The sequence below is a fragment of the Martes martes genome, assembly GCF_963455335.1.
Source record: "Martes martes genome assembly, contig: scaffold_90, whole genome shotgun sequence".
Taxonomy (NCBI): Eukaryota; Metazoa; Chordata; class Mammalia; order Carnivora; family Mustelidae; genus Martes; species Martes martes.
In genome coordinates this window covers 92,923-237,101 of record NW_027666423.1, presented here as the reverse complement: position 1 = coordinate 237,101, position 144,179 = coordinate 92,923, and the positions used below count along the sequence as shown (strand labels likewise).

The 144,179-nt window shown below is 39.1% G+C and overlaps 1 protein-coding gene across 1 annotated transcript; it reads left to right on the top strand.

Annotated features, from left to right (window-relative positions):
- The first annotated feature begins 33,828 nt into the window (after positions 1-33,828).
- LOC308338026 (ankyrin repeat domain-containing protein 26-like) lies at positions 33,829-133,200 on the top strand. Its single transcript, XM_080831585.1, has 22 exons — positions 33,829-34,113; positions 55,854-55,968; positions 56,126-56,299; positions 58,857-58,963; positions 60,433-60,570; positions 62,650-62,717; positions 66,710-66,738; positions 66,830-66,902; positions 72,021-72,094; positions 74,509-74,657; positions 88,006-88,173; positions 90,061-90,094; positions 90,441-90,582; positions 95,852-96,065; positions 97,741-97,924; positions 98,657-98,791; positions 100,131-100,283; positions 116,260-116,529; positions 117,372-117,586; positions 118,814-119,045; positions 131,499-131,544; positions 132,620-133,200. The coding sequence occupies exons 1-22, from the start codon at positions 34,049-34,051 to the stop codon at positions 132,694-132,696; spliced, it is 2,862 nt and encodes a 953-aa protein (XP_080687711.1). The 5' UTR covers positions 33,829-34,048; the 3' UTR covers positions 132,697-133,200.
- The last annotated feature ends 10,979 nt before the right edge of the window (positions 133,201-144,179 follow it).

The window sequence follows — 144,179 nt, the reverse complement described above, 5'->3', positions numbered from 1 at the left end:
TTTTGGTTTTCTATATATAGTATCATGTCATCTCCAAATAGTGAATGTTTTACTTCTCCCTTACCAATTTGGATACCTTTTATATGTTTCTGTTGTCTGATTGCTGTAGATAGAACTTCCATGAATATGTGGAATAAAGGTGGTGAGTGGACATCCTTGTCTTGTTTTATAGCTTGCCTTTTGCTTTTGTTGTGGTTTTCTCTGCTGTATAGAGCTCTTTCTTTTTTAATTTTTTAGAAAAGATTTTATTTTTAAGTAATCTCTACGCCCAAAATGGGGCTCAAATCTACAACCCCAAGATCAAGAGTTGCATGCTCTACTGACCAAGCCAGCAAGGCACCCTTGCACAGAGTTTTTTAGTGTGACGCCGTCCCATATGTATATTTTTCATTTGTTGCCTTTGCTTCTGGTATCCAAAAAAAAAAAAAAAAAGGTCATTGCTAAGACATTAAAGAGCTTACCTCTAATATTTTCTTCCAAGAATTTTGTTGTTTCAGGTCTTACCTTCAAGTCCTCAATACTTTTTGAGTTGATTTTTGTGAATGATGAAATGAGTCTAGTTTCATTCTTTTGCATATGGATATCCAGTTTTCCCAGTATCATTTATTGAAGAGACATTTTTCCCTATTGTATATTCTTGATGTTTTGTCAAAAGTTAGTTGACTCTAAGTGTATGGGTTTATTTCTGGGATCTCTTTTCTGTTCCATTTAAATGCCCGTTTTTATGACAATACTGCACTGTGTGATTACTATAGCTCTATTACTACACATAGTTTAAAATCAGAAAGTATGATGTCTCCAGCTTTGTTCTTTCTCAAGATTGCTTTGGCTATTCACAATCTTTTCACCTCCTTAGTTAAATATATTTCTAAGTATTTAATTGTGCTGGATGTTATTGTAAGTGGGATTTTTAATTTCCTTTTCAGATCATTTGTTGTTATTGTATAGAAACACTACTGATATCAGTATGTTGATATTGTATCCTGCAACTTTCCTGAATTTGTTAGTTACATCTAACAGTTTTTTTGGTGGAATGTTTAGGATTTTCTATATATAAAATCATGTCATCTGCAAATAGACAGAACTTACTTTTTCCTTTCTGATTCAGAAAACTTTTTGTTTTGTTTTGTTTTTTCTTGCCTGATTGCACTGAGTCAGTGTGGTGAGAGTGGGGATCCTTGTCTTGTTGTTGATCTTAGAGGAAAAGCTGTCAAGCTTTCCTCATTGAGTATGATATATGGGTGCTTATTCCATATGGCTTTTATTATTATGTTGAGGTATGTTTCTTTATCTAATTTGTTGAGCGTATTTATCAGGAATGGATGTTGAATTCTGTCAATTGCTTTTTATGCATCTACTGAGATTATCATGTGATTTTTATCTTTTATTCTATTAAAGATGTTATTTATTACCCATTCTTATTATTATTAGGTTTTTTTATTGATTTGTGTGTATTAAACCATCCCTGTATCACAAGGATGAATCCTGCCTGATCATAGTGTATGGTACTTTTATTGCGATTTGAATTTGGTTTGCTAATATTTAGTGAGAATTTTTCATCTATGTTCAGAGAGGATATTGGTCTGTGGTTTTTTGGTTTCGTTGTTTTGTTTTTCCTTGTAGTGTTCTTATCTGGCTTTGGTATCAGGACAATGCTGGCCATGTAAAATGAATTTGGGAGTATTCCTTCCTCTTCAATTTTTTGGACGAGTTTGATAAGGATTGTTGTTAATGCTTCTTTAATCTTTAGTAGAATTCAACGAATATAATTATCTGGTCCTGGTCTTCTTGTCATTGAGAGGTTCTTGATTAATGATTCAATGTCTTTACTCATTATTGGTCTGTTAATATTTTCTGTTTCTTCATGATTCAGTCTTTATAGGTTATATGTTTCTACAAATTTATATATTTCTTTTTGGTTTCCAATTATTGCCATATAATGGTTCACAGTAATCTTTTATGATATTTGTATAGTTGTGGTGTCAGTTATGTCTCCTTTTTCATTTCTGATTTTATTTAATTGTTTTTTTCTGGTTGAGCAGAGTTAACACAATGTTCCATTAGTTTCAGGTGTACAATATAGTCATTCAATTTCTCTATACGTTATGCTATACTCACCACAAATGTAGCTACCATGGTTTTTTTTTAAACCACTTAAAAAAGAAAAGATTATTTATTTATTTGAGAGAGAGAGAGAGCACAAGCCAGGAGGGAGGGGCAGAGGGAGAGAGGGAAGGAGACTCCCTGCTGAGTAAGGGAGCCCAGTGCAGGTCTCAATCCCAGGACATTGAGATCATGATCTGAGGCGAAGACAGATGCTTAACTGATCGAGTCACCTTGGTGCCCCTGTAACTTCCATGTTTCACTATACAATACTATTACAATAACATTGACTATAGTCCCTATGTTGTGGCTTTTATTTCCATGACTGATTTGTTCCATAGCTAGAAGTCTATATCTTCCACTCCCCTTCATACGTTTTCGCCCATCCCTTCACTCCTACTCCCCTGGCAGCCATCAGGTTATCCTCTGTATTTATAGGTCTGATTCTGCATTTGGTCTGTTTATTCATTTGAGTTTATTAGATTCCACATTTGTCTTTCTCAGTATGACTTAATTCACTGTGCATAATACCATCCAGGTCCATCCATTTTGTTGCATATGGCAGGATCTCAGCCTTTTTAAGGCTGCATAAAATTCCATTTTCTGTCTTCCTCCCTCCCTTCCTTCCTTCCTCTCTTCTTTCCTCTCTCCCTCCCTCCCTCTCTTTCTTTCTTCCTTTTTTCTTTCATTCTTCTTTTCTTGTCTTGTCTTGTCTTTTTTCTTCCTTCCTTCCTTCCTATTATGTTGTGTTAGTCACCATACAGTACATCATTAGTTTTTGATGTAGTGTTCCTTGATTCATTGTTTGTGTATAACACCCAGTGTCCTCCTTAATACCCATCACCATCCCCCACCCCCCTCTCCTCTAAAACCCTCAGTTTGTTCCATTTACTACTTCTTCCTTATCCATTTGTTTATTGATAGAAATTTAGGATGCTTTCATATCTTGGCTATTGTCAATAGTGCTGCAATAAATGTAGGGATGTATATGTCTTTTCAAAATTAGCATTTTCCTTTTCTTGGGTAAATTGTAGAGGAATTATTGGGTCATATGGTATTTTTATTTTTAATTTTTGGTGGAACCTCCATATTGTTTTCCACGGTGTCTGTACCAATGTGCACTCTCACCAACACTACCCAAGAATTCCTTTTTCTTCACATCCTTTCCAACACTTGTTATTTCTTGTGTTTTTGATTGTCGCAATTCTGACAAGTATAAAATGATATGTCATTGTCATTTTGATTTGCATTTCCCTGATGATGGGTGATGTTGAGCATCTTTTCATGGTCTTTGGTCATCTGTATGTCTTCTTTGAAAAAGTCCTTTTCAGGTGTTTTACCCATTTTTTAAACTGGAATTTTTTTTAAGTGTTGAGTCATGGAAGTTCTTTATGTATTTTAGATATTAACCCTTTATTGGATATGTCTCTTGGAAATATCTTCCCTTATTCTGTTAGTTGTTTTCTTGTTTTGTTTATGGTTTACTTTGCTGTGCAAAAGCTCTTTATTTTGACGAAGTCCCAATAGTTTATTTTTGCTTTTGTTTCCCTTGCCCTAGGGGACATATCTAAAACAGATCTTAAAAAATGTTGATATGACTGATATCAGAGAAATTACTGCCTGTGTTCTTTTCTAGGATTTTTATGGTTTCAGGTCTCATATCTAGGACTTTAAGTCATTCTGAGTTTATTTTTGTGTATGGTTTTAGAAAGTGGTCCATTTTTATTCTTTTATATAGCTCTCCTGTTTCCCTATATCGTTTATTAAAGAGGCTGTCTTTTCCCCATTTTGTAGTCTTGCCTCCTTTGTCATAGATTAAGTGACTAATGAGTATAGGTCTATTTCAGAGTTCTCTTCTGTTCCACTGATCTGTGTGTCTATTTTTGTGACAGTACCATAATGTTTTGATTATGGAAATCTGGAATGGTGATATCTCCAGCTTTGTTTTTCTTTCTCAAGATTGCTATGTCTATTTGAGGTATTTTGAGACCAAGAAAAAAAGAGAAAGGACCCAAATAAACAAAAACAGAAATGGAAGAAGAGAAGTAACAATAGATACCACAGAAATAGAAAGTATTATAAGAGAATACTGTGAAAAATTATATGCCAACAAATTGGACAAAGTAGAAGAAATGGATAAAATCCTAGGAACATATAATCTTCCAAAACTGAATGAGGAGGAAATAGAAAATCATTTCTGATTTTATTTATTTGAGTCTTCTTCTCTTTCAGGCTTAGTGTAGCCAAAGTTTTGTTTAGTTTTTTATTTTTATTTTTATTTATTTGACAGAGAGAGATCATAAGCAGGCAGAGAGGCAGGCAGAGAGCTGGGCGGGGGGAGCAGGCTCCTTGCTGAGCAGAGAGCCCGATGCAGGGCTCGATCCCAGGACCCTGGGCTCATGATCTGAGTAGAAGGCAGAGGCTTAACCCACTGAGACACCCAGGCACCCCTGGTTTAGTTTTGTTAATCTTCTCTATTATTTTTCTGGTCTCTGTTTTATTATTTTTGCTCTGGTATTTATTATTGCCCATTTTACCCCAAAATTTATTCATTTGTTGATTTTCTGTCTGGGTGGTTTATCTACTATGGAAAATAGGGTATTAAAGTCTTCCAATCTTATGATTTTGTCTGTTTCTCTCTTCAGACTTTTTTTTAAAGATTTATTTATTTTAGAGAGGGAGCATGGGGTGGGGGCAACGGCAGAGGGGACAGGGTGTCTTTTTTTTTTTAATAAACATATAATGTATTATTAGCCCCAGGGGTACAGGTCTGTGAATCTCCAGGTCTACACACTTCACAGCACTCACCATAGCACGTACCCTTCCCAATGTCCATAACCCCATCACCCTCTCCCTACCCCTCTCCCCCCAACCCCCCTCAGTTTGTTTTGTGACATTAAGAGTCTCTTATGGTTTGTCTCCCTCCAGATCCCATCTTGTTTCATTTATTCTTTTCCTACTCCCCAAACCCCTTATGTTGCGACTCCACTTCTTCATATCAGGGAGATCATATGATAATTGTATTTCTCCCATTGATTTATTTCGCTAAGTATAATACCCTCTAGTTCCATGCACGTCATCGCAAATGGCAAGATTTCATTTCTTTTGATGGCTGCATGGTATTCCATTGTGTATATATAGCACATCTTCTTTATCCATTCATCTGTTGATGGACATCTAGGTTCTTTCCATCATTTGGGTATTGTGGATATTGCTGCTATAAACATTTGGGTGCATGTGTCCCTTCTGATCACTACGTTTTATCATGTGGGTAAATACCCAGTAGTGCAATTGCTGGGTTGTAAGGTAGTTCTATTTTCAACTTTTTTAGGAACCTCCATACTGTTTTCCAGAGTGGTTGCAACAGCTTGCATTCCCACCAACAGTGTAGGAGGGTTCCCCTTTCTCCGCATCCTCACCAGCATCTGTCATTTCCTGACTTGCTAATTTTAGCCATTCTGACTGGTGCGAGGTGGTATCTCATTGTGGTTTTGATTTGTATTTTCCTGATGTTGAGTGATGTGGAGCACTTTTTCATGTGTCTGTTGGCCATCTGTATGTCTTCTTTGCAGAAATGTATGTTCATGTCCTCTGCCCATTTCTTGATTGGATTATTTGTTCTTTGGGTGTTGAGTTTGCTAAGCTCTTTATAGATTTTGAATACTAGCCCTTTATCTGATATGTCCTTTGCAAATAATTTCTCCCATTCTGTAAGTTGTCTTTTGGTTTTGTTTACTCTTTCCTTTGCTGTGCAAAAGCTTTTGATCTTGATGAAGTCCCAATAGTTCATTTTTGCCTTTGCTTCCCTTGCCTTTGGTGATGTTCCTAGGAACAAGTTGCTGTGGCTGAGGTTGAAGACGTCAATGCCTGTGTTCTCCTCAAGGATTTTGATGTATTCCTTTCTCACATTGAGGTCCGTCATCCATTTCGAGTCTATTTTCGTGTGTGGTGTAAAGAAGTGTTACAGTTTCATTTTTCTGCGTGTGGCTGTCCAATTTTCCCAACACCGTTTGTTGAAGAGGCTGTCTTTTTTCCATGGGACATTCTTTCCTGCTTTGTCGAAGATTAGTTGACCATAGAATTGAGGGTCTTTTTCTGGACCCTCTATTCTGTTCCATTGATCTATGTGTCTGTTTTTGTGCCAGTACCATACTGTCTTGATGATGACAGCTTTGTAATAGAGCTTGAAGTCTGGAATTGTGATGTCACCAACTTTGGCTTTCTTTTTCAATATTCCTTTGGCTCTTTGAGGTCTTTTCTAGTTCCATATAAATTTTAGGATTATTTGTTCCATTTCTTTAAAAAAATGGATGGGATTTTGATGGGGATTGTATTAAATGTGTAGATTACTTTAGCATAGACATTTCACAATATTTATTCTTCCAATCCATGAGTATGAAATATTTTTCCATTTTTTTGTGTCTTCCTCAATTTCTTTCATGCCTACTTTATAGTTTTCTGAGTATAGATTCTTCGTCTCTTTGGTTAGGTTTATCCCTAGGTATCTTATGGTTTGGGGTTTAATTGTAAGTGTGATTGACTCCTTAATTTCTCTTTCTTCTGTCTTGTTGTTGGTGTAAAGAAGTGCAACTGATTTCTGTGCATTGATTTTATATCCTGACACTTTCCTGAATTCCTATACAAGTTCTCGCAGATTTGGAGTGGAGTCTTTTGGGTTTTCCACATATAGTATCATATCATCTGCCAAGAGTGATAGTTTGACTTCTTTGCCGATTTGGATGCCTTTAATTTCTTTCTGTTATCTGATTGCTGAGGCTAGGACTTCTAGTACTATGTTGAATAGCAGTGGTGATAATGGACATCCCTGAAATGTTCCTGACCTTAGCGGAAACGCTCTCACTTTTTCTCCTTTGAGAATGATATTTGCTGTGGGTTTTTCATAGATGTCTTTAATGATACTGTAGTATGTACCATCTACCCCTACACTTTGAAAAGTTGTGATCAGGAAGGGATGCTGTACTTTGTCAAATGCTTTTTCAGCATCTATTGAGAGTATCATATGGTTCTTGTTCTTTCTTTTATTAATGTATTGTATCACATTGATTGATTTGTGGATATTGAACCACCCTTGCAGCCCTGGAATAAATCGCACTTCATCGTGGTGAATAATCCTTTTAATGTACTGTTGGATCCTTTTGGCTAGTATTTTGGTGAGAATTTTTGCATCTATGTTCTTCAAGGACTTGGGTCCGTAATTCTCTTTTTTGATGGGTTCCTTGTCTGGTTTTGGGATCAAGGTGATGCTGGCCTCATAAAATGAGTGTGGAAGTTTTCCTTCCATTTCTATTTTTTGGAACAGTTTCCGGAGAATAGGAATTAATTCTTCTTTAAATGTTTGGTAGAATTCCCCTGGGAAGCCATCTGGCCCTGGGCTTTTCTTTGTTTGGAGATTTTTGATGGCTGTTTCAATCTCCTTACTGGTTATGGGTCTGTTCAGGTTTTCTATTTCTTCCTGTTTTATTTTTGTTTTTCAACATTTCCTTAGCAATTCGGGGTCTCTTCTGATTCCATACAAATTTTAGGATTATTTGCTCCAGCTCTTTGAAAAATACCAGTGGAATTTTGATTGGAATGGCATTAAAAGTATAGATTGCTCTAGGCAGTATAGACATTTTGACAATGTTTATTCTTCCGATCCAAGAGCATGGAGTGGTCTTCCATCTTTTTGTGTCTTCTTCAATTTCTTTCATGAGTGTTCTGTAGTTCCTTGAGTACAGATCTTTTACCTCTTTGGTTAGGTTTATTCCCAGGTATCTTATGGTTCTTGGTGCTATACTAAATGGAATTGATTCTCTAATTTCCCTTTCTGTATTTTCATTGTTAGTGTATAAGAAAGCCAATGATTTCTGTACATTGACTTTGTATCCTGCCACGTTACTGAATTGCTCTATGAGTTCTAGTAGTTTGGGGGTGGAGTCTTTTGCGTTTTCCATATAAAGAATCATGGTTCAGTTGTGGTTGTTTATATGTCTCTAGGAATGCATCCACTTCTTCCAGATTGTCAAATATGTGGGCATAGAGTTGCTCATAATATGTTCTTTTTTTTAAATTTTTTTATTTTAATAAACATATAATGTATTTTTATCCCCAGGGGTACAGGTCTGTGAATTGCCAGGTTTACACATTTCACAGCACTCTCATAATATGTTCTTATAATTGTTTGTATTTCTTTGCTGTTGGTTGTGATCTCTCCTCTTTCATTCATTATTTTATTTATTTGGGTCCTTTCTATTTTCTTTTTGATAAGTCTGTCCAGGGGTTTATCAATCTTATTTATTCTTTCATAGAACCAGCTCCTAGTTTCGTTGATTTGTTCTATTGTTTTTTAGTTTCTATTTCATTGATTTCTGCTCTGATCTTTATGATTTCTCTTCTCCTGCTGGGTTTAGGTTTTCTTTGTTGTTCTAACTCCAGCTCCTTTAGGTGTAGGGTTAGGTTGTGTATCTGAGACCTTTCTTGTTTCTTGAGAAAGGCTTGTATCACTATATATTTTCCTCTCAGGACTGCCTTTGCTGTGTCCCACAGATTTTGAACTGTTGTATTTTCATTATCATTTGTTTCCTTGAATTTTTCAATTCTTCTTTATTTCCTTGTTGACTCATTCATTCTTTAGAAGGATACTGTTTAGTCTCCATGTATTTGCGTTCTTTCCAAATTTCCTCTTGTGATTGAATTTTAGCTTAAGAGCATTGTGGTCTGAAAATGTGCAGGGAATGATCCCAATCTTTTGATCCTGGTTGAGACCTGATTTATGAACCAGGATGTGATCCATTCTGGAGAATGTTCCATGTGCACTAGAGAAGAATGTGTATTCTGTTGCTTTGGGATGGAATGTTCTGAATATAGCTGGTCCAGTGTGTCATTTAAGGCCTTGATTTCCTTGTTGATCTTTTGCTTAGATGATCTGTCCATTTCAGTGAGGGGGGGTGTAAAAATTTCCTATTATTATTGTATTATTGTCATTGTGTTTCTTTGATTTTATTATTAATTGCTTTACATAGTTGGCTGCTCCCATGTTAAGGGCATAGGTATTTAAAATTGTTAGATCTTCTTGTTGGACAGACCCTTTGAGCATAATATAGTGTCCTTCCTCATCTCTTATTATCAGTTTTGGCTTACAATCTAATTGATCTGATATAAGGATTGCCACCCCAGCTTTGTTTTGATGTCCATTAGTATGGTAAGTTGTTTTCCACCCAGGACAGGGAGTCTTAAGCAGACTCTGCATTGTGTGCAGAACGTGATGCAGGGCTCCATCTCATGACCCTGATCATGACCTAAGCCAAATCCCAAATCTGGATGCTCTACCAAGTCTGCCAGCCAGGCGCCCCTCTCTTCAGATGTAGTAGTATTTGCTTAATATATTTCGGTGCTCTCGTGTTGGATGCATATATGTATTTATGATTGTTGTATCTTCTTGATCAGTTCACTCTTGCATCATTCTGTAATAGCCTTCTTTGTCTTTTATTACTATTTTTGGCTTAAATTCTCTTTTGTCTAATGTAAGTAAAGCTGCTCCTGTTCTCTTTTGGTTTCCACTTGCATGGAATATCTTTTTCCATCCATTCAATTTTAGCCTATGTGTATTAAAACTGAGGTGAGTCTTTTGTAGGAAGCATATATGTGGGTCTTATATATTTTATCTGTTCACCCACTCTGTGTTTTTTTCCTGGGAGAAATCAGTGCATTTTCATTTACAGTAATTATTGATAGGTAAAGATTTACTTATGCCATCTCATTGTTTCCTAGCTGTTTTATAGTTCCCTTATACCTTTCTTCCTCTTTGACTGCCTTCTGTTCTGAATTGATGATTTTCTGTAGTGGTATGCTTTGATTCTCTTCCACGTATCATTTGTGAATCTATTGTAGGTTTCTGCTTTTTGGTTACCATGAGGTTTACATGAAACATCTTATATGTATAGCGGTCTATTTCATACTGATAACAATTAAACTTGAATCACATGAAAACTCTACCCTTTTACTCCCTTTTATATGTTTATATTATAAATATAAATACATATAAATATACAATATATTTTATATTATATACTATATATGTTATATAGTATATATATATTATATTATATACTACCTTTTTATATTGTTGATGTCACAGTTTACTTCTGTTTGTATTGTGTATCCATTAATAAATCATTGTAGCTGTAGTTTTTTATTTTATTTTACTTTATTTCAGTGTTCCAAAATTCATTGTCTATGCACCATACCCAGTGCTCCAGGCGATAAGTAGCTGTAGTTATTTTTAAAAACTTTTGTCCTTTAACTGTTAAACTAGAGTTAAATGGTTAACATACCAGTGTTGTGTATTTTCATGTGTTTTCATGTTTCTAATTATCATCCTTTCACTTCAGTTTCAAGTATCCCTTTCAGCATTTCTTGGAATGCAGTTCTAGTGGTAGTGAGCTCCATCACCTTCCTTTTTTGGGGGAAAGTCTTCATTTTGCCTTCCTTTCTGAAGGCAACTTTGCCAGGTTAAATATTCTTCTTTGGCAGTTTCTTTCTCACAGGATTTTGAATATATCATTCCATTCTCTCCTGGCCTGCAAGGTCCCTGCTCAGAAATCTGCTGTAGCCTTATGGGGCTTACCTTGTATGAGAGAGTTTTTTTCTTTTGTTGCTTTTGAAATTCTTTCTTTGTCTTTGATTTAGTGAGTTACATTATAATGCATCTTGTAGAAGATTATTTTGGGTTGAAATTTTGTGGTGACATATTACCTTCATTAACTTGGATCTCCAAATCTCTCCCCCAAGTTTGGGAAGTTCTCAGCCATTATTTCTTTCTTTCTTTCTTTTTTTTTTTTTAAAGATTTTATTTATTTATTTGACAGAGAGAGAGATCACAAGCAAACAGAGAGGTAGGCAGAGAGAGAGAGTGGGGAGCAGGCTTCCCGCTGAGCAGAGAGCCCGATGCGGGGCTCGATCCCAGGACCCTGAGACCATGACCTGAGCCGAAGGCAGAGGCTTTAACCCACTGAGCCACCCAGGTGCCCCTCAGCCATTATTTCTTTAACTAACCTCTTTATCACATTTTTCTCTCCTCCTCTGGGACTCCAGTGATCCTTACATTGTTTTTTGTTTTGTTTTGTTTTGTTTTGATGGTGCCCCATAATTTTCATAAGTTTTCTTTATTCTTTTTCATTCTTTTTCCTTCTTGCTCCCCTATTTGGATAATTTCAGTTAATCTCTCTTTTATGTCACTGATTCCTTATTCTGCTTTGTCGAGTCTGATATTGAAGCTCTCTATTGAACTATTCAGTTACTGTATTCTTCAGGTCCAAAATTTCTGTTTGCTGTTTTTATTTTTTATTTTTTTAAAGATTTTTATTTGTTTATTTGACAGACAGATCACAAGTAGGGAGAGAGGCAGGCAGAGAGAGAGAGATTGGAGGAGGCAGGCTCCCTGCTGAACAGAGAGCCCGATGCAGGGCTTGATCCCAGGACCCTGGGATCATGACCTGAGCCGAAGGCAGAGGCTTTAACCACTGATCCACCCAGGCACCCCTGTTTGGTGTTTTTAAAAAATGTTTTCTCTTGGTTGAACTTTTCATTTTTCTCTTGTATTGTCTTCCTGATTTTGTTAAGTTGTTTATATGTGTTTTTTTTTTTAAATAGTTTCCTGAACATCTTTAGAACAACTGTTTTGCACTATTTGTTGAGCAATTCTTGAATTTCCATTTCTTTGGGGCCAGTTCCTGGAGGTTTACTCTATTCCTTTGGTGAGTCATCTTTCCCTAATTCTTTGTGATTCCAATAGCCTTTTGTAGGTCTGTGCATTTGAAGTAGTCACCTGAACTTTATGGCCTGACTTGGGTAATATAAGACTTTGACCTCAAAGTGGGGGCATGCTGGGCACCAAGTGTGGGGTGTGAGTGGCATGGTTCTCTTTGGCTAAGGCCACTAGGGTCCACAGCATTGACAACATTGTTGTCCTTGATAAGCATTCAAGGGGTCCATAGTGGCTTCAATGGCAGTTGGGGTCCTCAGTGACACTTCCAGGTACAATGGCTAGGGCCCAGGCATGTAGTGATGGTGGCCAGAGCTCGTGGTGGCATACTTGGCTGCAGAGTCCAGCTGCAGGTGCCTGTGTCGTGTCATGTGTCAGTTGGGCACATCATGCAGTGGTGGGGTCATGTAAGGCAGCAAAGGACAGGCCCAGCTACAGGCTCACTGGCATGCACTACTGTGGCTGTTGGGTATTGCCATGGGTGCTTAGTAGTGTGGACTGTGGACAGGATTCAAACCTGGGATGTGTGGGTGCACAGCTGGTGGGGCTAATGACAGAATACAGGGCCTAATCCAGGCCCACAAGCAATTACAGAATCCCTGGCTGTTGGTGTGCTCCCCTATGTCGCCACAGTCTTACTCCAAGGCCTGCACACTTCACCAGAGGCCAGTGACAATTTTCAGGCTTACCAGGCTTGCAGCGTGCAAGTGCACAGCTAGATGGGTAGCCCCAAGTGCACCCATGGGGGTGGGGTCAGCGTTGGGGGTTTAGACTGGCATCTTACACCTGGGGAAAAACAGAGGCTTGAGCTGGCTGCTGGTGCAGTTCCCAGGCTCTTTTTGCAGCCAGAGAGGGGAATTAGAGGGAAGAGACTCAGACAACGGGTGTCAGCAAATGCCAATACCTGAAAGCTGGTGAAAACTGCAGGTTTTCACCTTAGTGAAATTTAGTGAAACTTACTTCCATGGAGGCTTAGTTGGTGATTGATTTCTTCACTGGCAAAACCTGCTGGGCTTCACTGTAGGGGGTCCTGCTACGTGGCTGCTATTAGTAGCTATTTTGTTTCCTTTTGTTCCTAACCATCTCTGCATATCTCACTTTTGTTGGTCTCTGGGTAGGGTAAACCTGAATTGGGACCTTTGTGCAGTATCCCGAAAGCCTGGAGAAGCTGGTCCCTCACTCTGCTTTTCCTTTTCTAGTAAATGGAACTCCTTCTGGCTGGGGACTCTTGGCACTGAGCAGTGCCAGCTTGAGGGGTGAGATGATGCAGGCAAAATGAAACGTTCTTCTTTTCTTGTGCAATTATTCTCAAGTTTTTTTGTTTCACTGTGTTGCTAAGGTTTCTTAAGAGGACTCCTGAGCTCTTCCAGAGCCGTTTTTGTTCATGGAGAGCTTTCTGATTATTGATCTTTGTGAAGGGATGGAGGTGTCCCTACATCGTTGTTTTGGTGATGTCACTCCCACCTTTCCCAGATTTTTAAATGCACTCCAAAATTTGTGAATCATTGTGCAAGATAGTAAAGGAGGGAGAAGTCAAGTACCATGTTTTATTGATCCCGGGTCAGCACAATTCCTTATATTGACCGTCATTACAAATTTATATTATTTACTTATCATCACTGTTACCCTTAGAATTAACTTGGGAAATAAAAGATATAACATTTTTATTATTTTCTTTACCAAGCTCTAGAAGGCCATACCACCTTCTGGGGAGTCATCAGTGCTATCGCTGTCAATCAAAGTCAGGTACTGTCATCACCAGACCATCTCAGAAGAGCAGGAGAGGCCCCTGCAGAGCATCTATTTGACTCATGTTGACCCATTAAGAGTACAGGACAAGACTCACAGCATGGGAATGTCTGCTGGAGATCCCACTAAAGTGGAGACCTTGGCAAACACCATTGGAAGAAATAAGCAACAGGGGACTCCTGCTCTGAAGGTTGGTCAGTGAAAGGCAGCAGTGGCCACACTGAATCTGCAGGGGGAATAGTAGGCCTCATTAAGCTGCACTATATAGAGATCCTTCCATCGTTGCACTATTTAGACAGTGTAAACAGCATAAACACTAAGAGGTTGAATCTGTCCATTCCAGCAAGCCTGGAGGCTTGTAAAAGAGTCCCAAGAATTTATCAGGGGAGCTAGGGTTAACAATTTTGGATTTGGGGGGAACCAATGTTCATGTTGTCATTAGACGTTTGAAGCAGGAATCCCAGAATCTTAGGAGGCTAAATGAACCATTTCTACAGGCTGCCAGTTCCAGGAAGTCCCTACAGCTCCCAATGGAAGACATGGCTTATTATCTGGACCAAAGAATTTGGATACATCCTTAATTGGCCATACTTTTATAAAGGCTTGAAAACAACTCCAATAGGTTATCTAAAATATTGGTTTGATCAAAAGAATCTTAAGACTTATTTAAAACGTCTTCAGTTGTAGCACAAAAGTAAAAGGGGAAAGTGCCAAGATCTGAGGTAACAAAGAAATAGGAAAAAAATCAAATATATGGATATATAGTAGAAGATGAAATTGTAAACTAGATCATACAGGGTGCTTTGTAGACTATCTTTAAAAATGTGTGTTTTAAGTATGATAGGACATCACTGAAAGATTTTTTTTAAGATTTTATTTATTTATTTGAAAGAGAGAGAGAGTGAGAGCACTAGCAGAGAGGAGAGGGATTGTTTTATTTATTTATTTATTTTGGCTGTTATGCACAATGTTATGAACATTTTTTTTTCAAAGATTTCATTTATTCATTTGAGAGAGAGAGAGAAGGAATGAGAGAGAGAGAGAGAGAGTATGAAAGGAAAGAGGTCAGTGGAGAAGCAGACTCCCCACCGAACAGTGCGCCTGATGCGGGACTCAATCCTGGGGTTCCAGGGTCATGACCTGAGCCGAACGCAGTTGCCTAACAAACAGCTACCCTGGTGGGCTTCTATGTACATTATTGGGCAATCCTAACTGGTTTTGGTGGTCAGGATCATGGGCCCCAGACAAGCAACATAGGTTGGCCAGTAAAATTGAAAGAAATATTTTTCAGATACTTTTGAGTTTCTATTATGACTTTTGACGACACTAAGTGCTGAGATTTGGAACATAATTATGTTTGGGTTAACTATCCTAAGATTTGGGGATTGTTTTATTTTTGTTAATGTGTAGGTGTGAAAAACAATTGCTGTGTAATTTTATATGCTTTAGATCCTTCATAGTGAGGCTGCTGAGCTGTGTGGCAAGCAAACAGACACAAAATCTGAGGTCCTGAACTGCAGCCACTCTAGAGAAAGACAGTCCAGTCTGCAGCTGCTTAAAGAATGAAGACATGGGGTGCCTGGGTGGCTCAGTGGGTTAAAGCCTCTGCCTTCAGCTCAGGTCATGATCTCAGGGTCCTGGGATCGAGTCCCATATCGGGCTATCTGCTCAGCAGGGAGCCTGCTTCCCTCTCTCTATCTGCCTGCCTCTCTGCCTACTTGTGATCTCTCTCTGTGTCTCAAAAAAAAAAATAAATAAATCTTAAAAAAAAAAAAGAATGAAGACACAGAAAATTCATCTAACTGAAATTGAGCAGAATGAACAGTTGAGGGAAATGATTACTTAGACTTTAAACTGAAATTGGGGACTTTAATTTCTTGGATTAGTAATGCACAGGGACAGCAGAATTTTTTCACACGTTAGCCCTTTGGGACTTCAACTAAAAGATTTTGAATTTTAATTTTTTAAGATTTTTATCTTTTAATTACATCAGTGGGAAATTAACAATGGGAAGGTTTTTTTATTGAATTTAGGAGTATCACAGTATGTCGATATATGATATTTGGAATATTTTAAAGATTTTATTTATTTATTTGACAGAGAGAGATCACAAGTAGGCAGGAGGCAGGCAGAGAGAGAGAGAGGGAAGCAGGCTCCCTGCTGAGCAGAGAGCCCGATGCGGGACTCGATCCCAGGACCCTGAGATCATGACCTGAGCCGAAGGCAGCGGCTTAACCCACTGAGCCACCCAGGCGCCCCGATATTTGGAATATTTTAATTTAATTTGGAAGATTTGATTTCATTTTAATGTTTTAGTGTTGTTATTTAACCTCACTGCAGAAACTCTGAGAGGCTATGTTGGGCAATGTAGCTGGGCAAAATTTGGAATAGGAAATAGAACAGAAGTGAACGTTCATCTTTAAATTCAGAATGGCCACTGAGATCATTCAGTTAATATACCATTCTATCCCATTTCAGACCTTAGAGCAAAATCTAATTCTATTAGCAGTAAGAAAGGTCCTAGAAAGTCCCAGAGAGATCCACAAATGCATATGGAAGGGCTGTTATTTTCTTATAACAAATATTTTCTTCACTATGATAAATGCATATTAGTTCTATGCTAATAATGCCTCATGGACTGATTTTTAGAAGATATCTAAAAAAAGTCAGAGACCTACATTTAGAATAAATTTTTTTAAAAATGCAGCAAAGATAACTCTTCTATTCAAAGGTAAAGGAAAAATACAGGGAATGATGATTGTATTATCACTTACTCTTCCATCTGGGAGATGGAAAATTTCTTTGCTGTAGGCTTTTTAAGCAGTTAGATGACAGAGACATTCAAATGTGGAAAAAAAAAAATAGTTCTGGATTTTCCTCTCTTAGCTGAATCACTGCTACTTCCACTGCCAGGAGTGTACAAATGGTGATTGCACTTTGGCCCTTCAGTTTTTTCTCCTTGGGCCAGAGTGGAAGATAAATTTGGCCGTTCTTCCAAGTGTGGGCCTTGAGCCCTTTCCTGCCAGCATGGGAAAGAGGCTGGAAACCAGCTATGCCCTTTCTGCCCCTGACCTGTCAGCACGGCGGGTTTTCCAGAATTTTCCCACTTGCTGCTACTTTGCATACTCTTCTCTGGAAAGGGAGTCACTTTTCCATTCCTGGCATTATATCTTAATTTGGTGCAAGGTTGTGGTATAAGATTGGACCTTTTGTTTGTTTGTTTGTTTCATCATGAAAGACCTGTTCTTTACCATTTTTATTTTTTAAGTTCATGTCATTCACTTTCAAGAGTGATTTCGAAAGGGATTTCAAGAAGGGCACCTGAGTGGCTCAGCTGGTTAAGCATCTGACTCTTGATTTCGGCTCAGGTGGTCATCAGATGGGTCGTGATCTCATGGGTTGTGGAATTGGGCCCCATTTCAGGCTCCATGCTAGTGGGAAGTCTGCTTGAGATTCTCTCTCTCCTCCCTCTCCTTCTGCCCCTCCTCCTGCTTGCACGCATGCTCTCTCTCTAAAATAAATAAATAAATCTTTAAAGAAAGAGAGAGATTTCAAAATTTGTGCGTATATGGCCATTTTATCCTGACTTTAGAACTTTTAAAAATGTTTCAGTGTCTCCTTTAAAAAAAAGTCTGGCAAATTTGTTTAGTTAATGTATGGACACCATGTAAGGTTCTGAAGCAGAATGTCATATACATTAAAAGCCATCTCTGGAATTTTGAAGTTAGAGAAAAATTCTGCAAAACATCCCATCTAACCGTCTAATTCTAGTAGTGTTCTGAAGCTCACCTACTTTTTTTTTTCTTTTTCAAAGATGATTAAATATTACACAGTCAGAATTTCACATTCTACCTGGCATATGGTGAGTGTTCGACAAATGTTGGCTTTTATTGTTGCTACTCTTTAATTTGCTCAGCCACATGTGATCATCACACAACAATTTTACCCTATGCTTATGTAGTACCTTTTTACTCTCCTTCTCTCTTCCCTCCCTGGCTCTTTCATTCTTCACTTTTTTTCTTTTCTTCTTGCTCTGGTCAGCTCCACAATCATCCTCTAAGTCTGCTACTATTTCTATCCTCATTGTTCCTATCAATAACTCCCATCAGGCAAATAGTGCAGATTTGTATGTTTACTTTAAAAAAAAAAAAAGATTTTATTTATTTATTTGAGAGAGAGAAAGAGAGCACATGAGTGGTGGGGGTTGGGCTGAGGGAGAGGGAGAAGCAGGCTCCTGGTTGAGCAGGGAGCCCAGCGTGGGGCTAGATCCTAGGACCCTGAGATCATGACCTGAGCTAAAGGCAGATGCTTAACTAACTGAGCCACGCAGGCTCTCCTATACATTTACTTTCTAGTCCTATAAAGTACAAATGTGTTTCTTCCTTTTTTTTTTAAGATTTTATTTATTTATTTATTTATTCATTTGACTGAGAGAGACAGCAATAGCAGGAACACAAGCAGGCGAAGTGTGAGAGGGAGAAGCAGGCTTCCCAAAGAGCAGGGAGCCCAAAGAGGGCCTCCATCTCAGGACCCTGGATTCATGACCTGAGCCAAAGGTAGATGCTTAATGACTGAGCCACCTAGGCGCCCACAAACATGTTGCTTATTGAGGCATATTATTAAATTTAAACATAAACTGTTTAAATTACTATATCAACTACACTAGGAGGTCCTATATGTTAGTATAAATGCAGACCACCCAAATATTATTGCTTATGGGGATATCCTTTTGTTCTTCATGGACAGATGTGAAGTACCAGAATGCCTTTACTATGCAGAAGGCCTGCTTCTGCTTGGCACCATTTTGTATTCAAAGTAAGGATGCTTGTTAGTTAACTCATGGCATTTTCCTTTAGTCTATAAGATGTGAGGCCTTTGGGAGGACATTTTAGCTCATGCTCATCTTATTTCTTTGGTCAATCCAGATGTTTCTGGGAAGAAGGATTTTAACACTTTTTATAGCATTACGTTTTCTGGAAGTCAACCTATGCTTTCATGGACTCTGAAAAAATCCAGTCGTATGTTGTTTCCAGTGCTTGGAATCGTCTCTCAAAGACATTTGCTGATTACTATGGTAGTGCCTAAAAAAGGTTTTAGAGCTCTTTTCTATGAATGCATTACTGTAGCATTCAGAATTAAGATCTGTCTCTGATTCAAAAATCAAAGTATAATCATGGAAACTATTTTTTCAGGAAATTAGATTTTCCTGGCTGAGATAGCAATAAGTCTGACTGACAAGGAAAACTCTCCACATGAACAATATTTTATCTGGGAATTTCAGAACACTGAGAGAAATGATTGCTTAAGGTGGGCCAGATTTGGGCAATGATTCTTTAATATATTGAAAGAGTGAGATAAAATTTTTATTTTTACTTCTTTGTAACCACAAGATGGCACCACTTTCCTATTTTTAAAAGTTTGACACTGCTATTTTTCATTTTTTACGTTTTTTTAAAGATTACAGATGTTTGGGGACATTTGGTTATAACTTTCCCTCAAATACAGGCTCATAGACTATAAGGCTAGAGTTACGGTATTAAATAAGAATTTGTAGGTGGAATAAGATTTATAATATGCATCGCATATGCATGGCATTTAAATGGTTTAAATGGTTGGAATCTCAGCCCAAGGGAAAGGAGTTTCTCTGGGGGTTTTGTAAGTGAAAAGGGCAATGGGCAACTTAAACTGAGAAGTCAGATGTAAAGTGGTCTTGGCCAGCAGTTCCCTGTCTGGTCCAAGGGTATGAGCTGGCAGAGAATATAGGCAGGAGGAGAAGGAGGGTAAAAATGTCAGCTGTGCTGAGAGTTGAACTCTCGTAGAAATGATATTTTGAAGTGATGGGAGTGCTGAGGTTGTGTTTGAGGAAGAAGGAAGAGATCAGAGGAGGAGAAGCATACCTAAGGCGGAAGCAAAAAGTAGAAGGCAATTCCACCCACTCCTCAGCTCTGACCTAACTCTGTTAACATATCCTGGTTTAGCAAACTGTCCTGGGCCTACAAAAGACAAACGAAGGGAACCAATGGGGAACCAGCCACCTTCCTGTCATAAATGCTGTTGTAAGGCTGTTGTCTAGCTATAGTTATAAGACCTTCCTGTCCTCACCGTCCCTTCATTCCCTGTTCTCCTTCTCTTCATCAGTCCAATCCCTTTTGGTTATAGTTAGTAGAAACCCAGTGCAAAGTAGCTTAAACAAAGGGGAATTTATCCACGCATGAGACTTAAAAGTTCAGGGTTTGAATAACTTCAAACAGTTACATATAGATGTTTCACTGTTGGTTCTGTTGTTGTTGTTTTTTCCCCTGTTGTCTTCATCCTTCCTCACATCTGTCCAGGTTGCAGGAAAGACTGCCCCAGCAGCACTAGACCTTCATGATTTTCATAGCCATCAATCTCAGAAGCCATTAGTTTCTCTCCCAGTATTCCTACAAAGACCCTCATTGATGGCTCTGGGTTGTGTGTCCACTTGGCATAAGAATTATATGGACCACACAAGGTGCAATACTCAAAAGAAAAGGTTTATGGACAGATTTTAAGTGTAACCCATGTCCATTATATCTTCCTAAGAAAGTATCTGGATAATAACATGGCCCCAGGCCAATGTTCCCAATGTAGTAAGAACTAATCTACTAAGTGCAGGGAAAATGCACAGCTTATAATTATGGATAAGGACTAGACCTAAGTTTGGAGATCTTCAACCTAGGAGGAAAGTCTCTTAGAGAGAATTAAAGGTTTGATCTGTTGTTACCCTCGAGTATTTCCTGTTCTTTTTAGCCATTGACTTCTATGAGTAAGTATAATGGTGGTCAGGTTGACTCGAGAAGAATTTCTGGTCTCAGAGTCTCCTGAACTAAAATCAGTCTTTTCCCCTCACCCTCCTTCTATCCCTCCCTCTGTACCTTCCCACCCCATCATCAAATGTGACTGGATTTCCCTTGCCCCATTGTATGTAGGACTCGTTTGGAATCCTGAAATGAGACATCCAACAGAAATCTTGGGACTAAAATCTTTGTGTTCAAAGCAGGGAATTGGAGATGTTTCTTTATACTGATGTGTGGTGATATAATTATGCCAATAACGAAAGCTCTAGATGTAGTTACTTTCATTAATTTCCATCTCACAAAGGTAATAAGGGTTCTGTAGTGAGTGCCTGGGAAGATGGCTCTTGCCAAATCTGGAGAATATAAGAAAAGAAGAGTTCTTCTGGGTAAACGTTCTTGGTGCCAGGTATTAGAAGCTTTTGTAGACCTCAACAGCATACTGAGAAGTTTAATGATATACTCATATATTTTAGGCTAAGTTTATTTTATAAAGGGTCAACCCATTATATTAGCATGATGACTGTGCTTTCCTTGTGGAAAACTTGGAAACAGACTTATAATAAAATGTCTCCCTGCCCCCCCCGCCATGAAAACTAGATTGTTTAGTTTGAGAGAATTGATCATAGTCTTACAATGACAGTTTCTACACTATTTTACACAGCATTCTCAGAGTATTGAACATTTACTTTGACAGCAAAGCTGTGGAAAGAAAGGTTCTGACAGTGGTTATGAATGAAAAACCAGGTAAGAAGCTTGACTTTAAGGAATAATTTGTATCCTGTTAATTGTCCTATGGGTCTTAAGGAAATGAGATAGACAATAATCCATTGTTAGTGGGCTAACGAGGCACAACATCTGAAAAGTTGGCACGTATATTGCAAGTTCCTTGATGATGAATGATGTTGAACATCTTTTCAAGTACCTGTTGGCCATCTGTATGTCTTCTTTGGAAAAATGTCTATTCAGAGCCTCTACTCGTTGTAAAATCAGACTGTGTTTTGTTTTGTTTTGCTATTGAGTTGTAGAAGATCTTCTTGTAGTTTTGATATCCACTCTACTCCAAGTCCTATTTCTATGTTCCCTTTTCATTGACTGGCACCACCCTTCAATTGGACAGGTTAGTTTATCTCTCATCCCATCAACCACTGAATTTTAAAATTTTTACCTTCAAAACATCTTTTGAATTCTTCTGTCACTTTCCACCATAGTCTGAACACCATTTTTTTGAATGTGGAATACTACATTATTAGCCTTAAAAATGGCTTTCTTGTATGCAATCTGACCTTCACCCTGGCAGAATAACCTTTTCAAATATGAATCTGTTGATACCACCGCTTAGACAAGACACTTCAGAAATTCCCCTTTATGTTTAGGATAAAGACTATTTCTAAACATAAGTCACCAGTGCCTGTATGATCTGGCCCCTCCCTTAGACTCTGGCTTTCACCTGCACCACCTCCCTCACTCCTCCATGCTCCAACCTCTCTGGCCATGTTCTCTCTAGCCACAGAGTCTTCTCACATGAGGCTCCTTCTGTCTGGATCACTCTTCTACCTCTCCACTACTTACCAAGTGGACTCCTATCTTCCCACAATATAAGCTCAAGCTTCAGCTCCTCAAGTCTGCCTTCGTGCACCTGCCTTGCAGCTCTTTCTTGGCACTTATCACTGATAATTTTACATTTGCTTCTATTATTATTGTTAGCCAATAATGCCTATCTTCCCTACTGGACTCAAGCTCTACAAGGTCATGACTTATGTCTGCCAATCATTAATTCCATAGTCCCAGGCAAGAGAATGTAAGAGGAGCTCAATGAATAGTTGTTAGATGAAAGATTGCTTATATTGCTTTACGACTTACTTTTCTATCTAAAAGAAAGCGGTGTGCGGTTACTGTTAGGTTTGGGCTGCCTTGAGCATTGTTGTGAAGTGGCCAGCAGAACCTTCAGTGGCATACATGAAAGGGATGTAGCAGGCTACTGTGTATGTTCTTTCAGAGGAGGTTGTGGATAGAGGAGCCCAATTTCTCAGAAGAAATAGATGTTGCTCCCACCTCACTTCCTGTCTAGCCACGTAAAAAGCAGACTAAATGAAGCAAGTTAATTTAGCACAGTTTCAGATGAAGTCTCACACTATTCCTGGGATGGGATAGCATTATAGGATAGTCAAGGTGGTCTGAGATTGGCTGTGGACAGTTGCAATTGGTGTTCTTCTATACACGTTGGGAAGCATGTCAAAGTTTCCAGAAGTGTTACCTGAAATAAAAATCTTGTTTGCCTACCTAAAAACTGTTCCCACCTTTTCTGGGGATGTAGAGTCTTTATTGCATTCCAGTGTGTAACCCTAACTCATGCGCCTTGAGAAAGATACAGTATCCAGACCCCAGCAAGAAATTCTAATGGATCTAAGCCAGCCATTGTGACCCAGTTTCCTTGTCAGTTATTGAATCTGATGCAGGCATGCCACGGCATGTGAGAGGCCTTCGTGTTCTTGGAGAAAAGGCTCTTCTCTTGTTATCAGAAGCACATGGATAAGCAGTCCCCCTCCTTCTGCTCAATGCTGTTGTGTCTGAATGGGGTCCTGAGAAGGCTGCAGCTTGCTTGTGACATGGGAACTAGTCTGCAGATGAGACACATGCTGAGCATGGCAGAGAGGCAAGGTAGAAAGTTCTGAGCTGCAGGCTAGTTCTCCAGGCTCCAGCCTCCAGACTGCCTCCAAGCCACCATCCATCTAAAATGTTTTAATGTAATAATTGTATTCCCCTGCTTTCTTGTCAGTTTCCTGCTGGAGTATCCATTTGGCCTCTGCAAACCATTTTTCTGTTCTCACCTTTAAATATGGCCCCCCCTCTGAACCTCTACTCCGCTTGTTTCTTGGCATTTAAAGTCCTGTCATACAAGATCGCTTGCCATTCCCGAGTGCTAAGGCCTGTTATTTCATGGCTCTGTCAGATTGTTTACGCTTTGTGTTCCCTGTGGTTTAGAAATCCTATTCGCTGTGATGCCTCTCTTGACTTCTGAGGTAGCATTTTTTTTTTACCACCAGACCTATAACCTCTTTTTTTTTTTAAGATCCTCTTTATTTGAGAGAGGAAATGCATGCGACCAGAGGAGGAGCAGGGTGGGGGAGGGAAAGAGAGGGGAAAGAATCTTCGGCAGACTCCTTGCTGAGCTCAGAGACTGATGTTGGGCTTGATCCCATGACTCTGAGATGATGACCTGACCTAAAACCCAAAAGTTGAGTGCTTAACCGACTGAGCCACCCGGGTGCTCCCAGACCTAGAACTTCTAACATAATATCAAAATGATTTCAAAAAATTAGTTATTTGTTTATCTCTCCCCAGTAGACTGAAAACATTCTGATCAGTGGTTATTTATCTTTACATTTTCACAACCTATACAAGTTCAAGTTTGTAAAAGGTACTCAGTAAACATTTAATAAATTAATGACGTTTTTCCTCTGGTAGAGATAAAGGAGTGTGAACATCAAACCATTGGAACCCTGAGTCCACATGCGACCTACTGTTTTCAGTATAGTGTTCTTACAGAGAGTTTCTTTATTAATCAATGGATGGAAGTGTAAGTTCCAGAGTTAGTTTCCTTGCCATTGATCAAGTAATTTATTTTTGAGTCTTAGTGTAATTCTTCTGATGGTCAACAAAAACTAGAAATTCTAGAATTTTGGAAAGGATTTTTTTGTGAGTGATCATTATATTATTGGGCAGTGTTATCTGTATAGTAAGTCAGTACTGATGCCTTGTTTGTGTATTTAGGGGTTCCTGTTGCGGGACAGGGGATCAGATGTTGAGAGTTTGGACAAACTCATGAAAACCAAAAATTTACCTGAAGCTCACCAAGATGCATTTAAAACCGGTTTTGCAGAGGGTTTTCTGAAAGCTCAAGCCCTAACGCAAAAAACCAATGGTAAGTTGATTAGACACCATCCATATTTGGGAATAATATCTAAAAGGAAGTCATAGTCCTACCTTTAAGTGATTACACATATTTTTTCTAACACATATGCACCTTTTCATTGGTTATATTCCATTATATTTGTAACTTAAGCTGTGTCAAAATGGAAATACCTGTTGACACTCTCCCTTTTCTCAAATGAGAACCAGAGTCAAGGACAGAAGCATGAGTGCCTTCGTGAGGTTTTTGATAATAGGGTGCTGAAAGGAAATCATGGCAATTATACAAAAGAATGTCAGGTTCCAAAATTGCATTTGATGGAATATGATTACTGTCAATAACCTAATTCTTGCTTTTCATCAAGGTGTCATTTGTCATTGTTGTTATTTAAGTTTTTTTTTTTCTTTTCTTTTCCTCCTCCAGATTCTCTGAGACGAACTCGTCTGATTCTCTTCTTTCTGCTGCTGTTTGGCATTTATGGACTCTTAAAAAATCCATGTTTTTCTGGTGAAGGCTCTTTTTATTTATCTGACTTTTATTTTTAATCTTTTAAATACTTGACTATTTTTCATAGTCTGCCTTAGACAGGAGAGAAGAAGCATTTCCTGTTTTGTTTTTTAAAGATTTTATTTATTTGACAGAGAGAGAGAAAGATCATAAGTAGGCAGAGAGAGCGGGGAAAGCAGGCTCCCTGCTAAGCAGAGAGCCTGATGTGGGGCTCGATCCCAGGACCCTGAGACCATGACTTGAGCCGAAGGCAAAGGCTTAATCCACTGAGCCACCTGGGTGCCCCAGCATTTACTGTTCTGGTGTCTAGGCCTTTCTTTCCTAAGTCAACAGTTCACAGATTGGGTCAATTTGAGGTGTTTTTTTGCATTGAAGTAGAAAAGTTTTAATCTGTTATGGTTACATGCCAACTGCATTATCAGGGCTCATTATATTTACATTGCTTTGTGGGTTACAAGAAAAGTTCCTTCAGACACTGTACGAATTTCAAGTTTTATTTTGAGAAAATAATTAATATTTTGTTAATGTTCCAAGGATTATGTTATAGCAAAAATGTTAGCTTAGCTTCTGGTAATGGTTGGTTTTCCAGACTTCTAGAAAGTTACACCTGTCCAGTTATAAAATTTGAAAACATGTAGAATAATTTTATAATAACAATACAAAGTGAAATAGTCCCCTATTTCAAAGACACACTAATAAATTTATGAAAAATGTATATATAATACATAAGTGTATAAAAATCTGGGGCTCCTGGGTGGCTCAGTTGGTTAAGCATCTGCCTTCAGTTCAGGTCATGATCTCAGGGTCCTGGGATCGAGGCGCCTGCACCTTCCCCCACTTGTGTGCTTTCTCTCACCCCCTCTCAAATAAATAAAATCTTAAAAAAAAAAAAATATATATATATATATATATAAATTTAGTATACAATTAAGAATTGCCTCAAGCGATTCTCATAGTTCTCCGTTTGCCAGTCTAAAATGAAGTAATAACGCCCATCCTAAGTAGTTCCTGTTGCTTTCTCAGCTATTCAGTTTTTACCTTGTGTTTTCTATGTTCTTTAGGATTGGTTACCTTGAGAGAAAAACGGATAACAATTAAAGAATTACAGTTGGTCAGGGGCGCCTGGGTGGCTCAGTGGGTTAAGCCTCTGCCTTCCGCCCAGGTCATGATCTCAGGGTCCTGGGATCGCTCCGCATCGGGCTCTCTGCTCAGCGGGGAGCCTGCTTCCCCCTCTCTCTCTCTGCCTGCCTCTCTGCCTGCTTGTCATCTCTCTCTCTCAAATAAATAAATAAAATTAGAAAAAAAAAAAAGAATAACAGTTGGTTTGGATCAGGACCTCATCCCAGAACTTGCATGTTACCCCAGATATTTTAAGGTTTTTGTATCATCAAACCTTAGATGAGATTTTAACATCCATCCAGGAATATCCTTTTCTTTTTTTTTTTCTTAAGATGTTATTTATTTGACAAAGAGTGAGTGCAAACATGGGGAGCAGCAGGCCCAGGGAGAAGCAGGCTCCCCGTTGAGCAGGGAGCCGGATGTGGGGCTCAGTTTCAGGACCCTGAGATCATGACCTGAGCGGAAGGTAGATGCTTAACTGACTGAGCCATCCAGGTACCCCCAGAATATTCTTTTTATAGTCAGAGTCACCTTCTTTTGTCTCCTCATTTTCAAAACACAACCAGTGTAGGGACACCATATGATTGATACTGGAGGGGTGGGGTTAGTTCTGGCTATTATTTTATGTTTCTTAATTTCTTATATTAAACAAAAATATGTATCAAAATATGAAGTGCATTGCCTTATAATTTCTTATAAGGTTCAAGTGGTTTGGCTATAAATTTAATTTGCATAATTTATAAAGTCCCTCTGTATAAATCCTTAAATAAACAATGTAGTGGGCTAAAACTGTTAGTATCCAATGTAGAATTACTACACTACATTTACTCTTCCAACTTGTGTATTCTTGGTATGTTAAGTGTTTTCAACAAAACTCTAGTTTTGCTTACTGATTTTTTTTTTTTTGCATCTAAATTTCTGTCTTAAAGACAATATTTTTGTCTTCTTCTGAGGAAATTAGAAATTGCTCTAATTACTCACTTACTTCTGTTCAGTAGGGAAGTTTAACCAAAGGGGAGAGGTTTTAAGAAAGTTTTGTGATAGTTCCCTGTAGTTGATCTGAAGTATTTTACTGTCTTTCAAGCTTTCACTGTCATTCTTAATGATGTCATTACTGATATATATCATCTGAGGGCAAGTAATAACAGCTGCTAGAGGAGGAGGCTGCGTGAAAAGTGAAATAATCTCTTTTAAGGTTTACCCTTTTTAAAAAAAAAATGTTAGTGCCAGTTTTTATGCTAATTTTAAGGCAATGAATTTTGTGGTGTGCATCCCTGACCAGTTGTATCAGGATAATTTAGGGTGATTGTTAAAAATGCAAACTGTCCTGGGCCTTTTTCTAAAACTATAAACCAGAAATTCTGGGCCATGGCCTGGGAACTTGCATTTATACATTTCTCAAGTGATTTTTATGCAGAGTTGAGTTTGAGAATGATTGGTTTAAATTTCTCTTAGATATGATAGGGGAAGAGGGAAATAATTTTTCATTTTAAAATATTTATTTATTTGACAGAGAGAGAGATCAGAAGTAGGCAGAGAGGCAGGCAGAGTGGGAGGGGGAAGCAGGCTCCTTTTCTGAGCAGAGAGTCTGATTCTGGACTCCATCCCAGGACCCTGAGATCATGACCTGAGCCGAAGGCAGGGGCTTAACCCACTGAGCCACCCAGGTGCCCCAATTTTTTATTTTAACTGGAAGGTGTAAAAATGTTATTTTAGGGGCACCTGGGTGGCTCAGTCATTAAGCGTCTGCCTTCAGCTCAGGTCATGATCCCAGAGTCCTGGGATGGAGCCCGCATCAGACGCCCTGCTTGGCGGAAGCCTGTTCCTCTTCTCCCACTCCCCCTACTTGTGTTCTTTCTTTCGCTGTGTCTCTCTCTGTCAAATAAATAAAATCTTAAAAAAAATGTCATTTTAATGTGAGTCATTTATTCCTTGAACATGGTCTAGGAATCTGGAAGATGTAGTTTCTTTACCTCACTATGAATTAATGTATGTAAACTTAAATATAATTTTCTGTACTTTCTTACATCTGAATAATAGGGTGGTTGAAATCTTATGAAACTATCAAATATATAAACAATTATTTTTTTTTCTCTTTAGTCCGCTTCCGGACAACAACAGGGCTTGACTCTGCAGTAGATCCCGTCCAGATGAAAAATGTCGTCTTTGAACTTGTTAAAGGAGTAAGTTAAAAAGTTTACCCTGCACTCTTCAAATATTATCTAATTATATAAGGCCAATATTTGATTTTAAAGGTATAGAATAGAAAATATATACATTGGTCTCTACCTCCAGTTCGAGGCACTAAAACTCTTGTAATTCCCTAAATGACAAGAGTACTAAGTGCATCTTTGCTTCTGCAGTTTGGTCTTTGCAGCTTATGTGTGACACAGGGCTTCTAAATCCCTAGGAATTTCCTGGGCGATGGCACGGTCATTGTATGAGGCCACTCTGGTGGGCTCCTGGGTGGGGCTGGACACTAGATAAAACGAAGCCATGATTAGAACCTTGGAAGTTTTAGCTTCACTGCGTATTCTCCAACCCTCTTTTAGGTATTGGGACAGAAGAAATAAATCTCTGCTGTCCTTTCTAACAGAAACTAAACCATGATATTGCATATAAGGAAATAATAGAGTATGTTCAAATGTGATGAAATCTTATGGGAAAAATATGGAGCCGCGTGAAGAAGATTGGGAGTTTTGAGAGAAAGATCACAGTTTTAAATGGGGATGTTCAGTTTCTGATTGACTGAGAAGGTGACATTTGAGTGAAGATTTGAAGATGATGGAGTAAAATGCATGTGTTTTTTTTTTTTTAAGATTTTATTTTTAAGTAATCTCTACACCCACCATGGGGCTCAAACTTGCAACCCTCTACACCCAACATGGGGCTCAGACTTGTAACCCTGAAATCACATGCTCTACTGACTGGCCAGCCAGGTGTGCCTAAACCATGTATGTATTTGAGCAGAGGACACTTCTAGCCAAAGGAAGAGAGAGAGCAAAGATGCTGAGAATTAATGTGCCTGACTTGTTTGCTGACCAATCAAAAGGCCACTTTAATATGGAGCAGAATGAGGGCTCTTACTCTTTCCACACTCTCTTCCTTATCTATGCATAAATATTTTTCACAGCCTCGACTATTAGGGAATAAATTATCAGGAGTCACTATGATAATTTTATACCAAGTAGTCCTTCCCTTCCCTTGGCAATTTTTTTAAGATTTTATTTCTTTATTTGACAGAGAGAGATAGCACAAGTAGGTAGAGACGCAGACAGAGAGAGGAGGAAGCAGGCTCCCCACTGAGCAGGGAGCCCGATGCGGGGCTCGATCCCAGGACCCTGAGATCATGACCTGAGCCGAAGGCAGAGGCTTTAACCCACTGAGCCACCTAGGCACCCCTAAAAATATAATTTGTTAAAAAATATTTTATTTATTTATTTGTCAGAGAGAGAGAGAGAGAGAGAGAGCAAGCAAGTGAGCTCAAGCGGGGGGGAGAAGCAGGCTCCCTGCTGAGCAGGGAACCCAATGCGGAACTCGACCCCAGGACCCTGGGATCATGACCCAGGGTGTTCGAGAACTGGTCTCCAGCACAGCGCTGGCTGGTTATCACTTAGCAAAGCCCTAAAGTCCATGTATTTCTTTAGAGAGTCTAAATTTTATACTTTGCTTGTCCTGGGTCTCCAGAGAACTTTGTGTTTGGACCCAATAATTCCTTTAGGCTGAACCATATCAGAAACCCCTTTCCATGTGACGAGAGGCCCCTAACCTGCGAAGCAGGGACTCTATCCCACAAAAGAAGCAGAAAACATCGCATGCGCTCTGCCTTGGCGGCTCAGGTGTAGTGACATGACCCAGGCTACGCCAATGAGAGGGACACACTGCGGTGACGTGATGGGGAGACTCCGTGGGATCCATCTGACAGGTGGAAACAGCCGCATTCAGGGTCCAGATCTGACAAGTCTTTGCAATGAGCTCAGTCATCTCTGCGGCCCCCAGAGCACCTCCCACCATTGTCTGCCCTGACCTTCCTTCCTGGAAGTTATCCTTCCCCCCTTTGTCTGTAGGTCCACTACATGTTTGTATCCTGAAATAATACCTTGTCTTGTTTTGCAGGGTGTGGACCTTCGTCCAGACGGACTCATACCGCACGCGCTGTTCTGTCTTGTGGACGCTGGACGCTGTTACAGAGATTTGCCCGTATTGTCGCCTGTGGGCGCAGTGCATTGATTTTTCCCCCAGGGTCTTATCCCACTGCATGAGCACATCCCGGTGTGTTTACCTATTCCGCTGTGGAGGGATAGCTGGGATGTGGCTAGACCTTTGCTGGTTGGTATCTCTTGCTCTATGTGGCTAAGGTAAAAAGAAAATCCTCACCTCTGGCAGAGGCTGGGAGAAATACAGGGTACATCTAAATATTGCTTGGCTTGGTTTGGTATAGGGCATAAAGAGGTTAAAAACATTGTCTCTGTCACCTTATATCTCAAAACTTTGATATCATTGTGACCAAGAAAACCAAAGCGAAGCCTAGTGAAGTGAGTGGAATTATCTGGAATTCTAACGGTTTCAAAGACATGACGACGTGGCAGCGAAGCAGAGGACGGAGCAACAAGCAGTGCCTTCAGTCACGGACATCCGAACTGTGAACTTGGAAGAACCAGCAAGGCCCACACAATTATTTACATCCGTAAAACTTGAAGACATACCGGAGTGTGAAGAAGTCTAGGAAATTTCTCAGGGCAAGCAGCCTCCCGATCAAGGAATATTTGTTAGGTGTCTACTTTGCGCAAGACATTCCATTAGGTATTGTAGGAAGTACACAGATGTTTACAAGATGGAGGAAAAGATGCCCTAGACCTTAAAGAGCTTATCCATTGACTATCAGATACAGGGACATGTACGCTAAGGGTCAAGTGAATGGCTGTAAGGTTTCTGCTTTACTCCTGGGTTACAAGCTCTGTGAAAGCAGGGACTGAAGCAGTTTTCTTTCTTTCTTTTTCTTTTCACCCTCCCTTCCTCCCTCCCTTCCTTCGCTTTATGTATTAACTTGAGAAAGAGCACAAGCAGGGGGAGAGTGGCAGAGGGAGAGGGAGAAGCAGACTCTCCGCTGAGCAGGGAGCCCGACGCGGGACTGGATCCCAGGACCCCGAGATCATGACCTGAGTCGAAGGCAGATGCTTAACTGACTGAGCCCCCCGGGCACCTCAGCAATCTCTCCATTGTGTCTCCACAGTTTTGGATGAATGTGTGAATGAAGAATCTGGAATCATCAGGAAAGACTGTGGAGAAGAAACATCTTTTTATTTATTTACTTAATTTAAATTCAATTAATTAACATATAGTGTTTTATTAGTTTCTGGGGCAGAGGTCAGTGATTCATCGGTTGCATATAACTCCCAGTGCTCACTTCATCACATGCCGTCCTTAATGCCCATCCCCCAGTTACCCCGCCCCCCCCACCTCCCCTCCAGCAACCCTCAGTTTGTTCCCTGGAGTTAAGAGTCTCATGGTTTGTGTCCCTCTCTGATTTCATCTTATTTTATTTTTCTCTCCCTTCTCCTATGATCATCTGTTTTGTTTCTTAATTTCCACATGAGTGAACTCATGTGATAATTGTCTTTCTCTAGTTGACTTATTTCGCTCAACCTAATACCCTCTAGCTCCATCTCTGTTGTTGCAAATGGTAAGATTTCATCGTTTTTGATGGTCGAATGCTATTCCGTTGTGTATATCACATCTTCTTTATCCATTCATCTGTCCATGGACATCTGGACTCTTCCCATAGTTTGGCTATTGTGGACACTGCTGCTATAAACATTGGGGTACACGTGCCCCTTCAGATCACTACGTTTGTATCCTTTGGATAAATACCCAGTAGTGCAATTGCTGGGTCGTAGGGTAGCTCTATTTTTAGCTTTTTGAGGAACCTCCGTACTGTTTTGTAGAGTGGCTGCCCCAGCTTGCATTCCCATTACATCGCAGCGTAAGAGGTTCCCTTTCCCGAGAAGAGGGTCTCGGTGTGAATGCCAAAGGGAGTTAGCACTGACTCTGAACAGTAGGAAAGAGGATACGGAATAGGTAAAGGGGCTGGGCCTTGGCCTTGGGGATTGGAGAGAGGAAGAAGCCAGGTTGTAGCCGAGTGCTCTTCAGGGCATGAAGTGGGGACAGTGTCTGGAAGGACGGGGTCGGGCTCCAAAGTCAAGCTCTTGAAAGCCAAGTGAAGGATTATAGTTTTATTCTACACTTCGTGAGAACAACTGCATTGCGGTGCACTGAACAGGGGAGGAAAGCGGTGTTACGGGAAGATTTGTTTTAGAGGGATGCAGAAAAGACTGTGTCAGATGGGATCCAGAGAGGACTGGGATCCCTCTCTCTACTTGGTCGGGGCTTATTTGCACAGTAGCAGTTGGAAGATGCCCAGGGCTGGTAAGAAGGGACAAGCCCTGATGCACAAGCGCTTTTCAAAGTAGCATCATATATTCTACTGTTCTTTTGGCCAAAGCAAGTCACCTGTTCAGGCCCCGATTCAAGGAGGTGGAAAATAAACCCTTCTTGATGGAAGGAGGGGCAATGCCACAAGGCAGACAGGAGAATGTATAGGAAGGGGTGAGCTTCTGGCTGTTTTTGAAGCCTCCCACCCTGGGCTAGGGGCTGAAGAAAACAGAAAGCACTAGATGCTTGGGGGTTGGGCTAGAAAGAGCAGAAATGCATCTACTTCCCGGAACACATCTAAATGCCGTAGTCTTAAAATCTGATCTGCTTACTCTAATTAACCCAGAAATTATGCAGATCATTTCGGACAAGTGTTTAACCCAGCTCTCAGAATCCGGGTGTCTAGAAAAACAGACTCGGAAACTTTGTCTTTCCGTAGTTCTTTCCGTCTCTGAGACATTTTAAGAATAAAAGTGAACATTGCATTTAAGCAGTTGGAAGCATGCCTGGTTTCTTATCAGCCTGTGGCAGCAGGGGCACTCCCTCAGAGCAAACCTGTTCTGGTCCTCCCACTACCCACAATTTACAGCCTACTGCATCACAGGCACGGTGTATGGGGTTGACACGCTTTTTGGAGACCTTAAAAACATTTTTTTTTTTTTTTTGAGTCATGAGCAAACTTTTAACTCAAAATTGCAAGAGATACTGAAAAATCTAGATGCAGATACATCATTAAAATAATTTGAAAGCAATTTCTAGATCTTCTCACTTCCTTTGAGTTCTCAATTAGAGATGCCCCCCAAAATCGCACAGCCATTTTCATTTAAGTGACCTCTTTATAGTGAAATAAATCCCGAAGTAAAATGATAAATACTCCTTCTGACTCAGTTTCGCGGCGAAAACAGAAAAAAGAACACTGAGGTAAAGTGGGGATGAATGACCGTGTTTGGTCTGCTAACAGGTCCCCAATATGAGCATCTGCCCAGGGCCTCCCGGGGGCGGGGACTCCACCGGCTCGGCAAGGGCCTCGCACTCAGGGCTGTCCACGCTTTCCAGGCGGGAGACGCCGTCATCGGAGCCAAGGGAGCCAGGTTTCCGGGGGTCCTTCCTGGCCTTTGACCTGCTGTGGCGGAGCGCCAGTTCCGCGGGAGACCTGCTGGCCTGCAGGCCGCGCCGGGCCACGAAGATCCCCTCCTGCCGGGAGCAACTGCACCGAGGCTGTGGCCGGCCGCCCCGTTATCCTTCAATGAGGAAGAACCCGCTCCCGCCGCCCCACCAGGATCGCGTCCCCGACCGGCTCCGGCCTCCACTTCCTCGGCGCGTGGCCCCACCGCCCCTCACCAGTAGGCCACGCCCCTCGGCGGCTGAGGAGCGCGCCTTTCTCTGACGTCAGGTCCCGCCCCGGCCCCGCCCCGCGCCCGCCCTCCGCAGCTTGAGCGGCTTCGCCTGAGGCGGCCGTTGGGGAGGCGGCTGAGGCGGCGGTTGGGGAGGCGGCTGAGGCGGCTGAGGCGGCGGCGGTGACGGGGGCTTCGGTGGCCGACCCTGCGGACGGCGGTCGGCTGTCTGTCTGCTTCCGTCCCGGAGCGGCGGGCGATGGTGCGGCGGAGCGCGCGGACGCGGGCGGCGCGGCGGCGGGCATGAGGGAGGATGGAAGGGCAGGACGAGGTGTCGGTGCGGGAGCAGCACTTCCACAGCCAAGTGCGGGATCCACGGTGAGCCGGCCCGCGCCCCGCCCCCCGCGTCCCCGCGTCCCCGCGCCCCCGCGTCCCCCGCGCCCGGCGCCCCCCCCCCCGCCCCGCGCCCCCCGCCCTCTGCGCCCGGTGCCGCCCCGCGATCCCCGCCCCCCGCCTTCCGTGCCCGGTGTCCCCTGCCCCCCCTGTCCCGCGCCCGGTGCCCCCCCCGTACCCCGCGTCCCCCCGCTCCCCTTCCCCCGCCCCGCGCTCCCTCGCGGAAGCTCAGGTGGGCGCAGTACCCGCACGGGCCGCTGGGCGCTCTTCTCGTCGCGGGGGGCGGACGCCGGCCCGGCGGACCCGCGAGCGTGCGGTGCCCAGTGGCGGGCCCGGGAGCCGAGCGTGCGCAGCCCGCCCTCTGGCCCCGCTGGCGTTGGCTCAGGACCCTGCGGGTTGGGGGGGCGGCCGGTGATGTGGGCCGCGCCCGCCGTGCTCGGGGGCCGCTCCCGGGAGCCGTCGCGCGGGGGTGCCTGTTCCGACCAGCGCTCGGCCTCGGGCACCGGTGTGTGCGCCTTCCGTCCCGCAGCGCAGCGCGGTGTGCGCGTGTCTGTGTCCCCGTGGCCGCGCGGGGACCGTGTTACGTGCGTGCGTGCGTGTGTGTGCGCGCGTACTCGTCCCCTCTTCGGACCGACGGCTCCCGCGTTCGGCCCCGCGTTCAGCCGCAGCGCCGGGAGCCGGGGAAGAAGTTCTGCTGCGGAATCGCCGCCCTCGTGTGGCTCTCGGTCTCGGGGACTGAGAATCGCCTTGCCAGGCCCTGGCTTGGAGCGAAGCGCATTCCGCGAGCGACGGCCGTGCGACGGCGGCGCGGGGGCCCGGGCTTGGGGCCTGGGGCGCGCGTGTGCGCCCCTCGCGGGCCCGTGACGGGTTCCGAGCGCTCTGCCCCGGGTGCCGCCGCGGCTCCGTGCACCCTTTCGCCAGCTCAGCGCGTGCCGTGCTCTGTTCTGGATTTCAGCCGCTGCAGGAAGCGCGTCCTCATACTTTTATTTTCTTACTTTGTTTTGCACAAAAAATTGTATATGCGCTTCCCTGATGATGAACGAATTTGGGTACCTTTTCCTATATCTATGGTCATTTGGAACGCTTTCGTGAAGCGTCTTCAAATCTTTCCCCATTTCAGATTAGTCCTGTAATCTCTTAAATACTGATTTGCAAGTTTTCTTTATGCTTTCCGAATATGGTAATTGCGTCAGGTATATGTATTGCAGGTTTTTTTTTTTTTCCACTTTGTGGATGCTTTAACACTCAACGACGTATCTTCTGATGAGAAATCCTTAATTTTCAGAGTTACTTTAACAGAAATTGTTTCACGGTCAGTCCTGGCTCTGTCCTGTTTAAGAACTCTTTGCCCGCTCCAAAATTGGGAGGACATTCTCTGTTTTCTCTAAATGCTTTACTGATTTGCTCTTCTCATTTCGATCTGCAGTTCATCTGGAATTTGTTTTTCGTGTATGTTTTGAGGTAGGAATCTTTATTTTTTCCCCCCACCTGGATGTCCAGTCCCTTTAGCACCATTTACGACCTTTGTCATGACTTAGGTAACTATAATTGTGGGGGTTAATTTTGTAATCCACGCTGTTCCATTGATCTGTTTGCTTTTTGCCTTACTTTTTAATTAATTACGGAGTCTGTCATTTGGATTGAGAAGGGGACTTGCGTTGTAGTAGCCACGAGCTTTATTACCTTGCTACTCTGGAAACAGCCTAGTTTTGGTGCTCATTTCAAAGTGCCTTAGTTCTGCCACTTGTCACCCCAGCTTTCTCCGAACCAGCACCTCTGGGTGGTGAATGCATCCTCTGCAGAAGCTGTACAGATGCGAACAAGCCCACTGGGTTTCCGGTCTTTGGCATTTTTTTCTCAGATTATTCAGAGGGAATATAAATACTTGAGTTTTCTCTAAGACGTGCTGCCAATACTTTTATTTAGCGATTTTTTGGTTTTGCCCTGTAATGCTGTAAGTTTTACGCTTTTTCTGATACAATATTCATAGCATGTGATTAACATTTTTAAGTGTACAATTCATTGGCTTTAAGTGCATTCACATCTTGTGCAACCATCCCCACTGCCCATCTCTAGAACTTTGCTGTCCTTCCAAACTGAAACGGCCCTCATGAGTCATTGACTTACCATTCCTTTCTCCATCCAGCTCTTGGCAACCACCATTGCACTTTTGTCTCTGTGCATCTGGCTCATGCAGGTATCTCATGTAAGTGGAGTCACACAGTATTTGTCCTTTCGTGTCTGGCTTATTGCATAAGGCTTTCAAGTTGCATGCATCTTGTAGCACGTGTCAGAATTTTTTTCCTTTTTAACGTTAGATGACATTCACTCGTATTGACATAGGACGTTTTGTTTATCCATTCATTCATCACTGCACATTTGGGTTGTTTCCTGGCCTTTGTAAATAGTGCTGCTATGAACATGGGTGTACAAATACCTCTTCAAGACCTTGCTTTCAGTTCTTTTAGATATATGCATACCCAGAGGTGGAATTGGTGGGACCACATAAAAAAATGCTATGTTTAATGTTTTGGGGAGCTGCCATGCTGTTTTCTGTAGTGGCTGTGCTTTTTCACAGTCCCACCAGTGGTGCTCCAGGATTCCAGTTTCTCCACCAACACGTGTTGTTTTCTGTTGTTTTAAAATACAATAGTTATTCTAATGGGTGTGCAGAGGTATCTTATTGTGGCTTTTATTTGCATCTCCCTGATGATTAGTGCTGTTGAGCACTATTTTATGTGCTTCCTGGCCATTTACATTTGTATATCTTCTTTGGAGAAATATCTGTTGAGTCCTTTGCCTGTTTTGAATTGGGTGGTTTTGTTGTTGACTTTCAGGAGTTCTCTATATATTCTGGATATTAATCCCTTATTAAATGTCAGATTTGCAAATATTTTCTCCCATTCTGTGTGTTGCCTTTTTACTCTATTGATAATGTTCTTTGTATATGTTATGTGTATTATATACTGCATTCCTACAATACAGTAGCTAGAGAAAAGAAAGTCTTACTAAAATCATAAGGGAGAGAAAATACATTTACAGTACTGTAATTTTTTAAAAAAAAGATTTTATTTATTTATTTGACAGAGAGAAACACAGCAGAAGAGGGAGCACAAACAGGGGGAGTGGGAAAGAGAGAAGCAGGCTTCCTGCCAAACAGGGAGCCCAATGTGGGGTTTGATCCTAGGACCCTATAGTACTGTATTATATTTAGGGGTGCCTGGGTGGCTCAGTTGGTTAAGCGTCTGCTCTTGGCTCAGGTCATGATCCCTTGGTCCTGGGATGGAGTCCCACATCGGACTCCCTGCTCAGCTGGCAACCTGCTTTTCCCTCTGTTGCTCCCCCTGCTTGTTCATGCTCTCTCTCTTTCTGTCAAATAAGTAAAAATCTTTAATTAAAAAAAAAAGTTGCTAGAGAAAAGAAGATCATAAGGGAGAGAAAGTCCGTTTACAGTACTACATGTATTTTTAAAAAGATTTTACTTATTTGATAGAGATATAGCGAAAGAGGGAATACAAGCAGGGGGAGTGAGGGAGGGAGAAGCAGGCTTCCTGCCAAGCTGGGAGCCTGATGTGGGGCTCAAGCTGGGAGCCTGATGTGGGTCTTGATCCTAGGACCCTGGGATCATGACCTTAAGCCGAAGGCAGACACTTCATGACGGAGCCACCCAGGTGCCTCTATAATACTCTATTATATTTAATTTAAAAAATTCACTTATAAGCGGACCTGTGCATTTCTAAGCCATATTGTTCAAGGATCAACTGTACATGGAAAAATGAGGATTGATTGTCTCCTGTTAAAATTTGCTTCTTTGAGGAGCTGAAAATTTTACCTTCAGAGGTTTTAGCCAGGAAGTGGGCTTCTGGTGGGAAAGTTGCTGGGCCATAAGAAAGAAAACTCTGGGTTGTTTAATGGTCTCCTGAGAAGACTGTGACAGTCTTGGAATAAGGAACAGACATCTGTTGTAGCAGCTGAGCATCTACCTGCTGTGAGCAGGTGGACGGTCTGATGATTCTTTAGGTTCCCTATAGCTCTTTTTCTGCTTATTTATGCTGATATATGATTGTTCTGCCCTTTAAATTTTTTGAGGTGTCAAACTGGATGGGAAGCAATAAGTTTCTTTTTATCAGATTTTGCTTGACTAAAATTTGAAATCACACAGATACAACTACATTGGAGAGATTCTTATGCCAGGATTCTTTTTTATCGATACTTTGAAAATTATTTGGCATAGTCCTGAATTTATAGAAAAGTTAGAAATACAACAAAAAAAGAGCCTTTCTGCCCCAGAACTGTTTGAGAATTTGCCAACCTGGTTCTCCATTTCCTCAGGATACTTTTGTATATAATGCCTACAAACAGTGTGTCCTCCTGTGTATCTACCATACAACCATCAAAATAATGAAATTGAGGCTGTACCACTCATGCCCCATTCAGATTTACCAGTTGTCCCAGTCATGTCCTTTGTTGCGAAAGGACCCCGTTAAGAATCACAGGCTGCGGGATGCCTGGGTGGCTCGGTTGGGTAAGCGGCTGCCTTCGGCTCAGGTCACGACCCAGGGTCTTGGGATCGAGTCCCACATCGGGCTCCTTGCTCGGCAGGGAGCCTGCGTCTCCCTCTGCCTCTGCCTGCCTCTCTGTCTGCCTGTGCTCACTCTCTCTGACAAATGAATAAATCAAATCTTAAAAAAAAAAAAAAAAAGAATCACACGCTGCTTGTAGTTGTCGGGTCCCTTTCGTTGCCTTCAGACTGAAACCCTTCTTCAGTGTTTTCTTGACTTCCCTGTCCTTGATGCTTCTGAAGACTGCAGGCCGGTTGTTCGGATTTGTGTCTTCATGCTTGGTATCAGATTATTCATTTTGTGCCTGGGGTGGGGCGGAGGTGAGGAAAGGGAGAAAGGCTGCCTGCACTTAACGCACACATACACAAATACTCTCACGTACTCTTACTCAGCCGTAAAAAGGAATAAGGTACTACAACGTGCAGGAACCTCAGAAACATCATGCTAAGTGGAAGAAGCCAGACCCGAAAGGTCGTTGAGTGTGTGATTCCATTTATGAGAAATAAACTAGTAAAGGTAAATCCATCCATGTCATATTGATGGTTACCAGGGACCAAGGGGAGGGCAGAATGGGGAACAACTCCTTAGTGAATACAAGGTTTTATTTTGGGGTGATGAAATGTTCTGGAACTAGAAAGTGGTGGTGTTTGCACAACACTGTGACTACACTAAATACCACTAGATTGTTCACTTTGAAATGGTTAATTTTATGTTATGTGAATTTCACTTAAATAAAAAAAATACTTTCAACTGAGAAGTGACTTGAATAGGGCTGATTTGATTCATAACTGAACAGTGAATTTAAATGGACCTTGCTTTACTAGGTTTGGTCATTTAAATTATTTTAAATGCCCTGGGGAAAACATCTGTAACTTTATATTGTGAATTCTTCTTGCTTCGTGGATTTAAAACTTAGGCCTATTACTTTATTTAAATTTATAGGATTAGGGGTTATAGTTTTATTTCAGACCATGACATTTATGAAAATTCTTCAGTGATTTATCATTTTTCTCTGCCTAATTTCCTGGTCTAGATAATTCACTTACCTCAAAAAGCTTCAGCAAATCACACACTGAATAAAGGGCAGATATAATTCCTTCCCAGTGAAATCCTCTAGGGATGAAGTAAGTACCTGTGAGATGTGTGCCACTCTCCTCTCTGTTTAGTCTGCGCTCCACTCTTGGTGGTACATTTCCATACATGCATTTGTGGATCAGTCACTTACGAACAGACCAGAGCACAGCACTTAGGCTTTACCCTGCAATGCATTCTGTGAAATGGTGGCTGTGCCTCGTTTCCTTCTGAGGAGGCTCAGGAGCCCTGACCTCCCCTTCTGCTTTCACCAGTTCTGCTGCCATCGCTGTTGCGGTGGGTCTGAGGGCTTTGGGTTCTCCTGGCGGGTGGTTCCTGCATCCCGTGGGTGGAGGCAGGCAGCTGGGGGAGCACTGACATTAAAGATGGGAGAGGGAGGAGGGGTGAGGGCACCTAGGAGAATCAGGACTAGTCTGTTCCCTTCCACCGCCTCCCAGTGACCCTTCCGGCTTTCACTGCTTTTTTCCCCCCTTGTGTGATAGAATGAGTGAGAATGGAAGAGGAAGGCAGATCTGGATTCAAACTCTGAACTCAAGATTAAGTTCAGGTCCGAAGAGATTGAGAAACAAACATTTGTTTTCTCTTTGTGTGAAGGAGAGCTGCCACTTACTCTGTCATGCTGTTGTGTGGATTAAGTTGCATCTGCAGAGTAATCCGGACTTGGTGCTGGGGCATTGTACGTGGGACTTCGGGGTTGCCTCTCTTCTCTCCACCATCTTTCCTTCCCTTGCCCCCTCCACCGAAGAGGAGGAAGCGGAGGAGAGTCCTGCTAACCGGGAGAAGAAAGGGAAAGGGCTTGACAGGTTCTTAAGTGCAGTGGTTGGCAGCACTCCGGGGTCTCCACAGCTGGCTCAGCACGCATGGCAAAATGGAAGGCCTGTTCCTCGGCCTCCTCACCTCCCGTTAGCCCTGCGCTTGCTTTCTCCTTTGCTCCTCTGTTCTGCTCTTCGCCTGTACCTGCTTGTGCCTCCAGATGAACTTTGCAACCAAAAACTACATTTTCTGCGAGCTACTGTTGGCTAGTTAGTTGATTTGAGAATGAAATCGGAATGCCTAACTGGTGAGACTTTTACGAGCCTTTGCAGGTGAGAGGAGGGTTTCCATTGCAGGAGGTGGTCCTAGCATGACGTATCAGAGCCCCGGGGGGGTGACCTGGTGTGGGCTCTCAGGGTCTGAGAGGAGGGAGGGAATTTTCCCTGCAGAGGGAAATCCCGGCGTGGAGTGTGAGCTTGGGGGTGATGAGGGGCACCCGCACGTGTTTAGGGGTGCTCTGTCACAGGGTGTCAGAGGTTGGGGAGGGCACCCATACAGGATGACAGAGCCCAAGTAGGCTGGTGTCCCTGGAGGGATGGCCTGGCATGGGTATCAGAAGTCAGTGGGGAGGGAGGTAGGGCAGTCCAGAATGGGGAGTCACCTAAGCAGGAGGGTGGCTCTGGATAGGGTAGGAGTGTCAGATCATTTCCAGGGGATTGGTCCATTGAAGGTGATGGGGGCCATTTGCAGTTACAGGAAGGGGAGAAAAATGAAGATGAACAGGGTTGTTGCATTGCGGTTGGACTTGCCAGTGGACGATCAGTGCGGCCTCATGGTTTTTGACACAAAGTTATCGCAGCAGATCTCGATGTAAAGGCGGGTGTAGGTAACTGTGTATATGTACCTGTATGCATAATGCGCACTTACAGTCCTTGCCCTGTCCGTTGGGAGCGTGACACCCCAGCGGCAGGGAGTATATTCAGCACCAGATCGGTATTTCTAAATACAATTTCCCACTAATAGGGACCCAGGCTCCTTGGGGGAGAAGCTGACTGCAGGGTAGGGGAGGGGAAGTTCCAGGCTCATTCTGTGCGTGTGGTACTGCCGGAGTGCAAGGAAGTGCCCCAAGAATGATGGGTACATGTCAAAAAGACCCAGAAGCCTCCGAGGGCTTTCCCACCAATCAGGGACAATCTCAGTGTCCGGAGAATGATTGTAGTGGACCCTACACAGAATAAAATAGAACAATCTTGAGTCCAAACTGATAGGAATCCATAGATGAATAATCTTTCTTGGCAAGGAACAGGCTATTTTCCCTAGTTTCAAACTTAGCTTCCCACAAAATACTTATTAGTTAAAAGGGAAAAGAGTGATGTTAGAGTCAGAGAGCCCTGGCAGACACCATCCTGACCAGTGGTCATCGGAACGTGACCAGCAATGGGGCAGACAAGGTCTAGGCCACCTGGTAGCCTGCAGAGAGAAGTGTGAAGCATTGCTTCTGTGATGCTCCTGCCTTGTGGACGTGACGGACGAAGCTGGGCCAAAGCTGAGTTCCCGTTTCCCCGTCAGCCTGCCCCAGCTGCGGCCTTCTCCACCACAGGCAGTGCCCGCTCTGCCGTTCCAGTTCTCAGGCTAAAACTCAGATCGGCCTTGAGTCCTCTCTGCCCCCACCCTCAGGCAGTCCTGTGGGTTCTGTCCTCAGAATCTGCTCCGTTTCAGAAGGTGACGTTTGTGAAACGGTGCTTTAATCCGAGGGGCACTTCAGTAGGTCTGTAAGCCATGGCCACTACTGCCCTATTTCGACTTGACTCAGGGCCTTACCTTAGGGACCCCTTGCCAGCGTTGACCTGCACTGCTCCGGCCTTCTGTGAGTAGCTGTCACCCTAGGTGCCCACGGGCAGTGCGAGAGGGTGACAGCATCTTGTCCGAACATCCTGAGCCCAGTCATGGTACCTGGAATACATACAGTAGGTTCTGGAAGTGTTTTGTTGAGAGTTGGCGTCGTTGTTATGGTGACCATACATTCAGGCTTTTCTGGATCGTTGATTTCAAATACTTTACCTATTTGTCCTCATAAGCTCAGTTTTTTGTCAGATTACAGGACCCAGTTTTTGATTTGGAAACTATGGTTGGTCTTCTTGCTGGTTGTGTGGTGAGTGTCATGTGAGCTGAGAAGAGAGGGATTGACTACTGAGAGGAATGTGGAGAGTGGTGGTTCGCAGGGCAAATGACATAAAGGGGACCCTAGGGACAGAGCTGACTGTGCCCTGGAGCACAGAGCGATGAAACGCATTGAGGTTTGGTGTACAAGAAGACTGGGTACGTGGCACTGTATGTGGGAGTCTGTCGTGGCGAGAGGAGCCTTGCACACATACTGGAACAGCTGTGCAGGACCTGGAATGGTGAGCTTGTGGGTTTGATCCTGTTTTTAGCATTGGAAGGCAGAAATGGTAGTGGTTGGGGTAAGTTCCTCACTTGACTTGCAAGGACAAAACCAGAGAAGCGTGCTTCAGGCCACTGGCTGGTAGTTGCCAGAGTTGGCGGTGGACCGGGGTAGACATTGTTCCTAGTGCTTTTCCCAGGAAACGTGCCCACTCAGCTTCTAAGCCTTCTTCTGTGTCTGATTTGAGTTGTATTTTTGGTATGTATGATATGGTCTACATTTGAACTTTATCAATGATTCACTGAACAGAGAGGTTTCATGGTTGTTTTGGCTTTTAAGTAGGAAAACACTTCTTTTGGTTGCCACAAGATGGCATTGGTCTCAAAGTTACTCTAGTGGATGTTTATTTCCAGCGTTTCATATGCATTTTTTCCTTATGTCGTCTTACATTTATTTTCACGTTGTTCCTATATTGACTTTAATGGAATGGATATTAAATTAAGGTTCCATCTATAATGTTGGTGAGGTTTTCTTTTCCTTTCCCTTTTAGTCTTAAAAATTTTTTTTTAAAAAATTAGATAAAAAATTTTTGAACATTGCAGACATGTATAAGTGAGAGTGTGAAAGCCCACTCTCCTGTGGCATTGTTATATATTATGCTAGGTTGTTTTTTTTTTTTTTTTGGTACCTCTGTTTTCCTGTGTATATAAATGCATTTTTTGGGTGTGTGTGTGTGTGTGTGTGTGTGTGTGTGTGTAAGCATGTATTCTATTTATTGTCCATGCTTTCTCAGTTTTTGGTTTTTTACTTAATTTATTTTTGACATCTTTCTGTATTAGTATTTATTAGCAGTATCTTATTTTTAAAAATGACAAGGCAGTGTTTTAAATAGTTTAATAGTAGAATATTTAATAGTTAGATACTGTTAGCTAGTCTAATTTATTTTACCTTTACCTCTTTTAAGAGGTAGCTGACCAATGGCTTTGCTGAGTTTTTTTCCTTGAAATAACCATTTTGAATTGGTTTTTCATATTGTTTTCACAAGTATTTTTTTTTCACCTGAATCAGTTTTTGCATTGCTGTTAGGATGTATTTGCCAGTTGTTAATGAAATGCAATTGTGGAATAAATATTTAAATTTAAAAGAGGAGAGAAACTATGGCTTATTCTTTGTAAAATGTGCAAAGTACTTTGTCTTCTGTATGTGATTCTTCTAGGGCCTGCTCGTTCGAGTTACTGACCTTTTTCACAGAGTGAGGAGTTTTGGAGTATACCTAATTGAACTTGTAGTATCATACATATAACATTTGTCTCCCAACTATACGTATTTAATGAAAATCTTATGTAACTCTTTTGGATTAAAAGATTTAAGAGTTTTTGTCCTTTTTGAATTCCTACTGTATTCCTTGCTTTTTCCAGTTGCTGGTGACAATGATCTCTTCCAGGTTGTTCTTGAGCACGTTCACCCTGGCAGTTTCAGCTGGGGCTGTTCTGCTTTTACCCTTTTCAATAATCAGCAATGAAATCCTGCTTTCTTTTCCTCAAAACTACTACATTCAGTGGCTAAATGGCTCCCTGATTCATGGTCAGTATATATTGCTTAATAATGAATGTTTTCATGTTTTTCTGCACTGTATTTTTAGATTTGCCTTTTCTTAATTTCCTTCATAATTTGCATCTTCCTCCATGAGTCCTTCATAAAATCAGAAAACCAGATTTTACTTACTATTCCTGTTCTTAGTTGTGACAGCCTTTTCTGTTTTACTTAATCAAGAACCAATCTTTATACTTAATAATGATTTTGATAAGTAAGTTCTCATGTAAATATGTATCAAGAGAATTTTGGTTTATCTGGATATGTCAAAAGAACTCAACCTCCATTTAAGACCTAAAAACACTAGCCGTAGTTTTCTACTTCATTTATTTTCTCTTAGTTACTTTTTTCATTTAAGAATGTGTAATTGAAGGGGGAAAAAACTCTTTTGTTAAGTATGAACTTTAAAATTAACGTGGTTAAAAAAGTGACTTACTTGCTGTGGGCAACATGGTATATTGCTTGGAGGCCAAGTAGACCTGCATTCCAATCTTGACTCTACCATTTTCTAGAAATTTTTGATGAAGTAGGACATTTTAATTTTAATTTATAAAATATAAGATCTAATACATAGATCTTTTTTATATGTTTCATTTCCTCCCCCCTTTTATTCTTATTGAATTATGATTTCTTTATATGCGAAACATCAGCTTTTTATTAGATTTTTGTAAATATGTCCTGGTTATTTTTCTTTTTAACTTTATTTGCTTTCTTGATTGACAAAATTATTAACATTTGTATTTTGCCCAGTGTGCAGTCTTTTTTCTTCCTTTGGTTTTTCTAATTGTTCTGTGTTTAGAGGATCCTTTCCCTTCCTGAGATGTGACAAATAATCCCTTCCCCTCCCTCATTTTCTAAAGATGACTTTGTGCATAACTCTTTATCTGGAATTTATATAGATGGCTACCTTTTCTCTCACTCCTTTGTGTTTAAAGAAATGCTATGTTTGCTGTAGAATATTTGGAAAACAATATACAGTGAAGAAAATTAATGTTACCCAGAACCCTACAACTCACAGAACTATTGGGAATACTGTGGCCTGTAGCCTTCAGTAAGGTGTATTCCTGTGGATACATAACCAGATGGAAACCTTCATGGACTCACTGATAATTTGTATTTTCCTAAATCAGCATATAAGGGGGAGGTTTCCATGCCATTAACTACTTTTCTGTGCAATTTACAGTAGTGCCTGAAGCTGTTATAAGCATGGATTGTTCCCATTTTTTTTTAACTAAAAAAGCTACATCTTTACAAATAAATATTTGTCCTTAGGATAAATTTCTGCAGTTTACTTTCCAGGTAAGCACACTTCAAAAGTTTTGAGAAGATATTTCCTGATTCCAAAAAGCTGTGTGAATTCCACTAGTGGTTTCACTTTCAGGGGTGGGATGGGGGAGGGGCTCGTCTTCCCAGAATGCATCTTCATCAACTGTGGGCGGTACTTAAAACGTGCCAATTCAAGGGGTGCCTGGGTGGCACAGTCAGTTAAGTGTCCGAGTCTTGGTTTCTGCTCAGGTCATGGTTTCAGGGTCATGAGCTTGAGCATCGGGTTCCATGCTCGGTGCGATCTACTTGGATTCTCTCTCTCTGCCCCACCCCCAAACAAATCTTTAAAACAATCATTCCAATTCAAAAACGTGAAACATTTCTCCTTGTAAATGTACATTTCTTTAATTACTAGTATGGTAGACATTTACAACATTTACAAAACATACTCGGAGGTCATTCATAGTTTTTGTTTTTTTTAAAGGTTTTATTCATTTATTTGACAGAGAGACACACAGCGAGAGGGGGAACAGAAACAGGGGGAAGTGGAGAGGGAGAAGCAGGCTCCCCGCTGAGCAGGGAGCCCGAAGCGGGGCTTGATCCCGGGAACCTGGAATCATGACCTGAGCCGAAGGCAAACACTTAATGTCTGAGCCGCCATAGTTACTTTTTTAGTAAACTGCCTGCCTGTGTTTCCTTTGCCCATTTTTACAGTGTTTTTTCCCCCTTTTTCTTTTTTTAAATTACATTTTTAATTCTTGTTTGTTAACATCCAGTATGATATTAGTTTCAGGTGTACGATATAGTGATTCAGCACTCCGTACACCACCCCGTGCTCATCACGATAAGTGTACTTCTTCATCCCCATCACCTATCTCACTCATCCCCCAACCACTCCTTCCCTTCTGGTAACCACCAGTTTGTTCTCTATAGTTAAGAGTCTGTTTCCTGTGTTTCCTGGTTTGCCCCTCAACTCTTGTTCGCTTGTGCATTTGTTTTGTTTCTTAAATTCCACATATGAGTGAAATCATAGGATCTTTGTCTTTCTCTGAGTGACTTATTTCTCCTAGCATTATATTCTCACTCCATCCATGTTGTTGCAGATGGCAAGATTTCATTCCTTTTTACACCTGCTTTTTTTTTTTTTTTTAAGTAATCAGTTGTTTATCAGGTTAATTGCAGACACTTTCCTCCCGTATGTCCTTTAATACTGCTTAAACTGTTTATTGACATGAAAAATTTTAACATTTTAGTTTAATCATATATTTGAATTTGGCCTTTGTGGTATCCATTGTGCTTGAAAGTAGAAACAAATGGAGTCATGATGCTCTGAAGACCAAGTGAATTCAGCAACATTAGAACTAATTATTAAATGAATAATTTAATAATGACTTAATTTTTTGCTTAGCAATTGAAAAAAACTCAAATAAGCAAACTGAAATTGATAGAAAAAGTAAATCTTCTACTGAAAAGTCCGCTGTTACTATGAAAGGCAGGAAACAACCTGGAAAGTAAAGGCTATGAATGTTTTGGTGAGTTATTTTTAGATGACTTGTTATTTGTTATTAAAAATATGTGAATAATATATAATTTAGAAAACGTTTTTTACATGTGTTGTCTAAAATGTTTGAGGAGGACTGTTTGGCATGGTTCCGCTTGGCCCTACCTTTCTGTAAAGCTGTAGGTACTATGGCACAGATGTTTTGCAGGGTTGGGCTCCAGGTGTTTTTACCAGCAGTGCAGGTGATTTCAAGCTGGGCTAACCGGTATGACAGGTCAACTGGCCTTTGTTTCCAGTTTCACTGAGTAGAAATTGCGTGCTATACGTAATGACCTTCACATACTCTAAATCAAGGTCATTTCTTTTATTCTATTTATGGACTGGAAGTAAGAGCTACTAACACATGACATGCCATATATTTGGAGGCCTTAACTCTGGAAGTAAATATATTTGTTTTATTGGTAGTCTTTCTCATGATGATGTAAAGTGTGCATGTAAGCTCGAATATTTTGTTTATAAATTAGGGCTTAGAGCAATGATTCCCACATAGTTGATTGCCTAATAAATGTGTTGAATGAAAATGTAATAAGCAATAATTTTGAACTCCAGTAAACCACATCCTCTGAAAGTCGGGGAACTAGAGGAAGAACCTTCTAGATGATGTCACTGCTTCTAAATGTACTCTTGGGAATAGGTTTCAGGAGGCCTGGGGTGCAAGCCTCGGAAATTTTCCTTGAGGGTTTTATGACCCCTGGCTTTGTTTCTGTTAAATCTTTGGTATGTCTGTATCCTTTGCTGCATGTAGTGAATTTCATGAATCTTTAAATTCATCTTTCTCTTCTAAATTCATAGCTTTCTTTAACCTTGTCAATGACATTCGAGGGAGTGATTATTAGTCCCTAAGATTGTCTTGGGTTGAAGATTTTTCAGCCTTAGACATGCTTGCTTCTTGGCTTTTAAAAAATCATTAATGGGCTCAAATTATGGTGATACTAAGACATGCTCTGAGTCATGTCCTGTTTTCTAGACACACTCTTCCTCACCTCCATTGTGGAGGAGCAGTCCAGGTTCCACTTGGTGGTCAGGACTCCCTTCCTTGCTGGTTGAGAGGCTGGAGGACCACAGAGTGCTGGGCAGCAGTCTGAGCTTCCAGGTCCGTGGAATCACTGTTGTGTCTCCTGGTGGATGTGTTCCTCCCTTTGGAGCTAGAACCTCTAGCCTAGCAGCACTAGTTTCTAAGGTTATAGGAATAGGAGGCAGAAGGTTTGCTAGGGGTCAGTAGGGATACTAGTCAGTGCTACCACTTGCATTTCTGCCCCTTGATTCCTGGGCCTGTGAACCCTGGCTATGGGAGAAATGCCACCATGTATTGAACACAGATTCAGGGTAAATACAACTTCTTGAGTACCTTTCTTCAGCCCTGCGAGGTATTACCTCCTAGCTAGTACCATAACTGAGTCTTCAAAAGGGCATTCTGTTGAACCAGCTGCTTCAGGACGGCGGGAAACATGCATGGCCAGTGAATTCCAAGGGCATGGGCCCATTGTTGTTCTGCTGTGAGGTATTTCCTAGATCAGAAGCACTCCTGTGATGATGGTGGACAAGGCATTCTGAAAGTCCGCAGATAGTAGTTTTGGCAGCAGCTCACCTTGCGTTCAAGGTGAATCTGTACCCAGAGTAAGTGGCTGTTCCAGTGAGGACAAAATGTTGCCCTCTGCATGATGGGAGTGGCCCATTTCACTGAACCCACCACCAGGTAGCTGGCTAATCTCCCCTGGGAGTGGTGCCATAGTGAGGTCTCAGTGTTGGTTTTTGCTGCGGGCAATTAGGCACGCAGTGGTAACCGTAGCCAGATGAGTCCGATGAGTAGAGGTGCACATAGCTGAGCCCATGCCTAATCTCCACCCTGCCATCATGACCACTTTGTTTATGAGCTCATTGGACCAGGACAGGGGTGCTGGGGAAAGAGGCTGACTGGTGTCCTGTCCACTTGATTATTAAACTCCTCCTTTGCCAGTGTCCTCTTTTGACGAGCAGTCACATGGGACATGTATATCTTCACATTTTTTTCCCCATTCAGAGAGTTCTGTCTGTATACCTCTGCCCCAAATTCCCTTGCTACCAGTTTTCTAGTCATTTCTTCCTGACCATGTGGCACATCACTGGACACAACGCATGAATTTATAATCCCATGTCTGGCCATTTCTCCTCCCAAGCAAAGTGAACGGCCAGGAGCCTCGGGAGGATTTCCCTTCACTGCTGTCCTTCCGGGATGTTTCAGGGGGGCCCTAGTGCTGTGGCGTCCACTCTGGGTGCTGTTGTGCAGAACCATCTGTAAACCAGGCTGGAGTCTTCCCTCTGTCAGCTGACTGTAAGGAACTCCCTATGAGGCCCCAGGTGCAAGTTGGGGGAGAGAAGTAGTAGAGTAGGAGTGGGGACCATGGGCATTTGGGCCACTTGTTCATGTGACTTACTCGTACCTTCAGGGCCTGCTTGGGCTTGATCACGTCCGTACCACTTCTGTTGGATGGTGGAGTGCTGCTGCACATCCGGTGTTATGACTCGGTGGGTCAGATGACAAATACCCTGTTCACGATGGGCAGCTCCAGTCACGTGGTAACTTGGTGGCTCATGATGAAGTGTTCAGTCTCTTTGAAGGCCCAGTAACAGGCCAAGATCTGTTTCTTAAAAGAGACTGGTTATCTGTTATCTTCCTGTATGTCCCAGAGGGGCAGGGGCTGTAGTGCTGTAGGGCTTTGCTCTAAAGTCCTAAGGGCCTGTGCCGTGATCTGTCTCTAGTGCCTGCCAAAGGCTCCAACCAGCATCCCTGTCCGCCATGGACACTTAAGGCACCAGTGGATTTGTGGACCCGGTGGCCTGAGGAGGGGAGCAGCTTGCGCAGCAGCCTATACTTGTCGCAGAACCTTCTTTTGTTCTGGACCCCACCGTACACTGGCAGCTCTGGGCGTCACTCGGTAAATGAGCTGGAGTAACACATCCAGAGGGGTCGGTGAGGAATATGTTACCTCCAAAATCCCAAGAAGCCCGTGGACAGTTGTTCCTCTCTTGGTTGTAGGAGGAGCCCAATTCAACAGCTCATCCTTCTCCTGAGAGCTCTCCATGTGCTCCATACCACTAGACCCCTAGAACTTTGACTGACGTAGAAGGCCCCTGAATTATTCTTGGATTGATTCTCCACCTCTGACATGAAAATGTCTTACCCATAAGCCTGGATACTTGCTACTTCTCACTCACTAGATCCGGTCAGCACAATGTCATCATTAGAATAGGCCCCTGTGACATTTTGGGGAAGGGAAGGGCCATCAGAATTCCTGCACATTAAATCGTGACACAGGTCTGAAGGGTGGGAGGGCCCTGAGGGAAAACAGTGAGGGCGCTTTGCTGGCCTTGCAGCTGCGAGTAAACTTGCGGTGGGTCTTAGGGACAGAGATGGAGACAGAGGCCAGGAGTCACACACCAGGTACCAGTGTGTTAATTTACTCAAGCATTGAAACCACATCTGGAACAGCAGCTGGAACAACAGCAACAGTGGGGGGTCACCATCGAGTGAGGCTTATGGTAATCAACTGTCATTGTCCTAAGGTCTGTTCTGGGGATGTGGGAGTCACCACTTTTGTGTCTTTCTAACCCTTGATGGTGGCACTAATCTCTGCATTTCTTTCGGGGATGTGGCATGACTTTTGGTTTACTATTTTCCTAGTTAGAGGCAATTCTGGAGGCTTCCACTTGGTGTTTCCCACTGTAGGAGCCCTTACTACACAGGTCAGGGCACCAGAGTGGGAATTCTGTCAGTAGGAATTCTGTCAGGAATTCTATTCCTTGTGCATTCCGGCACTGGGCATGTGACCATAGACCAGGTTTGCAGACCCACTGGGACATCTGTGAGACCTGAGCTAATATTCCATTGACCGGCTGACCTCCATAAGCCCTTCCTCTGACTGGTGGGCCACAGTGGTGTTTTGGGTCTCCTAGATTTAGTGTCAGGTCACAGCCAGTGTTTAGTAGTCTCTGGAAAGTCTGAGGGTTTCCTTTACCCCAGTGCAGTTATATCATCCACATTCGTCAGTCATTTAACATTTTGTAAAACTTAGCAGATTTTCTTGAGTTGTTATTTGTCTTCTTGGTTAAGCCTTTTGTGAATTTATGCCAAATTCTTTGAGGTCTCAGAATATGTCTGAAATTATCTTTATCATTGCTCCAGTACTTTCACACTGAAATTGTCCAGTAAAGATTCATCGTTCAGTGAATAAAAGTTATTTATTGTGTCATTAGCAATACCTTGGTTAAAAAAAGAACTTAATTTGAAAAGAAATAGAATGACTTACCTATAAAATTGTCAGTATGGATGGTTTTGATCGCTTGTGCCTTAGTGTAAATCACATGGGTTAGGCCAATATGAGTGTTGATAATGCTTTAGTGTGTTTAAAAATATTTAGTTTGAATTAAATACAGTGTCTGGATTTTGGGCACATGAATTTAAGAGGTTACATGTTAACCAAATTACGGTAGATGGCCACTTCACTTCTGTGGGCCAGAATTGAGTAATGTAAATAAATAAAATATTACTCTTAGTTCTAAATCTGTATCATGTAACAAGATGTATCTCTGTCTACAGTGAGAAAATTATTAAAACAGCTTGAAAAATGTGATGTACAAAAGTGATATCAGAGCTGGAATGAGGCAAAATGGTAATCCTGTGATTATGGGCAGTTTTAGCCCAGTGTCTGTCAGCCAGACGCAGTTGAGCTGTGTCCCATCGCTCACTTAGTGTGGGTATGACATGGCCAGCAACTATAGTTATTCTAGGATGGTACAGAGAGAGCAGAGATGACAAATTCAAATGGTAACTAAAATTTGTATTGTCACTTTTATTGTTAAAATTGGAAAAAGGTGAAAAATGGACAGAAAAAAAAGAAAGCATCAATTTGTATTCACTTTCTTTGTATCTTGTTAAAAACTTAGAAAAATATGAAATTAGTGAGTTCCACAGGTTGAAAAACTGATACACAGGGGATTTTCTTCTCTGGGTGATAGACATGTCTTGGAATGAGATGGTGACTTGTGAATGCACTAAATGCATTGAATTATTCCCTTTCAGTGGTAATTTCACGTTATGTGAGATTAAAGTTAAAAACTAAACAGGAATAAATCTTTGGAGGGTAGGAGAATAATGGTGTTCAGTTGTACCCTTAAATGGTCAGGAAATCGTTCTTCAGTTCTTTAAGGTATCCCCCCACTGGGGGTCAATTTTTGCTAAGCTGTCAATACTTACTTATGAAACAGACAGAGACACCTATTTATAACATGATTGCCTAGTTGACATTTAGTTGTTAAGAGATAGCCACCATGATCTGTGTGGGCTTCTAAGTCCATGCAACATTTGGGTCATTTTCAAGGCTGCCTGGTTTTTGCTTTCTAACAAGCTTTCTGCTTCTTTGCGTGTATGCGCGTGGCTTAGCAACCATGGGTATGTGGGTGGCTCGAACCAGCTTCAGTTTCTACTGCCTGCCTCGGGTAAACCTGGAGTTTATGTGGAGTGCTTATCCCATCCAGATGGCTCTCTGACCTCTCAGAGCTTACAGTTAAATACCTTGCTACTCTTGTTTCCCCTAAACAGCATTGCAACCTCAGGCTAGAGAACTCTGTGTGCTTAGCATGGAGGCCACCTCTTTGACTTACTCTGCCTCAGGTCAGGCAAGTCCCTTCTCTAAGTGACAAGTTTCTGGCATGGGAAGTGAGAGCACAGCACAGACTCACACAGCTCTAACCAAACTTCAGTAATCTTCATGAATAAACCCTTCTTAGTTTGTTGTAGGTCTTCAGAGTCTTTAAAATAATATTATCCAGCTTTATAGCCTCGGGGCGGTGAGCCGAGTGGGGGCCCCGCCGCTCTGCCCCGTCAGAGCGGCGCGCCGCTGCACTGAGATTTGAGAGGCTTGGGCCTCGCACATGCACTTTGGGCACCTTTAGTCGCTGGCCCTTTATGCGCAGGCGCAGCCACGCGGGTTTCAGAGGTGCGCAAGCGCATTTGTGCCTGGCGTCATGGTTACGGTTGTTAGGTGCTCCAAGATTCCAAACCGTTGTGGGGTCGGTTTGGCTTATCTCTAGCACTGGTGCTGGTGTGTAGAAGCGGTGAAAAGCCCAGTGGAAGGTGAAGTGTTGGTGAAGCCTCTAGGCTTTGCAATGAAGAAGTTTTTTGGTTTCAGGACTGGGAAGGTTGGTTCATCCGTGACCTTTCGCAGGGAAGTGATGAATGACTTGAGGGCCCCAGTTGTTAAGAAGGGAGAATTCAACGAGTCCCAGCGGGTGTATAACATCCGAATGAAAGATCTCAAAGAGATCCACAGAGTTGCCGTCATGAACAACATATTGAAAATGCAGCGGTTGCTACTGCTTGGGAAAGATGTGAATAAAAGAGACAAGAAAAAACGGTAATAGAGCTGTAAGGGCCTGCTTAGCCAGAGGGAGTCATTTTGTGAACTTAGATTGACCCTGCCCCTTCCAGAGGAACTTACTTGCAAAGTCCAGTTACAAGGGCGGGTCAGGCCAGGTGAAGACATCCAATCAGTGGGGTGTGCATATATCTACTAGGGTAAATTGAAATTCAGTTGGCCACTCATGTGTAACCTAGCAGTTTTCTCTGTGTGTTGCAGACCTATTGCAATCTCACTGGCCACCTGTGTATAGCCCGGCTAATCTACCTCTATAAAAGTTAGTCTGTTATTTTTAATGGACATCTTTTTATACGATAATGTTATAAAAAAAGATCTATTCCCATAATAGATCAACTTCTGGGCTACAAATTCTTTCGATAAAATCCAATATATAATTTATATCTGTGTCCACTTTGTATGTATGTTATTTACTGACTGGCTGTCGAAAGAAATTTTGAATTGGGAAGATGGTTCTGTTTGTGATTAGGAAGACATATTTCTCAAAATGTGTACTCTTCTTGTATTTATCGACATTCCATAAAGCAAATAAAATCATCATGGTTTAAAGAATTTTGGGTTACACCTGCTCTCTTTTATCATTGTGATGACATTAAGAAAATTTTTGGAATCACTATAGTGTACACCTGAAAGTAATATAACACTGCATGTTAACTGGAATTAAAATAAAAACTTAAATTTTTATAAGCAGACAAATTTACCCTTCCAGATATCAAAATGTATCTTAAATTTCCACAATTTACACGGTTACTAATAGCTGAAAGGACAGATGAATGAATGGGGCAGAGTAGAAAATGCCAAACACCCAAATATGGTGACATTTCATATTAGTAGGAAAAGGTGAATCATTCATAAGTGGTGGAGAAATATCTGTTATTTATTTTTTATAATAGTATTGAATACTAATATTGATCATTGGTAATTCTTGATTTTCATATGATCTATAAATCTAAATATCTAATAAAATGAAGAAAATAATTTCATTTATTATTTAATATAATGTATATAAAATCTATCATATAAATATATGATATATTTATGTATAAGATATATAAAATATTTATTATTTAATATATAAAAATATATAAAATACATAATCTATAAAAATAAAACTGGTCCCGTCTATTTGAATCCTGAGCTTCCTTTGGCTTAAATTTCTTGAAAATCAGAGTGAAGAATTACTTAAAAAGAATTCTTCATTATTTTAGTCCTCTTTTCCCATAATGCTTTCAAGAACTAAAATGTATTTAAATGCCAACCATGTGACTAGAACTGCAGTAGAACTGTTGTATGTATATACCATTATTTCAGTTAACGTAAGGCACATTGATTGTGTGATGCCCCACCACTTTATATACCAATAAGAAATCTTAAAAAATTCTGCCAATTATAGTTGTAAGACATTTTGAATTATAAATTGCATCCCAATGTCAGAGATACTAAAAGGTGACAAAATGAGCCTCCTAGAATCATTGATATATAGTATTCCTGTGAATATTTAAAACATATCTGAGAAGTAGGCATAATTGTATCACTTTACCTAATAGGAGAGTTGTCTTTGTACAGTAGTAGCAATAGTAATAGTTATAATAATAATATGTAAAAAACTTTGCATAGATCCTCATTTAAGCATGGTGACGAGGTCTTGTGAGATAACTATTCTTTATTTTATTTTTATTAGTTTTTAGTAATCTCTATAGCCAACACGGGGCTTGAATTCATGACCCTTGAGATCAAGAGTTACATGACCTTCAAACTGAGCAGGGCAGGGGACACGAGATAACTATTTTCATGTCCATTTTGTTGAGGAGGAAATTGAGGATAAGGCTGAGTAATAACTATTAAGTGACAGAGTTAAGTAGGATTTAAACCCAGGTTGAGCTGAATCCTGAGGTCACGCTCTACCTAGTCAGATAGCCCGCTCTTTTACTAGCATGGTGACTAATCACTAATACATATTGTACTTTCGTCAAAAGAAAACTAAATCTTTGTTTTTGAGTCAAAGGAATAAGATGCTATTTAACGTTTACGATTACATGAATTAACTGCATGTTTTGAAGTAGTGCACTATAATTTCCTAAAACGTTCTTTCACTTTCCTAGGACTCCTCTCCATCTGGCCTGTACCATTGGCCATGCCGACATGGTGACTCTTCTTGTACAGAGGAAATGCCAGCTTAATCTCTGTGATAAAGAATGTAGGACTCCTCTAATGAAGGTGTGTGGTAGCAGCTGTGTCTGCCTGAGATGGATTTGATTGAATTACGTAGAATGAAACTTTATTGCATTTAAATGTAACTAATTGGTGAAAACTGTGGCATGCTTGCTTTAAATTCCCAGAACTTACACTCTGTTTCTTGGGATACTACTGACAGGCTATACAATACCAGGAAGAGACGTGTGTAACTATTCTCTTAGAACACGGTGCTAATCCACACCTTACGGATAACTTTGGCAATACTGCCCTCCACTATGCTGTTGCTGGTGACAACACGTCAATAGTAGAGAAGCTGATTTTATACCATGCAAATATTGAAGCAAGAAACAAGGTATGTCAACTTTATTGATAAAGTATTTGAAATTTTAAAACATACATATAAATTTTTTTAGCGACAAAACATTTATTTACGTATTTATTTATATATGTAATAAATAATAAATACTGAATTCGATACATCAAGTCCTATCACCACGGAAACAACTCCAAAGCCAGGGCAGGGAGAACTAGAGATCGACGATGCGCACAGAAAGGGCAGAGTTCTGTTTCCCATCCACTCTTCCACCCCAGAAGGAGAATCTTCCCATTAGTGCTTGGGAGTGGATGGTGGGCTCAGAGCCCACAAAGGATTGAGGGCCTGGAGGGGAGTGAGGTGATGATGGAGGCTGAGTGCTGTGCAGGGGCTTAGGAAATGGGTGCTGCTGGGAATGGGTGGGAGTCCATGACCCAGTGGGGTAACTTGAGTGAGTGCAAGTGGGAGGAGAAAGCAGCAGGTTGCAGGCCCTGGCCACTCCAGGCCCCAAGGTTCTGAAGATGAGAGCAGGGGGATCGGGTCATGACATCCTACAGGGGCGTCTACTTGCGCTCATAGCCACTCTGCCTGCCATGTACCGCAATGGGGTCTCCCATTTCACAGAGTAGTTCCTCCTCAGCATTGTGTAGGTCCTCGGGGGGGTATAGCTGTGCATGGGGAGTAGTGGAGGACCGCGCTCACTATTCCACTTGTTATTTCTTTGACGTGCGTCACCTCCTACCACTGCCCTTAAGGAAGCACTGTTGGTTGACATAGATAGGGTCAATTTTTCATATGTAGAAGCTCGAGCATTCCCTGAATGAAAATATTTTGAAATAACTTAATTGTCTAAGATTTCCCTTTATTTTTATTTTTTAATTTTTTTTTTCTTGAGCGTACTTTTTGGAAATACATTTTTGTAGGAACTGTAAAGAAAGAAAGCAGGAAGAAAGCACATATACAGACTTGTAAGAAGAGAAGCATGTTCTTCACATAGCAAGAATTTTTATGCCTCGGCTTCTAACCCAAGGAGTACTTCTGAGTAATTTTACATGGAATATGCTTTATTCTGCTCTAAGACCATGATCTTGTTATAGAGATAGAGAAGTGATCTATGTCTCTATGATTCAGCTGATATTAACACTAATCTTTGATACATTTTCATTCTTAAATGCAGCAATTATCTACAATTGCTTATAGTTACTAAGATTTAGTTGACCCAAGTGTTGGTTTTCTTCAAGTTTTGAAAGAGGCCGGCTTTGGCTAACAGTGCTGTAAACTGTCAAGTCAGTTATTCGAAGTTTTAAGATTTCACTTTAATGAAGTTTAAAAAAAAAAAAAGATTTTATGTATTTGAGAGAGAGTGTGAGAGACAACACACATGAGTAGGGAGGAAGGGCAGAGGGAGAGGGAAAAGTAGGGGAGCCTGATGCAGGGCTGGATCCCAGGACCCCGAGAGCACGGCCTGAGCCGAAGGCAGACGCTTAACTGGCCGATCCACCCAGATGCCCCAGAGCTGCTCTTTTAATTCAGAGTGCATCTCCTCAGTGACCCATTTGGAGCAAGAGTGCTTTATGTTGACATCTGGGATCCTGATACCATTGATAGAAGAGAATCAAGCATGTTGGTATAACCTGGAGAAAACCTTCACCTTTATTGGAAAGCTCTCGACACTGTATCCCTGAAACTCTAATTTCTCAAATGTTAATGTTTGCCGTGAAAAGTATTGTCAAATGGGGATAAGCAAATTTAAACCGATTTCTTTTGTGCGAGAGATATAGTGCAGTTCTGTAATATTTCTCAAACATAGAGGATCATTGACTCTTTCTATTGAGGCACAATCCTCACCTTCCAGCAAAGTGTGTGTTCTTTGGGATATAATTTGAGAAACACTACTCCAGAGATAATCATTTAGGCTGTTAACTCAGTAAAAATACTTTAAGCTTTTACAGCTATGTCTTAGAGTTTGGAGATACAGAGATAAAAAATAGTCCCTTCCCTCAGAAAGCTCTTGGTTTCGATGGGGTGCAATAAAATAATTGGAGTATACAATGCTAAATGCTGTGATAGAAGCCGAGATTCTTGGAACCAGCCAATGTTTGAAGTAAGATTTGGAGAATGACTACAGTTAATCTGTTGAAGAGGTGGAGGAGGGCTATTTAACTTAATTTGTTTTATTTTTTTCAAAAATATTTATTAAGTTGAGAGAGTGAGAGTGGGAGAGAGAGCATGAGCAGAGGTGTGGGGCAGAGGGAGAAGGAGAAGCTGACTCCCCACGGAGCAGGGAGCCTGACATGGGGCTGCATCCCAGGGCACTGGGCTCATGACCTGAGCTGAAGGCAGAAGCTCAGACTGAGCCACCCAGACCCCCTGAGGCGGGCTGTTGTAAAGAGAAGGAGCAGCTGGTGAAAGCAGGGGGGTGAGGGAGGGTCGGGGGGTGGGGAGGATGGGGGGATGGGCAGGATGGGGGGGTTAGAGTACTTATATATGTGTTTAAGTTTAGAGGATCCTTTATAGGTTTTAAAATTCAGTATGGAAATATGTAACTCTGTAAATTATAAATTGTAAATGATAAATTGTTTTTACACTTTTACAGTTGGAACTCACACCTTTTTTACTTGCTGTAAATGAAAACAAACACCAAATGGTGGAATTGTTAATTGGAAAAAAAGCAGATGTACATGTGGTTGATAAGTCCAAAAGGTACAGTAGTTGTCTTTTTTTAAACCTTATATTGTTCTAGGATGGTAACAGTTAAGTCAGACTAACTTAATAAGAAGAGGATTAATTTATAATTATATAGTGAAAAATGTCGACATGTCATCAGTTAGGCAGAAAGCAGTTATTCTGATGGGGCAATATGAAGAACAGTATACGGCAGAATTTATATTCCTTCATATCATTAACTGATGTGATTTGCAATCTTTTTTTTTCTGCCATGTGATTTTATGTTAGCTAAATGGGTTTCATATTAGTTTTATTATAAAGTGTGGACTCCTTTTATTTTATGACACAATACTGAACTTCTTACCCTTTTATAGTATTTTTTGGAAACTTCTACTTCATATATATTTTCTTTAAAAGATGCATATTAAACATAAATAGGAGTTGTTTTATCTTTTGAATGACTCCTTGCTTTAAATTGTCTTTTTTTTTTTTTTTAAGAATACTGATGTTAGATGATCCCTAAGTGATTATTAATTAGTATTACCAGATAGTGTGGGCTTATCATCCTTTTTCGTGTTCAGTATATTTTTTGTTTTGTTTTGTTTTGTTTTCGTTGGTAAGGGTAGAAGGATGAAAGATAACTTTAATTGAATAGATTTTTCTTTTAGTGAGGACAAATCATAGGTTGGTGATAAAGAGAAAAGAGATGGACTTTAGATAGACACAAGACTAGGTTTAATTCCTTTCCTACTTGCTGGGTATGTGACTTTGGAAACATTACTTATCATCACCAGATACATTCTCTCATATGAAAAGGAGGATAATATATCCTTCAAGCGTTGTTGTGTGTAAATAATATCTTACATATATAGTATTTAATTTAGTGCCTAACACATGCTTATCTTAGTATCATTAACTGCAACTATGACTCTTTTGTTACTGTTAGTGTGAATACTGTTATTTTAAGCCTGCAAATAGCTTTTTTGTTTTTTTTTATTTTTTTACTTTTAAAGATTTTATTATTTTTTGAGAGAGAGAGAGCATGAGCAGGGGAAGGGGTTAGAGCAGGGAGCCATATGTGGGGCTCAATTCCAGGACCCTAAGTTCATGACTGAGCTGAAGGCAGACGCTTAAATGACTGAGCCACCCAGGCACCCCTGCAAATTACTTTTTATACAGACCTGTCCTCTAGAAGGCATGGAGGTACACTGAATCAGCTTAAGGAAGAAATGGGGAATTCTTTTTTAAAAGAATTTAGCATAGTTTCTTGTTCATCAAGTGACTTTAAATTAGCAACTTCTACTCTCATACCCAGGGGGGACAAGAGGCTTCTTTTTTGTCCTTTAATTTTAGCCATGGAGGTAATTTACAAAGATAAACACTTGAACGTGTTAATGGTCAATTCTGGACCGACAGGCAAGATATTAATCTGGTAAAGTATATGAAATTTGCTGTTTAGATAACTCTGAGTTCCTAAGGGTGAAGTTATGTCTCTGTTATTTTAGAACAGCCCTCATGCTTGCTGCAACTCTTAAATCTCCAGATGTAGTCAGGCTTCTTCTTCAGCAAGGTGTTAATACCTCTTCTCAAGATGAATGTGGATGGACGGCAGAAGACTATGCTGATTTTTGTGGATTTTATGTGTAAGTGTGTACATTAAAATGTTAGTTATCACTAAACTGAAGTTTAAAATAGTTTAACTCTTAGTTCTTATGTAGTGGTTGAGAGTTCGTAGTTTGATTTGGGCAATGTTGGGATGGCAGTGAGTTAGCCCCCATCATTTGTCAGAAACCAAGACAAAGGCTAGACTAGTTAGCAATAACAATGGGTGCAGGATTCTTTATCTCAGGACTATTGAGACCTTTGTCTTTAGGGATCTTAACTGTATCTGTTTCATTCCAAGGATAACTCTTATGCATGGGGTACAAAGAAAGTTACATTTGTTTGTTTGTTTGTTTGTTTTCCTTCCTGCCTCCATCCCTCCCTCCCTCTCTTCCTCTCTTCCTTTCTTTGTAGATTTTATTTATTTATTTCAGAGAGGGACAGGGTAGGGACAGAGGAAGAAGCAGATTCCCTGCTGAGCAGGGAGCCTGATGTGGGGCTCAACCCCAGTCCCCCAAGACTGTGACCTGAGCTGAATGCAGATGCTTAACCAAGTGCCAAGTGAGCCACCTAGGTGCCCCAACATCCAACATCTTTTTTTTTTTTTTTTTCCTAACTAGTTACTTGGGTCTTGAGATGTTCAGTTTAGTAGAAAACCCTATACTTTCCCTTGAGGGTTATCTCTTATACTTTCCCCCTTGAATTTTCCAGGAACCTAAGGAGTTCCCTAAGACCAAAGAGACCATCCTCTTTCGCAAGTCATTTGGAGGGAAAAAAGGACATTCTTGTCATTCCCTTGTTTCCTTTGATTCTGTTGCTGCAACATTGCTGTGTGTAGTACCTTGGTGACTCTGTTAAGCGACTGTCTTTGGCTCAGGTCATGATCCTGGAGTCCCAGGATCGAGTCCCCCAACTGGCTCCCTGCTCAGCAGGGAGTCTGCTTCTCCCTCTGACCCTCCCCGCTCTCATGTTTTCTCCCTCCCTCTCTCATTCTCTCACTCAAATAAATAAATAAATATCTTTAAAAAAAGAAAGAAAACTAAAGATTTTATTTTTTGAGAGAGAGAGTGAGAGCATGAGCAGGGGAAGGGGTTAGAGCAGGGAGCCAGACATGGGGCTCAATTCTAGGACCCCAAGATCATGACTGAGCTGAAGGCAGATGCTTAAATGACTGAGCCACCCAGGCACCCCTGCAAATAACTTTTTGTGCAGACCTGCCCTCTAGAAGGCAATGTTATTTTTCTGCAGTTTGGTTATGGTTATGATTGACCTTTGCTCCCAGGATGCCCTTGCTGATCCGCATTCCTCAGTCTTCCTGGTGACCCACGATGAGACTTCAAAGTTACCACATTTTTTAGTTTACGACATATGCTTGTATGCTCAGCTGCTATTCCAAGGCACCAGCACCCTGTTCTGGCCATTGGGCCCCCTGGCTTTAGCCACACACACCCTTCCCTTTGCACTCAAAAGCCTTACATGAAGCCCATATGTTAGCACAGACCTTCATAATGAAGTACCGCTTGAGGATTTTGCTTTTCTATCCCGCTAGCAGATGGCAGTTGGGACCCTTCTAAGCTGTTAGAGAGGTTCAAGTAATGCTACAGGAAGAGCCTGGACTTTCCTTTCTCCTTTGTTTCTAGGCCTATATCTCAAGCCTGCTTTAAATCCTGAGGAGCGCCTTTTCTTATGGGCTGATGAAAGGTCTCATACAGCCCTTCCCAGAGTGGTGGGTGTCCCCTTTCCCGAGAGGCCATGTTTTGGGTCTAATATTTCGTGAAATCCTCTTAACAACCTTGTGAAATAAGGCAGTAAGATGCCTGTTTTATAGAGGAAGACTTGGAGCCAGAGAGAAGTGGCTCGTCCAAGAGCAAATAGCTGTGGTTACAGAGTTAGGACCACTGAGTTCAAGACACGTTCCGTTATGGCAAGCTAATACTACTAATTGCTAAGTTACTACTTCATGACTGGTTCACCTTCCTTTAAAGTATATGGGGTAATTTAAGGTTTGATATTAGCTCTGATATTATTCGAAATACTCTTATGAATTGATATATTTGGTAAATGTTTTTCATATCAGTATTAAAATAGTAACATTGTTTATCACCCCTTTTTATATGTAGCAATCGCCAAATAATTGCCCAACATAGAGAAGAAAGATTTAAAAATTTTTCGCCAAATAACAATCCAGGTAAGACTTTTCAGAGTGAAGTACTTTTGGTGGTCACATAGATGAAGGCAGAGTAAGGAAGTTTTGATTATGAAAGAGCAGTGGGGGGAAAAAAAAAACCCCAATGTGTAAATTGCATAAGCTCACTTTCTTGCTTTCTTCCTTTCTTTCTCTTTCTCTCTCTCTCTCTCTCTCTCTCTCGATTTTATTTATTTATTTGACAGAGAGAGAGAGAGAGAGCACAGGCAGAGGGACAGGGAGAAGCAGGTTTCCCACTGAGCAGGGAGCCCAATGTTGGACTCAGTCCCAGGGTCCAGGGATCTTGACCTGAGCTGAAGGCAGATGCTTACCCAACTGAGCCACCCAGGGGCCTCTATTTTTTTTTTCTTTCTTAATAGTCTAGTATTCAGAATTATTTAAGACTTTAAATACTGTCATGAACAATAGGAACAAATCCATGAGAGAGACCGGACTCCAGGAAACAAACTGAGGGTTATGGAAGGATGGAGTGGGGGAATGGGGGAACTGGGTGATGAGTATTAAGGAGGGCACGTGTCGTGATGAGCACTGGGTGTTATATGCAGCTAATTAATCATTGAACACTACATCAGAAACTTACGATGTAGTATGTGCTGGCTAACTGACCATAATTAAAAAAAAAAATGGTACCTCAGTGTGAACAACAACGAAAAAGGAAGTTAATTGTAGGTAATTTAACATATGAGACATTATTGTCTGAAAAGAAATTCATTATTTTAGTCATGACCCCTAAAATCCCTTATATCTTTGTGTAAATAAGAGAGAGATTTTTAAGTTAGTATGTTTTATGTTTCCTTTATAAGCATATTAAAACAACTTGAACTTGTTATGAAAATGGATCTTTTAGTTTTTACAAGTGGATTACATTTAGTAAGTATTATTACATACTGATTTGTCTCATTAAAAAAGGAGCTATCCTCAAAACTGGGAACTCTATAATACCTTCCTGGTACCATAAACAAATGGCAAGCAATAAGAACTGGAAAACTTAGCTAGTATGCAGCAATACCAGTGAGACTGTTTTTTTTCTTTAAAGGTGACTGTCCGTGGTACAGAAATCAGAAAAGAAATGCCTTGAGAATCATAGGTGGTTTTATATATTGTTGTATCAATAAGATATCATTAACAACTTCATTTCTCATTAGTTAAAGAGAATGAGATATGTTGACTTTATTAGAACAATGTTTTCTTCTGTTCATTGCATAATTGTCATGATACTGTAATTTTGTTAGAACATGACACTCTGTTGCCATTAGTAAAAAGATTATCATAATAAAAATTCAAATGGGGCAACTCTGAGGCTCAACAGATTATAACAAAAGCAGAAAAATGGTTCACAGTAACAAAAATGCTACCACTGCTCCCTAGATGTGGCACCTAGTGCATTGTACAATCTGACATGTATGAAGGAACCTTTAACTTAGTAGACTTTTATCAAAGAAAATCTGTAGGTTGGTTTGGTTTTGCAATTTACTCATTTTCATTTGTTCACTTAGCAAATAACTATCAAGTGTCTTTTAGCCACTAAGTGTTACTCTGATATAGAATACAAACATTCAAAAAACACAATCCCTTCCCTCTGGGAGTTTGTTATTATCATTGTCATTCTTATTATTTACTCTGTTTTTACTACTCTATTTTTATTATTTACTCTACTTTATTCCGTGCTTACTATGTGCCAGAGTCCCCTAGTGCTTATAATTATCATTGTTATGTTTTTATTGGTACTTAATATGTAAGTCAATAGTGACAAGTTAGAGTTTTAGAAGAGTGGGTAGAATTTAAGGTAAGTATGCAGACCGAGTATTAAGTTTGCCAGGTAAAGAGGCAGAAGAACCATGTTTGGCAGGAGAAACGTCCATCAAGATGACATGTTTTGCACAGGGAACAGCAGTGCAGATGCTCAGATGTACGAGTGAACTTGGGAGCACTTACGAGCAGTTCAATTTTGCTGGTACAAAAAGTGTGCTATGGGAATGGTTGGAATGAGTGAATACTTAGCTAAGGCAAGCTAATGAAAGTTTTTCAGTACCATGGAAAGGTGTAGCTCTTAGGCTGTAGACCTTGGCAAATTTATCAGGTCGAATGCTTTTAGCTGCGAATAACAGGTGACTTATAATAGTGACTAAAACGGGGCCACCTGGGTGGCTTAGTCAGTTATGCATTGACTCTTAGTTTTAGCTCAGGTCACAGTCTCATGGGTCATGAGATCAAGCCCCACATCCCACTGGGCTCCGTGCTCAGCATGGAGTCTGCTTGACGATTCTCCTCCTCTGCCATTCCCCCCGTTCGTGTACTCTCTCTTGCATGCGTGCACTCTCTCTCAAATCAATAAATCTAAAGAAAGCAAACCAAACAAAACAGTGACTAAAACAGGAGGAACCAGAATTGTTTTGATGGTTCAGTGATGTCACCAGGATTCCAGTTGTCTCTTTTTAGCTTTGAGGTTGGCGGTATTTTATATTTCCTTTCCTGATTGGCTAATTAGCAACAGTTCGAGGCATATTCTCACATGACAATATTCAATGACTGGAAGGACTGTTTTTCTTTATATGTTCCTTTTATTTTTTTAAAAGATTTTATTTATTTATTTGACAGAGAGAGACAGACAGAGAGGGAATACAAGCAGGGGGAAGCGGCAGAGGGAGAAGCAGGCCTCTTGCTGAGCAGGGAGCCTGACGTGGGGCTGGATCCCAGGACCCTCGAATCATGACCCAAGCTGAAGGCTGAGGCTTAACAACCGAGCCACCCAGGCATCCCTATATGTTTCTTTAAATAGGAAGAAAACTCAGAAGCTTGCAGTAAATTTACTGTAACATCTTATAAGCTAGGTTATATCACGTGCTTGTTCCTAAACCAGCCGCTGGTAAATCAGGTACTGTGATTAGCTTAGAATAATCATTTCTCCTTTTGAAGCTGGGGTAAGGCCACCTTCTTCGTCTTTGGGACAAGAAATATCCAAATAAAGTTGTGGTTCTCCAGCAAGAATGAAGACTCTGGCATGGTTATTGGGGAGGGAGCCAGCAGTACTTGATGCAGGGATTCACTGGAGAATGTGAAGCAGAAGGGTAACAAGATTAGATTTGAATTAGGGCCTTCTGGTTGTGGCACAAAATAGGGATCACCAAGCTTTTTCTCTAAAGGGCCAGATAGTGAATATTTTAGGCCCTGTGGTTTCTCAACTACAACTACCATTATAGTGTGAAAGCAGCCGTAGCAATACGTAGGTGAATAGCAAGAACCAACCATCTGGTCCTGTAAATAAAGTTTTATGGGAGCACAGTCACATGTGACTGGTCCAACTTGGCCTGTGGCCATAGTTTGGTCACCCCTCATGTGGAGGATAGATTGGGAAAAAACCATGTAAAGAGACTGGAAGATAAAGGACCCTTCTATTTCCTTAGTCTAGTATCAGTCCATTATGAAATGTTCACTCCTCTATACTGAAAAAGTCAGGAGGCCCAACTAATCAATTTACAATGTTGTTCTTTTTCAAGGCCTTATGTCTTTCTCATTTTTTTAATTTAAGACTTTTAAAAAGATTTTATTTATTTGCGAGAGAGCACAAGTGGGGCCGAAGGGCAGAGGGAGAGGGAGAAGGAGACTCCCCATTGAGCAGGGAGCCTGACACGGGGCTTAATCCCAGCAATGTGTACTCCTACAGGACAGGACAAATTGAAGCAGGTCATACATACTTAGAGTCCAATGGTATAAATGATTCTGCTGTGCTGCCTTAAGGATGTGGTGTAGCATTCTACCATGGGCTTTCACGTATGTCCACTCAGGGTCACGATTTGTTCCTCTCATTAGAAATTGCCCTTCTGGCCAACCCACCTTCCTGTCTGCAGAAACAACCCCCAAACCCATTTGTCATCTGAGCCAGGCATGAGGATTCAGCTTAGTACTAAGTGCATGAGTGTTTGTGGGGTTCTCTATGTACATGGAGCTAACTAGATGACCCTTTTGCTTTTTAGATTCTCCAGGAAACTATTCTCACCGGAAGGTAAAACTTACATTTTTATTTTGAGGCTTTAACTACAGATTGCATGAAATATTCATTATGTCTTAATCATATTGTTTCAATACCCATTCAGCTTGCTGTGGAGGGGAAAGGTTTTATTTCGAATCCACCCAGAGACATGGAGGAAATTCAAGCATCCCAATCAGGTAAATTTTACAATATAAACTGAACGGTGTAAAGAAGTCCACTAAAATATTTGAAATGCTCACAGTCTTCTTATTCTGAAGTCTTTTTATTTAGTTAGTTATTTAGTTAGTTAGTTATTTAATTTTGGGGGCAAGCTTCAGTGAAGGTTCTGACATAAATAAGGTAGATGTTATTGCTGATATCTATGTTTGAACAGAAGATATTTATAAGCCTAGGAACAAGAGCTTCTGAAACATGGAAGGTTTCGCTCAATTCTTTTAAAAGGAAGAGCAGACTGTTTGAAATGCCGGAGGGGTATCAGGGGCGCTTCCGGTACCAAAACCTGTCGGAGTCGGATACCAAAATTTTCCCCCTGTTACTGCTTTCCTCGCTGCTGGGAAGACATTAAGGACGGACGTGGTTGATGATGCAAAGCTATGTTCTAGTCAGCTATAAGAATGTGTGGCTGGATGGCATGTGAAATGGTGGTACTTCATAAATCGTATCATTGAGTGCCAAGTAAGAGTATTGGAAGGAGAAGAGAGCAGGGTCAGTTTGGGGGAAATTGAGGAAGCCTTAGCCGTGCTAAAAAGTCTATTAGAAAGTTTGTGACTTTTAAGACTTTTCCAGTTTTGAAGAATTGATAGTGACGAACGTGAAGCTTGCTTCTCGAAGGTGAAGTTAAGGTGAAGGAATGTGGCAGCAGACTCAGTATGGACCAGAATTTCTCCAATGTTACTGAATCCTCGGAGACCTTGTTAAAAATGCACATTGTGGGGGCGCCTGGGTGGCTCAGTGGGTTAAAGCCTCTGCCTTCGGCTCAGGTCGTGATCCCAGGGTCCTGGGATCGAGCCCCACATCAGGCTCTCTGCTCTGCGGGGAGCCTGCTTCCCCCTCTCTCTCTCTCTGCCTTCCTCTCTGCCTACTTGTGATCTCTCTGTCAAAGAAAGAAAGAAAGAAAGAAGGAAAGAAATCTTTAAAAAAAAAAGAAGTGCACATTGTGAGGGGCGCGTGGGTGGCTCAGTGGGTTAAGCCTCTGCCTTGGGCTCGGGTCATGACCTCAGGATCCTGGGATTGAGCCCCGCATCCGGCTCTCTGCTCCGCAGGGAGCCTGCTTCCCCCTCTCTCTCTGCCTGCCTCTCTGCCTACTTGTGATCTCTCTCTGTCAAAGAGATAAATACAATCTTTCAAAAATAATGAACATTGTGAGCGGCAGGTCTGGGATCCTGCATTCTGACCTGTCAGGTGATGCAAATATCAATGGTCCGTTGGTCATGTGCTCCATTGCAAGGGTGGAGACTTCCACGTAGAGACACCTGGAAAGGCCACTGGATACTTCAAGACACCACAGGATCAAGGAAAACATTATTTTCTTTTTGTTTGTAAGCATGTTTTCAGCTAGACGGGAGAAAGGAGATGCAGAAAGGGAGGTTATAGATGTAAGATACTAGTGCTAACTAAAAAGGAAAGAAGTGGTGGAGATAATCCCTAATAAAAAGGGTGTAAAAGCAGAACAATCAAGACTATAGATCCACAAATAAGTCTTTTTTTAGGATTTTGTTTTCCTTTATTTGTTTCAGGGAGCAAGATTGAGAGAGACAGAGAATGATCAGGGGGAGGGGCAAAGGCAGAGGGAGAGGTTCCTTAAAGAGGCTCACTTCTGAGCCTGGAGCCTCCATGCAGGGTTCCATCTGAAGACTCTGTCCTCATGAGCTGAGTCAAAATCAGGAGCCAGATGCTCAACCCGCCGTTCCGTCCGGGTGCTCCCAGAAATTACTTTTTGAAGGGGCATAGCGAAGGGAACAAGGGAAAAGGGAAAGGTACGTTAGCTTAGAAGTCTTGGAGTTGAGAATGAAACTCCAGAGGATTCACTTTAGATGGCTCGAGGGTATTTGCACTAGAACCACATATCCATCCTCCTCAGGTCTTTTGGACATCAAAGATACAGGTTACGTCGGTCTTCATTACTCAAGTGAGATACGGAAGCTATGGCTTTCTTTTTTTTTAAGATAGGTAATTTTTTGGTACGAGAGCTGTTTCCAAAAACCCTTGAAAGACTGACATGATCTACCAAATCAAACTACTTTTGGAAACTATAGAAATACAGGATTGGTTCCCTAAATATTAAAATTTTTATTATCAGTAAGTGTGACACTAATTCTGAAATACATATTTTTTATTTTAATAAATAGAATTTTTTTAAAATTTTAATAAACATATAATGTATTTTTATCCCTAGGAGGTACAGGTCTGTGAATCGCTACGTTTACCCATTTCACAGCAGTCATCATAGCACATACCCTCCCCAATGTCCATATCCCCCGTGGAATCTTTTTTTAAAAAGATTTTGGAGATTGTAATTTCTTTTAGGCTGTTTTTAGCATTCACTTGAGAGTGGGTGGCAGTATTATATTTAGAAGTTTGTGCTCGGCTGGGGATACTAGGTTGAGGTCTAAAGATTGCTTATTGAAAACAAAGTTTCTTAACTTTATTTTTATAGCTTTAAATTCACAAGTATTGGTCCAATTATATTCAATGTAACTAGAAAATGCAGCTTCCCAAACCAAATATTAAAATATTTCCTATATTCTCTATGACTTTATTTTAGAGTTGGCTTTCCCAGCATTAATGGGAATCATTGAGAATTTACTATATAGTATCATCTTCTCAACTATGTATGCATAGTCTATGTTCTTGTTTTATTATTTTTATTTTATTTTTTTAGAGAGCAAGAAAGTGGGGAGGGAAGGAGGTAAGGCAGAAGGAGAGGGAGGGAGAGAACCCCAAGCAGCAGGCTTCACGCTTAGCACGGGGTCTGATGTGGGGCTGGATCTCACGACCCTGAGATCATGACCTGAGATGAAATCAACAGCCAGACACTTACTTCACTGAGCCACCCAGATGCCCCTTATTATTATTATTATTATTATTATTATTTGAAGATTTTATTTATTTGAGAGAGATTGAGAGAAAAAGTGGGAGGAGGGGCAGAGGGAGAAGCAGACTCCCCACTGACCTGGGAGCCCGATGGAGGACTCCATCCCAGGATCCAGTCATGACCTGAGCTGAAGGCAGCCGCTTAACTGACTGAGCCACCCAGGCGCCCCCCTTCATTAATTTTGATGAATAGGTGGAATATTGGTTTTAAGGAGTACTACACCGTTTAAAAATAACATTCTCCTGATATACTCAGTCTACTGATTAACCATATCTAATGTGTGCTCTACTTAATGTACCAGTTAACTAAGGGCCTTTCATCAGTCATATGATCAGGTCGGTACTAATAAATTGTACAGTATTTTTTTCACCCCTGTAGTTTTATGTTCTTTCTTTACTTGTAGAATTAACACTATAGTTTCAAAAGATTTTCAATTATCTCCTAGAGTAGTGAACGCAGACAATAAATTCAAAGTTACTTACCTATACAAGTGACTTGTTCCTGTTACTTCCTCATGAGCTTGGTAGATCCAAGAAGCAGGACTTTTAAAACAAAGCACCCACAGGCTTCTGTAACATAGGAAGATATGGAACAGAAAAATTATAAAATAAATACATTCAACTTAAAACAGTTCATGTAGAATAATTCCCACTTGATGCCTTTTATAAAGTAACGAGCAAAATTGGTTGCTAGGGACCCACGATTGTGTATTTACTCATTTAATATAGATTTATTCTGTACTGGCCCTGATAATTTTATATCCTCAATATTTCTAGAACCATTCTGTCGGTTCAGGTGTGCTTCATCTTTATTTTGCATCAGTGCCTTCTCATTCATCTCCCATCTTTTATTACAATGCCCCTCAGATTCATCCCTCTCCACAGCATTTAGAGTGATGTGTCTCGAATGCAAATATGACTGTGAACCATTGTTGAAAATATGTTTGTGTCCAGGTATCTTAAAATTACATATAAGGCTTTCATAATTTTGAGTTCTGCTAAGCTCTCTAACCCTTTCTACTGTCTGCCCTTTTCTCTGGCATCTGAACTGCTTTTGATGTCTTCCTCTTTGATTCCTGTATTTTAGACAGATATTTACCCTGTTGTGTGTTTCTCTCCCTTGTCTTACTGCGCCCTCTAACCCCTTTGACTCTGGCTGACCTCAGTGTTGCTGTCTCAGTTCAGGCATTATCTCTACAAAAACCATTCCTGACACCTTTTATCTACATGCTGCTTTAAACCTGGGTGCCTAGCACTTACTGGGAACTCAGTAAATAATTACTGAGTGGAATAAAGACTGTTTACACAGAGATGATTTAAGAGATTGTCCCATACAGGGGCCCCTGGGGGGCTCAGTCGGTTGAGTGTCCAACTCTTGATTTTGGCTCAGGTCAAGCCCCAAGTGGGGTTCAGTGCTGGGCGTGGAGCCTGGTCAAAATTCTCTCTCCCTCTTCTCCTTCCCCCCCGTCTCTCTCTTGAAAAAAGAGAAAGAGAGAGATTGTCCCATACAGTCTAGTAACAAAAGGAATATGTACACATAAAGAAGTAACTTACAGTTCGGGTGGTGAAGATGCACTAGAAAAATCTGTATGGTACTAACGTAGCCCCAAAGAAAGAGATCTATTTATCTAGGGAAGGGTAGCCTTAATCAAGGATGACTTTGTGTAGCAGTCTGTGTCCTAGAAGATGTGAAGAAATTTGTCAAGAAGTAGAGGAAAACATTTTAGGAATGTTTACATTCATCAGGGAAATACACCCATAGGAAGGTTGTACACTGATAAAGGCATAAAAAATACTAGTAATTTTGGAAACCATGAATAATGTTGTAGTTGAAGCTTAGGGTGACGTTTAAGAGGTACTGTAACAAGGTAAAGAATAGTCTGTTTTGATTTTATATCTTTCTGCTGCATTTTAAAAATTTGTTTCTGATTGTTTTGTTCATTGGTGTTAGGTGGGTGAATTTGTGAATGATTCTTTGAGATGTTTGTGTGCCTTTAACCTAGTGATGTTTAGTATTTCCCAAATGGTTTGTTGAAGTTTTTGATAATGAAAAGTATTTCTTAAAGTAAATATCCAGCTAAAGATTATGTTTCATTTAAACTCTTAATTGATAAGATGTTGTTTTCTATTTTTATGAAGGTTATAGCTTTTATCTAACCAGTCTAATTTGTCCATTTTAATAAAATATATATATTTTTCAGCAGAACTAGACTTAGAAATGACAACAGAAAAAGAGGAAGAAAGTCTTAATGAAAGTGAAAATAAACACCTGCAGGTATATACAAATTTAAATTTAAATTTCCAATTTTATATTGTTTTCCCTGCTTTAAGAATGTAACATAGCTCAAATGAAATTATCTTCTGAACAAAATGTATTGAAGTTGATCGATTATAATTTAGTATTTAGTTTTTGTAAAATTTTACAAGTTACCATATTTAAAATATTGTTAGAATTTATAGTAGCTTGTAGTTAAACTTCATCCTTGGAATCGGACCAAAAAAATTTCTGAATATTGTTTGCTTCTTCCATTTTTGTAAGTTTTTACATGCTAAAAAGTTGACATCAAATACTGAACCATATGTTTAAGCAGTTGAAATTAAGTGCAGTATAACAATTATGACTATTGACTTAGATTCATGTAGAAGGAGTGGTTCTTAATGTGCAGTTCTCAGTGGTTCAAAACGTGCAGTTCTGTATTGTCAGTCACTAATGCCAAGATTAAAGATTTATTTTGTCTTGTGATCTCTGTGTAGTTGACTTCAGAGAGTAGGATCATAAAATGAACACAATTGCCTATTGTAGAATCAAACCTTCCAGGATGGGACCTTTGTATTTGGGTAATAAACAGGAACGTTTTCAGTTATTTCATTTCCATATAGGGAATCTGTAAATATTATTCACATTTTTCTTATCCACTCTCAGTGGACGTTACAATAGCTGGATACAGGCAGATAATTTATAGTGATGTATAACACTATCATAGTATATAATTTGAATTAAAATTTAGGAATTTATTTTTCTTTCTGATTGATGTTTATTGATTTTGGCTCCTAATAATAAGTTTGTCTATTCTCTAGTTATTAATCTTTAAAAAAATTCTCAAATGCACTATTGGGGTCACTGTTTAAGGTATGGTAAGATAAAATGGTTTTAAGTTTATAACATTGAAAATCATCTAATTCATTTTTTGGTAGATGTGACATGTAATGAATTGTTTAGTTTAAAAAAACTGACAAAGTTAAGTTTATGGATTTGTGTTTTTCTTCTGTCTCAGGCTAGGGCAAGTTATTTTCGCTTCTTAGTTACAATCCAGTGACTTGGGAGCAGCTTAACATAGATTAAGACATTTAACAGTTAAATTTTAATTATTTTCTAATTTTTTCTTTGTCCATACTTGATTACTTAAGGATAAAGTTATTTTACAAACATGTATGCCAACAGAAAGGACATCTGAAAATGAAACACAGCAATTTAACTTTTATATCTGTCAAAAATGGCTCAAGAACCAGGAATGAATAAGGAATGTGATAGAGAGGATGATAGATTTTTATATTCAGAACATCCCTCTGTTCAAAAGTGTGAGAACATGTGGACCAAACAAGACAAATTAGAGTGGAAAAATAAGTTAAAACTCATCACCAGAGAGTTAAAGCAGAAGTTTGGTGAAATTTGTGGAAAAAAAAAAATTACTGCTTATCCTAAGGAAGATTCACTACATGGTCACTTTAAAGAAGGAGCAAACTTAATGGAAATACCTTCTAATTTGACAAATGATAGACTTGATTGTGAGAAAAAAGATGCATTTGCATCTTTGAACAGAAAGAGTCTAGACTTGAAAATGTCGTTCTTCCTCATTCATCCTCAGATCATAGTTGCCAGTCATCTTCTGATCTTTCCTTAAGTGAAAATAAATCAGACTCTGAAAATGATAACAAATCAGACTTTGAGCATATTTTTAACAAAAATGAGAGTTTTGATAGTGACATAGAAAATAAAAAAGTAAGGAACCCAGGGGTTACGTTTGAAGGGAAAGAAGACCAGGAGTTTGACATGCAAATGGCAAAAAGTATAAACCAAACTAGTTATTTTAAAGATTTTATTTACTTGTCAGAGAGAGAGTGAGAGAGAGAGAGAGAGAGAGAGAGAGAGAGACAGCATGTGCACACAAGCAGGGGGAAGTCCTGGCAGAAGAAGCAGGCCTGAACTCTGTCCCAGGACTCTGGGATCATGACCTGAGCCCAAGGCAGATACTTAGCCAACGAGGTATCCACGTGTCCAAATTCCTCTCTTTTTATTGACACAGAAATGAAGCAGAATTTATAAAAATTGCAGTTACTTGTAATGATAAGCACAAAATATTTTTATCAATTAAAATTAGGACAAACTAAGAGTCAAATGATATAATTAATGAAAAAAGTTCTGGGATGCCTGGGTGGCTCAGTTGGTTAAGAGCCTGCCTTTGGCTTGGGTCATGATCCCAGGGTCCTGGGATGGGGTCCTGCATTGGGCTCCCTGCTCAGGAGGGAGCCTGCTTCTCCCATTGCTGGCACCTCCTCCTGCTTGTGCGCTCTCTCTCTCTCTGATGAATAAATAAATAAAATCTTTAAAACATGTATAATTAATGAAAAAAGTTCATTTTAATGAATAAACTAGTAACGATTATCCTTCCTATCAAACTTCCATTAAAGATTGAAGAAACGGAGAAGCACCAAAATGATGAAATGGCAGTATTAGAAAGCGTATATGCTTCTGCTGCTGCTGGACTAATGCATCAAAGAGGGAGTGGAAAAACTGATAACAACCTATTTCCTATTATGGAAAATGAAGAATCTGATGGGTAAGCCTATAGCAATGCTTAAATAGTAGGTAATTATTATTTTCCTATAAAACAAATTCTAGTTGGAGCTAACATTCATGATTAACAAATTTTATGTTTTTTAGTAAGGCTATTTCATCTTGGGTGCTAATCAGAAAAATTTAAATAATGAGATACCATTTTTTGCTATCATAGTGATAAATATTTTATTAAAAAATTAACAACCAAAGTTAGCAAATGTGAAGAAAAGGGCATTCTTATACACTGTTGTTAAATAAAATTGGTAAAGCCCTTCCGAAGGGTGATTTAGCAGTGTGTTTCAAAAATTTTATATATTCTGACCTCTTATCCCAAGAACTTCATTGCTAGGACTAGATCCTATAGGAAAACATGACTTGTGTAAACACACACACACACACACACACACACACATTCTAAGGACATTTATTATACATTTATATATATATAAAATATGACATATGTTAAGGATATTTATTATAGCATTATTTTCATATAAAAAGTTGGAGATAGTCTAAGTATCTGTCAATAGGGAAGTAAACTTTCACCCCTGTAAAACAATGTAGTACGCGACTGTTTGAAAAAATGAGTTTAGGTCTACAAGGTACTGATTGTTTAACAAAGTATATTTAAAGTTTTTGGTTTGATGTCATGTTTTATGCAAATTTTAGAATACTTTTATTTACTTATTTATTTTTCTACCCCAGCATTTCTTTTTCTTTTTTTTTTTTTTAATTGCGCTATGGTAGTCACCATACAGTACATCATTAGTTTTTGATGTAGTGTTCTGTGATTCGTTGTTTGTGTATAACACCCAGTGCTCCATGCAATACATGCCCTACTTAATACCCATCATTGGGCTCACTCAACTCCCCCACCCCATTCCCCTTTAAAACCCTCAGTTTGATTCCCAGAGTCCATAGTGTCTCATGGTTCATCTCCCCCTCTTATTTTCCCCCCTTCATTTTTCCCTTCCTTCTAATTCCTCCATGCTATTCCTTATGTTCCACAAATAAGTGAAACCATGTCATAATTGTCTTTCTCTGCTTGACTTATTTCACTCAGCATAATCTCCTTCAGTTCCATCACGTTGATGCAGATGTTGGTATTCATCCTTTTTGATGGCTGAGGAATATTCCATTGTATATATGGACCATATCTTCTTTATCCATTCATCTGTTGAAGGTTACCTCTGCTCCTTCCACAGTTTGGCTATTGTAGACATTGCTGCTATGAACATTGGGATGCATATGGCCCTTCTTTTCACTACATCTGTATCTTTGGGGTAAATACCCAGTAATGCAATTGCTGGGTCTTAGGGTAGCTCTGTTTATATATATATATATATATATATATATATATATATATATATATATATATTTACATTATATATATATTTACATTATATATATATTTAGATTTTTATTTATTTATTTGACAGAGAGAGATCCCAAGTAGGCAGAGAGGCAGGCAGAGAGAGAGAGGAGGAAGCAGGCTCCCTGCCGAGCAGGGAGCCCGATGCAGGACTCGATCCCAGGACCCTGAGATCATGACCTGAGGCGAAGGCAGAGGACCAACCCACTGAGCCACCCAGGCGCCCTGTTTTTAACTTTTTGAGGAACCTCCACACTATTTTCCAAAGCAGCTGCACCAACTTGCATTCCCAACAGTGTAACAGGTTTCCTCTTTCTCACATTCTCTCCAACATTTGTTGTTTCCTGTCCTGTTAATTTTGGGCATTCTAACTGGTGTAAGTTGGTATCTCAATGTAGTTTTGATTTGAATTTCCCGATGGCTAATGATGATGAACATTTTTTCATGTGTCCGTTAGCCATTTGTATGTCTTCTTTGGAGAAGTGTCTGTTCATGTCTTCTGCCCATTTTTTAATATAATTTTTTATTTTTTTATTAACATATAATGTATTATTAGCCCCAGGGGTACAGGTCTGTGAATCACCAGGTTTACACACTTCATAGTACTCACTATAGCATATACCTTCCCCAATGTCCATAACCCAACCACCCTCTCCCTACCCCTCTTCCCCCAGCAACCATCACTTTGTTTTGTGAGATTAAGAGTCTCTTATGGTTTGTCTCGCTCCCGATCCCATCTTGTTTCATTTATTTCTTTCCTACCCCCCAAGTCCCCCATGTTGCCTCTCAACTTCCTCATATCAGGGAGATCATATGATTGTTGTCTTTCTCTGATTGACTTATTTCACTCAGCATAATACCCTCTAGTTCTATCCATGTCATCACAAATGGCAAGATTTCATTTCTTTTGATGGCTGCATACTATTCCATTATATATATATATACACACACACACACACACATATATATATATGTATATGTATATATATGTATATATGTGTGTGTGTGTGTGTGTGTGTGTGTGTGTATACCACGCATCATCTTTATCCATTCATCTGTTGATGGACATCGAGGTTCTTTCCATTGTTTGGCTATTGTGGACATTGCTGCTATAAACATTCAGGTGCCCATGCCCCTTCGGATCACTACATATGTATCTTTAGGGTAAATACCCCGTAGTGCGATCGCTGGGTCATAAGGTAGCTCTTTTTTCCACTTTTTTGAGGAATCTCCATGCTGCTTTCCAGAGTGGTTGCACCAGCTTGCATTCCCACCAACAGTGTAGGAGGGTTCCCCTCTCTTCGCATCCTGGCCAGGATTTGTCATTTCCTGACTTGTTAATTTTAGCCATTCTGACTGGTGTGAGGTGGTATCTCATTGTGGTTTTGATCTGTATTTCCCTGATGCTGAGTGATGTGGAGCACTTTTTCATGTGTCTGTTGTTCTGCACATTTTTTGACTTGATTATTTGTTTTTTGGGTGTGAAGTTTGGGAAGTACTTTATAGATCTTGGATACCAGCCTCTTGGATATAAAGTACTTTATAGATCTTGGATACCAGCCTTTTATCTGTAGTGTCAGTTGCGAATATGTTCTCCCATTCCGTGGGTTGTCTCTTTGTTTTGTTGACTGTTTCCTTTGCTGTGCAGAAGCTTTTTATCTTGAGGAAATCCCAAAAGTTCATTTTCACTTTTGTTTCCCTTGCCTTTGGAGACATGTCTTGAAAGAAGTTGCTGTGGCTGATGTCGAAGAGGTTACTACCTATGTGCTGCTCTAGGATTTTGATGGATTCCTGTCTCACATTGAGGTCTTTCATCCATTTAGAATTTATCTTTGTGTATGGTGTAGGAGAATGGTCGAGTTTTGTGAAAAATGGAATACTTTTAAAATCTGCTGTGTTGCAAAAGGAAGTTACCTGCTATACTGGCACTCTTATTACCAACAAAATTGCTAGTCACTAGGTTTTGGTTTTGGTTCCTAATGCATGAGTGCTCAAATGTTGGACCCTCAAATTGATCTGAGTATTACCAAGAGATTTCATATAGCAACTTCTCCCATGTTCTATACAAACATTTGATTTGATCCCTGTGCTATAAACCAAGATGTTGCTAATGCGTTGAATCTTCTTCTTAAGGTACCATGCACGCGTGCTATTATCCTTCCTTTTTTACAAAAATTAATTTATTTTATTTTTAATTTTTTAATTTATTATTATTTTTTAAATAAACATATAATGTATTTTTATCCCCAGGAGTACATGTCTGTGAATTGCCAGATTTACACACTTCACCGCACTCACCATAGCACATACCCTCCCCAATGTCCATAACCCCACCCCCCTCTCCCTCCCCCCACCCCAGCATATTATCCTTCCTTTTTAAAGAGAATCTATTTCTACATGCGCCTCACCAAAATTTTCAATAGTGACTTCATATTATAGAATTTATGAGAATTCAGTTTACAAAATAGGAATATTTTCTACATTCTAAACCCCTTGTACTTTCCTTACAGAATTTTAATATGACTAATGATTTTGGATAGTAGAAGATATCCTAGAGTTAGATGATTTTTATCAAGCATGAAATACTGCTGTTGGAACTTAGAGTTTTTCTGTGGTCTTTCTAAGCATGAGAAAAATGATAATCAGTTTATATAATATTATATATCTAGGAAATTTTTAAAGAGTCTTTTGCTTGTATAATTTCATGAATTATTTAATGCTTTGGTTTGGCTTTTTAAAAAGATTTTATTTGTTTATATTAGAGAGAGAGTGGGGGGTGAGGTGCAGTGGTGGGGAGAGGGACAAGCGGGCTTGGCACTGAGAGTAGAGCCCTGTGCAGGGCTTGATCCCACAACCCTGAGATCATGGCCTGAGCCAAAACCAAGAGTCGAAGACTTAACCGGCTAAGCCACTCAGGCGTCCCCTTGGTCAGGCACATAAAAAAAAAAATTAGTGCTACATGTATTTAATTTAAAAAATTTCAAAATATTACAAAAATACTACATCATCTTTGTGTAAGGATTGAACTAAACAAGAAAATTGAGTCATCTGTGACTGTGGCTTCCACTTTGCTATGAAATCCTTAAAAGAACCACGTACACTCAGTGATCCTTACTTCCCTCCCATTCACTCTTGAATTCTCACTAGTAATTTTCACTCCCATTACTCCAAAATTGATTTTCAAAGGTTACCACTGATTTTCATTTTAATAAATCTAGACATAATTTCTTAGATCTCTCTTTTTTTAACCTATCAGCAATATTTGACCCATTGGAAAACTCTCTTCTCCAAAATTCTGTCTTCATGTAGCTTTCAGAATATCACTCACTCACCTGGTTTCCCCCTGCCTTTCTAGTCTGTACATCTCAGCCTGATTTGCTTCTTTCTCCTCATTCTCCTGATTCTCCTTCCAGGAATCAGTCCTTGATTTTCCTTGTCTTGACTTTTACTATCTTTTTTCTTTTTTTAATTTACTTATTTGTTAGAGAGAGAGCGAGCGAGCACAGGCACAGTGGCAGGCAGAGGCAGAGGGAGAAGCAGGCTCCCCGCGGAGCAAGGAGCCCGATGTGGGACTCGATCCCAGGACGCTGGGATCATGACCCAAGCCGAAGGCAGCTGCCCAACCAACTGAGCCACCCAGGCGTCCCATTGACTTTTACTATCTTGTATATTCTAATGATCCTCAAGTTTGTATCTCCAGCCCACATCTCTCTGTGGAATTCCAGACTTACATATAAAACCACCTATTTGATATTTTGGGGGATAGTTATTGGGTATTGCAAACTTAACATGCCCAAAATTGAACTACTGATATTCTTTCTTATACCTGCCTTTCTTATCTTTCCTAATTAAGTTAATGACAATTCTAGTTGCTCTGCCAAAAAACTTGGTATCATCTTTGACTCCTGTCTTTTTCTTTTTCATACATGCCCCATCTAATCTGTCAGCCAATCTTGTCAGGTCTTCCTTCAAAATATAATCAGAAGCCAAACACATCCTCCATGACCAAGCCACTGTCATCTGTTGTCTGTATCGGTGTAATAATTAACTAATTGGTCTTCTTGTTTGTTCGTTCTTTTGCCTTTTCTTTTCCCATTAATTCTAAACACAGTGGATCTTTTAAAACATAAGTCAGAGTATGTCTTCCTCTGCTCAAACCCCAGTTGCCTCCCATTTCGCTCAGAGTATGTGCCGAAGTTCTTTCTAACACCTACAAGGCCTTGTATGATCTATTCATCTCAGGTCTCTCCCTATTGCTTACTACCTCTCCTTGATTTGAACTCCTATTTTCTGTCCTTTTCACTCTGCTGAGGTACACTGAATGTTTCACTTTTTTTTTTTTTTTTTCCTCACTATAAACACTTTGAGCTTACCTCTCTACTTCCTGTTGACTCTGTCTGGAGTGCTTTTCCCATCAATAATACTCTTATGGCTTGCTTGCTCCTTGCTCCTTCCTTTTTTTTTTTTAATTTAATTTTTGCTTAAAAATTAATTAAATTAATTAAATTAAATTAATTAAAATTTTCGGGGTGCCTGGGTGGCTCAGTGGGTTGAGTCTCTGCCTTCAGCTCAGGTCATGATGCGGGGGTCCTGGGATCAAGCCCTGCATCGGGCTCTCTGCTCAGTGGGGGGCCTGCTCCGCCGCCCCCCACCCCCGCCCCGCCGCCTGCCTCTCTGCCTACTTGTCATCTCTCTCTCTGTCAAATAAATAAATAAAATCTTAAAAAAAATTAAGGCCTTTCTTGGTTATCCCGATTTCTTGGTTATCCTATATTTTGGGAAATATCCTGATTTCTTGGTTATCCTATAGCACATCAAAATTTGATTTCTCTGCTTTAGTTTTTCTCCTCTACTACTGGCTATTTTGCCTGTGTAGTTTATTGTTTTTTGTGTTTACTTCACTCATGAATAGGATTTTTATCTGTTCATTGCCATGTTCTCAGTGCCTAGAAAATGTTCTAGCATATATAGTTCTATTCAATAAATGTTTATTGAGTGAATGGGGTTTAACCTGCATGTATTGTTTTTAACATAATGCTGATTCTCAGTTAAACAAAAGGAAAGTTTGACATGGGTCCCTTCTGACAATTTAACCTGTCAGTTGTATGCATTTTTTTTTTAATTTTTTGGGGGCCCAATATTGTGGTTACTTGCTACTTATTCTTTTACTGGTATTTATGTTAGCTTTAATTATAGTAAAATGGATCAAAGGAATCACAAACTTCATTTATATTTTATTAGGGAAAATGAAATATGATTGTAAATTATTATAAGATTTTAACAATTCTTGCAAAAGGATTATGAGCCCTCAATATGTAAACTAAGAAGATGAAGCTGGAATTTATTGCCTACTAGTAAGAGAGAACTATGCTGGTCAGTCTTTTCTGACAGAGCCGTCTGCTATTCTTATATAGGGTTTTGGGAAGAGTAGAGTTTAAGGTTTGGGGGACTTTCAGAGAATTAAGTGGTTTGTCATCATCTGAAACACCATGGTAATTTGGGTGAGACTGTTGGTTGGTTGGTTGGCACTCGAGGCATGTGTATTGGAGTGATTTTGTTCCATATTGGCTTTCTTTTAGAAAGGAGGAGCTGACATTGCCTGATTGGTGAGTGAGGCCAGTAGGCATTGATCAATTACACGCATTTAAAACTGCATATGGTGGCTTCTTGTTACTATGGCTTCCTATTCCTATTTGGGTTCCCCCCACCCTAAGTTTGAGGCGACTTTAACTAGATTTTTTCTATTTAAAAGTTGCTTCTATCAACTGTGTTCAAAATGAAAGCTATTTCATATTCTGTAATTATAGATTTATTTTTGAAATTTAGGTCGAGAGAGATTGTTCAATAATTGCTTTCAGGAAGATCCTTCTTTTTTGGATGTTAAATTTTAACTAGAATAGTTATCTGTTTAACAGTTTTAAAACAGTAATTGCTAGCTTTGTTTTTGTTTTCAGTGCTCTGAGGGGCTCATGTTCAATTCCTAAATTAATCATCTCTTGTGGGAAATTTAGTCTTTTTGTGAGTTTAGGTAGCTATATGCTAATAATATTCTCTTGCATGCATTTAGTCCATGAAAAAGTAATTATAATTTTGTATTAGTAAATCTAGCTTTTTATGTTAGGATTAAATAGTAAGGTAAAAGTATACAAAAGTTACCAAATCATTTTCTTTAAGAAAATTAAGAAGAAATTATTTGTGTGAGAGAGAGTATGAGCAGGAGGGAGGGACAAAGGGAGAGGGCGAAGCTCAGCGGGGAGCCTGATTTGGGGTTCGATCCCAGGACCTGGAGATCATGACCTGAGCTGAAGGCAGACCTTATCCGACTGAGCCATCCAGGCACCCTCAAATAATTTTATTTTCAAACAAAATTAATCAGATTATTGCTATTTTTGACATGTGAGTATTGTTGAATTTTGTCCAGATTTTTTGAGGTCTAATTGACAGATAACTGTGTAGGTGTAAGGTATACCTGTATTACTTTAATACTCTTTTATATTGTCAAATGATAATAGTGTTAATAACTCTATCACCTCACATAATTATCATTTCTTTTTTAGCAACTCTTTTAGTAACTTTCAAATATGTAACAGTATTATTAACTGTAATCACCATTCTGTACATTAGACCCTCAGATCTTACTAATCTTGTAATGGGAAGTTTGTACCCTTTAGCCAATATCTATCCATTTCCCTCAGCCTCCTACCCCTGGCAACCACAAGTCTATAAATGTGTTTTTTTCAAGATTCCGTGTGTAAGATTATAGAGTATTTGTCTTTTTGGATGACTTCCTTCACTTAGCTTAATTCCCTCAAGGTTCATTCATGCTGTCGCAGATGGCAGGGTTTCCCTCTTTTTTTTGTGGCTAAAAATATTCCATTGTAAATATATACCACATTTTTTTAATTAAATTTTTTATTTATTTTCAGCGTAACAGTATTCATTGTTTTTTCACCACACCCAGTGCTCCATGCAATCTGTGCCCTCCCTAATACCCACCACCTGGTTCCCCCAACCTCACACCCCCCCCTCCGCCCCTTTAAAACCCTCAGGTTGTTTTTCAGAGTCCATAGTCTCTCATGGTTCACCTCCCCTTCCAATTTCCCTCAACTCCCTTCTCCTATATATATATACACCACATTTTTAAATCCGTGGATCCCCTGATGGGCATGTAGGTTGTTTCCATGTCTTGGCTGTTGTAAATAATGCTGCAGTAAACATAGAGGCGCAGGTACCTCTTTGAGATACTGATTCATTTCTGTCAGAATGTTCCCAGAAATAGGATTACTGGATATTCTGATAGTTCTATTTTTAGTTTCTTGAGGAACCTCCACACTGTTTTGCATAGTGGCTGTACCAGTTTACAGTCCTGTGACAGTGTGTAAGGATTCCCTTTTCTGTACATCTTTGCCAGTGGTATCTCTTCCCTTTTTGTTGTAAGCCATTTTATTAGGTGTGAGGTGATCGATATATCATTATGGTTTTGATCTGCATTTCCCTGATGAATAGTGATGTCGAGCCCATTTTTTGGTCCTGTTGGCCATTTGAATATCTTCTGAGGAGAGCTGTCTATTAAGATGCCTTGCCCAGTTTTTAATTGTATTTGGTTTTTTGCTGTTGAATTTTATGAATTTCTTATATACTTTACATATTAACCTTTTTTCAGATAGTGTGGTTTGCACATATTTTCATCCATTCTGTAGGTTGCTTTTTCATTATGTTACTTGTTTCTGCTTTGTTTTTTAGATAAATTCAACTTAGTTAACATATATTGTATTACTAGTTTCAGGGGTAGACTTTAGTGATTCATCACCTGCATGTAACACCCAGTGCTCATCACAAGTGCCCTCCCTAATGCCCACCGCACAGTTAGACCATCTTCCCGTCACCTCCCCTCCAGCAACCCTGTTTGTTTCCTCTAGTTAAGAGTCCCTTATGGTTTGCTTCCATCTCTGTTTTTATCTTGTTTTTTCCTTTCCTTCCCCTATATATTCAACGTAAATGGAACTAGAGTGTTGCTCGTTTCTTTTGCCGTGCAGAAACATTGCTTGTTCCACCGATTCTGCTTTTGTTGCTTGTACTTTTGATGTCACATCCAAAATCATTGCCAACATCAATGTCAGGGAGCTTTCCCCCGTTTTCTTGTAGGAGTTTTATGGTTTAAGGTTATATATTTAAGTCTTTAATCCAGTTTGGGTTAATTTTTGTGAGTGGTGTAAGTTAGGGGTCCGGTTTCATTCTCTGCATGTGAATATCCAGTTTTCTCAGGATCATTTATTGAAGAGATTATCTTTTCTTCCTTGAGTGTGCTCAGCTCCCTTATCAAATTTTAGTTGACTATATCCATGGGTTTATTGTCCGGTTCTTGATTCTGTTTCTTTGCGTTTTGTGTTTTTTTTTTTTTTTTTTTTTTATGAATGGTCATCCTATTTTGATTATTGTACCTTTGTAACAGTTCGAAAACAGGAAGTGTGATGCTTCCAGCTTTGTTCTTTCCTGGACTGATTTGCTTATTTGGGGTGTTTTTTGTTCTATATAAATTTAAGTATTCTTTTTCCTATTTCTCTGAAAAATGTCACTGGAATTTTGACGGGGATTGCATTGAATCTACAGATGGCTTTGAGTCACGTGGATATTTAATGTTGATTTCTCTAATCCATGAATAATGAGATATCTTCCTATTTGTGTGTCTGATGTTTCTTTTATCAAAGTCTCATAGATTTTAGTGTACATATCTTTCACCTCCTTGGTTAAGTTTATTCCTAAGTATTTTGTTCTTTTTGATGCTTTTGTGAATGGTATTTTTAAATTTCTTTTTCAGATTTTTTTGGTTAATGTATAGAAATGTAACGGATTTGTATATGTGGATATTGTATCCTTCATCTTTGCTAGTTCTAACAGCTTTTTGGTGGTGTCTTCAGCATTTTCTATATGTAAGATCATATCCTCTGCAGACAAAGACAGTTTGATTTCTTCTTTTCTGATCTGGATGCCTTTCATTTCTTTATCTAGTCTGATGTTTAATACGAGTGGTAAGGTGGGCGCCTTTGTCTTATTCTTGAACTTAGAGGAAAAACTTTCAGTGTTTTGCCACTGAGTATGATGTTAGCTGTGGGTTTTTCATATGTGGTCTTAGTTATGTTCAGGTATGATACTTTGGTACCCACTTTATTGAGAGTGTTTATCATGAAAAGATGTTGAATTTTGTCAAATGCTTTTTCTGCACATATTGAGATGATCATGTAATTTTTTTCCCATTCTGTTAATGTGTATCAAACTTACTGATTTGATTTGATTGATTTCTATAGGATAATTTTGCTCAATAAAGTATTCTTGGTTGGCAGTTCTTTTCTCTCAGCATTTTTTTTTAAGCTTTTATTTATTTGACACAGAGAGAGGGATCACAAGTAGGCAGAATGGCAGGCTGAAGAGAGGGGGAAGCAGGCTCCCTACTGAGCAGACAGCCCGATGTGGGGCTCAATCCCAGGACCCTGAGATCATGACCTGAGCTGAAGGCAGAGGCTCAGCCCATTGAGCCACTCAGGTGCCCTTCCAACTCTTTATTAAACTTCTCATTTTGTTCATCTAGTATTTTTCTCATTTTATTGAACTGTTTTTTTTTTGTTTTGTTTTGTTTTTTAAGATTTTATTTGTTTATTTATTTATTTTAGAGAGAGCACGTGTGTGAGCCGGGCAAGTAGCAGAGGGGGAGCGACATGCAGACTCCACACTGAGCATAAGGCTGATGCTGGGCTGGATCTCATGACCTTGCGATCATGAAACAAAATCAAAGGTCTGGTGCTTAACAGACTGAGCCACCCAGGCACCCCTGAATTGGCTTTTTGTGTTTTCTTGTAGCTCACTGAGTTTACTTAAAACTGCTATTTTGAATTCTTTTTTGGATAAACTACTGATCTTCATGTGTTTGAAATCAATTACTGGAAGATTATTGTGATCATTTTGTGGTATCATATTTCCTTGACTTTTTATATTCTTTGAAGTTTTACATTGCTGTCTTTGCATTTGAAGTAGTCTTTAATGACTACCTTTCCAGTGTATCCAAACCTGATTTTGTTTTGTTTTGTTTTGTTTTTGCTCTGGTGGTGTGCTGGAACTTTACTGTAGGAAATCTAGTTTTTCTAAAAAAGCTCTTTTGTCAATGGGTGATTATCTAAGTGTTTTCCAGGGGCTCCCAGATGTGGTTGAGAGGAAGGGGCTGGAGCCAGTCTATGGGCTATTGCTGGGTCCATAGCTGGGACTGTAGTGAGTGTGCCTGTTATCTGATGCATGGGTAGGCAAGAGTTTTCCTAGGTCCCTTGGTTTATGGTGCTTGGTTCCACAGCTCCTACAAAGAGGTCCACAGCTGCTTTGTCACCACAAAGACATTGTATTGTAGTTGTATATTGATCAGTCTTTGAAGCAAGGGATGTGTATTTGCTTATATATGGTTGGACTTCATAACTGTTCTGTGAACTAATAAATGAATTGAAATGGGTAGCCGAATTTTACAAAAAATTGGTTTTTTTTTAATTCTTGACCAGTGAAATTATTAGAAAACATTGGCTTTTTAAATCTTTAAAAAAATTTTTTAAAAGATTTTTTTAAATTAAATTTAATTTTTTCCCAGTGCTCCAATATTCATTGTTTATGGACCACACCCAGTGCTCCATGCAATATGTGCCCTCCTTAATACCCACCACCAGGCTCAACCAACCCCCCACCCCCACCCCTCCAGAACCCTCAGTTTGTTTCTCAGAGTCCACCACTCTCGTGGTTTGTCTCCCCCTCCGATTTCCTCCAACTCACTTTTCCTCTCCATCTCCCAATGTGCTCCATGTTATTACTTGCTCCACAAGTAAGTGAAACCATATGATAATTGACTCTCTCTGCTTGACTTATTTCACTCAGCATAATCTCCTCCAGTCCCATCCATGTTGATACAAAAGTTGGGTATTCACCCTTTCTGATGGAGGCATAATATTCCGTTGTATATATGGACCATATCTTCTTTATCCATTCGTCTGTTGAAGGGCATCTTGGCTCTTTCCACAGTTTGGGGATTGTGGCCGTTGCTGCTATGAACATTGGGGTACAGATGGCCCTTCTTTTCACTACATCTGTATCTTTGTGGTAAATACCCAGTAGTGCAATTGCAGGGTCAGAGGGAAGCTCTATTTTTAATTTCTTGAGGAATCTCCACACTGTTCTCCAAAGTGGCTGCACCAACTTGCATTCCCACCAACAGTGTAAGAGAGTTCCCCTTTCTCCACATCTTCTCCAACACTTGTTGTTTACTGTCATGTTGATTTTGGCCATTCTAACTGGTATAAGGTGGTATCTCAATGTGGTTTTGGTTTGAATCTCCCTGATGGCTACCGAAGATGAACATTTTTTCATGTGTCCATTAGCCATTTGTATGTCTTCTTTGGAGAAGTGTCTGTTCATGTCTCTGCCCATTTTTTGATGTGATTTTCTGTTTTGTGTGTGTTAAGTTTGAGGAGTTCTTTATAGATCTTGGATATCAGCCTTTTGTCTGTAGTGTCATTTGCGAATATCTTCTCCCATTCCATGGGTTGTCTCTTTGTTTTGTTGACTGTTTCCTTTGCTGTGCAGAAGCTTTTTATCTTGAGGAAGTCCCAAAAAGTTCATTTTCACTTTTGATTCCTTTGCCTTTGGAGACATGTCTTGAAAGAAGTTGCTGTGGCCGATGTCGAAGAGGTTACTGCCTATGTTCTCCTCTATTATTTTGATAGATTCCTGCCTCACATTGAGGTCTTTTATCCATTTCGAGTTTATCTTTGTGTATGGTATAAGAGAATGGTCGAGTATTTATTTGAGAGAGAGGGATAGAGAGTAAGAAAGAGCATGAGAAGGGAGAAGACCACTGAGCCAAAGGAAGTGGCTTAACCAACTGAGCCACCCAGGCTCCCGAAAACATTAGCTTTTTAATGGATGTTTTAAATGGATTTTTAAAAAATAGTGCTCCTGCTTTGGATATAAAGGAAGTAAGGAAAGGGGATAAAGAAAAACAAACATCAAAAGAATCTGTGATTACATCAAGGTTTGAGAAAGCCCCTTCTCTAACTTCTCATCCTCTACAAATGAATGATGACAACACTTCAAGTGGAATGGATCAGGATGAAGGAAGGTAAAATCTACAAATTCTTTATTTCCTTCTGAAGGAATTTTAACAATGATTACTTTTTATGGAAATGAAATGCTGTAGCGTAGGTACAAGTGAAGACAAGAAATACTCAAGTATATCAGACACACTGCTTGAAAGGTTAAGATGAGGACAAGTGACTTTGACAAGGAGCAGTTTCAGCAGTCACCATGGAAGCTGGACTGTAATGAATAAGTATAAAGAACTCCTTAAAGAATTTTTACAGGAAAGGTAATAGAGAAATGGATGATATGAAAAAGAATGTGGAGTTCAAAAGAATTTTCTTTATTTTTTAATTTTAAGATGGGAGCTTTTAGAATACCTTTGTATGCTCCCGGAAATGATCCAATGGAGATAGGCATGGCTATTTTATTTAATTTTTTTCACATTTCCAAATGTTAGAAAGCTTATTGATTGTATTACATTCTTTTAAAGATGATATAGTAATTGTCCTTAGTACTCCTATTCATGTAGTTTTGTGTCAAGAAATTGTTTATTCAGAATTGGTTCCACCGTGGAGTATTCTCATATAATTGAATATGCAGATACTATCATTCATTCACTTAAAACTATACATATAATAGTAAATATATAAACCTTAGGCCATTCTGAATAGAACTAATCATTCCTTGATAATTTTTTTAGATTTTATTTATTTATTTGACAAACAGAGATCACAAGTAGGCAGAGAGGCAGGCAGAGAGAGAGACGAAGGGAAGCAGGCTCCCTGCTGAGCAGAGAGCCCGTTGTGGGGCTTGATCCTGGACCCTGGGGTCATGACCTGAGCTGAAGGCAGAGGCTTTAACCCACTGGGCCACCCAGGCGTCCCCATTCCTTGATAATTTCAGATATTCAGTGCCTTTGACAGTATCATGAATAGCTATGGTTTTATTAGGGACTTTGAATTATCTGCTTATATTTACTTAATATTTGTTTAGATTCTGGGGGAAGGGGAAAGATTTTATTTATAATTGAAAAAAAAAACTATCAATCTATCATAGATTATTACTTTTGGTTTATAAAGTTCTAAATTACAAAGCTGAAGATTCCTGTACCAACAGTGTCATTGACACCTACATAGTATACTCAATAAGTGTCTGTTTGTGAATAAACAGTTGAATGAATAAATGAATGCGCATTGATCAACTTATTTAGAAGAAGCAAATCTTGAGTTGTTTGAAAGTAGATTTTCAATATTGCCTACATATGAAGTTTTTTATTTAAAAAAATGGTTAAGATTCATGAATTATTATTTACAATTATAGCTAAAAATGGAATACGCATAGATTCATTTGCTATCAGATTACTTAAAAACACTTAAATATTACTTTCACCATATACTGTAAAACACGTGTTTTGAAGGCACATTTCCTGGATTTGAATTCTGGGTCTACTCCTGACCACCTGTACCAGCTTTGGGAAGTTACTTTTTTCTGTGCCTCATTTTCTTCCTGTGTAAAATACCCAATATAATTACCTACGTTTATAAGATTGTTGTGAGGCTTAAAATACCCTTAAAACATGTGAAGTTTTCATAATAATGCATAGTGTTTACACAGTAGATCCTCAAAACACTAATATCATGATTATCAAAAAAGGGTTTCTTTCATATAAGAACTTAACTTGCACTTTCCGAATAGTTTTTAGAACCAGTAAAAGCTTGTTTTTATTGAAAATGATGACAAAAAATGTGGTATGTTTCTTCATGTCAAATAATGCAAGTAACGTTATGATTTTCCTTTGCTTTTTGTCAGTTTGATCTAAATTTAATGCTTTGTTAACATGATTCATAATATAGTTTAGATATGATTTAGATATTCTTTGTATGTTAAGTATTTAATGTTTGCCTGAAAAGAATTGATTTTTTTTTAGATCTGCAAAGGAAACATCTAGTGACAAGGAAAAGGTAAATATATACATATAATTTTTTTCATTTATTTTTAAATTTTTATTTTATTACGTTATTTTGATAAATAATGTTTATCAGAAATATTATTCCATGATAAAAAATTACTTTAGGAAAGGCATAGTGAATAAAGAGAAAATCTGCCTTTGTTGTACAGACATATACGTTGAAAAAGTTGTTCAGAAACACTAGTTATTGATAAAGGTCATTTTGATAAAAATCAGTCCTTTCGAAAGTACCTTTTTTTTACTCTTGTAAAAAGATACGGGTATTTATCATCTCTCTACACTTAGTATATTTTATCAACATTTAGGGGACATTTTGAAGTAGTATTATTTATTTGTAGGTCAAAAAGCAAATTGATTCTATGGATGACTTTGATGACTTAACTCTGTCATCTGAAACAATTTCGGAGGGTTTCCGCATGCCTTGCTCTAATTATATGATTTGCATGTCGCTAATTGAACAACATGGCATGGATTGTAAAGGTAAGACCCTTGTGTAAATATGAAGCCTTTGTATGTACATTCCTATAGTAATATGTGCACTTCTTGTCTAGTGCTGTACCATACAACACTGATGTGTTGTTATAGAGCTACTCATCTCAGAAATACGTTTTATATGAAAATAGAGAAATGTTGAATACTCTTAGCCAAAGAGCTGTAATTTCCACTATGTTTTTCGTCATAGGAATGGCACACCTGATGTGTGTTAACTCTCCTCTTCTGTGCCTTCACCCAAGGTCAGGTCAGGTTACCTCTACATTTGTCCTAGAATACTGAAACGACCCAGGACTGTTTTCCCTGGCATTCCACTTCCCAGAATCTTGGTCTACACTGCAACCATAGTCACCATATATTTTTAAAAATTTATATTTCATCACGTGACCCCCTTGCTTAAAGCTTAGTTATTACGTCTCATCGTTCTGGGGTGAAAAACCACAGTTCTCAGCTTCATCTTGGATTGTTTCATATTCTTCTGTCCGTGTCTCAGCCACTGTTTTAGATATTTTTTCTTATAATAGAGGTTTTTTCCCCTCAACAGCTTAAGTTAGGGCAACTGCACATTATGAAGTGTATAATTTGATGGTTTTGACATATGTATATGCATATGAAACCTTAACTGTAATTCAGGCAGGTAATAACCCTTAAGTCTCGTGTCTCTTTGTATTCCCTCATTATGAAACTGCCGAATGGTTTTCTAAAGTAGTTGCACCATTTCCAATTCCCACTAGCAATGTGTAAGAGTTCTGATTTCTCCCTATATATTCATGAACACTTAGTATTGTCAGTTTTTTAAGTCTTAGATGTTCCGATGGGTCTGTAATATATGTATCATTATGGTTTTAATATACATTTCCCTAATAACTTATAATGTTGAGCATATCTTCGTGGGCTTATTTGCCATCTGTATATCTTCTTTGAACTGTCCAAATCCTTTGTCATTTTAAAAATTAGGTTTTCTTGGGGCACCTGGGTGGCTCAGTGGGTTAAAGCCTCTGCCTTCGGCTCAGGTCATGATACCAGGGTCCTGGGATCGAGCCCCGATATCGGGCTCTCTGCTCAGCGGGGAACCTGCTTCCTCCTCTCTCTCTGCCTGCCTCTCTGCCTACTTGTGATCTCTGTCTGTCAAACAAATAAATAAAACCTTTAAAAAAATTAGGTTTTCTTAACCTGTTGAGTTTTGAGAATTCTTTGTATATTCTAGATATAGTTCCTTTATCACCTGTATTTTTTTTTGCAAAGATTTTCTCCCAGTCTGTGACTTTTCATTCTCTCAGCAGTATCTTTTGAAGAGCAGTTTTTCTTTTTGATGAAGTCCAGTTTATACCTTTGTTCTTTTATAGATTTTTGCTTTTGGTGTTCCTATCTGAGAAATCTTTGCCTAGCACAAGGTCAGAGGTTTTCTCTCACGCTTTCTTTTAGAAGTTTTGCAGTTGAATAACAAAGTTTTATAGTTTTAGGTCTTACATTTAGATCTGTGATCCATGAGATCCAGTTTGTGTCCTTTTTTTTTTTTTAAAGATTTTATTTGTTTATTTATTTATTTGACAGAGAGGGAGAGCGTGAGCAGGGGGAATGGCAGGCTGAGGGAGAGAGAGAAGCAGGCTCCCTGCTGAGCAGAGATCTGGACACAGGACTCAGTCCCAGGACCCGAGATCATGACCTGAGCCAAAGGCAGCCACTTAACTGACTGAGCCATGCAGGCACTCCCATTTTGAGTTCTTTTTTATTTATGATACAGGGTATGGATCCAGGTTCATTCTTGAACTTGGTAAGTTTACTTATTAGTTTTAGTAGCTTTTTAAAAAATTCTGTCAGATTTTTCTACATAACCAAAGTTTATCAAACTTTTTTTAACTACTATTTTACTAATTTCTTCAGGTGGAGCCAAAGGTCATCAGTTTGAGACTTTTCTTCTTTTTTAGTATATACATTCAGTGCTATAAATGTTCATGTGAGTGCTGCTACTGCAGGATTCCAGAAATTCTTAGGTGTTATATGTTCATTCCCATTCAGTTCAGAATATTTTCTAATTTCTTTTTTCCTTACTTCTTTGACCCAGGGGTTATTTAAAGATTTTATTTATTTGAGAGAGAGAGATAGAGAGTGAGAGAGAGAGAGCGAGAGCGAGCGAGTCTTAGAGCAGACTCCCCTCTAAGCAGGGAGCCCAGTGTGGGGCTTGATCCCAGGACCCTGAGATCATGACCTGAGCCGAAGGCAGATACTTAACCAACTGAGCCACCCAGGCGCTCTGACCCAGGGTTTATTTAGATGGGCGTTAATTAGTTTGCAAATATTTGAGTATTCTCCAGAGATATTTTTATTCTTGATTTCTAATTTGATTTCTTTGTGGTCACAAAACACACTCTTATGACTTCAGTTCTTTTGACTTACTCCTTTTATTAGAATTTATTTTATGACCCAGAATATAGTCTCTTTTGGTAAGTGTTCCACGGATGCTTGAGAAGAACGGTAGTGTTCAAGTCTACGATGTCCTTGCTGATTTTCTGCCTACTGAACTCTCAGACTATAATTGTGAATTTGCTTGTTTCTCTGAAGTTCTGTCAATTTTTACTTTATGTATTTTGAACCTATTAATAGATGCATAAACATTTAGGTTTATTATGCTTCCTTTAGTTGACCCTTTTATCATTATTAAATGAACTTATTTATTGCTGCTAATGTTTTTGCTTTGAAATCGATTTTGTCTGGTATTAATGTAACCGCTCAGGCTCAGCCTTCTTTTGCCAAGTGTTAGTGTGGTCTATCATATTTCTGGCCTCTTAACACATTTGTAGTTTTTACATTTAAAGTGCATTTTTTTTTATAGGTGGCAGATAGCTGGGTCTTCCTTTTTTATCCATTTTGACAGCCTGCCTTTTCATTGAGACTTTTAGACCATTTTCATTTACTGTGATTATTGATGTAGTTGATTTGAATCTGTCATCATGTTGTTTGACTTCAATTTGTCCTTTCCGATCTTCATTCCATTCTCTTCTTTTTCTGATTTCTTTTGGATTAAGCAAGTAATTTTTATGATTTAGTTTTATTTATGTGTTTATGTGTATGTATGTATTTCGCTTACTAGCTGTAACTCTTTAGTTTTGCTATTTTGGTGATTAGGGCCTAAAGTATATGACGTAAGCATCATAGTCCTCCATCTAGTAATGTTATAACACATCATATGTCGTTTAAGAAAATTATAAAGGTTTACTTTCTTTTCTTCACTCCTAGCCAGATCCTTCTGGATCTGTGGGTTTAGAGTTTTCATTAAGTTTAGAAAGGTTTTGGCCATTTTTTCTTTTCTTTTTTTAAAGATTTTATTCATTTATTTGAGAGAGAGAAGGAGAGAGAGAGAGAGAGAGAGAGAGTGCAAGCACAAGCCAGGGGGGAGGGGCAGGAGAGGGAGAAGCAGATTCCCCTCTAATTGGGGAGTCCAACACTGGGCTTGATCCTAGGACCCTGAGATCATGACATCATGACATCATGACCTGAGCTGAAGGCAGACGCCCACTGACGAATCCACTCAGGTGCCCCCCTCATTTTTTCTTCGAATATTTTTTTCTAGTTCCTTTCCTCTGCCTCTTTGGGAAATTGTATATTAGCTTCTCACAGTTTTCAGATGTCAAACTTCAGTCTTTTATTTTGAGCTGTCTCATATGTGTTTATTGGAAAATCCAGTGTGTTTTTCATGTGTGATATAATTTACATCTCTGTAAGTGCTATTTAGTTTTTAAAAAATAGCTTCTATGCCTCCACTTACCTTTTTATGCTTTCTTTGGAGTTCTAGCTAAGTTAGTGACAAACAGTTTGATCCTTTCCCGTCCTGCTCTTATGAATTGTTAGGTGAATCCAGAGTAGTGTTCAGCCTAGAGCTCATAATTCCCCACTGCTGAGGCACGACCTACTTACGCTATTCATTGTGCTGCGGGTTATGAGTTTTTCCAGCATGGCTAATGGGGATAGATACTGCCCCTGGTGCCGTGTGAGCACCAGGCAGGGTTTCCTCTGCTCTTTCCAGATGGATCTTTCCCCTGGTCACAGGAGATTTCCTTACGTGCATGCATTGGTTATTACTCTTCTGTTCTCCGGGGTTCGTTCTTTCTTCTGCTTTCTCCTCGCCAGTGCTTTGACCGCTGATCTCATCTGTCTTGGTTTCACCGGACTCAGTTTCATCACCTCAACTCAGGGAGTCTGGTGGAGTCTATCTCAGTTTTTTCACCTGTGTCATGGCCTGGAAATTGTGCCAAGGCAGTGAGCTCCAGTATGTGTTAGGCTAACTTCTTGTGTTTTCAGGGATCATTGTCCTTCATTGCCTGAATTCCTTTTTCTTGAAAGTGATTTTAAAGTGTATTTTACCTGTTTTTGTTTGGCTTTTTTCAGGTAGGAAGATAAATCAGTACCTGTTACTCCATCTTGGCCAGAAGCAGATTGCCATAGAACTTTGGCACATGCTGTAGACTGTCTTTAATGCTCTCCTTCCTCCTTTGCTCACGTGTTTCCTGCTCCTCCTTCATTTCTCAGAATAGTTATCTCTTTCTCAGGGAAATCTTCCCTTCCTACCGTAGATCAAGTTATGTTATGTGATCCTAGAACTCTTTTATTATAGGAACTCTCTGAATTCCTAATTGTTTTCTCCTTCCCTAGACTTTAAGCTAAATACAAGCCAGAGATCTGCAGAGCTTAGTGTAATATCTTTTGCTTTTTAAAAAATTTTATTTATTTGAGAGACAGAGTGCATAAGCGGGGGGAGGGGCAGGGGCAGGGAGAGAAGCAGACTCCCCACTGAGTAGGGAGCCCAGTGGAGAGTTTGATCCCAGGACCCTGAGATCATGACCTGAGCTGAAGGCAGATGCTTAACCAACTGAGACACCCAGGCATCCCAGTAATATATTTCATATTGAAATCCTTCAATATATATTTGTTTAATGTATGAATGATTGAATGTGAAAGCATACAGTCCTTTATATGCAAAAGTACTCATATATTTTATTCTTTTTCTTTTTTAATATTTAATTAATTTATTTGAGAGTGAGCATGACTAGGGGTGTGGGAAAGAACAGAGGGGTAGGGAGGAAGGGTGGAAAGAATCTCAAGCAGACTCCATGCTGAGTGGAGCCCGATGCAGGGCTCGATCCAACGACTCTGGGATTATGTCTGACCTGAGCTGAAACCAAGAGTTAGGTGCTTAACCAGCTGAGCCACCCAGATGCCCTATATATTTTTTTTTGTTTTTGTTTTTTCTCTGATGTAGATCCTGTCAGTTTATTGAAAATCCAGGAGGCGGTTCTTTCATATGAAAGCTTAATAGAACTTAAAAAATATCACTGTGGACAACTTAAAAGAGAAAATAAAAAAATGGAAAATAAGGCTAATGAACTACAAAAGGAGCTATTAGAAACAAAAGAAATGATATCGAAGTTAGAGCTTCAAAAAGTGGAATGGAAGCAAGAACTCTACCGTTTGAGGTATGATATCTTGGTTTTAAGGAAATACTTGAACTATTTACTTTTTTTTTTTTTTTTTTTTAAGATAGGCTCCACGCCCAATATATGTGGGGCTTGAACTCACAGCCATGAGATCAAGAGTCACATGCTCTATCAGTTGAGCCAGCCAGGCACCCCTTGAATTATTTACTTTTATACTACAGATGTGTAGAAGTTTTAAAATTGCTAACTTACCTTCTGGGATTTTATAGGGAAGAAAACTTCTTTAGTATTGTGAAGTATGAGATTCTTCGAAATAATACAGCAAGTTCTTAACAGCTTTTAATAATTTAATGAATATTCCAAATATAATTTTAATGATCATATAGAAATCCACCATGTGGAAACCTCATTATTTAACAAATTGAATTTTGGGTTTTTTTACCCCCATTTTTCTATACTTTAATTAATGCTGTAAGCAATGTTTTTTTATATAAATCTGTTTATACATTTCTGGTTACTTGGAATAAATTCTTCAATGTACTATTGTTTACTTAAAGTATAAAAATTTTTAAAAAAGTTCTTTGATCCTATTTTTAAATTGGACCCATCAACAGGGTATAAAATGGCCATTTTTCTCGAGACAGAAAACATTTTTAAAATTAGTTTTTTTAAAACTAATTTTAGTGTGACTAAAAAGTAAAATGGAAAAGGACTACTGCTATGTTTTTTCAGCATCTCTCTTATATGTTGATAAAATTAATTCAAAAGCCTATGCTGCAAGCACATATTACTCTTTATTGTTTACTTAATATAGATCCTGTGTTGTTATAAAAGGGGTTTTTAAATGATTTATTAAATGGATAGTAGGGGAAACAAATAATACATTATATGTTAATAAAAAAAAAAAACAACTGATAAGGGGTACCTGGATGGCTCAGTTGGTTACGTGTCTGCCTTTGGCTCAGGTCATGATCCCAGGGTGCTGGGATTGAGTCCCCCATTGGGTTTCTTGCTCAGCGGGGAGCCTGCTTTTCCTTCTCCCTCTGCCTGCTACTCCACCTTTTTGTGCTCTCTCTATCAAATAAATAAATAAAATCTTTAAAAACATGAAATGAATAATAATCAATAAGGTAAATTGAGAGTATTGCAGAAGAAGAAACATAAAAATTATAGGGCAACAAATATTCGACTCCCTAGCCTGGTCCTGGATCACAGTAATCTGCAGGTGTATGTTGTGTAAATGCATCTGCAGATACTGTCTTACACGGCTGTACCTGTGATGTTTCATGAAGTAGCAATTTACTTGTAGTGAATTATAACTTTTTTATAAACAGCAACTTCTCTTTTTTAAATAGTAACTAAATTATCTCTTCTAATGGAGGAGTAATTAGGACTATGTGGAAAAAACAATAATTTTCCATTCTTTCTTGAATAATTTCAAAATTCCTTTCCCTAGAATGTCTCCCACAGTTATTACTGACTAAAACTTAGTACTAAGCAGCACAATGCTTTTTCATTGCTTCTTTTCAACTATATATATCTTTTGGAAGAGATTGAAGTGAGAAATTAAAAACACGAGCCCTAGAAAGGAAAAAAAAATTGAGAATGTAGAAATTTCATTTGGATAAAAAAACAGCATATGTGGAAGCAGATCATAACATGAGCTTTTTATTGCTTACAAAACAAATTTTAAAATAAGCACATTTATTTGCAGATTTACTTTAAAACAAGAAAACAAGAACAGAGCAATTGCTGAAATGTTATATGAAAAGATTCGGGAGCAACTAACAAGAAAAGAAGAGCAGTATAAGAAAGAAGTTGAAATGAAACAAGAACTTGAACTTAATCTTAGAGCACTAGATATGGAATTGAGGACTGTAAGAAATAATTTCAATCAGGTAAGTCTTTGATAAAAATTTCATATTTCCATCACTATTATTTATAATACCCTTTGATTTAATGTATATTACTTAGGTATAAAGTAGATAAAAATTTAGTTTTATACTAATAGGAACTATGATATTTATAGCTAAGATCATTAATTTATTGGAATTCTTGGCTTCTCGTATAAACGCTATGTCTATTTTCTGAATGAAGGGATGGAGGGTAAATTGAGATAAATATGCATGTTGGCTTTTTTTTTTTTAAGATTTTATTTATTTTTAGAGAGAGAGCATGAGTAGGGGAATGTGTAGAGGGGGAGGGAAAGGGAGGGATAAGAATCTCAAGCAACTCTGAGTGCAGAGCCTGACTCAGGGTTGATCTTAAAACCTTGAGATCATGACCTGAGCTGAAACCAAGACTGGGACACTTAACCAACTGAGCTACCCAGGCACCCCAGTTTTGGATTTTTTATATTAAAGTACAGGCTAAATCACCTTGAGACTATGATGGAATTAGTTAAATGCTTTGTAAAGAAATTTTATTTCACATACTGTATCTACCTGTATTTTTACTCTATGACAAATATAGCTGTCATTTAAATTAAAATTTGAGTTATTCGTGTAGGATAAAAATCCTTGTATTTAAAAAGGCTACTTCTTTTGAACTTTTTTTTTTAAGTTCTCTTAAGCTTTTGACTTTTTTTTTTAATGGTGTCATCCAAAATTCTAATGAAAATATGTCTTTAGGTTGTGGAAGAACGGTATGATACTGAGAAACAACTTTGTCGAAAACAGGATGCCAGAATATTACAAGATGGAATTCTAAACAATCACCTTTGCAAACAAAAAGAGATAGAAATGGATAACAAAATGAGTTCTGGGGTATTTTCTTTAGTTATTTTGAAGTACACATGTGTATGTATTTGTATGTATATATATTTTATTTTCTGAAATTATTGTTTTTTCTCCGTGTGTGTGTGTACATATACATATATATATATTTCTCCATGTGTATATATGTATACATATATATGTATATATATGTGTGTTTGTATATATATATATTTTCTCCATGTATATATGTATATATATTTTAAAAGCCAACACTCCAAGCATAGAGGATTTTTAAAGCATGCATATTTTGAAATTGAGATTCAATTAAGTGGGTTAACTTGACAGTTAGCTCCAGATTTCCCAAATGAACTGAATAAAAAGTACAGTATCTCAGTACTTCTTATACATACATACATAAGTATAAGTATATATTTATAAGTATAAATATATGTGTATATATACATACATATATACTTTTATACATTTATACATTTATGCAAGCTCTACATGGTAGCTTTTTATACATTTTAGGTTGGCATAATTTTATTCTTATTTATATAAATTTGAATTTTTAGTCTGAAATCATGTATTCTTATGACCTTTTAATCTTTTGCAGGCCCTTACTTTTCATTAAATCATAATTTGGGACGACTGTAATGAGCTTTAGCAAAACTATATTTGATTTAATCTTCCCACTGCTATTTATAATTTTTTAAGCAATTTTACAAATAATTTGCTCATTTCAAAGCTCAATTACTATCATTTGGGCATAAGTTTGTCCAACACAAAGAGAATTGTATCTCTGTAATTTATTAATTGGGCATTGCATCTCCATTTTCAGATTAATGAGGGGTGGCAGGATTCTTGTGTAGCAGGAATGGAGGTCAGGGAGAGAGGTGAAAGCCAGTCATGTAGGGTCTTGAAGGCCATTAGAATGACTTCACTTATGTTCTGAGATAGTTATCTGTTAAAAGGATTTGAGCAGAGGATTGAACCTGTGAGGAACTCCGACATTAATTGAAGCCTCTAATAAAAAAGAGGGAAAACATTTCATACTGTAGAATTTACCAAAGTTAGTTCCACCTATATAGCCATTTCTTTTTGAGACTTCAGTAGCTTGGGAAGCTTTGGGAAAATTCATCCACAAGGAATGGATAGTGGGGCTGAATTAATTATCTAAGTACCATAATACTGACTAGGCAGGATAACATCTTTTTGTGTCTTTAACCAAATTCATTAAACATCCATAATGTGTACATGTTAGGAAAAGGAGATGAATTGACGTTTGTAGTGAAATTTTCCAAGTACATAGGTTAAAGTTATATTTTGTTAACGTAATTTAATAGTAAGATGATTTATAAAACGAGTAACAGAAATGTCTTATTAGGTAGTTGTGAGAAAACTTCAAGAAGAACTGGCCGATACCCTAAAAAAACTATCTATGTCAGAGTCTTCACTGGACGTGACATCACGTTGTCGTATGAATTTAGAAGATGAGGTACAGGACTTAAAGAAAAAACTGGCTCAGAGTAGGAATCAGGTATGTATGAAATGTAACATGTCAAGTTAATCTGTAGTTGGTTAAATAATATGAAGTGTTTTAGGATGCTTATTTCCATGGACCACTTTCTTCTGTATTTTCATTACAATTAATTTAGTACAATTTTAGTATCTTCACAATGTATTTATTTCTTAAACTTTGACTGTCATTCTGTTATTTGTGTTATACATTTTTTTCTTATAGTAGTTACCCTTGAAAGTTGAAACTTACACATCATTCCTCACAGAAATTGGGACTTTTTCCCTACTAAATAATTTTTTTAAAGACTTATTTATTTATTTGTGGTCTGGTGGGGGGGTTGGAAAGGCAGAGGGAGATGGAGAGAATTTCAAGCAGACCCCTGCCCAGCAAGAGCCCCATGCCGGCTTGATTCCATGACCATAAGGTCATGACCTGAGCTAAAATCCTGAGTTGGCTGCTTAACCAACTGAGCCACCCAGGTGCGCTAAACAATGTTTTTTAATGATATCTCTGTTACCATGATGAGCTAAGCCATGTAAAAGCAGAAGATAATGTTTAATAGAATGTTTCAGGAAATTATCTTATTTTTCATCTTTACTTTTTTGAATGGATACAGAATCTGTACTGATTTCAGGGTAACTTGTACAGAAAAGTGATTTCACAAACCAGTTGAACTTAGGCATTTCCTTCATTTTCTTTTCCTTTTCAATATATAATAAATGCACAGAAATATTTAGATCATGTATACTATATACACCCAAAAGAGAGAATTAAGAAAATTATCTATGTCTTGCCATTGGATTTTTTTTAAAGCTTTATTGAGATAGAATACACATTCCATACATTTCACCCATTTAATATGTGTAGTTCAATGTTTCTGAGTATATTGATAGAGTTGTGCAACCATTATTGCCATCAACTAGAACATTTTAATAACCCTGAAAAGAAACCCGTAATCCTTGCCCCCAGGCTCAGGCAACCACCAGTCTACTTCCTGCCTCTATAGAGTTGCCCATTCTGAATATTTCATATATAGGGAATCACACAATGTGTGGTCCTTTGTGACTAGCTTCCTTCGCTTAATGTTTTTGGGGTTCATCTGTGTCATAGCATATATCAGTGCTCCATTCCTTATTATCAAACAGTACTCCATTGTGGGCTAAAACCCTTGTTCATTCATCATTTGATGCACCTTTGGGTTGTTTCCACTTTTTGGCCGTTGATAATGCTGCTGTGAACGTTCATTTAGTTATTGTCTGGACATCTCATGTTATTTCCCTGCTATCACATTTTATCCTCTCAGTTAATTGGGTTGATTTCACCATCTCTCAGTCTTTTTTTTTAAATTAACATATAATGCATTATTTCTTTCAGGGGTACAGGTCTGTGATTCATCAGTCTTACACAACTCACAGCACTCAGCATAGCATATACCCTCCCCAATGTTCATCACCCAGGCACCCCATCCCTTGCACCTCCCTCCCCTCCAGCAACCCTGTTTGTTTCCTGAGATTAAGAGTTTGTCTCCCTCCCTGGTCCCATCTTGTTTCATTTTTTCCTTCCCTACTCCCCAAACCCCCCACATTGCCTCTCAACTTGCTCATATCAGAGAGCTCATATCATAATTGTCTTTCTCTGATTGACTTATTTGGCTCAGCATAATACCCTCCCTTTAGTTCCATCCACATCATTGCAAATGGCAAGATTTCATTTCTTTTGATGGCTGCATAGTATTCCATAGTGTATATATACCACATATTCTTTATCCATTCATCTGTTGATGGACATCTAGGTTCTTTCCATCATTTGGCTATTGTAGACATTGCTGTTATAAACCTTTGGATACATGTGCCCCTTTGGATACCTACATTGGTATCTTTAGGGTAAATACTCAGTAGTGTGGTTGCTGGTCATAGGGTAGCTCTATTTTCAATTTCTTGAGGAACCTCCATGCTGTTTTCCAGAGTGGCTGCACCAGCTGACATTCCCACCATTCCCACCATTCCCACCAGTGTAGGGGGGTTCCCCTTTCTTCGCATCCTTGCCAACACCTGATGTTTCCTGACTTGTTAATTTTAGCCATTCTGACTAGTAGGAGATGGTATCTCAGTGTAGTTTTGATTTGTATGTCCTTGATGCCAAGTGATGTTGAGCACTTTTTCATCTGTCTGTTGGCCATTTGGGTGTCTTCTTTGCAGGAATGTCTGTTCATGTCCTCTGCCCGTTTCCTGATTGGATTATTTGTTCTTTGGGTGTTGAGTATGATAAGTTCTTTATAGGTTTTGGATACTAGCCCTTTATCTGATATGCCATTTGCAAATATCTTCTCCCATTCTGTCAGTTGTCTTTTGGTTGTGTTGACTGTTTCCTTTGCTGTGCAAAGAGCTTTTGCTCTTCATGAAGTCCCAATAGCTTATTTTTGCCCTTGCTCCCCTTGCTTTGGGGGATGTTTCTAGGAAGAAGTTGTTGTGGCTGAGGTCAAAGAGGTTTCCGTCTGTGTTCTCCTCAAGGATTTTGATGGATTCCTTTCTCACATTGAGGTCTTTCATCCATTTGGAGTCTATTTTTGTGTGTGGTATAAGAAGATGGTCCAGTTGCATTCTTCTGCTTGGGGTTGTTCAATTTTCCCGACACTATTTGTTGAAGAGACTGTCTTTTTTCCATTGGACATTCTTTCTTGCTTTGTCGAAGATTAGTTGACCATAGACTTGAGGGTCCATTTCTGGGCTCTCTATTCTGTTTCATTGATCTATGTGTCTGTTTTTGTGCCAGTACTACACTGTCTTGATGATGACAGCTTTGTCATAGAGCTTGAAGTTTGGAATTGTGATGCCTTCGGCATCAAGCCCTGCATTAGGCTCCCTGCTCAGCAGAGGGCCTACTTCTCCCTCTTCCTTTGCAGCTCCCCCTGCTTGTGTTCTCTCTGTCAAATAAACAAATAAAATGTTAAAAATACCCACAAAAACTTAATTATGTTGAGCATCTCATCTTTTTATGTGTGTTATTATCCATTTCTATATCTTCCTTAAAGACTGAATCAATTGTTTTGCCCACTTCTTTATTGGATTGTCTTTTCATTATTGTAAGAGTTATTTGCATATTCTAAATACAGATCCCTTATCAGATATAAGATTTTCAAATCTTTTCTCTTATTCAGTAGCTTGACTTTTCACTTTATTGATGGTGACGTTTGAAGCAAAGACGTTTTTAATTTTGATGAAATATACTTAATCTTTTTTTGTCTTTTGGTGTCATATCTAAGAAACTGTTGCCAAATCCAGTCACAAATGATACACCTATGTTTTTTTCTAAGTTTTTTTTTTATAGTTTTAGCTCTTAAGTTTTGAGTTAATTTTGTATATATGCTATGAGGTAGAGGTTTAATTTTATTACTTTGCATGGGGACATCCATTTGTCCTAGTACCATTTGTTAAAAAGACTATTCTTATTCCATTTAATTGTTTTATACCCTCGTTGTACGTCAGTTCACCATAATGTAGCAATTTCTTTTTAGATTGTCAATTCTAATACATTGATCTATATGTCTATCCTTATGTCACTGTCCAATCAAATTTTATGAGACATCTTCCCTAGTCGTCTTGCAAATTACCACTCACTTATGTAATAATAAAAAGTCACTGTAGGAGAACTTAACTTTACTCCTGTAGACATTTTTTGCTTCTTGAAAAGGAGACTTTTACCAACTTATGCCTTGCTGACTCCATGATCCAATGAGAAGTTAGGCTCAAAAAGCTAGAGTCCTGTTTCTTTTCTCCATTCATATCTTTAGTCTCTCACTCAGTGCCTCGCATATCCATTTTCATCAAATCTTGGTTGTGGGATCTGCTATCTACTATTTACTTCATTACGTTTTATGAACTTGTTATAAAGTGTAGACTCATCCATAAATTTCACCATGTAGGAAGGAAAAGATGAACTCTGGGCCTTCAGCTTTCCTGTTTTGAAATCTTGCTAATCCAGAATTGCAACTCACAAGTAGATACTCTTTTGACCTGGTTCTTGTGTATAACACTGGTATTGATCCTGTTCTTGGCACAGATCCTACATTCTCAGAAAACACAGGTGTCTTTATCTGTCTTCTTTTAGTTTAAATAGAACAATATGTACTTTAATAGCTCAATACGTAATAAATGGAATAAATATTTATTACATTATTTCCAGAATACAGCTATAAATTATCAGGTTTTATTTAAAGGAGTTATCAGAGACAAATAGTAGATAATCAGTTTAAATTCCAAAAAAAAATTCAAAGCCTGTTTGTGTGATATAGGAAAGCTTTGTGGCACAACATAAAGACGAGATGGTCTTACTTACCTCCCCACATAAACAAGCTTCGAGTAAAATAAAGGAGAAGTTATATTCAATTTAAATAATGCCAAAGGATAGTACATTTCGTTTTCTACTGAAAAGATTAAAAATGATTCCATAATGTTCTCTTTATTTCCTCACTGATGAAAGCAGAATAAAGATTGAGTATTAGATTGGTTAAAAAATACTCAAATCTGCCTATTTCTTTTAGAATTTCAGTTAATGGAGATCAGGTAAAAGGTCAAATTTTGGTTACTAAACTATTTCTAGTTTTTCAGCTATTATACTTCAAATCATATTGTCTCTCTGCTCGCGAGTTTTTCTTTTCCCCTAGCTTGTGGGGAAATTCTGGAAAGGTGTTCCTGCCAGTTGTAATAATTTGTAATTGAAGGGAATCTTAGAAAAATATCTTAAGAGAAAGGAAGAAGGTGGCAGAGTAAGAGGAGCCTAGTTTCAACTAATCCCTGAAGACTAACAGAACAAAGTCCACTATTAGAGAGAAGAGGCCACATCAAAGAAGGTAGGAAGTACAGAGATGTGGTTTAGGAGAGAAACAGATCCTGGCGGCTGCAGAGGAGGGGAGTCATGGTCATGGAGAAGGGCAGGAGCGAGACACGGGTCTGCACAAAGAGAATGTTTCCCTGTAGCCACTGACTACACAGGAAAGTGAGAGGAGTATAATGTCATGAGTTCTTACAACTAGGGGGACTTAAAACCTGGAATTCTAAAAGTCACTGGGTTTGGCTGGGATAGAGCCTGTAGGGCACTGTGCTGCTCTTGGAGAGAAGGCAGGCAAACCACCTGGGAACATACAGCATGGAAACAGTGATCTGAATAGTGTCTGGGGCATACAGTAGGGAAATTAGTCTTCTCAGAGCATTTCCCTGAGAGGCAGTGTTCACAGAGACCCCTCTCTAGGAACAAAGGAACCAGCTTGTACCATTTCCCTCCAGTGCCCCTCAGCAGAAGCACAGAGCCATCTGTGGGACACAGTGCAGCTCTGACACTGGCTGCCTAATCTGCTTACACCGAGCACCATCCCCTTGCACTCCAGAGGAACTGCCCTGCTCAATCATTCTTGCCTCAGTTCCACCACAGCAGGCCTTTCCCCCAGAAAATCAGCACAAGTCCCTGCCCACACCACATCTGACCAGATTCGGGAGGGCCTCAGTTCCAGTGGAGGTGGTGACAGGTCTCATTTCACAAGCACACCAGAGCACACCTAGTTAAAAGTTGCTACCTTCAGGCCAGGTACTAAACACTGCCCACAGCAGTGAGGGAGAGCCTCTGCAGATGTCTGGCCTGAAGGACAGAGCAGCCAGAACACAACAGCAGAGTGCATGCAGCGCACACTAGAGATTCTCCCCTAAGCACGAGACCCTGGGCACTACATGACGTCTTTTTTCATAAGTCCATTACTTTCGGGAGCAGATGATGTAACTGGCTTTTTTAACACAGAGAAGCTGGTAGAGACTTAGATAAAATGAGAAAACAGAGGAATTTATCTCAAACAAAAGAACAGGATAAGGCCATGGGTCCAGAGATTGAAGTGAGACAGATGTAAATATCATGCCTGATGGAGGATTTAAAGCAGTGATCATAGGGATACTCACTGGACTTGAGAAAAGAACGGACAACATCAGTGAGATCCTTACAACAGAGATAAAAGAGCTAAAAAAGAATCAGAGATGAAGAGTGGAATAAATGAGATAAGAAATACACCTAATGCAATGAACAGCAGGCTGGAAAAAACAGAGGAACAAATTAACAACTTAGAAGTCAAAGTAATGGAAAGCAATGAAGCCAAAGAAGGGAGAGAAAGAAGAATTATGCAAAATGAGACCAGACCTAGGGAACTCAGTGACTCCATCAAATGTAATAACATTCGTGTTATAGGAGTCCCAGTAGAAGAAGAGAGAAAAAAGGTGTAAGAAAAGTTGTTTCTAGAAATAATAGCAGAAAACTTCCCTAATCTAGGGAAGGCAAAAGACATCAAGATCCAGGAGACACAGAAAACTATCAAAATCAACAATAGTAGGCCAACACCAAGACCTATTGTAATTGAATTTGCAAAATATACTGATCAAGAAAACATCTTAAAAACAGGAAAGCAAGTCAGTAACTTCCAGGGGAAACCCCTTAAGGCTAGCAGGAACTTTTTCAGCAGAAACTTTGCAAGCCAGAAGGGAGTGGTATTATCTATTCAACGTGGTGAATGGGAAAAATCTGTAGCCAAGAATACTCTATCCATCAAGCCTATTACTCAGAATAGGAGAGATAGAGTTTCCCAGATTAAAAACTAAATGAGTTTGTGACTACTAAACTAGCCCCACAGGAAATATTAAAGGGGACCCTTTGAGTGGAAAGAAGAGACCAAATGTGACAGTATAAGGGCAGGAAGCACAAAAGTAGCAAAAATGAACATTTATACAAAAACTAAGTTAAGGAACTCAGGAAAAAAGGATATAAAATATAATACCTTACCTAAAGCATGGGGAGAAGAGAAAAGAAAGGGCTCAAACTTAAAGACCAGCAGCTTAATATAGACTGCTATATGCAGAAGAGGTTATATACAAATTATATATCAAAAACCACTAATAGTGGTGCCTGGGTGGCTTAGTTGTTTAAGCATTTGACTTGATCTCAGCTCAGGTCATAATCTCAGGGTTGTGAGATTGAGCCCTGCACTGCTCTCTATTCCAGCCATGGAGTCTGCTTAAGATTCCTTTCCCTCTCCCCACTCCACTCATGCCATCTCTAAAAAGAAAACAAAACCACTGATAAACACTCAAAGAGAGAAAGAAATCCAAATATATCACTAAAGAAAACCAGTAAAACATCGAAGACACAAAAAATGGTCAGAGAAAATCTCTAGAAACAACCACAAAGCAAGTAGTAAAATGAGAAATACGTATCTATCAATAATTACTTTGGATATAAATGGGGTAAGTGCTCTAATCAAAAGACATAGGATGTCAGAGTGGATTAAAAAAAAGAAGAAGAAGAAGAAAAAACAAGACCCGTGTATAAGCCGCTTGCAAGAGCTTTCTTTTTGTCATAAGGACACCTGCAGATTGGAAGTCAGGGGGTGGAAAAAACATGTATCTTGCAAGTGGATATCAAAAGAAAGCCAGAATAGTAATATTTATGTTGGACAAAATAGAGTCTGAAAGAACGACTATAGTAAGAGACAAGAGCACTATATCACAATAAAGAGGACAGTCTGACAGGAAGAAGAACTATCTATTGTAAATATTTATGCACCCAACATGGGATCACCCAAGTACATAAAACAATTAATGACTAAAATAAAAGAACTAATTGATAATAATACAATAATACTAGGGCCCTTTAATTTTATTATATATGTTTTAAATGAAATTCATTGCTTTTATTCCTAATTGCAAAAGTATCCATGAAGACAATGTACAATTTGGATATTTTAGGAAGGAATAGAAATAATCAATAGTTTATTCTTCTAATCCAAGAGCATGGAATGGTCTTCCATCTTCTTGTGTCTTCTTCAGTTTCTTTAATGAGTGTTCTGTAGTTCCTCGAGTACAGATCCTTTACCTCTTTGGTTAGGTTTATTCCCAGGTATCTTATTGTTCTTGGTGCTATAGTAAATGGAATCGATTCTCTAATTTCCCTTTCTGTATTTTCATTGCTAATGTATAAGAAAGCCACTGATTTCTGTACATTGACTTTGTATCCTGCCATGTTACTGAATTGCTGTATGAGTTCTAGTAGTTTGGGGGTGGAGTCTTTTGGGTTTTCCATATAAAGAATCATGTCATCTGTGAAGAGAGGGAGTTTGACTTTTTCCTTGCCAATTCGGATACCTTTTATTTCTCTTTGTTGTCTGATTGCTGTTGCTAGGACTTCTAATACTATGTTGAACAAGAGTGGTGAGAGTGGGCATCCTTGTCGTGTTCCTGATCTCAACGGGAAGGCTGCAAGCTTTTTCCCATTGAGGATGATATTTGCTGTGGGTCTTTCATAGATAGATTTTATGAAGAAGAATAAACATTGTTAAAATGTCTATACTGCCTAGAGCAGTCTATACTTTTAATGCCATTCCGATCAAAATTCCACCGGTATTTTTCAAAGAGCTGGAGCAAATAATCCTAAAATTTGTATGGAATCAGAAGAGACCCCGAATCGCTAAGGAAATGTTGAAAAACAAAAATAAAACTGGCGGCATCACGTTACCTGATTTCAAGCTTTACTACAAAGCTGTGATCACCAAGACAGCATGGTACTGGCATAAAAACAGACATATAGGCCAGTGGAACAGAGTAGAGAGCCCAGATATGGACCCTCAAGTCTATGGTCAAATAATCTTTGACAAAACAGGAAAAAATATCCAGTGGAGAAAAGATAGTCTCTTCAATAAATGGTGCTGGGAAAACTGGACAGCTATATGTAGAAGAATGAAACTCGGCCATTCTCTTACACCGTACACAAAGATAAACTCGAAATGGATAAAAGACCTCAATGTAAGACAGGAACCCATCAGAATCCTAGAGGAGAACATAGGCAGTAACCTCTTTGATATCAGCCACAGCAACATCTTTCAAGATATGTCTCCAAAGGTGAAGGAAACAAAAGCAAAAATGAACTTTGGGGACTTCATCAAGATCAAAAGCTTCTGCACAGCAAAGGAAACAGTCAACAAAACAAAGAGGCAACCCGCGGAATGGGAGAAGATATTTGCAAATGACAGTACAGACAAAAGGTTGATATCCAGGATCTATAAAGAACTCCTCAAACTCAACACACACAAAACAGACAATCATATCAAAAAATGGGCAGAAGACATGAACAGACACTTCTCTAATGAAGACATACAAATGGCTATCAGACACATGAAAAAATGTTCATCATCACTAGCCATCAGGGAGATCCAAATTAAAACCACATTGAGATACCACCTTACACCAGTTAGAATGGCCAAAATTAGCAAGACAGGAAACAACATGTGTTGGAGAGGATGTGGAGAAAGGGGAACCCTGTTACACTGTTGGTGGGAATGCAAATTGGTGCAGCCACTTTGGAGAATAGTGTGGAGATTCCTCAAGAAATTAAAAATAGAGCTTCCCTCTGACCCTGCAATTGCACTACTGGGTATTTACCCCAAAGATACAGATGTAGTGAACAGAAGGGCCATATGTACCCCAATGTTTATAGCAGCCATGGCCACGGTCGCCAAACTGTGGAAAGAACCAAGATGCCCTTCAACGGATGAATGGATAAGGAAGATGTGGTCCATATACACTATGGAGTATTATGCCTCCATTAGAAAGGATGAATACCCAACTTTTGTAGCAACATGGACAGGACTGGAAGAGATTATGCTGAGTGAAATAAGTCAAGCAGAGAGAGTCAAGTATCATATGGTTTCACTTATTTGTGGAGCATAACAAATAACATGGAGGAAAAGGGGAGATGGAGAGGAGAAGGGAGTTGAGGGAAATTGGAAGGGGAGGTGAACTATGAGAGACTATGGACTCTGAAAAACAACCTGAGGGTTTTGAAGGGGCGGGGGGTGGGAGGTTGGGGGAACCAGGTGGTGGATATTAAGGAGGGCACGGATTGCATGGAGCACTGGGTGTGGTGAAAAAACAATGAATAGAGTTATGCTGAAAAGAAATAAAAAATTAAAAAAAATAAAATGTGTAAAAAAAGAAATAAAAAAGGAAGCAAGAAAAAAAAATCAATAGCTAGGCACTTTAACACACCACTTATATCAGTGGACAGATCAGAAAGTCAACAAGGAAACAGTGGCTTTATATGATGCACTGGACTGGGTGGACTAAGGAGATATATTCAAAATATTCCATCCTTAAACAACAGAATACACATTCTGGAACATTCTGTAGAATAGATCACATATTAGGCCACAAAACAAGTCTTTCTTTTTAAATTTAATTTTATTTTTTTTTCAGTGTTCCCAAATTCATTGTTTATGCACCACGCCCAGTGCTCCATGTAATACGTGCCCTCCATAATACCCACAAAACCGGTCTTAATAAATACAAGAAGACTGAAGTCATACCATCCACCTTTTCTGATCATAATACTATTAAATTAGAAGTCAGCCACAGGAAACAATGTGAAAGACCACAAATACATGTTGGTTAAGTAACATTCTACTAAACAATGAATGGAGCAACAAGGAAATAAAAGAATAAATTTAAAAAAAAATACATGGAAGCAAATGAAAATGAAAACACAATTGCCCAAACTTTTGAGATACAGTAAATATGGTTCTAAGAGGGAAGTATATAGCAATACAGGCCTACCTCAAGAAATCAGAAAAATCTACAACAACCTTACCTTCACCTAAAGAAGCTAGAAAAAGAACAACAAATGAAGCCTAAAGTCAGCAGAAGGAAGGAGATAATAAAAATTAGAGCAGTAGTAGTAGTAGGTGGCTCAGTTGGTTAAGCAGCAGACTCTTGATTTCAGCTCAGGTCATGATCTCAGAGTCCTGGGATTGAGCCCTGCTTCTGGCTCTGTGCTCAGTGGGGAGTCTACTTGAGGGTTCTCTCACTCCCTCTCCATTTGATCCTCTCCCCACTTTCTCTCTCTCTCAAATAAATTTTTTTTAAAAATTAGAGCAGAAGTAAACACTATAGAAACTTAAAAAAGACAAAAATAGGAGAGATCAATGAAACCAGGAGCTGGTTTTTTAAAAAACATTAATAAAACCAATAAGGCTTTAGCCAGAGTTATCAGAAAGAAGAGAAGAAGGACCCAAATAATATCACAGATGAGAGAGGAGAAATAACAACCAACACCACAGAAATGCAGACAATTATGAAAGAATATTATAAACAACTATATGCCAACAATTTGGACAATGTAGAAGAAATGGATAAATTCCTAGAAACATATACATTACCAGCACTGAAACAAGAATAGAAAATTTGAACAGACTGAAAACCAGCGAAGAAATTGAATCATTAATCAAAAAACTATGAACAAACACAAGTCCGGGACCAGAGGCAAATTCTACCGAGCATTTAAAGGAAGAGTTAGTACCCATTCTCAAACTATTCCAAAAAACAGAAAAGGAAGGAAAAACTCCAAATTCATTCTATGAGGCCAGTATTACGCTGATACCAAAATGAGACAAAGACACCACAAAAAGAACTCTAAGCCAGTATCTTTGGTGAGCATGGATGCAAAAATCCTCAACAAAATACTCGCAAACTGAATCCAACAGTACATTAAAAAAAATCATCACCATGATCAAATGGGATTTATTCCTAGGTTATGGGGGTGTTTTAATATCAGCAAATCAATCATTGTGATACACCAAATTAATAAAAGGAGAAGAATCATCTTATCATTTCAAAAGATGTAGAAAAACATTTGAGGGGCACCTGGGTGGCTCAGTGGGTTAAATCCTCTGCCTTTGGCTCAGGTCATGATTCCGGTGTCCTGGGATCTAGCCCCACATCGGGCTCCGTGCTGTGCTCGGAGGGGAGCCTGCTTCCCCCTCTCTCTCTCTGCCTGCCTCTCTGCCTACTTGTGATCTCTGTCCGTCAAATAAATAAATAAAATGTTTAAAAAAAAGCATTTGACAAAGTGCAACATCCATTCATGATAAAAAAGTACAACATCCATTCATGATAAAAATCCTTAACAAAGTAGGTTTAGAAGGAACATACTTCAACATAATAAAGGTCATATATAAAAAATGCACAGGTAATGACATTCTAAATGGGGGAAAACAGAAAGAAAAACTTCTTAGATCTTGCTTCTAGTTATGGGCTTCTTCTCATTAGCACTGTTTGTCATTATTAAATTAATCTTAGGGGCACCTGGGTGGCTCAGATGGTTTGTCTGCCTTTAGCTCAGGTCATGATCTCCAGGCCCTGGGATTGAGTCCCATGTTAGGCTCCCAGCTCAGCAGGGAGTCTGCTTCTCCCTCTCCCTCTGCCTCTCCCCCTGCTTGTGCTCTGTCTCTCCGTATCTCTCCCAAATGAATAAATTTTAAAAAATTTAAAACAATTAATCTTAACATTTACTACTTCCCACTTTAATGGAGACCAATTTCTACTATATAAATTATGTATTTTATTAACTCTTTTTGTCATCCATTTTTCTGTTTGTTTTTTCTTAACAAACTCCCCAAAGTTTAGTGGCTTAAATAAATAACATTTATTTCGTTCACAAATCTACTGTTAGGAAAAGTGTGGCCAGGACAGGTTGTTCTCTTCCCCTAGCTTCAGGTGGGGCAGCTGAAAGTCTTGGGGCTGGAACTGTTTGAAGATTTGTTCACTCACATCTGGTGGTGTTGATGCTGGCTGTTGCCTAGGGCTATAGTTGGGGCAGGCAGCCAAAACACTTACACTGGCACACTAGCCTCTTTGTGGCCTGAACTTTCTTACAAGATGGGGGGCTCAATTCCAAGAAAGCTGCCTGAGCTGCAGAGCAAGGCAGAAGCTCTGTTGTCTTTTGTAATCTAGCCTTGGAATACACAGAGCATCACATTCACCATATTCTGTTAGGAGAAAGTCACGAAGGTAGGCCCATGGTCTTTTTTTTAATGGAATGAATATTTAAAAACCTATGGACACATTTAAAAAGCAGCATGATTTACCCACTGGCCACAATTTTTTTGTATTCCTCCCACATGAAAAATACACTCACCTTCCCCCCATACCTCCCACAAATCTCAGTTCTCCTGGCATTGGGTTTAAGCTTGAGTCCAAGATCTTACCATCTTAATCAGGTACAGCAGGGATAAGGTACCTGAAGTATAGTCCCTTGAGTGCAAGTCCTCTCCATCTGAGCACTTGGGAATTAAGGAAGGCAGTTCTCTACCACTCCAAATGGAACACTCTGGTAACCTGCTCAGGACTCTCCCATTGAAAGAAAATGGGAGGCACACTAGTCCACAGCAGTTTTGAAACACACCCTGAAGCATGCTGTCAGTTCTTCAGTTAGGACTTAGTCCTAACCATGGGAATGCTTCTCCATGGCTGTTTGCTTTACTCTTGGAGCTCTTGGTTCTGTCCTTTTCATAAGGAATGACCTGTGTTTGTAGCTTCGTTCTCAGCTTGCTTCCTCCTGGTGGGACTTCTAAGACTCAAAGGCCTATTTTTAGTTTGTACTATCTTGGTCTCTTTTAGTCCAAGCTCGCAAACAGTGTTTTTGCTACTGTAATTATCTTAGTTTTTTGAATTTTCCGTGAATATGATTGGATTTCATGCCATTAGAAAAGCCATTCTCCCGGGTCTTTTTGAGATAAGCTTTTCACCTCAGGTTTCCTGTGCAGCTCTCATTTGACAATGCGTTTCAAATTCTCCTACTCTTAAGATCCTTAAAGAAATTTGAGGCACACCTTAAATCCTTCTCAAGTCTTAATAAAGGGTTTATAGTTTTGGCTTCATCCATAGGCCATGTCTTCCTGGATTTGCTTTTAACCCAGAAACCATCTCTTTCTTTTAGCGTTATTTGACAATACAGCATGTGGAGAGGCTGTAAATGAGGAACAGATAGATGAACCCAGTAAGTCCTGGTTCCTTCATATTGAATAGTCTTTCTTTAGCTTATCTCTCCTATCAGTTTTACTTTCAAGTGGTTTGTGGCACGAGTTCCTTTCCCTCTAGTGTCGTTTTCTTCCCTTGTCTAGAAGCCTTTGCTGTAAGCCTCTTCAGGGGCCATCAGGTTTCCACTAACAGTCTCTTGGAAGCCCTTTTGGTTTTCATTCTTACTCTTCTCCACTTCGCACTCTTACTCTTCTTTCAGGTTCCACCCACCTCCTGGTTCGAAGAAGGTTTAGTTTTAGTTTTTTGGTTTTTTTTTTTTTTAATGGCAGCACCCCATTTTAATATCAGTATCTGTGCCAGTTATTTATTGCTGTATAATAAACCATCTCAAAACCTAGTGGCTCAAAACAGCATTTATCTTGTTCACAAATCTTTGGACAAGGCTGAGGAAGGCCAACTCATTTCTTCTTCATTTGGCCTCACCTGGGGTGACTGGAAGCTGGGAACTAGAATCATCTAAAACCTTGTTCCTGTACATGTTTGGCTGTTGAGGCTGGCTTTTGGCTAGGTTGTTAGCTAGGGCAGTCTCAGCTGGAATATTTGCATGAAGACTCACTAGGTAGCCTGGGCTTTCCCACAACAGCTGGATTCTAAGGGTGAGGTTTCCTAGAAGAAGAAAGTCAGATGGAAGCTATATCACATTTTCTAACCTAGCCTTAAGAATCACACAGCAGGGGCGCCTGGGTGGTTCAGTGGGTTAAAGCTTCTGCCTTCGGCTCAGTCATGATCCCAGGGTCCTGGGATCGAGCTCCGCATCGGGCTCTCTGCTCAACAGGGAGCCTGCTTCCTCCTCTCTCTCTGCCTGCCTCTCTGCCTACTTGTGATCTCTGTCTGTCAAATGAATAAATAAAATCTTTAAAAAAAAAAAAAAAAAGAATCACACAGCAGTTCTGCCATATTCTGTTCACTAGGAACCAGTTACTAAGGCTAGCGCACATTAGGGGGAGGGATTGTCATGGGAGAAGTGTCAATTTATAAAACCACCACATCCACTCACCTTGTCTTTCCAATCATATCTAAAGGAAAGGAGTTCTTCCCAACTGGAAGAAAGTTTTTTGGTTGAAACTGAAACTCCAGCAAGTTTTTTGGCTGTTTTCATTGCTTAGTATATTCTCTTATTTTGTGGGAAGTAACAAAGGACTATAACACTGTCGAGTTAAGGAATTTTTTTTTTTTGTCGAAAAATATATGGATCATCTCACTAAATTTTTTTCCCCACTAATTTTTTTTTACTGAGAGATGTGCTTTCTTAACCTTGTGAATCATTTCTCCTCAGAATGCAATTCAAATTAGCATAAAACATTTGTAATTCAGAAAAAGGCTGATGGCATTAGAATCAGTATTTATAGATTCATTAATTAGAGTCTTATTTTCAAAGTCTTATTTTGGTAAGCATTTATTGGCTCAGACCTACATAAGTCTATATGGTATTCCTAAAACTTCTTTAAAAATTATGGAGTACGAGGGCACCTGGGTGGCTCAGTTAAGTGCCTTTGGCTTGGGTCGTGATCCTGGGATGCTGGCATTGAGCCCCCTGCTGGGCTTCCTGATCAGTGGGGAGTCTGTTTCTCCCTCTCCCTGCTCTTGTGCTCTCGCCGCTCTCTTGCTCTCTCTCCCTCTCAAATAAATAAATAAAATCCTTAAAAAAATTATGGAGTGTTAACGTGAGGGAAGGGTTCAGACACTTTCTATTAAGACGTGACTTACAGTTATTTTATGGAGGAAAAATCTGAAACAATCATAGAAAAATAAAAATATAAGAATCAAATACAAATGTGTGGCAAAGAGGATGACAGCAGAGATTGATTTTAGCAACTCCTAGTGGTTTTAATTTTGTTCTTGATTTTCTGAGTTATTTGAGGTTCCACATTCCAAGACTGTACAATATAGATAACATTTTGTTGAAAATGAACTTATTTTAAAATTTGAGCACCTGGCTGGAGCAGCAGTAACATATGTGACTCTTGATCTTGGGGTCGTGAGTTCAAGCCCCATGTTTGGTGCAGAGATTTAAAATCTTTAAAAAAAAATTTGGCGCCTTAGTTTTGCATTAGACTTGTTTCACTCTACATCTAAACTGTATTATTTTATTAATGCAGGTTGATGATCTTACAGCAAAACTGGAAACTATGTCTTCAAAAAACCAGGTTCTTACTCAGAAATTATCATCTATGAAAGAAATACAGATGAAATGTGAAAACCTAGAGAAGAATAAAAAGAACTTGGAACAACGAGTAGTAAACCTCAGAAGTTGTGTAGAAGTCAACGTGGTAGAATACAGTAAAATAGAACAATATAAACAGGAGTTTGAAGAAAGGACAAGATTGACCCTAGCAGAAAAATTAAAAGAAGTCAATCTCTTTTTAGAGGTTAATTTATTTGTCTATAAAATGCTTTAATTCATTTCACTGCAAATTACATTTTAGTTATATCCAGTGTAGAGTTTTCCTCTACTTCCTTTAGAGCAATTTGGTAAATTAATGGAAGCATTTGTTCCTTCCCTTTCAAAATTTCAGTTTTCATCATTATTCACACTAAATTGATCTTTCAGAATGATTCACAGTAGAAAGTTATTTTATTTTTTAAGACCAGTTAGTATAAAATAAGGCTATTGAGAGGAAAAGAAAAAATTGTGCTTTAAAAATTTTTACCATGGAGTACCTGGGTGGCTCATTCGGTTGCTTGTTTGGGCTCCATTCTGGGCATGTCTACATAAAAGAAATGGTACCATGTTTGGATTATTCTTTTTTTTATATTAAGTATCTAATTTATTTATTTGGAAAGCACGAGTGGGGGATGGACAGGTAGAGAGAAAATTCCAGGCATACTTCATGCTGAGTATGACACAGGGCTTTATCCCAGGACCCTGATATCACTATCTGAGCAGAAACCAAGAGTCAGGCACTCAGATGACTGAGTCAGCCGGGCACCCCATGTACCTCAATTATTCTTAAGTTGTATTGTTCACTTTTTAAAAATTTAAATGATTTTATTATTCTTTGAGTTATCAGATTGCATGAGTTCTCATGTAAGAATGAACATTATTCACATTTAATTCAGCTTCACATTAATGATAAATATTTTACATTTCAGCTTTTTTTTCACTTTAAAAATTGCTCTCTGAATCATTGACACAAAACTAAAAGAAAGAAATCTACTGTAATAACCCAGATTGTAACAATTTTAAAACTATGCTTTTAATTTGCTTTAGACACAAGTAGCATTTCAAGAAAGCTTAGCACAGTTAAGAGAAAATAATAATGCTTCAGTAAGAAGTCAAATGGAACTCAGAATTAAAGAGCTGGAATTTGAATTATCCAAAATGAAAACTTGTCAAGATGTTACTAAAACAGAATTGGACAGATACAAGCACCTCTACCTAGAAGAAGTAAAACATCGAATGTCATCGACAAATGAACTGAACAAGTAAGTTAAAACAATCATGGAAAGTAGAGTTAGCTTATGAATTTGCCTCTAAACCATAATTTTTTTGGAGCCACGTTCATGAGAACAGTAGTAAGTGAAAGCCAACTAGATACTATAATTTTGAAAAATGATGTTTGTAAATGAACTTACTGTTGAAATGTTAGTCCAAGACAGTTTGCATTTCTCTCATTTTTGGTTTTAAATGATTTTTTTTTTCCCTTGAGTATTTTCAGTTAATCTGATCTTCTAGTCTTTAAACTAATTGTCTGAAGGTTTATAATTTAGACAGCATATTATTATAAAATTGTCAGAATTACCCTAAATGGAAATGAGTTTATTAATATTTATTTATTAATGTTAGTTTATTTTTGGAAGAGTGCATCTTTAACCCAAAAGGTCCAGACGGAAAGGGCAGATTCCACCTCCAGTACCCTGGTATCTGTGTTATAACCTAATTGCCTCTGGAGCTGTTTCAGTTCTTTCTGATCACAACTCTGCCATCTACTTCTCCCCTAGCAGTTGTTCGTCTAAATTATTCCTCAGTGCCAAATGCCCAATTTCTCTGAAGTAATGTGTGAAGTGTGCAAGAGTGGTGAAAGCCAATGCTTGAAAAATGTCTTTGAGGGATGTTTTTTTATTTGTATTTTCCTTTAGAGATTTTACATATGTATTTGACAGAGAGAGCAAGTGAGCACAAGCAGAGGGGAGCAGCAGGCAGAGGGTGAGGGAGAAGCAGGCTTCCCGCTGAGCAGGGAGCCCAGTGTGGGGCTCAATTCCAGGACTCTGGGGTCCTGACCTGAGCTGAAGGCAGATGGTTAACTGACTGAGCCACCCAGACCCCCCAGGATGGTTTATTTTTGCAGCTCTAAACTGGTTTACTAAATATAAGTATGTGTCATGGCATCCCCAAGAATCTTTGAAGTACAACCATTCCAGAAGGCAGCGGGTATTACCTGTTAAGCCATGGACATCACTGATAGCCATTTCTCTCCCTCCTTAATTTGAATTACTTGTTAGTTAGGAACCCTAGAAATATATGTACTTCTTGAGAACAGTTTTAAACCTATAATTATACATAGTAGGTCTGCTCTGTCACATTTACCATGTTAAAACACTATTTAATGGCACATTCTGTTTACTATTATGGAAACTTAAAGAAATGCAAGTAACGTAGGACTGATTGGGGAGAGATGAAATACTAAGCACTGTGTTTTGTAATCTGAACAGGACTAGTGAGAGGCTGGCAGAGACCAGTACCAAACTTCTGGTGGAGAAGCAGCAGAAGCAACCTTTGCTTGACACTATTAATATGAGGCCAGCCCTAGATCTGCCTTATGGTAGAAATGTTAATCATAACAGTTCACTATTCAATAGAAATGTTGCTCTAAGAGAAGACGTGGTGATTCATACCTCAAACTCACGGCGTTCAAGTAATGACATCGGGCCTTTCTTGACCAAGGTTAGTTATATTATCTTTCCTTTTTTTCCTTGGGTTTCAGATTTCTGATATAATTTTGTTTTTAATTTGGTAAAATTCTGAGTTGTTTAGCTAACCAATACATACTAAGTAAAAGTCATAATTATTTGTGCTAATAAAGAAATGAGACAGGGGCACCTGGGTGGCTCAGTGGGTTAAAGCCTCTGCCTTCAGCTCAGGTCATGATCCCAGAGTCCTGGGATCGAGCCCCACATCAGGCTCTCTGCTCAGCGGGGAGCCTGCTCCCTCCTTTCTCTCTGCCTGCCTCTCTGCTTACTTGTGATCTCCCTCTCTCTCAAATAAATAAATAAAATCTTAAAAAAAAAAAAAGAAAAAGAAATGAGGCAAAAATTTTGACTTTTTTTCTTAGTTCCTGGAGCTCTTACTTTCAAGAGATACCTATTAGTACCTTTATTTGATAAATATAACAAAACTGACATATTTTATTATTTTTTCAAGATTTTATTTATTTTAGAGAGAGAGTGTACAAGAGGGGGAAAGAGTGTGAGACTCTGAAGCAGACTTCCTGCTGAGTGTGGAACCCTACATGGGGCCCAGTCTCACACCCCTAAGATCAGAACCTGAGCCGAAAACAAGAGTCAGACACTTGACTGAGTTACCCAGGTACCCCAAAATGGACACATTTTAAATTTCTTGAAAACCAACATCTAAATTCAATTTTAGAAAGTAAATATTATTGCTCACTAATGAAATCTATACTTAGATGTTTTGACTAATTTCCTGTTTGGCAATGGTTCATAACAATTGATATTACCCATTTTTCCCACCCCTATGTATAAATGAACAACAAGAATCCAAACACTTAATCACATATGGATATTTATTACTTAAAAGAATCCATGATAAGTCCTTTTTATGATTTAAATAAACTTGTAATGCTAAAGAGATTAATTTTTCTTTTTAAGTTGTAATTGTTGTCATTTTCTCACCTGAGAGTACATCCTTAATTGTTATCTTACTTGGAGCATTTTTTAAAACTTATAACACTTCTATTTCAATTTTTACAAAATGTCTTGCTGAGCAATTGTAGAGCATTTTCTAAATCGCTAAATCAAGCAAATACAGGATTCTTTTTTTTTAGAGAGAGAGAGAGAGAGAGAGGGTGAGAGAGAGTGTGTGCAAGCCGGCGGTGGGGGGTGAGGTGCAGAGGGTAAGCAGGCTCCATACTCAGTACAGAGCCTGATGCAGGGCTCAGTCTCAACAATTCTGAGATCATGACCTGAACCAAAGTCAAGATCAGATCCTTAACTGACTGAGCCACCCAGGTGCCCCACAATTGGAATTTTTCAAATGAAGTTCACGTATATCTACCGTGCCATCACTTGAATGATTGATGACTAAGATGGTCTTTAAGTAGCAGCTGGTTTCCATTGTGTATCATTGTTATTAAAATATCCATTTCAATCAATGTACATAGGTTTATGGTTTTGAAAGTATATTCATGGTTTTACTAAGGTAGACAAAGGTAGCATAGGCTCATGGTAAATGAGGCCTCAATCTTGTTCTTTTATTTGGTTTCCTTATTGTCTTGCTCTCTTCCCTTCTAATTTGAGGACTTTCTTTAGTGTTATGCTTGGTTGCCTTTCTTTTTCTTTTTTGTATATTATAGATTTTTGTGATCACAATGAAGTTCATATATAACATCCCATGCATATAGAAGTCTATTTTAAGTTGATGGTTACTTAAGTTTAAACACATTTTAAAAACACCACATTTTTCCACCCACCTTGTTTTATGTATTTGATGTCTTAGTTTACATCTTTTTATTTTGTGTATCCCTGAACTAATTACTGTAGATATAATTGTTGTTACTACTTTTGTCTTTTAACATTCATACTGGCTTTATAAAAGTGCTTGATCTATTACTTTTATTGTATGTTTGCTTTTACCAATAAAACTCTTTCTTTCATAATTTTCTTATTTCTAGTTATGGCCTTTTCTTTCTTTCTTCTTTCTTTCTTTCTATCTATTTTGGAGAGCAAGCGAGAGAGAACACAGATGGGAGGGGAGGGCCACAGAGAGAGGGAGAAGCAGACTCCCTGAGCATGGGGCCTGGTGTGGGGCTTGATCCTAGGAGGTCCCTTAATTAACCTGTCCTCATTTAAAAAATTCATTTATCTTTTTGTTTTTTGTCTTGGATGATTTCTGCTACCCTGTCGATCACTGATCTGTTCGTCTGCAGCTTTTAATCTGCTGTTGAGTCCCTCTCGTGTATTTCTCATTTTAGTTATTGTATTTTTCAGCTCTGATTCGTTCTTCTTTATATTTTCTCTTTGTTGAAGTTCTCACTGAATCCATGCATTCTTCTCCCAAGTTTGCTGAGCGTTTTTATGACCAGTACTTTGAACTCTTTATCAGATAGATCACTTATCTCTGTTTCATTTAGTTATTGTTCTGAAGTGTCGTATTGTTCTTTCATTTGGAACATATTCCTCTATCTCCTCATTTTGTCTGACTTCCTGAGTTTATTTCTGCAATTGTTCTTTTCAACTTTTTCCCTCTTTAAGGTATGTTGCTTTGAACAATGAATGTTAGGTATCAAGTCAAGGAAGAAGAAACCCTTTCTAAGTATTGTCTGATCATTTTTCTTGTTGGAACTGTGGTGGAGTAGGTGGCAGATGACATTGCTCTTCTTTTTCTGAGTTGAGGACACAGGAGTCAGGCAGTTGGAGATAAGCCTAGTGACTTTAATACATACTAGCAAATTAGAGGATGTGGCTTAGGTATGTAGCCACAGCAAACTTCCTAATGCTTTATTCCAAATTAGGCACTTCCACACACAGTTGTAAATGGAAGGAAGAGGTGTTTGATGCCCAACCCACAAAGATGAAAGCAGACCTCAATTCATGTTACTATGGCAGGCATAGCTTTTCAAAGAAGAGATCTGGAAGCACATAGGCACTGCTGAGTGCCTTCTCCCAAATTCACCCACTAGGTAAATCTCCTTTCCTGTCACGAAGAAGGTAGAGAAATGTTCTCACATGGAAATGAAGATTTACCTGTAATTTCTGAGTGAATTTAATTTATAATTAAAGTTAATCGTGTCTTTTGTACATATGAACTAATGGAGAGGCTAAATGGCAAAGAGAAATCTGTTCAGTGTTTTAAATTTTGCTATAAATAACTCACAACATAGGTAACTCATTTGTTGATTGATTTTGATAAACCAAGTTTTATTTGAAGGAAATGAATAATTCTTTCAAGGAAGAATTTCCTCAGGGTCAGGTTCTTTGGTTCAACTAACGATTTTCTCCTTCAAGTTCCCTGTCCCTTCAAGTTAAAAAAAAAAATTGTGCTTATAAATTGAGTATATTGACTGTTACTAATAGGAGTTAAGATAACTTCTCTTCCTTTATTTTTGTTCATGACTATAAAAATTTATAGTTTAGTTAGAAAGCTGTTTTCTGCCTAATGCCTTAACTTTATTGAGCCACATGACAAAGTTTTATGTATTCATTTCCTCTGAGTTCTAGTTAAAAATGCATGTATTTTTCCTGAATATGAGGAAGTAACTGGCATAAAACTCTAGGCTCAGTAAGACCTAAAACACATTCCTGGCCTGCAACTAGGTGGTTTTTTGACCTCAGGCAAACTACAATCTCTCAGAGGCCTTTTTGTCTCTTATGTAAAATTAGGGACTTTGACTAAGTTAGTGACTTTTATACCTCTGGGGAAATATTTTTTTTCCAAAGAATTGAAATTAACTTTTTTTTTTTAATTAAACTGTATTATATAAGACAGAGACAAGTAGAGCTGTTTAGCTAAAAGAGAGATGAGACTACACCTGTAGACTTCCTTGTCCCTCAATCCTGCTGTGTCCCAGTGGAACCTTAGATTTCTATGAGCCATAGTTTGAAAACTAACAGTTATGAGAAAATCCTTCTAGTTAATAATTCTTTGAATTAAAATTTGCTGATACCTTGCACATTGCTTTTCTGTGTATAATTTTCTTACCCTCCTAATTTTTTGATAAATGGAAAAGTATAAATAAAATTGCAAATGCGTTCTCCTTATTAGTGGACGTCAAGCTATTTCTACCATCTAAACACAGTTCTCAACTGGAAATAAAGGTCACAGAAATAAATATTTAGGAAAAGTTTTGGGAAGATAGTAACATTACATTGGTAATTCCTTAAGTCATGTCATATAAAAAAGTGTTTTATATTTTACATAGTATTTATTAATGGTGTTATAAAATTGGTTCAACAAAAGTTTCTCCCATCAAGTGGTATTGAGTTATTAGTTTTACAAGGCTGCCTAGTAATGTTGTCAGATTATTAATTTTATAAGGCCTGAATATAATGTTATTGTCAAAAAGTGTTATGATCCCTCAAAAAATTAAAAATAGAAATGCAGTACCATGTGCCATTCAGTAATTACACTACTGGGTATTTATCCAAAGAAAATGAAAACACTAATTTGAAAAGTTATATGCACCCCTATGTTTTTTGAAACATTGTTTACAATAACCAAAGTATGGAAGCAACCTCAGTGTCCATCAATAGATGAATAGATAAAGAAGATGTGTGATACATATACAATGAAATATTTATTCAGCTATAAAAAAGAATGGGATCTTGCCATTTGTGACAACATTGATAGACCTAGTATTATGCTAAGTGAAATAATGCAGAGAAAGGCATATACCATATGATTTCACTTCTGCATGGAATCTAAAAAACTAAACTACTAATAGCCTACTGGTGACTGGAAGGCTTACTGATAACATAAATAGTTCAATAACACAGGTTTTGTACATTACATGTATTACATACTATATTCTCACAATAAAGCTAGAGAAAAAAATGTTAATGAGAAAAACACAAGAGAAAATACACTAAAGTACGGTATCAAAAAAAGTGCATGTGTAAGTAGAGTAGACCTGCATCATTCAAACCCACGTTGGTCAAGGGTCAGCTGTATATTACAAATATTCCCATCTAGAATTTTCTTACTTAGACCTTTCTCATGAAAGGTATCCTCTCACTGAATGCTCAAAATGGGGTCTAATGTAGGGTACTGAGGGTTGCCTGGGTGGCTTAGTTGGTTAAGTGACTGCCTTCAGCTTAGCTCATGATTCCTGGGTCCTGGGATAGAGCCCCACTTCAGGCTGTCTGCTAAGTGGGGAGTCTGCTACTTCCTCCGTCTCTGCCTCTTCCCCCACCCATGCTCTCTATTTCTCATTCTGTCTCAAATAAATAAGTCAATAAAATTGCTGGTATAAACGTTGGGGTTCAGGTGCCCCTTTGGATCAATATATTTATATCTTTGGGGTAAATCCATAGTAGTGCAATTGCCGGGTCGTTGGGTAGCTCTATTTTCAGCTCTTTGAGGAACCACCCTACTGTTTTCCAGAGTGGCTGCACCAGCTTACATTCCCACCAACAGTGTAAGAGGGTTCTGCTTTCTCTGCATGCCTGACAACATCTGTTGTTTCCTGACTGGTTCATTCTAGCCATTCTGACAGGTGTGAGGTGATATCTCATTGTGCTTTTGTATTTATTTCCCTGATGCCAAGTGATGTTGAGCATTTTTTTCACGTCTGTTGCCCATTTGTGTGTCTTTTTTGGAGAAATGTCTGTTCATTTCTTCTACCCATTTCTTGACTGGATTGTTTGTTCTTTGGGCGTTGAGTTTGATAAGTTCTTTATAGATTTTGGATACTAGCCCCTTATCTGATATGTCAATTGCAAATACCATTTTCCATTCTGTAGGTCATCTTTCAGTGTTGTCAGTTGCTTTCGTTGCTATGCAAAACCTCTTTATCTTGATGAAGTCTTTATTTCCCTTGCCTTTGGAGACGTGTCTAGCAAGAAGTTGTTTTGGCCAAAGTCAGAGAGAATACAACCTGTGTTCTGTTCTAGGATTTTGATGGGTTCCTGTCTCACATGTAGGTCTTATATCCATTTTGAATCTTATTTTTGTGTGCGGTGTAAGAAGATGGTCCAGTTTAATTCTTCTTGCTTGTGGCTGTCCAGTTTTCCCAACACCATTTATTGGAATGACTATCTTTTGTTCCATTGGACATTCTTTCCTGCTTTGTCCCAGATTAGTTGACCATAGCGTTGAGGGTCCATTTCTGGGCTCTCTATTCTGTTCCATGGATCTCTGTGTGTGTTTTTGTGCCAATACCATACTGTCTTGATGATGAGAGCTTTGTCATAGAGCTTGAAGTCCGGAATTGTGATGCCACCAGCTTTGGTTTTCTTTTTCAACATTCCTTTGGCTATTTGAGGTCTTTCCTGGTTCCATACAAATCTTAGGATTATTTGTACCAGCTCTGAAAAAATGTTGATGGTATTTTGATAGGGATTGTGTTGAATGTATAGATTGCTCTGGGAAGCATAGACATTTTAACAGTATTTGTTCTTCCAATCCATGAGCATGGAAGGTTTTTCCATTTCTTTGGGTCTTCCTCAGTTTCTCTCATAAGTGTTCTATAGTTTTCAGAGTGCTGATCCCTTGCCTCTTTGGTTGGGTTTATTCCTAGGTATCTTAATGGTTTTTGATGCAATTGTAAATGGGTTTGACTCCTTAATTTCTCTTTCTTCTATCTCATTGTTGGTGTATACAGATGCAACTGATTTCTGTGCATTGGTTTTATATCCTGCCACTTTGCTGAATTCCTGTAGGACTTCTAACAATTTTAGGGTGGAGTCTTTTGGGTTTTCCACGTAGAGTATCACATCATCTGCAAAGAGTGAGAGTTTGACTTCTTGCTAATTTAGATGCCTTTATATCTTTTTGTTGTCTGATTGCTGAGGCTAGGACTTCTAGTACTATGTTGAGCAACAGTGGTGGGAGTAGCTATCCCTGCCGTGTTCCTGACCCAGGGGTTAAAGCTTTCAGTTTTTCCCCATTGAAAATGATACTCACTGTGGGCTTTTATGATATTGAGGTATGTTCCCTCTATCCCTCCACCATGGAGAGTGTTAATCAAGAAGGGATGTTGTACTTTGTCAGATGGTTTTTCTGCATCTATTGAGAGTATCATATGGTTCTTGTCCTTTCTTTTATTAACGTATTGTGTCACACTGATTGATTTGCAGATGTTAAACCTCCCTTGCAGACCAGGAATAAATCCCACGTGGTCATGGTGAATAATCCTTTTAATGTACTGTTGGATCCTGTTGGCTAGTGTCTTGGTGAGAATTTTTGCATCTGTAGTCATCAGCAGTATTGGTCTGTAATTCTCCTTTTTGTGGAGTCTTTGTCTGGTTTTGGGATCAAGGTAATGCTGGCCTCATAGAGAGAGTTTGGAAGTTTTCCGTCCATTTTTATTTTTGGAGACAGCTTCAGAAGAATAGATGTTAATTCCTTTTTTCAATGTTTGGTCGAACTCTCCAGGGAAGCCATCTGGCCCTGGAGTTTTCTTTGTTGGGAGATTTTTGATGACTGCTTCAGTTTCCTTGCTGGTTATGGGTCTGTTCAAGTTTTTCTGTTACCATTTCTTCCAGGTTGCCTAATTTGTTGGCAAATAGCTGTTCATTATACATTCTTAAAATTGTTTGTGTTTCCTTGGTGTTGGTTGTGATCTCTCTTCTTTCATTCATGATTTTATTAATTTGGGTCCTTTCTCTTTTCTTTTTGCAAAGTCTGGCCGGGGGTTTATCGATCCTATTCCTTCTTTCAAAGAGCCAGCTCCTAGTTTTGTTGCTGTGTTCTACTGTACTTTCAGTTTCTATTTCATTGATTTCTGCTCTGGTCATTATTAATTCTCTTCTCCTGCTGGATTTAGGCTTTCTTTGCTGTTGTTTCTCCAGGTCCTTTAGGGGGAAGGTTAGGTGGTGTATTTAGGACCTTTCTTGTTTCTTGAGAAAGGCTTGTATTGCTCTATACTTCCCTCTTCAGGACTGCCTTGGCTGCATCCCAAAGATTTTGAAGGGTTGTGTTTTCATTTTCCTTTGTTTCCATGAATTCTTTTACTTGCTTGTTAATTTCCTGGTTGGCCCATTCATTCTTTAGTCGGATGCTCTTTAGCCTCCGTGTATTTGAGTTCTTCCCAAATTTCCTCTTGTGATCGAGTTCAAGTTTGAAGGGACTGTGGTCTGGAAATACGGAGGGAATGATCCCAAACTTTTGGTACCGGTTGAGACCTGCTTTGTGACCCAGTATGTGATCTCTTCTGGAGAAAGTTCCATGTGCCCTGGAGAAGAATATGTATTCTGCGGCTTTGGGATAGAGTGCTCTGAATACATCTGTGAAGTCCATCTGGTCCAGTGTGTCATTCAAAGCCCTTGTGTCCTTGTTGATCTTCTGCTTAGATGACCTGTCCATTGCAGTGAGTGAAGTGTAAAAGTCCCCTACTATTTATTGTATCATGCTCGATGTGTTTCATTAATTTTGTTATTAGTTGGCTTATGTAATTGGCTGCTCCCATGTTAGAGGCATAAACCTTGACAATTGTTAGATCTTCTTTTTGGAGAGACCCTTTAATTATGACAGTGTCTTTCCAAATCTCTTACGACGGCCTTTGGCTCAAAATCTAATTTGTCTGATAGAAGGATTGCCACCCTGGTTTTCTTTTGATGTCCATTAGCATGGTAAATGGTTTTTCCACCCCCTCACTTTCAATCTGGAGGTGTCCTTGGGTCTAAAACGAGTCTCTTGCAGATAGCATATTGATGGGTCTTGCTTTTTTATCCAATGATACCCTATGTCTTTTGCTTGGGGAATGTGGCCCATTGCCTTTCAGGGTAACTATCGAAAGATATGAATCGAGTGCCATTGTATTACCTGTAATGTCATTGTTTCTGTATATTGTCTCGGTTCCTTTCTAGTCTATCTCACTTTGGGGCTCTCTCTTTGCTTAAAGGATCCCCTTTAGTATTTCTTGCAGGGCTGGTTTGGTGGTCACAATTTTTTTAGTTTCTGTTTGTCCTGGAAATTCTTTATCTCCCCTTCTATTTTGAATGACAGCCTTGCTGAATAAAGTATTCCTGGCTGCATATTGTTCTGGTTTAGCACCCTGACTGTACCATGCCAGTCCTTTCTGGCATGTCCTGAGCTGCTTTCTGGATTTTTCTCTTTGTCTCTGAAATTTGCAAGCTTCACTACTATATGTCGAGGTGTTGGCCTATTCTTATTGATGTTGAAGGGGGTTCTCTCTGCCTCTTGGATTTGAATGCCTTTTTCCTTCCCCGGATTACAGAGGTTCTCTGCTATAATTTCTCAGATATACCTTCTGCCACACCTCCTTTCCTCCTCTTCTGGGATTCCAGTTATTCTAATATTGTTTTGCTTTATGGTATCACTTATGTCTTGAATTCTCCCCTCGTGATCCAATAATTGTTTATCTCTCTTTTTTCTCAACTTCTTTATTCTCCATCATTTTGTCTTCTATGTCACTACTTCTCCTTTCTGTGTCATTTAGTCTAGCAGTTAGAGCCTCCAATTTCTAAAATTTGAAATAGTTAATATTTATTAGTTAATTACAGCTCAGTAAGTCTGTAAAAGATAAGTAGTGTTTTATTTCACCATTACCCATTATGTACGTGATGAATTTTTTAAAATTTCTATTCAATTAGCTGATACATGATATATCAGTTTCAGATATAGTGTTCAGTTAACCATCAGTTGTATATAATACCCAGTGCTCTACACATCACGTGCCCTCCTTCATGCCCATCACCCAATTACCCCACCCCATCCCACCTCCTCTTCAGCAAACATCTGTTTTTTTCCTATAGTTAAGAGTCTCTCGTGATTTGTCTCCCTCTTTGATTTCTTCTATTTAATGTTCCCTCCCTTCCCTTATGATTCTATACACTGTTTCTTACGTTCCCCATATGTATGAAACAATATGATAATTGTCTTTCTATGATTGACTTATTTATCTCAGTATAGTGCCCTCTGTTTCCATCCACATCAGTGTAAATGGTAAGAGTTCATCCTTTTTGATGGCTTCATAATATTCTATTGTATTTATATATACACCACATCTTCTTTATCCATTCATCTGTTGATGGACATTTGGGGTCTTTCCACAGTTTGGCTATTGTGGAGATTGCTTCTATAAACATTGGTGTCCAGGTGCCCCTTCAGATCAGTATGTTTGCATCTTTGGGGTAAATACCTTGCAGTAGAATTCCTAGGTCATATTTTTAACTTCTTGAGGAACCTCCAAACTGTTTCCGGAGGTAGAGCCTCCATTTTTTTTTTATTGCATCTCCTTAATAACCTTTTGATTTCAACTTGGTAATATTTTTGTTCTTTTATTTCTGCGGAAAGGGATTCTCCAGTGTCTTTTGTGCTTTGTTCAAGCCCAGCTAGTATTTTCATAGTTGTTATTCCAAACTCTAATTCTGCCATCTTACTTATATCCATACTGATTAGGTCCCTGCCAGTCAGTAGTACCTCCTGTTCTCTTATTTCAGGTGAGTTTTTCCATCTAGTCATTCTGTCTAGAGAAGAATAGAAAATGAGAGAACAAAATACTAAAATAACAAAAACAACCCCAGAGAAATATAATCTTAAACCGATGAGAAGAGACCAGAAACCAAAATAAATAAATAAATAAAAGAAAAATTTAAAAAGAGAGAGAATATAATCGGACAGGTGTTGAGAACAGAGCAATACACTAGATTCTGGGTATATTTTGGTCTGTTTGCTGGAGGGAACTACATCCCAAAATTGTAAAGAAAGAAGAAAATAACGTTAAACACTATGAAAGGATAGAATGTAACTATAAAAATTGAAATTAAAAAAGTTTAAAAAACCTGAGATGATAAAATGAGAAATTGGTTGAAATGGAAAAAGAAAAAGAAAATTAAACTTGAAAGGTTAAGGAGCCATGAGTCCTATATAGTATTTTCCCCCAGCACTAGAGTTTTTCAGTTCTCTGTGATTGGTTAAACTTGATTCTAGGGGGAAGTTGCTGCTGATTTTCTGGAGGAGGGGCCTGTTGAGCTTGAGCTGATTCTCAGAGGTATTTGCCCTGGTGGTATTGCACTGCCCTTGCGAGGGGGCCAGGCTAAGTAAGGGCTTCCAGATCCCTCTTTGTGGCTTTTGCAGTGCTTGAGAGGATTAGAATGAAAATGTGAGCCTCCCAGTGTCCAGCCCAGAGCTGAAAGCGGGCACCCTCCACTCTTCAGTGTGCCCTCACAGCAAAGCTGTCAATCACTCTTGTCTCCCTGGTTTCTGTATGCACTCTGTATACGCCCAGCCTTTGAGCATTTTTATTTCAGCCATGCAACCCCCTTTGGAGTTTCCAAACTTTGCAGTCTCCTGTGGCATGCATTCATGCCGCTCCTCCAGGGGGAGGGAGGGAGGTTTTGCCCTGGATTTTCTGTGTGTTGGGCCCCTGCTCTAAGAGCCGTTACCCAATGGGATGGGGTTTGTGGTTAATGGCAACACTGAGCTGAAAGCCCCCTCCTCTGCTCTTTGATTGCAGCTGGCTTCCCTGCTGAAACACCTGGGAACTCTCCCATACTCAGGCACCCCATTCTTTCTGTGACCTCGGGGATCCTGAGATCTGGCAGTTCTACCTAGGATTCCGACCTACTTCTCCACCTGAGTGCTTTTCAAGCAGGGATGTCCCTCACCAGATTGGACTTATAAAAGTTCCAGTTTGCACGCCACTGCTATATCACTTTCTGATAAGCGGTTTATGCCCCCCACCCCACCAAGAGTTTATCTTCCCATATATCATCTTGGATTCATTTCTCCACGCCACACCTCCTACCTTGCAGGACGTGGTCACTTTTCTATTTGTAGAATTATAACAGTTCTTTTCTTAGATCTCAGGTTGAGTTCACAGGTGTTCAGAATGATTTGAAACCTCTAGCTGAATTCCAGGGACTGGACAAAACTATGGTCCCCTATGGCTCTGCCATATTCCTCTTCTTCCAGAAATTTTGTATATTTAATAGACCAATATTAATTGTACTTTTTATCAGATTTATCTAAATAGCATTACATGTATTTCTTCTGTTACCTAAGATTAAAATAAGTAGGGATTTATTTTATTTATGTGATTATCTTTCTATTTAAGCAATCCCTAACTTACTTTTATTCTCTAATAGTGGTTTTATATGAAATTTTTAAAATTAATTTCTTTTCAGTGTAACAGAATTCATTGTCTATGCACCACACCCAGTGCTCCATGCAATTTGTGCCCTCCATAATACCCACCACCTGGGTCCCCCAACCTCCCACCCCCCGCCCCTTCAAAACCATCGGATTGTTTTTCAGAGTCTGTAGTCTCTCATGGTTCCTCTCCACTTCCAATTTCCCTCAACTCCCTTCTTCTCTTGAGAGTCAATTATCATATGGTTTCACTTATTTGTGGAGCATAACAACATGGAGGACATAATAGTGTTATTTTAAGTTCACACTTCATAAGCTATATATAATTCCTACAATAATGTCTCTTGTTTAACTTGAACATTGTAAATAATATTTTACTTATTTCAGATGCAGCAGGAGTTGGAAAAAAATATAGCTAGAGAAGTAGAGGAAGGTATGTTGCCAAATTTCTGAATTAAGATGGTCATTGATTTCTGAAATAGACTATGAATGGTAAATGGCATTGCTTTCCATTGTTTGGATAATAGGTAGTATGTTAAAATTTTTAATATATATCTAATAAAATGTAAAATATAAACATAATGAGAAATATATTTATTCCTCATTTAGTCATTGTGTTTCAGACTTTAAAAAAGAAAATCTCCAAATGCCTATTTATCTGTTATTTCAAGCTGTAATCTTCCTTCACTTCTGCCATCCCTTTGGAACTGTCAACCTGAATATGTGGGCTTTCTCAAATCCTTGTTTCTGCTAATGATATGCCCCCCCCCCAAAAAACAGTCTTGTCTTAGGTAATACTTAGTTAAGCAATTATAGTTCAAATAGCTGTCACTTGACAGGTGACATTTAAATCTTCAGTCATTGATTTTCTCATTGATTTACCTTTTGCCCTTGGGTAAAATTCCAAGCTCCGTACATGGAATAAAAACACCCAAATCAGTTTGGTTCTAGCCATATTTTTCAAACTTTCTCTATCACTAACATTTACCCTACTCTGCTGCTTTGCTCTCGCACCTCTTCAGCGTCGACTACTTGCAATTCCACAAGTGTTGTTCCTCACTCTCTGTGTATGTTCTTTGTATATGCGTCTTCCCTCTACCTGGCACACTTCTTCCCTGTCCTTCAGGTATCAACTTACATATACCCTCCACCAAAAAGCAGACAATATTGATAGAAAACTAGCATTTTCCTTCTGTGTTCTTATGTTCAACTCTGAAAGTTGCCTGTTTGATTTTTCAGTCTGTCGTATATGATTGTTCATGGGTGGGCTCTGTTATCATCTTGTAATGAGGAAAACAGAAGCTCTGATATTTATCCACAATAGCAATTACCTCAGTGGGCAACCATGAGCAAAATGCATTTAAAAGTAATCTTGTATTTTATATTGTAGTTGTATTAGATATTTTTCGTTCTTCATAACACTCATAAGGCTTCAACTTTGTTTTTTTACTAACTTTTAGTTAAGAATGAAGTATTGTAGATAAAGACTAATTTTTTTTCCTTTTCAGCTGCTGCTGAATTTGAATCACACTCATCTGTTGGGGCCACCTCTTTAGAATCTACTTTTGAAAGACATTCAAATTAGGATGATGTACTGAAATCATACAGAGATTACTCACAGTTTCTGAAGAAAAAGTATAGCATCTGAAAGATAAATAGTAAAAATTTATTTACTGGATGTTTATACAACATTTTAATTGTTTCCTATTAAATGGATGATATGTAAAAATCTTTATTAAAGGAATATATTTTTGGATCATGTGTGTAATGAACGTTTATATAATATTTTAAGCTATGTTTCTTGGCAGCTAATTAACTTTTAAGCAGATTTTTTATGTGGAAATCAGCATTATGGGTTTTACATGCTCCAGGCTGCCCAAATACCAGCTTTCTAAACAGCACCCAACCAACCAAGTTTTCATGAACACTTCAGTTATGTTAATTGATAACTTTTTGGTATTTCCCAATTTTTATTACTACATATGAACCTAGAGATTTAGACAGACATTATTTTGATATATTGCTGCTAAGTTTATTGTCAATGTTTGCATGTATTCTAATTTTTATAGTGCCATAAAACCTATGTATGATTTTAGTTTTAAATACTGATTCTGGGGCGCCTGGGTGGCGCAGTGGGTTGGGCCCCTGCCTTCAGCTCAGATCATGGTTTCATGATCCTGGGATCGAGTCCCACATCAGGGTCTCTGCTCAGCGGGGAGCCTGCTTCCATCTCTCTCTCCATCTACCTCTCTGCCTACTTGTGATCTCTCTCTCTCTGTCAAATAGATAAATAAAATCTTTTCAAAAAATAAAATAAATGGATAAATAAATAAATAGTGATTCATAGCTCTTCCCTCATGGTGAAATAAGATTTGCCTAAGGCTTTTCACCTTTTCTGTTTATTTTTTATTTACTTTTTGAGAACAGTCTTAACATTAGAAGAAAAAAAAGAACTTTTACCCCAGAACCATTTGCAAGACAATTGTTAAATTATGCCTGATTCTCATAGCATTTATATCCTACAAGTCAGTACATTCCACATAACTACGGTACAACCTTGACAATCAGACAATTAATTCTAATACAGTTGACCTTTAAATAATGCAGGGGTTAAGGGCACTGACCCTTTGCAGTCAAAAATATGTGAATAACTTTTGACTCCCCAAGAGTACTGTTGACCAGAAAACTTACTTGTACAAAAACAGTTAATTAACCTGTGTACTATATTTTTACGATAAAGTAAGCTAGAGAGAAGAAAATGTTATTAAAATCATAAGGAAGAGGGGGCACCTGAGTGGCTCTGTGGGTTAAAGCCTCTGCCTTTGACTCAGGTGATGATTCCAGGGTCCTGGGATCGAGCCCCACATTGGGCTCTCTGCTCAGCAAGGAGCCCGCTTCCTCCTCTCTCTCTCTGCCTGCCTCTCTGCCTACTTGTGATCTCTCTCTCGCTCTCTGTCAAATAAATAAGTAAATAAATAAAAATCTTTTAAAAAATCATAAGGGGGGTGCCTGGGTGGCTCAGTGGGTTAAACCTCTGCCTTCAGCTTAGGTCATGATCTCAGGGTCCTGGGATCGAGCCCCACATCGGGCTCTCTGCTCAGTGGGGAGCCTGCTTCTCCCTCTCTCTCTGCCTGCCTCTCTGCCTACTTGTGATCTATCAAATAGATAAATAAAATCTTTAAAAAAAATCATAAGGAAGAGAAAATACACTTGTAGTACTGTCATGCATTTATTGAAAAAATCTTCATATAACTGCACCCATTCAAACCATGTCAACTATACATTCTTTTTATTTTTTTAAGATTTCATTTATTTATTTGACAGAGAGACAGTGAGAGCACAAGTAGGCAGAGTGGCAGGCAGAGAGAGATGGAGAAGCAAGCTCCTTGCTGAAAACAGACACTGATACAGAACACCATCCCAGGACCCTGGGATCATGACGTGAGCCCAAGGCAGCTGCTTAACCGACTGAGCCACCTAAGCACACTATACGTTCTATCATTTAATCATTTAGTCCTCATGCTCTTTTTAAGTTTTGTCACTTGTCTGTAATATCCTTTACAGCAAGAAAGTTCCTGTTCAGAGCCATGTATTTAATTCAGATGTTGCGTCTCTTAGTCTCTTTCAGTTTTGAACAGTTCCTTAGTCAGTCTTTCCCGGATTTTCATGACTTTTAATCTTTTGAATAGTTAATTCCAGTAATGTAGAATGTCTTTCAGTGCAGGTTTTTCTTATGTTTCCTTATGATAAAATTCAGATCAGGGATGCCTGGGTGGTTCAGGTCAATATCCCAGGGTTCTGGGATTGAATCTCGCATTGGGCTCCGAGCTCATTGGAGAGCCTGTTCTCCCTCTGCCTGCTGCTCCCCCTGCTTGTGTTTTCTCTCTCCTAATACTGAGTTTTCCCAAACACAATTTTAATTGATTAACTCTCAATGTTTACAAAATTTCCTATAAAGGTCTTGTGGATATTTTTTAGATTTATTCCCAGTTATTTGATACTTTTGATCCTACTATAAATATTATTTTAAAAAATCAATTTCATTTCCTGTTGCTAGGTTATAGAAATAAAATTATTTTGCATATGGAGCTTAGATTCACCTATCTTGCTAAACTATTTTATTATATTGTTTCTCCCAGTTCTGGAGGCTGGGAAGTCCAAATTCCAGGCACTGACAGATTCAGTGTCCAGTGAGGGCCTGCTTCCTGGTTCATAGAGGGTGGTCTTCCTCCTGTTTCTTCGTACTACACAGGGCCATGGGAGCTCTCTCAGGACTCCTTTGTGAGGGCACTAATCCCATTCATGAGGGTTCAACCTTCATGAGTAATCACTTCCCAAAGTCTCCATCTCCAAATAGAATTACATTGAACACTAGGATTTAACATACTAATTTGGGAGCCGGGGGGACAGAAATGTTCAGTCTATAGCAAGGCTGTTCCTTGTTCTTTGCCAGGTAGACCTCTCCACTGTGGCTTTTTACTTCACGAGGCCAATAAGAATTTCCCTGCAGAGAGGGCTCAGTCGTCTTTTAAGGATTTCACCTGCTTCAATCAGGCTTACATAGAATAATCTCTTTTTGATTAACTCGAAATGAACAATTAATTATACCTGCAAGGGTCCTTTACAGTTGCCATGTTCTAATGACTAGAGTCAAGTCACAGATCTTGGCTACACTTAAGGGAAAAGGATTATAAAAGGTGAGAACACCAAAGAGCATTTATTATAGGGTCACCTAGGGTCTTTATTTTACAATTATATTAACAGATCTCTTATACTACTAGTTTTCTAAGTTTTATCATGGATGAATGTTGAATGAATGAATGTTTATTTTGCATATATTGAGATAATTTTTTTAATTTGTCAGTGTGGTGAATTACATTATGTGCTCATGTTAAGCCAATCTTGCATTTCTCAGGTAAACTGAATTAAGTTGTGATTTCATTCATTTGTTTCATACATTGCTACTATTGATATGCTAATATCATAGTGAGGATTTTCTTCTGTCTATGGATAATGTTAATACAAGGGATATTGAATACGTTTAACTCAATTTACTTGGCTTCAAACTTATGTGTATTGTTGCTTTGTGTTTTCTGTCTTGTATCTTTAAAAAATAATCGACATTTTTATAACTTTCATATCATGCTCTCAATATGCATTTAAATTGAACTATATATTTAACTTTTTTCCTCTCTTCTTACATCTCAGAATTTCTATTTGGGATTATTTTTCTTTTGTTTGTTTATGTACACACTTTAAAATTTTCATGAAGGTGCCTCGTTAGCGCAGTAGGTAGCGCGTCAGTCTCATAAAATTTTCATGAGTGAGAACTGCCAGGTAATAAACCTCTATTTTAAATGTCTTTATTGGGCACCTGGATGGCTCGGTGGATTAAATGTCTGGCTTTGGCTCAGGTCATGATCCCAGGGTCCTGGGATCAAACCCCACTTCAGGCTCACTGCTCAGCCTGGAGTCTTCTTTCACTCTGTCTACCCCTACCCACCACTTGTGTTCCCTCTTTCTCTCCTCTTCTCTGACTCTCTTACAAATGAATAAAAAATTTTTAAAAGTAAGTAAATGTCTTTATTTCCTATTACTCTTGATATACATTTTCACTGCACAGAGAGTCCTAGGTGAATAGTTATTTTCATTGATCATACAGAAAATGTCATTCCACTGTCCTTTGTCTTTCATAAATGCTCTTTAGAAATCAGGTGACTACCTGTTTCTCCCTTGAGTATAATCTGTTCCCCACTCTGCTCCTTTTCCCCACAATTTTTGGTTACTTTAAAGATTTTAGTCATGGGGGGGGGGAAACACCTTTTTTGTTTGTGTTTGTTTACTGCAGGTATACTCGTATGTGTCTAGATTTGGATGTCTTATTATTTATCTTAATAATGTTCCATAATTAGAATTGCATTCACAACAGCTCCAAAAACCACGATATACCTAGGAATAAACCTAACCAAAGAGGCAAAGTATCTGTACTCCAGAAACTACAGAACACTTATGAAAGAAATTGAGGAGATGAAATCACATCCCATACTCATGGATTGGAAGAATAAACATCCTTAAAATGTCTATGCTGCCCAGAGCACAATTTACACTTTCGATACAATCCCTATCAAAATACCATAGACATTTTTCCCAGAGCTAACACAAATAATTCTAAAACCTGTGTGGAACCAGAAAAGACCCCAAATAACCAAAGGAATGTTGAAAAAGAAAACCGAAACTGAGGCATCACAATGCCTGACTTCAAGCTATATTACAAAGCCATAGTCATCAAGACAGTATCGTATTGGCACAAAAACAGACACACAGATCAATGGAACAGAACAGAGAGCCCAGAAATGGACTCTACATTCCACTAATCTTCGACAAAGCAAGAAAGAACATCCAATGGAAAAAAGGTAGTTTCTTCAATAAATGTTGCTTGGAAAACTCTACAACCACATGCAGAAGAATGAAACTAGACCACTATCTTACACCATACACAAAGATAAAATGGATGAAAGACCTCAACATGAGAGGAAGCCATCAAAATCCTAGAGGAGAACATAGGCAGTAACCTCTTTGACACTGGCCACAACTTCTTTCAAGATGCCTCCTTAAAGGTAGAGGAAACAGAAGCAAAATGAATTTTTGGGACTTCCATCAATCTAAGTTTTTACACAGCAAAGGAAACAGTCAACAAAACTAAGAGGCGATCCACAGACTAGGAGAAGATATTTGCAAATGACATTTTGGATAAAGGGCTGATATCCTAGATCTATAAAGAACTTCTCAAATTCAACACCCAAAAAACAAACAATCCAGTCAAGAAATGGGCAGAAGACATGAACAGACACGTCTGCAAAGAAGACATCCACATGGCTAACAGACACATGAAAAAATATTCAACTTCACTAGCCATCAGGGAAATTCAAATCAAAACCACAATGAGATGCCACCTTACACCGGTTAGAATGGCCAGAATTAACAAGATAGGAAACAAGTGTTGGTGAGGCTGTGGAGAAAGGGGTATCCTCTTGTGCTGTTGGTGGAAATGCAAGCTGGTACAGCCACTCTGGAAAACAGTGTGGAGTTTCCTCAAGACGTTAAAAGTAGAGCTACCCTATGACCCAGAAATTGCACTATTAGGTCTTTACCCCAAAGATAAGGATGTAGTAAAAAGAAGGAGCACAGCACCCCGATGTTCATAGCTGCAATGTCCATAAGAGCCAAACAGTGGAAGGAACCGAGATGCCCTTCAAGAGATGAATGGATAAAGATGATGTGGTTTATATATACAATGGAATATTACTCAGCCATCAGAAAGGATGAATACCCACCATTGCATTGACATGGATGGAGCTGGAGGGGATTGTGCTAAGTGAAATCAGTCAGGCAGAGAAAGACAATTACCATATGGTTTCACTCATATGTGGAACATAAAGAATAGAGTTGAGGTCCACAGGGAATGGAGGGAAAATGGAATGGGATGAAATCAGAGAGGGAGACAAACCATGAGAGACTCTGGACTCCAGGAAACAAACAAGGGAGTAACTGGGTGTTGGGTATTAAGGCGGGCACGTGTTGGGATGAGCACTGGGTGTTATATGCAACTACTAAATCATTGACCACTACAACAAAAACTTATGATGTACTATATCCTGTCTAACTACATAATAAATTTCACTTGGCTTCTATGATTTGGTATCTCAAAACATATTCAGGCTTTCTTATCTAAACTTCATATCTCTTAACCTCTTTTTCTTGTTTCCATGGTTGTTTTTTGGTCTCTCTCCTTATATTTTCAATTATTTCTTCTCTTTTCCTAGTTAATTGTCACCTCTGCCATATCCAGTCTGCTGTCTGACCTAGCCATAGGAATTTAAATTGGGGTAATTGCATTTTTAAATACATTTTCTTTGGGTCTTTAAAAAATGTATTAAAATAATTAGTTTTTCATTATTTGAGAATATGGTTTTTTTTATTCATTAACTGAGGGTTTTCTTTTTTTTTAAGATTTTATATATTTATTTGACAGAGAGAGACACAGTGAGAGAGGGAACACAAGCAGGGGGAGTGGGAGAAGGAGAAGCGGGCTTCCCACAGAGTGAGGAGCCCGATGCGGGACTTGATCCCAGGACCCTGGGATCATGACCTGAGCTGAAGGCAGATGCTCAATGACTGAGCCACCCAGGCGCCCGAGGATCTGCTTTTAAAAAGAAATAAAGGTTAAGGCTAGGGACCACTAATCAGACAATGGGAATGACTACATTTTTGTTCTTTTAAAAAAAATGTTTAGCTGTAAAATGTACAATGTGAAAGCCAGACAGACACCCCACTAAAAAGGAGAACTACAGGCCAGTGTCTCTGATGAACATGACTAGCAAATCAAATTGAATAATACATTAAAAGAAGTATTCACCGTGATCGAGTGGGTTTTATTCCTATGTTGCAGGAGTGGTTCAATATTCACAAATCAATGTGATACACCACATTAATAAAAGGATAAGAACCATATGATCCTCTAAATGGAGGCAGAAAAAACACTTGAGAAAATACAGCATCTGTTCTTTTTTTTTTTTTTTAAAGATTTTATTTATTTGACAGAGAGAGAACACAAGTAGGCAGAGAGGCAGGCAGAGAGAAAGAGAGGAGGAAGCAGGCTCCCTGCCTAGCAGAGAGCCCGATGCGGGACTCGATCCCAGGACCCTGAAATCATGACCTCATGATTTCATGAAATCATGAGCAGAAGGCAGAGGCTTAACCCACTGAGCCACCCAGGCGTCCCTACAGCATCTGTTCTTGATAAAAACCCACAATGAAGTAGAGATAGATGGAACCTACCACAATGTCATAAAAGTTGTATAAGAAAAACCCACAGGTAATATCATCCTGAACTGGGAAAAACTGAGAGCTTTCCCCCTATGGTCAGGAACAAGATGGATATCCACTCTCACCATTACTATTACTGTTACTATTTAACATAGTACTGGCAGTCTTAGCCTCAGCAATCAGACAACAAAAAGAAATAAAATGCATCCAAATTGTCAAGGAAGAAATCAAGCTTTCACTCTTTGCAGATGACATGATACTCTATGTAGAAAACCTGAAAGGCTGCACCAAAAACATTGTTAGAACTAACACATGAATTCAGCAAAGTCATAGGACATAAAATCAATATACATAAATCTGTTGTATTTCTATACACCAATAATGAAGCAGCAGAAAAAGAAATCAAGGAACTGATACCACTTGCAATTGCATAAAATGTAATTAGATACTTAGGAATGAACCTAAACAAAGAGGTAAAAGGTCTGTATTCAGAAAACTACAGAACACTTATGAAAGAAATTGAAGAAGACAAAAAGAATTGGAAAAACATTCCATGCTCGTGGATTGGAACAAATGTTGTTAAAATGTCTATGCTACTAAAGCAACCTACACATTTAACCCAATTCCTATCAAAATACCACCGGTGTTTTTCACAGAACTAGAACAAACAATCCTAAAATGCATATGAAACCACAAAAGACCTTGAGTAGCCAAAGCACTCCTGAACAAGGAAAAGCAAAGCTGGAGGCATTGTGATCCTAGATATCAAGCTATATTACAGAACTGTAGTCATCAAGACCGTATCCTACTGGCACAAAAACAGATATGTAGATAATTGGAACAGAAGAGAAAACCCGGAAATGAATCCACAACTACGTGGTCAACTAAGCTTTAATAATGCAGGAAAGAATATCCAATGGATATTCAACAAATGGTTTGGAAAAACTGGATAACATAATGCAGAAGAATGAAACTGGAGCACTTTCGTACACCGTACATAAGAGTTAATTCAAAATGGTTGAAGGACTGAAATGTGAAATAGGAAACCATCAAACTCCTGGAGGAGAACATAGGCAGGAACCTCTTCGATCTTGACAAGAGCAGCTTCTTACTAGACGCATCACCAGAGGCAAGGTAAACAAAACCAAAAATGAACTATTGGGACTTCATCAAGATAAGAAGCTTGTGCACAGTGAAGGAAACAACAAAAGTAAAAGGCAGTCTATGGAATGGGAGAAGATATTTGCAAATGGCATATCTGATAAAGGGTTAGTATCCAGAATCTATAAGGAACTTACCAAAGTCAACACCCAGAAAACAAATAATCCAGTTAAGAAATGGGAGGAAGATATGAATAGACACCTTTACAAAGAAGACATCCGGATGGCTAACAGACACATGAAAAGATATTCAACATCATTCATCATCAGGGAAATGCAAATCAAAACCACAATGAGATACCACCTCATGCCTGCCAGAATGGCTAAAATTAACAATGGACAAAATAACAGGTGTTGGCAAGGATGTGGAGAAAGAGGAACCCCCTTGCACTTTTGGTGGGAATGAAAACTGGTGCAGCTACTCTGGAAACCAGTATGGAGTTTCCTCAGAAAGTTAAAAATAGAACTACCCTATGATCCAGCAATTGTACTACTTGTTATTTACCCAAAGATACAAAACTACAGATTCAAAGAGGTATAGTTCCCCTGATGTTTATAGCAGCTTTATCAACAATAGGCAAACTATGGAAAGAACCCAAATGTCCATCGACATGATGAATGGATAAAGAAGATGTAGTATATATGTACAATGGAATATTACTCAGCCATTAAAAAGAATAAAATCTTACCTTTTGCACGGATGTGGATGGAACTAGAGTGTATTATGCTCAGCAAAATAAGTCAGTCAGAAAAAGACAAATACCAGATCATTTCACTCATATGTGGAATTTAGGAAACAAAACAGATGAACATATGGGAGGGGAAAGAAGAGAGGGAACCAAACCATAAGAGACTCTTTTTTTTTTTTTTTTAAGATTTTATTTCTTTCTTTGGGAGAGAGAGACAGAACATGAGCAGGGGGGAGAAGGGAGAGGGACAAGGAGAAGCAGGCTCCCCCCTGGGCAGGGAGCCCAATGTGGGGCTCCATCCCAGGACCCTGAGATCATGATTGGAGCTGAAGGCAGTTGCTTAAACGACAGCCACCCAGGTGCACCTCGAACCATAAGAGACTCTTAACTATAAAGAACAAACACAGTGGTGATGGAGGGAGGTGCGTAGGGGATGGGCTAGATGGATGGTGGGTATTAAAGAGAGCACTTGTTGTGATGAGCACTGGGTGTTTTATGTAAGTGATAAATCACCGAATTCTACTCCTGAAATCAATATTGCACTGCATGTTAACTAACTAGAATTCAAAAAAAAAAAAAAAAACCTCTAAAAAAAAGTGTGCAGTGTGACGGGTTGATATATGTATACATTGTGAAAGGATTCTCAAAATCTAGTTAGTTAATGCATTCTGCCCCCCACATATTTATTTATTTATTTAGTGAGAACAGTGGTTTTAGTTTCTTAGCAAATTTCAATTATACAACACAGAATTATCAACTATAGTCACCATGTTACACATTAGATCTTCAAACCATATTCATGCTATAACTAAAAGCTTATGTCCTTCTCTCAACCTCTACACATTTTCCCCACTCTCTAGCCTCTGAAACCACCATTCTGCTCTGTTTATATGAGTTCAACTTAAAAAAAAAAAACTTTTGTAGATTCCACATATACATGGTAACATGCAGTATTTATCTTTCTCTTGCTTGCTTTATTTAGCATAATGCCTTCTGAGTCCGTTCGTGTTCTTGCAAATGGTAGGATTTCCTTACTTCAAAGGCTAATTTACATATATAAATGTGTGTGTGTATATATACACACACATATATATGTGTATATATATGTGTATATATATATATACATATATATGTGTATATATATACACACACAGACATATATATATTTTTTATTTTTATTTTTATTTTTATTTTTTTTTTTACTTTATCCACTCATCCATCAATGAAAACTGGCTTTTCCTGTACCTTGGCTGTTGTGAACACTGCTGGGAGCATAGGAGGATAGATATCTTTTTGAGATAATTTCATTTTCTTTGGATACATATACCAGATGTGGGATTCATGGATCCTATGGTAGTTCTATTTTTAACTTCTTGAGGAACTTCCGTACGGTTTTCAGTGGTACCTGTACCAGTTTACATTCTCACCAAGAGTATATTAGGGTTCCTTTCCTCCACATTCTCAGCAGCATTTGGTACTTCTTGGGTTTTTTTTTTTTTTTTTCATTTGGTACTAGACATTCTAAGAAGTATAAAGTTATTTCTCACTATAGTTTTGATTTCGTTGCTCTGGTGATAAGTGATGTTGAACACATTTTCATGGATGTGTTTTTATGTCTTGGAAAAATGTTCAGGTCTTTTGACCATATTTCAATTAGGTTATCTAGCTATCTATTGAATTGCATGAGTTCCTTGTATATTTTAGATATTAATGACTTATTGATTATGGTTTGGAAATATGTTTTCCCCATTTCATAGGTTGCCTTTAAAAAAAAATGTAATCACCCAGTGCTCATCACAAGGGCCCTCTTAAATTCCCATCACTGATTTCACCCATCTCCCCACCCACCTCCCATCTGGAAACCATCAGTTTCTTTACTCTAGTTAAGAGTCTGTTTCTTGGTTTGTCTGTCTCTCTTTTTTCCCCTCTTTGTTCATTTGTTTTATTTCTTAAGTCCAAATATGAGTAAAATCATATGGTATTTGTCTTTCTCTGACTGACTTATTTCACTTAGCTTTATGCTCTAGTTTTTTTGGTTTTGTTTTGTTTTACATATGATGTATTATTTGCTTCAGGGGTACAGGTCTGTGAATCATCAGTCTTACGTGATTCACAGCACTCACCATAGCACATGCCCTCCCCAATGTCCATAATCAAGCTACCCTATCCCTCCCCTCCATCCACCAGCAACCCTCAGTTTGTTTCCTGAGACTAAGAGTCTCTTAGGGTTTGTCTCCCTCCCAATCCCATCTTGTTTCTTTTTTTCCCTTCCTACCCACCATGACCCCCTGCCCTGCCTCTCAAATTCCTCATATCAGATAGATCATATAATAATTGTCTTTCTCTGGTGGGCTAATTTTGCTTAACATAATACTCTCTAGTTCCATCTGCAT

Excerpts from the sequence above, each read along its gene's own strand:
- LOC308338026 (XM_080831585.1), top strand. The coding sequence starts at position 34,049 with ATGGAAGGGCAGGACGAGGTGTCGGTGCGGGAGCAGCACTTCCACAGC. Across the intron at positions 56,300-58,856 it reads ATATTGAAGCAAGAAACAAG|TTGGAACTCACACCTTTTTT; the intron begins GTATGTCAACTT and ends ACACTTTTACAG. Across the intron at positions 100,284-116,259 it reads TGGCTCAGAGTAGGAATCAG|GTTGATGATCTTACAGCAAA; the intron begins GTATGTATGAAA and ends TTATTAATGCAG.